The sequence below is a fragment of the Artibeus jamaicensis genome, unplaced genomic scaffold (assembly GCF_021234435.1).
Source record: "Artibeus jamaicensis isolate MK-2021 breed Jamaican fruit bat unplaced genomic scaffold, CSHL_Jam_final contig_797, whole genome shotgun sequence".
Taxonomy (NCBI): domain Eukaryota; kingdom Metazoa; phylum Chordata; class Mammalia; order Chiroptera; family Phyllostomidae; genus Artibeus; species Artibeus jamaicensis.
Window position 1 is genome coordinate 20,133,830 of NW_026521977.1, and position 144,179 is coordinate 20,278,008.

The 144,179-nt window shown below is 41.1% G+C and overlaps 2 protein-coding genes across 2 annotated transcripts; one reads left to right on the forward strand and one right to left on the reverse strand.

The window, feature by feature from the left end:
• Positions 1 to 22,211: 22,211 nt before the first annotated feature.
• Positions 22,212 to 42,605, reverse strand: APIP (APAF1 interacting protein). The gene is made up of 7 exons (XM_037128265.2): positions 42,408 to 42,605; positions 33,309 to 33,409; positions 29,092 to 29,140; positions 27,766 to 27,883; positions 26,240 to 26,375; positions 23,377 to 23,544; positions 22,212 to 22,542 (listed from the first exon to the last, which is right to left on the reverse strand). The coding sequence occupies exons 1-7, from the start codon at positions 42,462 to 42,464 to the stop codon at positions 22,443 to 22,445; spliced, it is 729 nt and encodes a 242-aa protein (XP_036984160.2). The 5' UTR covers positions 42,465 to 42,605; the 3' UTR covers positions 22,212 to 22,442.
• A 185-nt stretch (positions 42,606 to 42,790) lies between these two features.
• Positions 42,791 to 97,815, forward strand: PDHX (pyruvate dehydrogenase complex component X). Its single transcript, XM_037128264.2, has 11 exons — positions 42,791 to 42,991; positions 57,159 to 57,239; positions 62,157 to 62,257; positions 70,087 to 70,286; positions 72,885 to 72,983; positions 76,242 to 76,416; positions 78,306 to 78,453; positions 84,905 to 84,963; positions 87,817 to 87,975; positions 94,070 to 94,134; positions 96,793 to 97,815. The coding sequence occupies exons 1-11, from the start codon at positions 42,832 to 42,834 to the stop codon at positions 97,049 to 97,051; spliced, it is 1,506 nt and encodes a 501-aa protein (XP_036984159.2). The 5' UTR covers positions 42,791 to 42,831; the 3' UTR covers positions 97,052 to 97,815.
• Positions 97,816 to 144,179: the final 46,364 nt, after the last annotated feature.

Consider the following 144,179-nt stretch of genomic DNA (forward strand, 5'->3'; position numbering starts at 1 on the left):
TATGCTTTGATGCCCAGGTAAAGCGATAGTACCAGTTGGCCCTTTCAGCTTAGCAGCTCTGACAGCACCATGAGACACAGCCTTGACCCGGATGCCAGTTTCATCATGGAGACCACAGAGGGAATTTGGGGAACAGACATGGTCTGCATAGAGCTAGAATGGAAAACAAGATTGTATGTAAATGCCTGTGTACCATCACCTGGGGCCTCCCAGAAAACCTGAGAAGATGGACAGAATATTCTAGGATCTAGGGCCTTGTGTTCATGTAAGTATGAACAAATGCTAGCTACTGACATTTGAATTGTTATTGTTATAGAGATTCTGCTAGTTCCTATAGTTGGGCCTGGTTGGTTCGACTCCCTCAGGCCATGCTGGCCTTTTGGGCTTGTACCCTGGCATGAGCCAGAGGGCGAGACAAAAGGACAGCATTAATCTTTTCTTCTCTGGGACTCTCTCTAATTCTCTCCTGGTTTTTAAATAGGAAAAGAAAAGTCCAGACTAGAAACTACAGGGGAGGATTTGGCCCCAGCGGGTGTGGCCCAGTGGATTGAGTGTTGACCTAACAACCCAAGGGTCCCCGGCTTAATTCCCAATCAGGGCACATGCCTGGTTGCAGGTTGTGGGCCAGGTCCCCAGTTGGGGGTGTGTGAGAGGCAACCACACATTGATGTTTATCTCCCCCTTTTTCTCCCTCCCTTCCTCTCTCTAAAAATAAGTAAATAAAATCTTTTTAAAAAAAAAGAAACTACGCTGGAGGATTCGGAATCAGCGCAGGAGTCCCCCCTCCTGGCATCCCATCTCTATGGACACGGGTGAGCTCCCGAGTGAGAAAGGAGCCTTTTGTCTTCCCCTTGGTTGGGGCCCAACTACCTTGCTGTGCCTAAATTCCACAGTGTCACAGGGTTTGAGTGAAGTTGCCCTTGATTTCTGGTAGCTGAGCTTTCTTGAGAGGCCCCTCCAGTCCTGAGCTATTCACTCACCACTCCTTTGTTTTCCTATTAGCTGGGTAAAGTGCACCCACTCCTATTGCGAAACACCATTCATTGTTTTTGGCCGGTGGCTCTATAGGAGTAGTCAAGAAGTCTCATTCTTAGGGGTTCAAAAGTGTTTCGTAGCAATGTCAACTCCATAGTTATAGCTTTAAGTAAAAACCTTGACCTGAGAAATGAGAAAAACTCCCAATAGGTGAGGCAAGTAATTAAGCAAAGGACTGTATTTTATTGTATAAATTATGCTACATTTACTGTAAAGCTAAACTTCCAATAACCCTTGTAAAGTCCTCATAGGTAATGGCTTAACCATGAATAGTGAGTTCCAGAAATGCAGAACAGAACATGTTTGTCCTTTAAATACTATTGGGAAAGAGAAACTGGATTAAAATGAAAAAAGCAGTTTTCCCCAGCTCCAGTCACTGAAGGTTTGGCTTGGGTTCAGGGGTGAAATCCTGTTCCCCCCCACCCCCAACATCCCCAGTGCTGGGTTATGCAAATCTGAGCTGCATTGAGAGCTGAGCATGACATTGATTGCAGTTGGAATGCTTGTAGCAGATATGCAGCTTGGTAGAATATTCTCTCTTCTCCTTGGCCATTTTGCTCCTTGTTTCCCTGGAAATGAGGGGCATGTGACCATTGCTTTCAGCCTAGCACCGTGGCACAACTGCAGGGAGCACCACAACCTTATGTGAATGTTGCCCCGATAGTTGTGCAAAACACACACCCCAATTCCTTTATAATGGAGCCATTCATCCAAGCGCCTGCAAAAATGATCTTCATGTCCAGCTGGATATTCCCTTATTCTTTTCCAGAATATTCCAGTATTCTTTTCCACTCTCCAGTTCGGGTTAAATAATGTCTTCAGTCTCAGTCTGTTTTCACCTTTTCTTGATCATCATTCAGAGACGGGACCTTTCATCCATCACCAAGGGTTGTGATAATGCAACACTAGCACCAGAGAGGTGGTGTGAAAAAGAGAAAAGGTCCCCAGTGGCTCTGGCAAAGCTGGAGGGAAAACGTGTGAGAATTTGTTCTGGAAAAGATGTGGGAGCTGGCTTTATGGTTAAAAAAAAACAGTGTTTTAGACCCCATACCTTGTGTCTGGTGTTGAGTGTTAATAGGCTCTGAGATGAATTGAGGGCATGGTGTTGCTGGTGGATGAGAAGAAAACCAGTGTGTCCCCCTCATCCCCACCTCCTGACCGAAACAGGTTTTTTTGTTCTTTTGGCAACAAGCATCTACTTACAGAAACAGCTGGTTCTCTTAGAAAGTATGCATCCAACTAATCCTCCACATAAATACTTGGCCTCAACAGAGAAAATAAGTTTGCCATATTCAGCATAAAACTTGATTGCACTTGTCTCCTGGCCTTTGAACAAACAGGGCTACTTTTCCCATCAGGCACTTAAGCACAGTGCCTAGGCTAGGGCCCAAGATCATTTCAAGAGCTGATTAAAATACTTTAGTCCTGGGGGCTGAGGGGTGCAGAGAGAAAGAACTGTTCTGCTTCCTAAATGTGGAAATTGTGAAATCAGAATTTAAAACTGTTTAGTGATAAAGCTGCAAATTATAGCATATGTCAACTTCAATGGTTATTAAATCCAATATTTATAAGCATCTCATTAAAATTAAAAGTAGTTTGTAGATTAGATTCTCTTACTATTTCTCATGGGTACCCAAGGATTGCTCAGAGGTCATAACCTAGTAGAAGATAATTTCAAAAGTTGAATTATAAAATGCCTTTCAAGGGTTTTGTTGGCCCCAAGTTATGGTGGATGTGGGTGTATTTGAACACATTGGATAAGATACAGGTGAATCTGTCCAGGACTAAACATCATCTTCAAGGGGCCCCGTCATTGGGTGGGTTATTCCCTCCCCCTGGGTTTAACTGTCTCTACAATCCACGTTCTTCCTTCGATTTAAACCTTTAAAGGAAACTCTAGCGAGAACGTTTCTTTGTTCTGTTCCACTGGTCTTGGCTATTTCTTTAGCAATCACAAGTGGAAGGACTTTGGATTTGCTTGTGTTACAGACTACTTACATTGCTTTATTTTTATTTTGAGGGCTTCCTTACATCTACTCATGTATTTATGCTATATTTAAACTCAAGTGAGAGCCTTGGGAGGGAAAGCATTTATTTATTCATTTATTCACTCAACAAAGCTCCCATGTGTTGGCTGCTTGGGATGCAAAGTTGAGTGAAGCACCTTCCTGCCATATGGCCCCTTCCTCAAAACTTTGTAGTCTAGGAAATCGAGTGTTTAGATAAGAAGCAGATAACTTATAGCATGGCTGCCTCCTGGGGGATTAGTCTCTGTTGCTTACACTGGCATTTGATTCAATATGTTTTTATTTATTTCATAAACATTTTCTGTGTATTGGGCACTGTTCTCAACAAAGCACTATTGAACACTTTTGCAAATATTGGCCCATTTACTTCTCAAGGTGGTGCTATATGGCGTTGTTATCCCCATTTTACAGATGATGATATTGAAGCACGGAGGAGTAAAGTAATTTACTGAAGGTCAGTTGTCTAGTAAATAAATAGCAAAGCCAGGATTTGAACCCCAACAGCCTGGCCCCAGACCCCATACTACTAGCATCTAGGGTATGAATTAAGCCATATGACCAGTACCAGAAGGGTTTGTAAGAAATGCTATTAATATAGAACTAATTAGGCACAGGTAAGATGAAACAGACAGGAAAGTCTTCACACAGTTGATGATACTTGAATTGTTTGTATGAAACAGGATTTTGCCCAAGGAATAAACTTGGAGTACAGGCCTAGAATTGCATTAAAGGAGAAAGAATAGCACTTGCTATAGTTTACATGCATAGTTAAACAGATATGGTGACTTGTTTTGGCAGGTACCAATAATCTACATGGCTAGAACTTAATGTGCTTGGAGAGGATGTAGAGAGATAGGACTTGAAAGAAAAGCAAAGAAAACATAAATTGTTTGTCATTTCGAGGAGTTTGGCTTTGACTTTGGTGGGTTAAGTGTTGATGACCTCCCCCCACTCCTAGTCCTTCAAAACCACAAAAGGAAAGACTACTATATTCAGTTATTCAAAAAATTTTTAACATGCATGAAATAAAAGAAAGTTAAAAGTCAAACAGTAACTTGGGAAAAAATATTCACACTGCACAGCACAATTTTTGGTAACATACTAAGTGTGTTTACCTCTCAATAAAGGGAATGTATGTGATGATGGACTTAATCCTGGTGGTCATTTCACAACACAACAAATATCGAGTCATTATGTTGTATACTTGAAATGAATATAACATTACATGTTGGTGTTGTCAATAAAGAAGAGGAAAAAAGACAATAAAAAAGAAGAGGAATTAAGACAAAGGACATGCACAGTTTAAAGAAAAGACATCTAAACATTTCTAAAGGTGCTCTGCGTACTTGTAATGAGAGTAAATGCAAATGAAAACAACAATAAGATATAGTCATCACTGCTAGTTTGGCAGAGATCAAAGGTTTGATGATACACTGGTCAAGCTGGGGTTTGGAGAAACCAGCCACTCTCACACGCAGCTGGTAGGAGGGTAAATTGATCCAGCTGCTGTGAGGACAATTGGGCAGCATCTATCAAAATCACTTACGTGCACACTGGTCGAACTGACAGTTCCACTCTCAGGAATTTAGTCTGCAATACAGCATGGATCTGATGTTGCACATGCAAGAATGTTATGTTCCAACATCATTTGTAACAGCAAAAGATTGGGAGAAAAAACTTAAATGTCCTTCGTTAAGGAAATGGTTAAGTCCATACCATACCTTACAATAGAATTCTTTCAGTGTCATTAAAAGAATTAAGAAGAGCAAGTCTGTGCTGAGTGTACTGATGGGCCAGAAGCTTCAACATACAGTGAAAAAAGCAAAGCACAGAACAGTGGCTTAGGCTTATTACCCTCCTTATGTGCGTGTGTGTTTAAGGAAATACATACATTTAGGCTTGAATGTGCACGAAACATTTCTGGAAGAGTTAGAAGAAAGTGATAACGCCAACTGCCTGCAGGGAAGGAAACTAGGTAACCGGGGAGAGAGAAATTAGGAAGCCTTACTTTTTACAGTACGATTTTGGAGTCTTTTGAGGTTTTTTTTTAAACCCACCCTTAAACCCACTCTTAAACTATTGCATTGTTGTAAACCAAATGCATGCATTTGGTAGGAGGATCAATTGATATGTAGCATAGATTTAATTTCTTATAAAACTCCAAACTAAGTTATCTTCTTGTGAGAGAGAGAAAAGGGGAAGGTATGGTCAGGTGAGCTGGAGCCTCGGGTTGAAGCTGGCTGCTTCCATCCACCTCCTGGTGTGAGTTCCACCTCGGGCCTCTCTGCAGGACAGGCAGCAGGGAGAGGTTGCGTCCAGGGCAAGGTGGGCAGCAGAGCTCTTTGGAGGACTGTTGTTTAAACAGCTTCCCAAACGCTGGCTTTCCGGTTACTTAAGCCCAGAGATAAAGGTTGTAAAATCCTTTCGGGCCTCAGTTCTGATTACAAGCCTGGCTATGCGTTCACTGACACATTCTGGCAGGCAAATAATCTTCACTGACCCTAATTGGAGCAAAGCTCAGTTTTGCTGAAAGGAATGAATTTATAAATCTATTTTTAGTGAGGTATCTGGTATCAATCTGCTTTGCTCTAATATGCTTATGTAACCTCACTGAAGGACCGATTCCCTCTGTTAATAAAAGTGCAGGAGACCCAAGTGCCCAGTTAAAAGAGCCTGTGTTTAGATCTCTCAAGGTCTAATTAATAAAGAGAATAAAGGATCAAAGATCATTTCAAGGGACAAGGCCAGGCCCTTTTAATTAATGGAAACTGCCCAGTTGCCCTGCAATATTTTCTTTGCCAGGAGACAACTCCTATCCTAAATGTTTAAGCGACTTCTCGTTGAGCTGGTTTCGGAGGATTAAGCTCAGTGTAATTTCATCTTTCCCAGGTGTGAGACACTTGTGTGAGCAGTAATATGATTCTGTGCTGTCAGGGAAAACAGTGTGCCTTTGTCAGCACCGTCTGCCAGTGTCAACCCCTGAAGCATGACCTCACTCTGGGCAGGCCTGAATCCTGTGGGCTCCCCACTTGCCCTTCTTCTGACAAATTCAAGGCCTCAGCTGCTGCCACATGGTCAGCAGAGTGGACATGATGTGACTAAGCTGGGCTCCGGAAAGCATGTCCAGTCCCATTTCTTTGGATTCAGCCTCTAAGTGCTGAGCGATACTATTTCTATTTTCATCAAGGGCAAAAGCACAGTGCTTAGTAATTAATTTCTGTTTGTTTTAGCTGGTCGTTAGGGCACTTATTTCTCAGATTCTTTGAGTCCTGTCCTTGGTAGTGGTTTCCTGCTGAATGTTTACATTTTTTGATACCTAATATGTACTCTAAAATATAAAATACTAGCTACCCTTTGTTAATAATTATAATTAACTTTTATTGAGAGCAAATGTCATGCGCTGCTCTGTGTGCTTACATGGGATTATTGCATCTGAGGCGCACCCTAACAATTAGCATGTGCATTTTACCAACTGAAAAGTGAAATGCAGGTCACGTTAAGTAACCTGACCCTGCACAGGGCCGGCATGTGGGGGATGTGGGAGTCAAACCCAGGAGCCTGAGTCTGGCATTTCTGTACATAGCCGGAGAGTTATCTACCTCCACGTATTGTATGACAGACACACGAACACCCCGAGAGGTGGTGATGGTCATCCCCACTTTGTAGATGGTCAAATAGAGTCTCAGAGAGTTGAAACAAGTTGCTCAGTTGCCACAGATAGTAAAAGGTTAATGCTAGATCCAAATCTGAGGTCTTAACTCACAAACTGTCTGACAGAGAAAGGTGAAACCGTTCTTATCTCGGTCCACATGGAGCCTACCACGTGCAATGGACAGACGGACATGAGCCATATTGCCACTTGCCCTGCACACATGGAGAAGTGTTAGAAATAAGCTGGGGAGTATAGACGCTTGTTAATCTAAGTCTTGCTGTCTTCCATAGCAGGTAGAAAAGAAGAGTCTTGAAGGGATGAACCCTTAAATATCATTGGTCAAATTTCATAATTTCAAAGGTGAGAAACCATGGTTTCGGAGGCAGAAGGTAACCCATGCAAAACCACAGAGGACATGTCAGTGCTTGCTGGGGTTAGAGCCAGAGTCTCCTGACACCCGGCCCAGCGGTCTCTCTTCCACACCTTGTTGTTACCACGGAGTTCCACGGCCTCTTGGGTTACACTGGTGTCATTTGGGTGTCGTTCCTCATCACGTGGTCTCGGGTCAGTCCTGTTCTTCAGTATCACACTTTAAAGTTCTTTATTTGAAGTCTCTATATGGTTAACCCAAAGCCTATGAAGTTGGTGCTTTTATGGTGCAAAAAGGTTCACTATAATCAATTTCTTACGATTCTACCTGTTAGTTTTTAATTTAGGAAGTACCAACTAGTGTAGACTGTCTTGAATTTAGTGGATTAAGAAATCATGTTTTCTTGTCGGACTGCTCCTTTATCCAAATACATCCCCTGAACTATGTGGCTACCCCTAGTCTTCCCTGTCCATCTGGAAGAAAACATGGAACATTTCAAGCAGAGTAGGGAGGGACATCATAGCTAAGGCTTTCCCCAGATTTCTACATGTGATGTACTGGGAATGTGGTCTGTGTTCTTCACATTAACATGATGTTCCCTAACTTCATCATTATGGCCACCCAAACCAGGTCAAACTTCTTTATCACACATTCTCACAGCACCCCATAGCTCTCTTTTGTAGCGTGTATACTTTTCCATTTACTTGTAAAATGATTTGACTAATTTCTTGTAGCTTCGTTAGGGAAGGGACCTTACTGGTTTTGCTCATGCTGCATCTCCAGCATTTAGCACAGCCCCCAACACATAGTAGATGCTCAACAAATACATGTTGAATGAAGAATAAATAAAAGTAAAAACATAATGCTAGGTTTTATTCCTGTCCTTGCCATCCAGCCACCTAATGTCAGAATATTTTGTTTACATTTAAATTGAACAATAGAAATCTGTAGAACAAGCCCAACATTTCACTTTTAGAAGTTTACCTGTCCCATGCCAGCCAATGAACTGTATGTACCTGGTATCACTGTACTCAGAAAACAGCTTGGGCTCCCCTTGAAATTCCTTTCTATGGCCATGAGACCAGTACACAGATTAACTTACATTTTGGATCTTAAGCTTTAGGGGGCTTTAAAACCCATCAGCCAGACATCACCATAAACATGTGGTCATTATGCTTTCTGACCATACATTCTGGTAATTTCCCTCACTACTTTCACTGGTACATATGTACACACAGCAGATCAAAGGCAGGCCCTGTGGTAAATGCAACCGTGCGGACACACACTGGTACAGCCACTTCAGCAGACCAGGGCAGGGATTGGAAATGAGAAGAACATGAATGGAAGGTCTGGTCTCCCCTAGTTCACCAGCATCAGAGTTAGGACCAGTTGCGACGCAGTAGAAGATGCCCTGGAATTAATTTAGAATAGGAGAGAGGTCTTAAGAATTTTGAACCAAACCATAGTTTTTATCCCCTGTAGAATGAGTAGCAGTCTTTCTTTGAGAAAATGACCTGTGATTTGGAAAGCCAAATCCACACAGATGACCTAGCTGTTGCCCTACCTGCACCCAAGAACCTGACATGAAACCTGGCGTGCCTGCTGAGAATAGAACTTTTAGTGATTGCTTTATTTGTTTAAGCTAAATCGTAGAAAGAATGATCTCTCCCCGGATGGAATAAGGACAATGTGACCTGGCACCTTCACTGCTCTTAACTGCCTTGCAATCTTCTAGTCAAGATCATTATCTGCAGGCTGGGCGTACTAGAAAGTAGAGTCTTCTCCACTGACATCTCAGTAGGGATTAGGATCCTTTCTGTTTGAGGAACATGAGAAAGCCAGGCCCTGGGAAAGAGCTGAGACAGATTGCTTGCTTGAGAAATCAGCTCATCTAGCAGGACCTAGTTTAAGTAATTGACCTAAGTTAGGGTTGAAGTTGACTGTGGTGCTGTCAGACTTCCCTGTGTCTCTGTCTTTTCAATGCCAAACTTCTCCAATGAGTGGTCTGTGCATGCTTCTCAAGGTCTTCTTTTTGACTTTCTGATATCTGGCTTCCATTTTTCAGTCTTCCCCAGGCTCAGCCATCTCTGCTTTTGCCTCTGGATTTGCCTGTACTATTTCTTTTAATGGTTCCCTACAACTATCTCTGCCCCCAAGGTACAAGTAAGGGCAAGAGGAAAATAGTTTGTAGCTTTCTAATTTGGGCTGAGCCTGATAATTGATTTATTTGTATGCTGTGGGAGGCAGAGTCCAATTCAGCTCTGAGTTCTGAGTTGTGAGAGTCTGGGTACATACCTTGCTTAAATGTCCAGCTGTGTGACTGACCACAGCCTTTAAGCTAAAAGTCTGAGGCATCTGGGTACCAGCTGGTGGCCTTGGATTATTATTAAAATGTCTCCTTTATTACCTTTCTTTTATATCTTATTGGAAGGGTGCATAGTGGAAGACTAGTCTGAGGCACATAGACACTGGAAGGTTTTAATGAGGAAGGGCATGTTTGTTGGGTTTTAAAGACTTTAGGCAAATTTCCTAGAATTCACCATTTACCCTTTGTGCAGTTTCAAAGATCTCCACCCTAAAAAATATAAAAAGATAAACTAAACCTTTATTTATTAAGAAGTATACTTGACACCTTGCATACATGAGCTCATTTACACAATCCTACAAGAGATATTTGCATACCTGCCAAAGTCATATCACTAATCAATGGTGAAGGGAGGACTCAAAATTGATTTTCTGAAGCTATAGTCCATGTGATTAGTATTATACTCCACTTTTCTCTCCTTAGTCATACTCTTGATATTTTAGCAGTAGATGATATTTAACCATCTTTCTCCCTTTTTTGAAATTCCCACATCTTAAATTAAATGCTGTAATATTTTGGTCTCCCACCTATTTCCTCTTCTTCTATTTCCTTTTTTGGTTTCTTTTCTCTCTCTCTTTTTTTTTTAGACTGAAGAACATGTCCCAAAACTTTGTGTTCTTCACATCTTTGAAAAGATGATCTATACTCCTGGCTTCAATAAACATTTCCACAATCCTACCAAATTCTAAATATCAGGACAGTGGAAACCAGATCTGTCATATTCCCTGGAAATTTTTGAACATTTTGTAGAGTGCCTGATATGTAGTAGGTATTCAATAAATATTATTGACTAAACAAATGTATGAATGGGTGGATGCATCCCTGATCTGATGAGATTTTTCAGATACAGCTTCCCCCAAAGTCTAGGCCCATATTTTCAGCTGCCCACTGGATCTTGCCACATTAGTGTCCTGTCATGGCCACAAAATGGTAGTAAGAGCTTGATGGAACTACTGAAGGTTTTAAGAATTTGCTGGGGCAGCCACACCAGCTGGACTCTCTCATGTTTTCCTTTTGGGGGAAGCTATATTACCAAGGTGGGCTATGAACCTCCTACGGGAGAAAACAGAGCCTGATTCCTTCCAGTGACATGGGTTTGAGCTCCTCTGAGAGTGTCTCAGTACAGCTACTGAGTGGCATCGTTGCTAAGTAGACATAGACGGAGAAGAATTTCTGCATCTTAAGCAACTGGTAGCTCATTTGAGGGTGGCAATATCACCACACTCAGTGAGTAAGGGCATCCAGGTGTTGGGTGTCCAGGGAGACTTAATTCCAGCTCAAATCTAGGCATGGAAGACAAATGAGCTCATAGCTATGAAGAGTCAAGATTCTATCAGGGTCTCCAGGATCTTAGTTGCCTTCCCCTACTGTGAGTCCTCAAATATGCCTATCAAATTTGGCTGTGAATGTCAAACTTGGTGGCTGTTCTTAATTACTAGGGGTGTGGACCACTGAGGGTTTGTTCGGTCTGAAATAATTCACCAAATAATTGGTGGGCAGGACTACCACAGAGGGACTTAGAGGCCGATGACACCTGCTGGCTGAGTCACCCTGTCCATTTGCTTCATACCTATTCTTTCATATGTGCCCTCTGGTGGGCATTAACGTGTGATTCAAAAATCTTCACACTTCATGCCAGCTCTATATGTCTATCCTTATGCTTCCATCCCAGGACCAATTTGATCCCAACTTTCCAATCATTCTCTTTCCAGGTACCTGATCAGCCAGAGAGGCCATTTGCCACTGCCAATAATTCGTATATATTTTAACATCGGGCCACTTCTTTTGTCCATATAAAGTAGGTGATGAGATTTATCACCTGCCTGGAAGAATTGGAAGAATTTTTACATCACCACTATCTTTCAAGGCCACCCCTGGGTGGGGCTGCAGTACAGCTGCTTGCCATTTTTGGCTCGCACCCATGTACTAAGTTGACCCATCCATAAATCAAGCCCAGGTTTTCCCTTCTCTTTTAGTTGTTTGGAAGGAATCTGCCACACGGCCATCAGTGTGAGCTAAGGGAGAAATCCTAGTGCAACAACAATGAATGGCACGGAAGCCTGAGCTATTGCTCTTGCAACTCGTTTGTGACCTCTGGCCCAGCGCGTGCTTTGCCTCCATGTGTACCCCTGCTCTCTTATGGATTGTGGCTGGGCCTGTTTGAACTATGGCTCGGTAGGTCTAACAATACAGCTCATTATGATGATGGGTGTGTTCTGGATGCATGGTAACTTGGTGTATTAGTCAGAATTCTCCAGAGAAATAGAACCAATAGGAAATATATGTCTCTATATATATAATTATATTTATATCTGTATCTATCTATGCACATAAATTATATATATATTCATATCTATATCTAGGTAGATAGCTAGTTAGATAGGACTTACTTTAAGGAATTGGCTCATGTGACTGTGGGGCTGGTAAGTCCACATTCTGCAGAGCAAAGCCTCAGGCTAGAGGTCTTTAGCAGGGTCCAGGAGCATACTAGGGCTTTTCAAAAGGCAAAATTACCTTCCATCGCAGATTCCCAGGACCTGCCTTGTGTGACTTGTTGTGAACTACACATGACACCTTTTCTCACCATAGATTCTCAAATACCACAGGGTCCTTCGAATCATGTGACCCAAGCAGCAGAGCTGTTTGCATCACAGTCTGGGGTTGCTGAAGAATTCTTTTCTGCTCTGGGTCCTGTTCAGAGGCAGCGGACCTTTCAGACACTCAGTGCATAGACTGCTGCAGTATCGCCGTGTGTGGAAGATACTATCTCCAGAAGCCAAGGATCTACAAGGCATTGTGCCTCCTTCTTTCTAGTGGGAAGTATAAGATGTAATTATGTGTCTTTCACTTTGAATGGGATATTCTAGCATGTCCTCAACCACTGAACCTTTACAACTTTTTTCATGTGTTAAACCCCAAAACCTTCATAGGGTTTATCTCCCAACCACTAAGGCAGATACTAGCTACCTCTTGCTTATTCAGCTCATTTAGCATAATGCTGTCAATGTAAGTAACTGAATATCATGTTCTGAGAGAGATACAGAAACTCTTTGTACTGTATGATGAGAGTGAGAGCTGACCCAGCTCTGGGGGGAAACTGTAACTACTGCCTGTTTCACATGTCGGTAAACTGTTTCTTATCTTCTTCTCTGATGTAGAAATCAGTAGCCCCATGTCACGTATCTGAAGTCATGTTACTCTTCTCTAGTAAAGATGCCATATCTGGTGTGGCAGCTGCAGTTGGTTTTGTGACAGTGCATTGTCACCCTCCAGGAGACCTGTCTGATTTCTGCAGGGGCCCGTGCTGGTGAATTACAGGAGATAAAATGGGAATCACTACCCCTGCCTCTTTTAGGTCATTAAGAGTAGCATTCATTTCTGTCATTCTTTCAAGGAAGTATATTTCTTTTTATTTAGAATCTTGGCTGGGGGCAGGATAGGAGTAGGTGGTAGCTGCAAAGACTTTTACTTGACTTTCTCTACTATGAGAGAGCTTTTATTCCACAGGCCAAGGATCCAATTTGGGGGTTGCATCATCTTCCAGCTATGTCTATTCCAGTTATACATTTGGACCAGCAGGTAGGTCCCCGGACCTAGTGGGCCCATTGTGAGCCAGGACTTGGTCCACGGTCCATTTATAACCTGGCCCTACCTGACTCTACATGGGGTCACGGGCCATGATGACACTTTGAGTCTGTCACTGTCAATGTCACTTCAGACCCTGTGCCCAACAATGGCTGACTGCTCTTCCCCAAGGAAAATAAATAAACTCTCCCATAACTAGAGTATGCTCCAGCTTTCTTGATCAAGTCCCCTTGATTTATTCCCACAGAACTCTCCTGGCTCCTGCTGGTACCTATAACTTGGTATTGCAGCTACTTGGGGGTCTCTTTCCTCTCTTACTGAACCTGGCATAACCCTGGCTGGCTATTCTGTGACTTAACCCTGATTATTCACCCAGTGGACAGGAGGGGAAGTGAGAGCAGACCTGGGGGGATGCCAGCTGAAGGGGAAAGGCAGGGGAGGAGTACTAGCTCCTAACAGGGAAGGGAATTCCTTTCTGTTGGCCCAGAAAGTTCAGGAAATCTGGGACAAAGATTTTCAGGGACGTAATGCTGGTTTCCCCATCCAATGTGTCAGGGTCCCATTCTTTCCCAACAAAAGCCTTGAACTTGTTAAGTCTGGCCTTAGTTGGGAATTGAACATTCTTTAAACTTCAAATACTTGATTGTTTAAACCCAGGCTGTTCTTCAGCTTTCTTTGCTTTCCTACTGCAGAATATGAGAATCCCTTTGCTACCAAGGAAGCTCTCTGGCTTTCAGTGTTGGCTTTCAATTACCTATTAATCACTCTCAGCCTTTTGTTATCTTTACCAGAGCAATGATCAGAGTAACCATCAGTTACTGTTGCTATGGTAACTATTTCTGGCTTAACTTTCAAATGCCAGATACAATGTGCACACTAGTATTTCCCCTTTCTTGGCACACTATCCCACTTTACGATCAGTGAAAGTTTTAACAGTTGGACCATTACCGGTAGCAGGGACTATCTACTCCACCTACACTGGATTGGGTCCTCAATGCCAATTTGGGGGTAAGAGAATCTAATCCAAAACTCTGTATTATACCTACTTTCTCAGACCATTCTTGCTACTATCACAGGCTTAAATATCCCAGGTAGTGGCCTTGGAAACTAAATTTAGTGTACAGGATGTTTATTAGGTGGTGTCTTTGATATATTTTTGGGTTTATCATTGAAAAGCCAGCATCCTAGGACAACCCCCTGCCCCCACCAGCCTGGTTCTTGGAAAATCAGGACAGTTGGTAACCCTACCCAAAGAAGGGAGGGACAGAAATAAGATTGGTGAGTGAAGTCACGCTGCAGTGCAGGCCCAGTGGCCTCAGATAAGCCCACAAACTGTTCTGGAATTAAGTTGGCCCATCAGACATGCCCAGCATCCAGCTGAAACGGCCAGGCCTTTATACACCTGCTTCCTCAGTCATTGGATGTGGGATGCCCTGGGAAGGCCCTGGCCTTGGGCGATCAACTCTGCGGCTGAGACGTCTCTGGACGGCGCCCACAGCTAAAGGCTGTCTGCTGGCAGCATCAGGAGTTGGGGCCACAAGTCTGTCCACGTAAAGGGATCTGCCTGCTGCATTCCCGCGTCCAGTGTGGATGTACATGGACACATTGTTACATTCGCATCTGTGGAAGGATGCGTACGACTGGGAACAGCGGCTGCTTCCAAAGAGAGGAAGCAGGTGGTCAGGAGAACTGATACTCCGTTGCGCATTTTGAATTTTTCTGTCATGTTAAGTGAATATGTACATTGCAAATGTGAGTTTAAGTTGAAAAATCTACTTGAAAAACCATGAAAATAAGAAATAATTTAAAACCTAAAGACATAAAGTATTTTAAATATATTCTTTTGCCAAATATTTATTGAGTATCTATTATGTTCCAAGATCCTAACCATTCAAAAATTAAAAAATAGACACAAAACCCCTGTTTTTATTGATCTAAATGTCTACCACATCCCTTTTTAACCAAATGGGTAAAAAATACTTAATTTACACCAAGCTTATGTTCTTATTTTTCAATGTAAACCCTCACAGCCAGCTGGATAGAATGAAATGAACAGTAATATTAATGAACTGGTTTGGTGTGGAATTGATTCCTGATTTTCACCAAAATCTGAATAGTATATCTACCAACACAGGGCTTACAACATTCATATTTTTTTAGCCTTAACTTTAACTTTACCCTCCAGCATTTTAATGACTCTATTTCTATTTCTTTCTTTCCCTTCACTGTTCCCCCAAATCATCTTTTTCATATGGTCCTCAATTGCTCTTAGAATGAGTGTGGGTATACATATAAATAAAACATAAATGCTCTAACACCCTGTATATGTTTCTAAAGAATCCATGTGGTGCTTGAAATAATAATAATGGGATGGACAAGACCAAAAAATATATGAGACTTTGTAACCAGAACAGCAATAAAAACAGTAACATTACTAATAAAAATGCTAGTGCAGTTAGTTCTCTTCCAGTGTTTGCTCCTAGCATTACTGTTATTTACTTCCTTCTAATTCCATCTGAAGCCTTCTTCACTAACCCATTGTTGTGTGTGTGTGTGTGTGTGTGTGTGTGTGTGTGTGTGTGTAGGGGAGGTGTCTTCTTAGTGTCCTCATCCATGATTGCCCCAGATCGCTCCACAGAGTGAAAATGCTGAGGGCTTGCAAAGCTACCAAATTAGCCCTCTTTTGGCAGTAAAGTAAAAGCTTCTGAATATTTTCAGCTTTCCCCTCAAGATTTTCCGATTTTCTAAAGCTTCCTCCATTGTGAGAGCTTGCCCTGATGGCTCTAACGCAATGTGCTGAAAAAAATTATGTATCAACCAAAACAACTTTCAGTGATGCCAGTATACCAGCACCATTTACCTATTTACCAATTCTGTACGAAATAACATGCCTAAAAGACTGTGGTCTCGTCAACATTAATGTGGGGTAGCCTTTTATTTCATGCCATTGCATAGCATCTGTTACTCAGGCATTGTTAAGCCTGTTAGGAAAGAATCCACCTCAAATTAACCAATCAAAGAAAAGCAAAGCCTATGTATTCACCACCTCTGAAGGTGAAAGTGAAGGTGAAGGTGAATCCCATGGCACGGCTGGATCTAGGTAGCGAAACTCACTTTTTCAATAGACAGTTTGGGAACTCTCTACTTCTACAGCTGCTTTTCCCCCCCTTCTCTTTGTGTGTTGGTTTCTTTTTCTTCAGCAGGAGACAGGTTCTCTGTTCCTGGCAGAGAATGGAAGAAGGGCCCTGACAACTCTTTGAGTCTAGAACGTCATGCTTGGAACCATCCTGTGGGCAGGGGATGGTGTGCCATGATTGGCCAGGCCTGGGTTATACGCTTATCTCTGCAGCCAGGGGGCGGGCAGGACATTGTGATTGGCAGCTATGCCAGAATTTCACAGAATAGGGTTTTGGGTGAAAGTGGGTTCATTGAGTGAGGACAATTGGGCAGACTCCAACAATACTTTATTGCTAATAACACCAATACTTGGGTGCTGAGTATAAAAGTAGTTGAAATTAGGAATTAAAAGATCCTCAGTAAATAGCCAAAAAATGGAAGGAAGTTTAAGTGATTCTGCTCAAGGTCAATGTAAAAAATATTCAAAGTGCTAATATGCTTGGAATATAGGTATCAGGAAAGCAAGTATGTCAGGACAAAAGGATAAAAGTAGAACACAAAAGATACATGTTTAAAGAATAAAAAAGAAGAGAAACAAAAAATGGCAAAGGGGAAAATAAAGGAGTAAAGTGATGAATAACATCTCCCTCCTTAAGAATGGATGGGCAGAAGGAATTGAAGATGAGGAAAGCAAATAGGAAAACCTCAATCCCAGAGTGTGAAAGTTTTGAGAAAGATTATGAGTGACAACAGATATTTTAATGTAACGTAGATTTGGTTTATGGTAAAGTTTTTAATTTCATATTGGAACTATAGGTGGTGATTTGTTTCTTAAGTAAATAGAAAAAAATGCCTGAGGAATATGTGAATGACGTTGAATGATTGAAGATTAACAGCTAGAAGTAGTTAAAGCCTGGGTTAAAATCACACTTTTTTATAAGCTGGATGAGTCAGAATCATTGTATATGCTAAATGGTAATTCTCATGAAGTTACCTGGGGCAAAAGTATTATCTTTCACAATGCCAGCTTTCACAACACAAGGTCTTAACAATGTCATTCTAGGCTGGGAAGGGGAATCAGCAGCTTGAAATGAGTGGATAAAAAGAGGCAACAGAGAACATTACAATAGGTTCTGAAACTCAGGGAAATGGAGGAAAGAAGTCTCAAAGGACTTCCATGAAAAGCACACAGGAATGCTGATATGACATTAATGAATGTAGATCAAAATGAATACGTTCTTTCCATTGTGTGATAAGATCACCACTTAGAGACACCATTCGATTAAATGAACTGCAATAATTGCTAAAAAACAAGGGAATTTTAAAGGGCAGATTTATACCTGACATCCTGTAAAAGGAATCGCTTTGAAAGTGCCGTTGGAAAGTGTCACTTAGGTTCAAATCCCTTAGAGGTTTGAATTTAAAACCGAATCAACATATTTCTAAGTTCCATGAGACAGAGGTTCTCAGGACTCTCATATCTGGAAAGAGCTACAGGAACTAAGTGGACAGGCAGGAATATGCAGCCTTTTTAGTGTATATATGTAAGTCCATTATTAAGAATGATAGGAGGAGGTAGGGAAATAATTGCTCCTTTAATAATATCCTAATATTCTAACATTTTGATGTTGATCCTGTCTATAAGTATTGTTCAAATGTTTTATGAAACATATTTTAGTCTTACTAAAATGTCAGAAAGAATATACCTGAAATGTATATGAGGAATGAAAATAGATAAATCAACCTGAAAATGTCCTTATGTACATGATCTTGAACAATTAAAAAATTAACTAACCCAATGCATTTATCTGCATTTGCTGATAGGTATTTGCCCATCCAGGTTGGCAATTGTCACAAAATGTAGCAAAGGCCTAGGACAAATTCCCACCTCTACCACTCACAGGCATTAGATGATTTCATCGTTCTGATCCTATGTTTTCATGGGTACCATGGGGGTTTATTTGAAACACAAACATTTTTGATTATCTACTAATGTGGGCACAAGTTTATGAAAAGTGATAGAACACTGCCCCGGCTCACCGGATGCTTTTATCCTTTTCTTGGTGGTTGGCGGTGATAACACTGAATCACAGGATTGCTGAGTTGACAAGAAGAGGGAAGGTATTTGCTAAACTAGAGATTTCATGTAATTATTATTATTATTATTATAAAATATAGTTAATGAATAAAGGGATTCAGAGTTTGCTAATGGGACGACTCATAAAAATAAAGGCAGTCAATAGATATCAGATAAGCTTTTCTTTCTTCCTCTATTTAATAATCTTATTCTTCCCAATCCCTTCCTTTTTGATGTAATATTGATTTATAACTCCCCCTCCTAATTCTTTCCTACACAGGGATTTAAGAGTTTCTCAATCCTATTCTACTAACCACGATGAGTGATTATGTCCCGAACATAAAAGTGAACGTGACATCCATTTTTCTCAGGCTCTATTCTCTCCCAATGGAGTCAGATGTTCCATTTTACTCAGAATACCCACCTGCTTTAATATTGCTGGGAGGCCAAGAAACATTCATTCAACATCTACTGACATCTCCTTACTATGCTAGGTTGGCAGCTGTCATTTGGGGGGTAAAGACTCCCCACCCAGGAACCATCAGTGCCCTGGGGATGTCTCTGCTCCATTTTCCTGCAGTTGTGTCCTTCTTGTGTTTTAGATCATCTGCAGCAAACTGATAAGCTTACAGCTGGTCACCAGGGATTCAACTAGTGTTACACCTGACGCCCATACAACTGCCTGCTATGTGAGTACCTGTGACAGTTAAGACTTTGTACTTCCTTGGGATGGGGTATTTTGCTTTTCACCCAGTTTTTGTAAAATAATACAAGCCTAAATGAGCGCGCACACACACACACACACACACACACACACACACACACACACAAATTTTTCATGTTCACAGCATGAAAGAGAAGTTTATTAACTGGAAAGTTCAACCATGCATGAGAAAACAGAAGGAATCTTAAGTCGCTAGGGAGTTCCAATCACAGTGGTATTGAATCATGTTGGTGTTAACGAAACAGGGTTCTATCTCAGGACAATATCCCTTTTTCCTTAATTATATTAAGTGTGATAGATGTAATTAAGAAGGAGACCAACAGAAAAATTTGTGAATGATTTTAAAACACACTGTTCAAATAGTAGGTAAATGGGTGATTATGGCTTCATCTATAGCCTCAAGAAGGGAAAAAAGTTTGATTACTTGAGGGCAGTAGACACGTCTGAAAGAATGAAAGAAACCAGGTTAAATTCACAAGTCACATATATAGTTCTGCACTTTATGGATGAATTAAAGGGTTTTTTACAGTAATTTTGACTACTGGAAATTGTCACTTGTTAACTTTCAAACCTCACTTGCAGCTGTACTGTGTATAAAAAAGAAAATACCTCCTGGGTTTCATTTGCAAAGGTGTGGCCTTCGCTGCAATAAAAAATAGTACCAGGTAGAAAAAAAAGGTACTTAGTAGAATAATAAGTAAAATAACAGAATTCTGTATTTATATTTAAAAAGATAAAAATTAATCACATAGTTCTATAATAAATGGAAACCCAATGCATCATTAATAAATAATCTCCAAAGAAATTTGGAGAAATATTAGGTCAGTAAAGCCAAAGATGCTTCTTTGTGAACATATTAAAAATTCTGTTAGGGCCAAGTCCTTAATACCTATCTCAAAAGCCACATGTGCCTTAAGAGAGTTCTCTTTATACCCTTAAAAGCAACTAGTAATATAATAATGAGATGAAGCTGAGTTAATGCAGAAAAGTGCAGAGGGCTTCCTGAGTGACATTGGTACAATTTTTACTCGGGTAATAGAACTTCTGCATTTCATTTTCTTCATCTGTAAAATGGGGATAGTAATACCTCCAAGGGTTATTATAAGACTTGGATGGGACATACTGTATTTACAGGCCTTACGCTGGTCTGAGGGGGTCCCTAAAGATGAAGACTGCTTTGTTCACTACAATGACAGCAGGCCCGTGCTAGGTGCCATTCTAAGGGCACGGACAAATTCATTTTATCCTCTTAACCTTGAACTACTTCTAAGTCAGAAAGTTTCCAGAACAGTCATAGAGGAGGTTAAGATAGCATTGATGAGAAAAATTGGCCTGCTTATTCTCTGGCCTCTAAAAGTCCCATAATGAAAAATTCGTAGAAATGTAAACAAGGAGGAAGAAAATAGAGAAAAACTGTTTTTTCTTAAGTCAGGATTACCTAATTTTCAGAAAATAAACTCTCAAACAATAAAATTACACAATTAGGACTGCAAAAGAGATGAACACCACTTGTAACTTATGGTCACAAAGTATGCCTATTTCAGTGATTATCATCTGAAACATGATGATGAAATATTATTGATACAGATGAGTGACGTGAAAGCCGAAGTGTGCTCCCAGCCACGCTTTAAAGCCTGGTGCTGTGAGAACTTGCTCCTTGAAAGCTGCTGTCCATGCCACTACTCCCACATCCAACCACTTGACTGGAACTGCTGATGAGACAGCACTTCTCCTCATTGAAAGGGGAGTATTTGAGCACACTGAAATATAAGATGAAACTCTCCTTAAGGTTATGACTGCCTTTCTGATTGTTCGGACAGAACGTGCTCTGGGGAACTACATTATTTTGAGGTACCTCTGAGCAAGAGAACTGGGTGGGACCAACCGGCTCTAAAATAATTGGAGAAATGGCAGACTCTTGACTAAAATATGTTAATCCCCTATTCAATCTGAGAGTGGAATGTCCTGCACTTAATGAAATAAAAGTGTTTAATCTAGATCTCTTACCAGTTTAATCCTTCATTCACAGCCAACCCTTCCCGAGGTTTAAAGAGAGGAATAATTGAAAGAATAGTCACAAGGGCATGGGAAGAAGGCCTGCTGCCCCCCCCCCCCAAGTGCATACTTGACACCCACGTGCCAGACCCAGAATAAACCCTCCCAGAGCCATATTTGTCTTAGCCTTTGCACCTTGGCACCTAGCAATCACGCTGTGGGGATCATATTCTTCTGAATAAGAAAACTAAGTAGCAGATAGACTTTCACCAGGTTCTGTACACCTCTTCTGCATTCCCGTGGGGGAGAAGCATACAAACAGGGGCTGTGCGGTGGCACAGTTTGAATGACTGCTCTTTTCGTTTCTCATTCACTAGCTCCACTTTAAAACGAGGTTGAGCAGAGTGACCAAAACTGTTTTTCCCTGGTGGGAAGAATCTCCACCGAGAATTCAGAGAACAGGTATTTACTGAGTGCTTACAGCGTGTCAGGATTTTCCATAGTTATAGTGAAACAAAACACGTCCATCTCAGAGAGGTTTTCAGCGTAAGTATTCCAAAAAGGTTTGGGGGTGACAGGATGGTAATGGCTCACGAGGAAGAAAAATCATAGCATTGTTTTAGGCCTTGGAAGGTTAAAGATGCCAATTAGACACACAAATGGTGAGAAGCAGGAGGCAGAGAAGAAAGTCTGGAATGCAGAGGTCTGGCCTGGAGGAAAAGCACTGGGAGGCATCAGCATCGAGGTAATATTTAAAGCCATGGCGCTGCCCCACATTTCCTAGGAGAGTAGAGATGAAGGCCATGGTTAAGGGCAGAGAGCCATGAGGCCCTTCGACATTTCCAAGACTGACGGAGGAGAAAAATTCAAGGAAATAACCACAGAAGCGACCAATGAGGTGAGCAGAAAACCGCATTGGTCTGGTGTTGTGGAAGCCCAGGAAAAATGTAAGCAGAGAGTGCTCACTAGTAATGCTACTGTAAAGTCGCATAAAATACAGAGAGAGAACTGGCCACTAGTTTTGGCAAAAACAAGAAACTGTTCATTCTATAATTCAGTGCAAATTTCCCAATGAATTCTATTATCACCACAACTTCAAAGAATAACAGAAATTCCCTGGGAGTGTATATAAAAGAATTATTTCGAAGGGAAATATTTTGCGGTTATGGATTTAAAAATAAACAAAAAGCATTCATTTTAAATTTTTAATGAAATTTTTTATTCTGTTTAAGTACAGATGTCTCCATTTCCCCCTAACACTCCCCTCTGCCCCACCCATCCCCACCTTCATTATAAAATTTTTATTCTATTGCATTGTCATTTAAAATTACAATAATTTAAGCAAGTCAATGTCAGAAGAGATCCAGGGTGATCATCTGCAGTATTTAGTGACATATTAATGGCAGTGTGAAAATTTCAATTAATTAAAAAATTAGGTTTCATATAAGTAATAATTCAGCTAAGCTTTGTCTCTGTATAGAAACTTCCATGTGGCTTACACAATTCCATTTTCTCCGACTGGGAGCTGTGTGGGATCCAGTCCCACTTTCTTCATTGACACGGCCATGTCAAACAAATAGTCATAACACTCACACCTGCGAAAGAAAAAGCAAAACAAACTGTCTTCAGAGAAACAGGGTCCCCAATCTTAATAGTCACACTGCTCCTCTCCGCCAACTTTAACCCTGCTCCTAGCCGGCTTAGGAATTTTTCTCAACTGTAAGCTAAATGTTTCTTATTTTGCCTCCAACATGATTAAAGCATGGAAAGAAATAATATTGAATCATGGAACCATAATATACTTCTCAGGATCTAAAAAGGAGTTTAAAATATACCATTTATATAAATTTAAATTTTTCACTCTGCCATTTGGCCTTTGGCATTTCACTTTGCCATTTGAAATAAATGTAGCAAATCATTATATAACATGGATTCGCTTTATTCTCCCTTCCAATCTTAACCTCCGAGAACAAGATCTGCCTCTCCTCCTTCGTACTGCAGTGCACAGCACTGTGCCAAATCACAGCTCGTCCAATAAATATTTCATTAAAAAACCTTTCTTTTTATCCTCACTCAGGACTTTTTTTCAATGGTCAAAAAAGAGAGAGAAACAATGACTGGTTGCCTTCTTGCAGGTGCCCTGACCAGGAATTCGACCTGCAACCTGGGTATGTGCCCTGACCGGGAATCCAACCTGCCACCACTTGGTTTACAGGACAACACTCCAGTCAACTGAGCCACACTGGCCACGGCTAAATGAATACACAGTGCAAGTCAAATATCTAGAAACAATAATAATAAACTATTTCAATTTGACCAATAGCACATTTTTAAAAAATCACACTTCAGTTAACTCCTAAGACATATTTTGCTTTCTTTCACATTTAGAGTATGGTGACTTGTCCCAAATGTTTTTGATTTACACTCACATAGTTTTAGCCTTCTCCCAAGTCTCTCCCCAGACGTAAACCCCATGACGCCTGACCAGTACTGCACAGGAGTCTGGGTATTCATTCATCGCACGGGCCATTCGTTCTTTGAGGTCTTTCTCCTCGGGTGTATTCTCAACAATGGGTACTACCAACATATCATCATATCTACAAGATAAAACAAGCCATTTTTTCCATTACAACAGAAGCCCTCATATGTGAAATTTGTAAATTTTTTCAGGCAACCAGTCAGACAGCCTCTTTGTATCTGGAAAGCCGCTCTGCATAATGAACGAGATGTGGCGTGTTATTCTGTGTATCTGCCCAGACGCCTGTGTACCTGTATCACAGAGACCTTGGGACTTCCGCAGGCATCATTCTGACCCTGAGACTGAGTAGCAGAAATGTGTGCAGGATACCAAAACCCAACAGAAATGATCAAGATCGTACAAGTATTTCCTTGAAGCAGAGACAATCAAAATATTTTTAATAGGAGATGGGAAATGATAGATTTCAGAATCAGAACTGAGGCATTAACAATTAAACTACTTATGAAGTAGAAACTTTTAAATGATGAAGGACATATGTAACTCTGAAGGACCCCAGAGTAGCTCAGATGAGTAAATGCAGATGTGATTTGTGTCACTGGGGTAACGAGGAACTTCTAGAGACGACTATGAAAGACATGATAGTATTTCAGAGCATTCTTAAACGTGGGGCATCAGAACTTCTTTTGCTTCCGCCTTGTTTCAGTGAATACATGTGGTAAAATCAGAATGTGTCTTTTTATTCATGTAATAGCATTTAAGCAAATAACTTAGTTACTATAAAGTTTAAATCTGTCCCTAAGGTCATTTACAACTGCTTAAAACTAAGACAAGTTTTCCTTTTGACACGAATTTCTCTTGCCTTGGTGATATAAATCAGCTTTTTCACACTCTCTGTAATAACTAACCTTAACCTAAAAGTTGCGCTAAATCAGTATCAGAAATTACTACTTTACAGCAGGTACAGACTAAGTAGCTGTCATGTGTAACTGGGCCAACCATTATTATTAACAGCACTGAGTTGCTCATTATTTCACTTAAGTAAAGTAGAGGTAATTATAAAATATTCTTAAATATGGGAGGAAGGAATTGCTACTCCCAAATCTTTCCTAATATTAGCCAGGAGAATGACAAAGTTATATTTTCCTTTAGCATATACTGAATAGTCAGACAAATTTCAGGGGCAAAATAATTCCACAGCAAAAAAAAAAAAAAAAGACCTGAAAAGTAATTCAACCCAAGCCACCCACTTTACACTAATCCTTATATTTAAATGATAGACAGAGCCAATATGGTCCTTGACCATCAAACAGTGTTTTTTTTTCACTCTACCATGTTGCTTCCAAAAAAAGAGCACAGTTACATGTAAATATGGTAACTTCTGCTGATAGGAATTAGGTTATTTCAAACATTGTTCTCCAAAGGGGACCTAAAAAAATAGAATAGAGACTATCAGAACCTTCTTTTCTTACTTCATCCAGCCTTCATTGCTCCTTCTTTTGAAAACTGGGCTCTTAGAATTCCTCACAAACTCTGGTAAAGTATGACTCCCTCCTGAGCTGAAAGAAAGGCTCTGTGACTGGTTTCCCAGCCAGGCTCAAACAGAATCACAAAGGATGTCTCAGAAAAGTCTGTATTCTTTAAATCATGAAACACTCACAAGAATATACTCAATGTATATGTTACAATACATAAGAAATGGCATCTTTTCAAAAATTCATGCCTTCCCCCCCCCCAAAATTCCAAAGCTTTTTATTGTGCCCTGTTCCTCTCCCCACTGTTGGCTATGTTCTTCTATTTTTATTCCTTCGGGAAAGCAATCAAATGCTGATGAAACTGATATCACACATAATGGCTTTCCTTCAAGACCCAGATATGGAAAAGGCAACTAGACTTTCTTTAGTATGTACACTTTCATAATATAAATATTTAACTTTTGTAAATAGGTATTTCACAGTGTTGAGGAATGCTTTAGGCCACACAATAAATATTAACTAAAATCAAATCACATCGGTTTCTCAGCACACTGGTTTGAACATGTACCTTCTATCACAGGCAGCAGCAACGAGGTCCTGCTGTCAGAACGCTTTAGAAAACCTGGCACCCGCTTCCTCTAAACAAGGCCCTTTAGGAAAATTATGAAGGCTGAAGACTCCGGAGCAAGGATGCCAATACATGCAAATGAAATGCTCAGCTTACATCCCAGCACTAAGGGCATGTTTCGTCCCGTCACTATATTCTAGACTGATGAGTAATTACTACACTATTGTGGGCTGGTGGATTTATTTGGTTTTATCGAGACCCCTGTTGTATACTATCTATGCCACTTTCCACAGTGAAAAATTGTAAGACATAAGAAGACGTACTTAAGTGAAATAATAATAAAACTTTTATAAATATGAACATATTCTAGAAACACTAAATCCAATCAGAATGAAGTGAAGACTTCAGTCAGGGCTGAAACCTCCTGCAGACAAAGTAAAGACCTTGCTCTTTGGGTGCATCAACGCAGGGACATAATCTTACCATCTTTATGGGCGTCTCCGCCAAGGTTTTGTCATTTTGCTCTGATAAACATGTCATTACTCGCGTTGCTAATAATTTACCAAGGCAGTGGCAAGAGTAGGGGAGGGGGAGGGGAAGCATCTGATTTGTTTCTCTGGGCACAGATTTGGAGTATAATATTCAGTGAGGTATTATTTAACGTGGATTCTACAACAACTCATTAAATGCATTAAAAAAAAATCAGCAGCCTGTTTATCTAAAGAAGAAAGAATACTTTTCAAATTATTCAAGCAAAAGTAGAAAAAAAATACCTATAATACCCTCCTGAGGTACACTTCTTTATTCCTTTTATCATCTCTTGATGTGTGATTTTAAACTCCCGTCCCGGAAAAAGAAGGGTGGCCATCACAGCAGCTTTCGAGTGCGTGTGGATCACTGCGCCTGCTCCTGGGGAGGCAGAAGGAGTCAGGGGCTCAGAGCTTATTACACCTTTCAAAGAAAAATATACACACACACAAACATGTGTGCGTGCACACACACACACATACATGGTTATGGACTTGTTTTTCTTGGCATGGAATAAGGTGGCAGTAGGTAGAAAGGTAGGAGGGAGGGAGGAAGAGAGAAATACACATCACCCAGTATCGGATCAATTCATAATACTTTACATGTGCTCGTGAAGTATCTCTGAGACGGCCCAAAGTACAGCTCTAATAATCATGGACATCACAGTCATAACAATGCTGCCACGTACTCAGGGACTCCTCTGTGCCAGGCGCTGGGCAAACCTCGTTTTACGTGTTATCTCTTTGCATCCTCACAACCACTGCAGAGGTCACCTTTTCCATAATGGTCAATGGAGGCTCAAAGAGGTTAAAAAAACCTTGCCCATGGTTCACAGACATAGTAACAGAACTTGAATTTGAACCCAGGTCAGTCTGACCCTTAATCATCAAGTTAGGCTTTCAAGTACAGGACATATCTTGGTAGCATAAGGGACAATAGAGATTATAAGGTATCGATGCAATGAATTTACCTAGAATAGGATTTGAATGTTATAAAATTCAGTAATGGCTATTTATGAAATTGGAAGTTTACTGAGTTTTATGCGGGGAAAGGTCGCTCACGCTATTAGAATCTTCTCCTGAAGTTCTATCCTTTCCATGATAGCTGACAACGTTCAGGAACAGAACACAGCATGACCACTTACTCAGTACTGACTTCATCCGGTGACCATGTCGGAGTGAAGTTCTAATGACTCCCCAGCTATGGCTGAGCCAGCACCTCAGTTACAATTTTCTATTTTAACATTGTTTTCTAGGTCTGACCTTTCCAGGCTGGTTTTCTACCGTGATTTTGGGGAATTCAAATAAAATTCCTATTTTTATCACACAGTAAATTTTTCAAACAGACAGGACTACTCCCACCAAGGTGAGGAAAAGGCCGGTTCTCCCTCACTGTAATTTGATTTACTTCTACTACAAGTTCCCGGAGGTGCAACTCGAAACCGAGTGGGAATCTGACTGTACTCATAGTTCTCGACCAGTCTGACAGTCCAGCAAGAGTCCCACTGATCTAGGCTGCAATTCCGGCCCGGTACTTGCTGGCTGTTTATCTTGGAAGAATCTTCCCATCACCTCGGGCCTCCCGGGAGTAAAATGGAGTAACCACGGACCTTCTGCAGAGGCTGCTGTGAGGAGGGAAGGGGTGAACATAGGAAAAGTTCTCGCACATAGTAGGCACCCAAGAAATGTTAACCGTAACCATCATTAATTACCACTGCTCAGGGGAGCCTGCTCTACAAACATCCTTCGTGTCGAACCCATGAGCAGCCTACCTCGCATGGTGTAAGCATTCATGAAAAGAGGTGTACACTGGCTCTTTCTTAGACTCCTGTGTGGCGGAGGTCCGCGTAGGTCCTGTTCATTGATGTCACAAACAAACAGGTCTTCAGGCTACGGACCGAGGGCAAAAAAAGCAAAGCTTTATACTGTGTCATTAGAAATGTCCCCTTTCTTATAGCATAAAGGTTGGCTAACGTAGGTTTACAGTTGTGAGCACACAAAAGAGTTTATCGTATTATTGTTTATTATTGTATTATAGTTGTATCACTACTGTAAACCCACTTTTGCCCACCCCAATATACAGTCTGCACTCACATGCAGAGTGATAATATATGTACCCTTATTCAACTCATATTTTAAATATTCATATAATTATAGTCTATCTCTCCAAGTTTTTTTACCCATTTTGCGAACAAAAAATATTTTATACTAATGAAAATATTCCAGAGAGCTAAAAAAAAATCTTCCTTTAGAATCTGAAGAAAAAGTTGATATGGAATATTGAACATGTGTGCCGTGATGGCTGTCGCTTCATCGTTGTAGGTTCACAGGCACATTTCAGAGAGACTAGATAAAGAAGCCGTTAGTCTAAGATGGGTGTTTTAATGTCATAATATCAGAGGAAAATATAGAGAGTAAAATCTTCTTAATCCCCTGAGATACTTAGCTGCCACTCAGAAATGTTAATCTCAACAAGGTGCATTACTCCTGAAGTTCTAAGTACTTATGGAGAGTCCCAGGTATTTCCTGGTAATGCATGTGTGTTTCTGACTTGGCACCTGTATCTGCTGGGGTTTATCACACATGTTTAATTAATAAAGCATTATGCCATAAATAGAAGTTAAGTACTCTGTGGCCATTTTAATGGGATATTACTGTAGCATCAATACGAATGAGTCTTCTCAAAATTTTGAAGTTTTATAATATTAAGTTGGAATAGCTTTGCTATTACCAAAGAGGAATCGAGTCTGGTTCATCTGAGACCATCAGTCTGATTCCCTACTGGCCTGATCAAGGTGGTGTTCTGATGCTGCAAGTTAGAATCCCTTTTTATTCCATGACTTAAGATTGTACTATTAACTCCTGCCCTCTAGAGGCTGCATGGGAGTTCAAAACACACTGGTTGCATGGAGGACACTCACTAGCTTATAAAAACATTTCAGTTACTCAACTAATGTTTGTTAGTAAGTTAGTTAAACTCTCATAATATGACCATCCTTCGAAACAAACTTTTTTAAAAAATTAATTCCATTTCACAAAACAATCGTCAAGCGGAGAAGAAAAGACGTGTGAATTTAGGAAGAATGCCTTCACCATACCTCAATCCGCTCCTTTTGCACTCCTGAAGGAGCAATGTAGATTTCATCGCTGGTAACACAAAATACAGAAATTGGTATTTATTGAACTCTAATATTCTGCTTTTGCACAAAGAAAAACGCATCCTCGCAGTCCAATCATTAATGTTTCCCATAAGTCAAGTCACACAAAGAACAGCCTGATTTAATTAATGGTATAGGCTGTACAGAAAGGAATACCTGAGTGCCTTTGTAACGCTGGTGACACAGGAAAATGGTGGTAGTTACTCTAGTCTTCTACGTTTTTATATCTATTTCTTTATTTCTTTTTATGGGACAAAATCATTGGTAACCAGGCTTTCATCTGGTTAGGAGAAATAAAATCTGAAAACGCAGGTCTCCAGCATGAATCTTTAAGCATGAATAAGCAGAGTTTGTCACAGTCCATGTGGAACACAGTTAATCTAAAATCCAATGAAGAGAAAACATGCGCACTAGGAGTACATATCTGTCTTGCAAGTAATCAGGTTTAATTTTATTCTTTCAAATGTTCTTATTATAAAAGATGAAGTTCAGAGACCTCTGCTGGACAGTTTATTAAAATTACAGCAGTAACAGCTACTTTGGGGGAACAGTATGCTTTCTCTTTGAAAAACACATCTACCTTATGAAAATATTTGACGAGAAGGCAAAAACAGTTATAAAAGTTAAAATACGAAAGACACGGCTACATCCGGAGGTCTGTCTGTTACAGAATGTTGTGTTATGCCCTACCATTTACCACAAGGTGCTCCCAAATTTGATTTGCAAACTGATTTCAAAATCTTCTCTGAATTCTCCACCCCCCCCAACGAGGATCCTCTGGCTCATTTACCAGTTTCCGTTGCTACCAGAGGGTACAGAGCTGCCACACGCGTGCAAACGGAGGAAATGCCAGCACATGCACGCTGGGGCTTCTGCCACTGAGGCATGGACACAGGGATATGTAGTAAATATTAACTGTTCCACACCGGAAATGAGGACAGCCTGCATGGAGTCAAGATCGTCAAACCTGGGGTCACTAGTAAAGCCACCAACCCGGAACTGATGAAAATGAAAGGAAATGAAGCAAGTTCTTTAACGGTCCACTGGTAAATTTAGGTCTAGAAAACAAATGCTTGACCTGACAATGGCAGTGGGAACCAAAGCACGTAAGTGACACTCAAACATTTTTTTCCACAAAGTAGCTAGTGCTTTAAAGCTTTGTTGCGTAAGAAAGCCGTAGAGTGGCATTCTTCTAGAACCAGTGGTAATGGACAGGGAAGAAACTCTAGAATGATGTGTGCAGGACTCTAATCATCTCCAGTGGTAAGTGGACTTGCAGGTCTTCTCATGTGAGAGAAATTTATGCAGTCCTGGGAACAGGCCCAAATAAAGTACAAAACAGTCTGCTTGTAAATAAAATCCAGCTACAAAGTGGGGAAATCCAGGATAATTATTCTGCATGTTCAAGTGATTTGGTACGTCAGCTCTGTTTTTATTATTGCCTTTGTAAAATGGAAATGAGTTCAGACTTTGATCAACGTTGGATAATTAAAAGGTTAGGTAAACAGGTTTCAGAAAAGATATATTTACACCTTCAAAGGAGGTGTTGTCTGGACAAAAGTAACACAGATGACAGAGCTTTTATTTTAGCAGGAAAACACGCCAAAGACCAAAAGTGAAGTATTTACTTGGTGCTGTAAGCCACAAACAAAAACCACTTTAAATTTCAAGGTATTATGTTTTAGAATTTATTCCTCTATACTCCCTGCTCTTTCACAAGCAGTCAGTGTGCAAACAAAACACAGGAGTTGGTAATACATCTATTTTACTGTCTAGTCATTTAAATCTTACTAAGCCTTAATTATCTTGTCTATTCTATTCCTTGGCACTCTAATGGCATGCAACAGGATTAGCCTCTCTGGCCATGGAAACAGGAAGTGCTAAATGTGAATGGCAGGGACGTGACTGGAACACAACGGCTGCTGCGCACCCCAGGATTGCCTCCATCACTGTCATGTTCTTGGTCCGTCTGCCATTTCCTCCCTCTTACCTAACTCTTACATGTGTCTTAAGCTGCCTTTCATATACATCTTTTGGCATCACGCATCAGCAGCATAAGCTGGAATAGTATCAGCCAAACCTTGGAATCAGTAAATAACTGTATATTCCCAAAGAGCTTATTGTCAGTATTATTCTGGAAACATAATATATTGAGTTTGTATGTCATTCCAAATGTATTTGTCCTTAAGCATTAAAGATAGCCAAGCTTTTGCTAATAATAAGGATAACATTGCTGATATAGTAGTTGATGTGGGCCTATGAAGTCATTTAAATCTTAGGGGAAAAAAACTCGACATGTTAGCACAAATTACCTATCTTACTATGCAAGGCACAAATTTAACAAGATTCCAAACACAGTGCCATAAAATTGTGGCTGTTTCCATTTGTGACCTCCAGGAGGAGCTCCTCGCCCATTAAGAATCTAAGGCAAAAGCCTTTCACACAGGATGCACCTTTCCTATAAAAGCCATTTCATTTTAAAAGGTATGAGTGAGTGTTTCAGGGCGACCGCACGATTTCAGTATATGGGTCAGTAAAATTCTTCTAGAAGAAACATAGTCTTTTATGTCATTTTGTCATTATGTCATTTTCCCTCTTGAGATTTGCAATGACCCCTTACCTGCATTGTTTTTAACTTTGCTTTTTTTTTTTTTTTCAAAAAAAGAGGACAGTTTAAAATGGTTATTTTAATTCAGTGTGTTAGAAAGCTCTGTCTTGTGCATACAAAAACTATTTCTGAATATTGCTGGGACTCAACTCCTGAATGGATAAGATAACGACCAATGTTATTTTATCCATTGTAAGGCTTTGATGGAAACAGGTCATCTTAAAAGTTCTGGCACAATAATCTGAAAGCCTGCGCAGTGCTGACTTGGCACGTCAGCACTGGCTGACGCTAAGAAAAGAGGCATGGACGGACAAACGTACAGTGCACCCGAAACGTGACCTCTTCAGAAGGAGTACCTCCCTTCACACACTGCTGGGACGGCTGCTGACTCAGGCCCCTCCTGTCCTTTCCTACAGTTCCAACACCACTATTTCGGAGGTGCTGGGTCAGCTGAAGCAGATGAAATCACAACAGCGCCATCTTGTGGTACGCCATAAAACCCCTTTTGTTCAGAACGTCCTGATGATCACATTTTACATTCCATTCCTTGTACACAATGCGGCCTCCTTGGGGGTATTACTCTATATACCCAATGTTACAGAAATATTGTAGCAATCCAATTTGTTAAAGAAAATGAATTAGGATAAAGAAATAAATCAAGCTGCTCAGTTTAACATTCAGCCTCCAGACAATAATATTCCTAATCATTCCAGGAGGGAAAATCACTTGAGAGAATGAGATTCTGCCACCTCTCTTTTCATTGTCAGTAAGTTACTGGTTTCTTCATTCTCTTGGAGGAAAGATATCGAGCACATCTAACGAAATGTTACATACTGTTCATTTCTTCTCTTTCTAGTTCAGTACCTCTTGCTTTGTCCTCTGAGCAACAGGGACCAGCAGGAGCTATGTCCATTAACAAATGGTACCTGTGCTTTAGAACTTTTATTGCCTTTCTTTTGATTCAATAAAATGTAATTTAAAAAAATTCAATGGCTAGTAATCTGTAATTAAGTGACCTTAAAATAAGTTTCTGAACCTTTGAAACAAGTCCTGTCTATCTAGAAGGGACCCTTTACAACTCCGGACATAGGAACAAAATGGCAGCCTGTTATTTAACTTTGCTACTCCAAAGACTGAGGGCCAAATTATTCTGATTAGAGACTGTGTTCTCAAATCCTCAGGTATTTATTATATTTGCGACTTAGACATACATACATACATACCTGTTCCACTCAGTTACACAAATATTTATTCCCTCATGTAAAAATGAAATACCTTCAGGATCACACAAAACTGCGCATCAGTTTTCTTTGGACATAATGCATGTTGGGCTCTGCATGGTCTATTCTACAAAGAATTCCCAGAAATGAAATCAGCCAGACCCTGGCTGGTGTGGCTCAATGGATTGAGCGCAGGCCAGATTCCCCATGAGGGCCACGTGATAGGCAACCATACATTGATGTTTCTCTCCCACTCTTTCCCCTTCCCTTCCCCTCTCTCTAAAAGTAAATAAAATTAAAAAAAAAAAAGAAATCAGCCAGAAACTTACCCATGCTTCAAGCTAATGCCTCCTCCAGTCCCAGTGACCCAGCCCAAATGGTAAAACTGTTTGCAAAGCTCTGGGATCAGGTATCTTGGATGTTCCTTGTCCTTAAAAAAGGAGACAATTATTTTAAAACCAGACATTGTTTTGTCAAGTGACTATTCTAGCTGAAATTTCTATGAAGAAGCCAATTTAAGAAAGTTTAAGGAAATCTATCACAGAGAAGATACTGTGAGGGAGAAACCTATCATAAAACATACTTTGTTTTTAATGTTTACAAAGTGGATCCACTGTATTATGTGGCAAGCTGGAATTTTCCAGTATGGGGTCTACAGTCCATTACTATGAAACAGGTTATAAGACCAGTATATGGCACAAATGCCTATGTCTATTGAGATGGCTGAAATAAAGTAAAATCTAGTGTTGAAGGAGCGTGCTTGTCATCTAGTAAAGTTCTAGTACACAAAACATTTAATTGACGCACCATATATATGATACACTATAATAGCTATTTGTTCATATTCTGTTGGCTCAATTTTTTAATTCTAAAAATGCCTTGTCTTTTTACCATAATGATTGTTTTTATTTTCTCTTATTACAAAAGCAGTATGTATTTATTATGAAATATAAAGTCAAGGAAATAACAAAAAGCACTCACTTGGAAACAATCACAATTAATATACTCCTTGGACCTATTTCTGTAAAAACAGGTTGTACAGGAATACATGCATATATGTCGAGATAAACACTGAGTCTGTTGATTTATTTTATTGAGGCGTAATCGACATATAACATTTTAGTTGCAGCTGTATAAACATTTTTATTTGACAATTCTATATTATATATTATGAAATGATCAGCATAATAAGTCTAGTTAAAATACGAGCCTTATTTTTATATGTCTAATAATTATTTCTTTAGGAAAAAAAAGTTTTTCCCTCTTTTTCAAAGTTAAAATGAATGAAAACAAAAATAAAGAAATAAAATGAACTCCATTTTTGGCAGCATGATATACAACCCTAACTTTGAAAACAACTAAAATGCTGAATGAATTGTTTTTAAAAATATTTCAAAATAAATTGCTGAGCTGGCAAGAAAGTAGATCTCATAGGGACCATAAAAGAAATGAGAGTAAATCGACCTGGAAGGAAAGCCAGCTCCAAAGCCATCCTTTCCCTTGAAGATTTTTGCAAAACTCTGGTGACCTTGAGCTTCAACTCTGACAGCTGTGCAAGCTACTAAAAACACAGACAAAACCCAGGGCACGCTCCAAGTGTGGCATCTAACAGAAAATCCCTACATATGCTAGATACCCCAAGGGGATATACGCTCCAGCTAAAACAGACTCACAGTGAAGAACAGAATGGCAAGGGAGCTTGCCTATATAAATCTTGGCACGGGGTAAAAGAGAAAAAAACATCTTTGGGTTCAAACAAATTATTATTAAACAGGCTGAAGTTCCAGCTACTTAACTGGATTTCTGAAATCTCGGTGTTTCCCCAAATTGACTGTTAATATCTGACATATATTCTTTATTTAAGGTATTATGAATGATAATTTGAGGGAGTAGATTCAAAATATAAAATTAAGAACATGGGCACATTGAAAATTTTTAAGTTCTGACTCAACGCGGGGCTTAGGAGTTAATGGACATAAAGTTAAATCCCTATTACGTAATTTTTTGCTTACATGACTTTGACTTTCAGTTTACTGATCCATCAAATGAGAACATTATGAGGATTAAAATGAGAGAAAGTGAATATAAAGCGACCATCGTGATGTGTGACCCAATGTTAGTTTCCTTCCCATTTTAATGAGTTAAAAGTTCTTGAATTAAAATTGATAGTATAGCTATGTTGGGCTTTTAAAAAAATATATCTGTCTTAACAAAATCTAGCCAACTTATCCATTCCCTGTATAATGTGCTATTTCCTTTTTTAGGAATATAATGATTTTTTAATTATATAGCAAAGTACAGCTAATGAGAAGACTCCTGCCATTTTCCAGTCCTTGGAACCAGCAATTTGCCCCATAAGTTGTAAACGTTATAGAAAACGGTCTGTGATTAAGGACCTCCCTCTGCCTTTTTGTCTTTTCCAGTACCGAGGTGCTACAGCAGTTAGCCAGCTTCATTCTGCAGGAATAACCACGGTGAGGCAGCTGTTGTTCATAAAGGTTCATTCACCAGTCCAAACCCACAAAGTTTCTATTTCTTTTTTTTTAAGATTTCATTTATTTATTTTTAGAGAGAGAGGAAGGGAAGGAAGGAAGAGAGGGACAGAAACATCAATGTGTAGATGCCTCTCTGAGGGGAGATGGGGGGATTTGGGGGAATGGGTGAAAATGTGAAGGGATTGAAAGAACAGTCATGGGGATGTAAAGTACAGCACAGGAAAGGGAGCAGCCAAAGAATTTATATGCATGACCATGGACATGAACAATGAATGGTGTGGGGATTGCCCAAGGCAATGGGGGGCTGCTGGGGGGAAGCAAAGGGGGGAAAGGGGGAGGCAAAGGGGGCGGGGAATTGGGACAATTGTAATAGCATCATCCACAAAATGTAATTTAAAAAAAATAAAATAAACATGTGTCAAAGATATTATTTAATTATTCAACTAACAAGGGAACCAGAAGTACATTCTAACGGGTACCAAGGAGAATTCAAAACAAACACTAGCCCATGTAAGTAACCAGGAATTCTAGATTTACAAATAAAGCAAAAACAGGACAATATCCACCATGCAGCAATAAGCTGAACGTCCGGGATACAAACTGCATCTCCATGAACAATAATCGTCTGCATCACTGTCAGTATTCAACAATTCACAGCGTTGTAAAGTAGCTCAAAGAGAGCCCCAAGACAGTGAGTGATCTTTTCCACTCACTTCCGTTTTTCACCATTTGTCCTGACACTGGCCTCAGGGAGGGACTGGACACAGACGCGGCAAAGTTGTCAGCGCTGTTTTTGTCCCTTCCCGCACGTCTGCCCCATTCTTCTCTGTGTGCGTGTTGGTTTTTCTTCGCAACTTCACCTGCACTCAAAGCCCCTCGCCACACTTAAAAATTCTTCTTCACGTTAATCAAGCACTAACTAAAACTCAGAAGACCGTAAGGCAAGCCAGAGCCCTCTGGATATCAGTTTCCTTATAATAATGATCTCAATGATTCTCAGACTTCTCATTGTCAAGATCGGTAGTTTGTGTTGTTTTCAAATTTGAGAGACTGACATAAGATTGCTAAGTTGCAGCATTAACTGTATTTAACAATCACTATCACCTTCTTCAAAAAGAATAAAGTGCATTTTAAACATAAAAAAGTAGGAAGGATAATCTCACAATAAAAAGATAATCCTTTAAATCGAACACAATTAATTTTGTGAAATTCACTTTTTCACTAATTTTTCTTATTTTGCCACAGTGAGTAAAAATTCTTTCCAACTGATATTTAGGGGGAGGATTGAGGTTACCTTCTCCTATTTGGTCCCCTTGCCTACAATTTCTCCTTCTTCTCCAGCTTGCCCTTTCACTCTACTATTAATACTGAAACAATGAACTACTTTGATTATTAAGCCCCATTCCCCACATCACCTAATGCCTAAATACCACCTTCTTAATCTATGTCTTTCTCCTTTCTTTCCCTCATGTAACTTTTCAAATACTTTCTTTCACTTTTTTACGTAAGTCTCCCAGTTCCACTCAACCTCAATGTGAAAGTCGGCCACCATGATGGCTCTTAATGATCTCCTGGCATTCACACCATGCATGGTCCACAGTTCCTCTCCATACTGGCCTGGGGTTGGTCCGTATGACCAACAGACTGCTGCAGAAGTGACAGTACGTCACTTTCGGGATTGGGATTAGGCTGCAGAGCGACAGATTGCAACTGGATGCCCTCTCTCTCAGATCACTCGGTGTGGGGAAGGCCAACTGCTCAAGACACTGAGAGGCCTGTGCAGAAGGCCACGTGGCGGGGAGTGGAAGCCTGCGACAGACCAAAACTCAGCGAGGAGCGGAGGCCTGCCAACAACTCCACGAGAGGGCTTGGCTCACTCCAGCTGCGGTCTAGACTTGAGAGCAACTGCAGCTCCAGCCAACAGCTGGGCTGACAACTCCTGACAGACCCTGAGCCAGAACCTCAAGCTAAAGTCTCCTGGATTCCTCCTTCTCAGAAACTGAGACAACTAATGCTTGTGTTTTAAGGTTAAGTTTTGGGATACTTGTTATGCAGCCACAGATAACTAAGACATTTTCTTGCCAGCCAAGAATACGTTCTTTCTCTTTGCACCGTTATTGCTCATGCTGGACCTCCAATAATCCCAACTCTAGTTGTCAGACTCCTGCTTGTCAGCTTTCACCAGGCCCCTTACCCACTTCATCCACGATCCCTTCTCACACTGCACCAAAAAGTGATCACTCCTCCCTTGGACTCTGTACCACAGCATCTGCTCTACAGACCTTTCTTCTGGCATTAATTACAAAGCCCCCTCATCCATTCATTCATTCATTCAACAACTTTTATTGAAGCCCCCCCCCCTGCAAAATGAATCCTTACCCTTGAGGAACTCGAAATTTAGTAAAGAAGTTAACAGTTACAAGGCAACAAAGCAACATACAATACGTGATAATCCAGGGCATTACAGGAACAGAAGCTATGGGTGGGAGGGAGCAGGAGTTAGGAAAAGCTTCCCAGGAGGGATGGTTGTGCTACGTATTAATGAAGGAAAGTGGGGATATACTGGGTAGATGAACAGGAGAAAGGGTGTTTCTGTCAGAGAGAACACTCCGCAGTAGGAACCGGTTATAAATCAGGTTCTGTGGGATGGAGGGGAAAGGAAGGCAGAGTAGGATCGATCACACCATGCACAGCAGGTGGGACTTTATTTCACAGGTAGTTGAAAACCACTGAGCAGTTTTAGACAGAGGACATGATCAGATCTTGGTTCTGAAACACTGCTACAGTGACAGTGGAGAGAAGAGGATGACAGGTGGTGACCAAGAAAGCAAAAGACTAGACCAGTAAGGAGGCTGTGGAAAGTTCTGAAAGGAAATTGCAAGGGAGTGATGGTGGAGATGGACTTGGCAGGTATTTTAGAAGTTGAAATGAAAGGCAGAACTCTGGATGAGAGAACTGAAGAAATGCAAGGTTTCAAGGACCTGTAAGTTTTGGGTTAGCTGAGTAGCTCAAGTCGACAGTGATGCCATTCACTGGGATGGGAATCAGAAATATTTCTTGAGTACTTACGGGCAAAGTGTGTCTGGGAAATCAGCTAAGAACAAGACAAAGTACCTGCTCTAAAGGAATTTCCAGGGCAGGGGCTAGTTTTTATAAACAGAAGACCAAATTAATAAACAAATTGCAATATATAAAATGCAATAAGGAAACAAACAAGGGACTTAGAGAAAAATAGCAAAGATCAACTCTGATTAAGGAAGGCTTCTCTGAGTAGGAAACATTTAAGGCTTAACAAACATGGAAAAACCAGTGTCCAGTGTATGACGGATGAGTGTGTGTGCACAGGCAAGACTCTGAGCTGGGGACAGGCAAGCACTCCAGGCAAAGGAAACAGCAGATGTAAAGAACCAAGAGTGAAAAAGTGTTTGAGGAGTTTAAAGAACAGAAAGATGATTAGTTGGCTAGAGGGATGAAGTGTTGAAAGTGGTGGACTATGAGTTCGTAGAGCCAGATCACCCAAGAGCTTGAAGGCTATGCTGACGAGAACAGTCCTGCCAGAAAAAGAATTGAATCACGGCGAGAAAGACAAGCAGAGGGAGAGAAAGAACTTCAGGCGAGAGGGGATGGAGATCCGGAGCACACGTGGAAGAAGTGGCCTTCCATTTTGCAAAATGAGAAGGTGATGGGCTCCTGTTTAAGCAGATCTGCAGGTTTTGTGGTAGGAAGTTCGCATCTCATGACTTCTGTTTTCTTAAGTGGAAACAAAGTCACCAGCTGAGTGAGAATGTGGGGACAGGGTATGAGAGCCTTGAAAAGAGACCAACTAGTCATTTCTAGGAGCAGGACAGCAAAGTAGTAGGGAAGTATAGGAGGGGTGTTGGATAGTACAAAGTGCCAATTTGAGGTTAAAATCTTGACTATGAGGTGAGGCCTGTGAGCACAGTTGTGTGATTTTTCTCTGGCAATGTTCAGTCCCATACAGCATGGATAACAGCGTGCACCTTGGGATGGAGTTTCGCTAGGCCAACTGTATTTGTAACTAAGGTCAACCATGACCTTAAGCAACAACTGTTTCAACAAATTGGTTATAAAAAACTGCATTGAAATGGATTAAGAAACTAATAAAATTTAGAGGCAGAGAATTCTAAGGACTCTTTAAGTAGTGTTGCTACAAAGGGCTCAATGCAGAAGTAGAAGGGAAAACTGGTTAATAGAGCTTTTCACATGTGAGGAGGTAAAATTAGGGAGAGAGATTAAGAGTATCAGAGAGCAATAACCTTAATAATAGGTCAGTTTAGTGGATACAGAAGCTAGAATTAGAAAAACAGGGAAAAATGTGCCTCCGAAAAGAGGAAGAGTAAAGATGCAAGTAAATACAGGGTGGGGCTCAAGTAGGTTTACAGTTTTTCTTATGGAAAAATACAATAATAATAAAAGAATAAACTGTTTTGCATATAACTGTAAATCTACTTTTGCCCCACTCTATATGTAATAATACAACTGATATTGAGAGTAGCTACCATTGTTTTGGTTCACGGGCTAGTGCTCAATCCACTGAGCCACACCAGCCAGGGTCAAGAATAGCTAGCTACCATTTTTTGAGTGCTTATTTTGTGCCAGGCACTACCCTACAGGCTCTATATGGACTTTACTTAATCCTTATAATAACCATATTATTCCAAGAAAGATTAATTTGTCCAAGGCCACCCAGGTAGAGAAGATTTGAACCTAGGCAGTCCGATTCTAGATGCCTAGTCCTTAACCTTTCCGTGATAATGTGGGAAGAGGAAGAAACTGAAGTTGACAAGTTCACACCTAATAGCTTCCATAGTAGCAGCTTTGTAGCAATTCTGGAGGCAAGGTCGGCTGCAAAACAGGGTTGGGGTAGATGGTGAGGTTCTGAGATAGATACTTAGGGGACTGTTCAAGGGAGCTGCCCAGACGACTGAGGCGCTCAGAGGCTGGCAGCAGCTCATAATGCGGTAGACACTGAAGGGGGTTTATAACAGGCCTCCCCAAGATGTGCCACTTCGGCATGTGAATTATTTTCAGTGGAAGGCAATCAAGACCCTGTAGACTCAGGAGAAACTGTTACTTCTCCCTTAGAGAACTGAAATTTGGAGCCTTGGCCATTAGAGTTATTACTAGAAATAACTTTATAACTTTTCATGACCTATCTATGCTATCTATAAGGCAGGGCAAACTTCTAATTACTTGACGCCTGCTCTTCTTATCATTCTATGAATGACCTTCCCTCCCCTCTGAAGCACCAAGGCATCATCCTGCAGCTCAGAAAGTCACATACAAGGTCTGCGCAAAAGGTTTCCAGCCATGTAGTACGAAAAATAGGGACATTGATTGAAGATACAAAATATAAGAAACACTGTACATAGGACAATGACACCTTTGTCCCCTTCAAAGTAGGCACCTTGGGACCTCACACGGTTCTCCCCATTGTCATCAGCTGCCCAATCATATTTTCCTGAATCTCATCCATGATTTAAAACCTCTTCCTTTTCCAAGGAGATTTTAGTTTTTGGAAAAGAAGTTGCAGGCTTTAGGGAGCTGAGTCACCTGGGTGATTTGATGTTTCACCAAAAACTGCTGTACCAGACAAGATGCAGGAGCTAGCATGTTGTCATTATGAAGCTGCCAATCACCAGTTAGTTGCCCATACCTACGGCCTTCTGAATCATCTGCACAATAGCCGTGGAGGAATATTCAAGTTTAATGCAAAATTTGATACAGATGCATTGCTCTACTGGCTCAGTCATTTTGTATGTGATGGCCACACAGTATACATGCTCACTCAGGGTATCTAAGGCCCCCCCACTGATTAGTACAGTGAAGTCATCATTCATGCATAAGCATTCCAGTCCACTGTCTTTGGCTGCCAGCCTACATCATGTCACACAAACATTCTCATATTAGCAATGGCTGGACTTTTTCCAGACAGGCCTTGTATGCCTTGTTTTACCTTTCTGTCTCTGAACCTCTCAGGTATATGGAATTTCCTTATTTACTATGTTATTAAATTCAGTTCTTTTCTTATTAATCTGTCTCATGTTGATTTGATTATGGAACCAGTCAAAAGAACCTAGAAGGGAGAGGAAAACTTCATCCTCCTCCACAAGTATTTCACAATAAAACCTCAGGCTGGTTATTATTTTTTAATTGGGATCTTCAGCCTTAATAAAGACAAGTGGGAGATGAATAAGGGGGCTAATTTTATCCCTGCCTCATAAGCAAGGCTTCTCACATTGTAATGAAACTGTCTAGTATTCCTCTAGACCCTAGGCCATACATCATCACTGTATCAATGAGAACGTAGGCGCTCAATAAAATTGTTGGTGTGCGCAAGTAAATGAAAAGCATAGCAGCCCTAGGGTGGATGTTCCTTTGACCTCAGTTTAAGAATCCCTTCTATGATCATACCATAATCAATCTAAACTGAGGGTGGAAAACTGCTGAGGGAAAGTGCTGGCTACTAAGGCCAGCTCTGATCAAGGCAAACCAGACCAGAGTCCATCCCCCACCCCAGCGTGTGCTTTCAGCGTGCTCCGCAAACTTCAGGCTGGTAGCTAGTGCGCAAAGGTAAGCTTGAGAGCTCGGTGTTTGTTCCATTTCCACTCCAGCGCTGCACGTTCTGTCCAGCGCTTGATTGGTCTGTCTTCCTAGTAAGTTCCTTTAAAACACACAATTAAGGCCTCGAATGCTCCCCTCCGTGGTCCCTCCCATTTTCAACGTTTGCTGCCCACCTCCCACCCTAGGACAGCCCAGTCCCGGGAAGTGACTGCTGCAGGTTGTGACCTCAGGTCGCTTTGCGGAGTCAAGTTGCGCGGGAGTCGCGTTAGGGCCTCCCGGAAGCCCCCTCCAAGCCCCACCGGGGCCTAGCCTCCTAGGAATAAAGGGCACCCGCGGCTCCGCCCCTACCTGCAGGCGGCATTGCCGAGAGCAACACTCTCCCTCCGGAGTGGGACAGCCAGACATAGCCCGGACTAGGGACACCTGCTACTCCCGTTAGTCGCAGGGCTTTGCTCCGGGCGATCCACGTGGACTAACGCTGCGAGGCCTTAAATTAGTCAGGCGGTGCTGTGGACATCCCAGGGACTGGGCGTACAAGACGGTGGGCGGGCCTACGGGCCGAGGGGGGCCTCGTTGACTGGCAAGCCCGCGGCTCAGCCCCCTAACTGGGAGGCGGGGCCAACTGGGTTGGAGGCGGGGCTAGGGGTAATAGAACTCCAGCAGAACCGGGAGTTGAGGGGCGTAACTAACCGAGTGAGAGGCGGAGCCTGGGAGGGGCTTGATGACAGAGCGATCAGGCTGTGCTGCGACAGCCGACGTGAAGGCTGGGAAGATGGCGGCCTCCTGGAGGCTAGGCTGTGACCTGCGGATGCTGCGCTACCTCCCAGGCTTCGGCGGCCGGCGAGGCCTGGGGCTGGTTAAGGGAGCTGCTGGGTGGACTGCCGGCCGCGGAGCTAGTTGGAGATGGCTTCACAGCACTCAGTGGCTTCAGGGTGAGTGACCGGACCTCACTCAGCTTCTATGTGTAAATGAGCAGTGGGGCAGGGTCAGGGGCTTTTTGATTGAGGTTCTGCATTTGGATATGGAGGTTTTTCGGGGCTCCCCGTTCCCTTTTCTTGGGGAGGGTCTGCTGATTTGACCGCCTAATACGTGCATGTCCTGAACGGCTTTCCTCGGAGCAGGGAGAACTTGACTCCGTCTTTGGCTTCCTGGTTGGTATGGTTTCTTTTGACCTTGCCCTGGAATTTGGGTTTTGTTTTTGTTTTCTTTTTTTGCGAGGCGCGAAGACAGGTCCTAAGCGCCCTTCTCTGAGGCTCCTTCCTAGTCACGCGTCAGTTTCCTTTAGGGTTGTCAAGCATCTGTGTCAGGGAAAAGGTGCCCAAGGTTGCTGAGATTGAAAAGCCACTTTTGGCTGTTCTTATTCATTCTTTTGGCTTTTCCCTAGTGGGAGACCTTTTCTTCTAGGCCACCAGGGTTGTTCCACGCGACTAGTAAAGGACTTAATACATAAATGTTCACTGCATCATAGACATAGGTCTAGCAAAACGTGAGTGTGAAAGAGTGAAAAGTTAGGAGGGGAAATCGTAACATGAAATTTATTATAAGAAATCGTCATTTGTTGATGATATTGACACAGCAGTTCTTCTGGTATTTAACAATAGGTAATATAGCATGTGGGGCATTATTTATCTTTACATGGGGCTGAGGTGGGGTCACAGGATTAACCTTTTTTAATGTGACCCGTTAGCTGCCAATCATCATTCTGCCACTGCATAGAATGTACTTTAATCTAAAAAATAAGGAGCAGTAGACATTGCCTACATATTTTGGGCTACCCAAGCTTGGAAAAAATGAGTTACACAAAGTCACACGGTAAGATGAGTGCACTGAGATTTCTAAAGATTTGGTGATAGGGATAATTTATTTTAGTTTCTTCAGGTTAATGTTTCATCAAATACTTGTAGCAATGGGTCTTTAACTGTGTATAGACTTCCCTTTTCCTCCCAGTTTAATAAATATTGAACTTTCCTACAGCTCCCAGAGATTTTGCCTGAGGTAGAGCTCAGCAATCTGAATTTTACAAACAGCCTTAGAGAAGCTTTGATATTTTTTATTGTTGTTTGACAAACTACGCTTTGAGACTCACTGCCTTAGAAAAGCATGGCATAGTAAAAGCCAGGTGTTGGAAATAATTTAGGGACAGTATTTTTAACCTTGTTTGTAAAGCAGATCATTTCAAGGATATTCGAATGCTCTAGATCCTCTCTGCAGAGAAATGGGCGTATGTTCATGCAGGTTAGGAGGCTTTCCTTAGACCCAGTTGAAGGACCCCTGCCTTTAGAAACCCACTTAGGCAACCCTTACCTGATGTATCAGGATATTTGCCCCTCCCTTGCCCCCCCACCCCCCCAAACTGTGAATTACCTGTCTAACTCTGCTTGACAATCACCTGTAAGGAAGAGGACACGACATCCTGTGGAAGCTGTATCAGTTTCCTAGTGCCTTCTTTTTTCACATATTAGCACCCTCATGATTGCATCAGGCCTACCCAATAATATAGGATGCTTTCCCCATCTCAAGGTCAGCTGGTTAGCAACTTTAATTCCTTCTTAAACCTTAATTCTCCCTTGCCATGTAACCTAACATCTTCACAGGTTCTGAGTGTTAGGACCAAGATGTCTTTGGCGGGGTGGCGGTGAGGGGAGTGTGGGCATTATTCTGTCTACCACAGAAGCCGATTGTGTTGTAGGGTAGCTCTAAGTTATTTGGAAGGTTTGGAGTTTTTTCCTGATTTTGAACCAAAATTTGTCTCCTGTCCTTTCACCTACGAGTTTTAGTTCTGCCATGCTGAATGCACATGGCAGTTCTTGAGCTCTTGGTGTTACAGAGCCGCATGACTTTACATGGTGTTTGTTCATTTTTCTCTGAGCTTGGTAGAAATTATTTCATAAAACTAAGCAACTATTTGGTAATCTACAGATTATGTTAATTAAGTATGACTGTTGGACTATTTTCTTTTTTTTTACATGTCTACCCATGATTTAAAAATATGTCAGATGTACGTACACTTGGATTTTGATTTCCTTAAAAGGTATTTATTGGCAGCATTTTTATGAGCTATGACATATGCACTATGACGTGTTTAGCACTTCCTAGAAAATCCTTATTCACTTCCCGTAACAACCTAATAAAGTTGGCATTATCTACATTTTATTTGGACAAAAATACAAAGTCAGAGTAAATCTCTAGCACATAGCTCTAAGGAACTTTAAAAGAACAGCAGATGCAAAGGCCCAGAGGCCAGATGTGGTATTTACATAAGTGACACAGCATCTATAAATAGTTTTTCAAACTAGTCTAGGCAGTTAATTTTGTAGAGTTTCTACTGCTGCCCTTTCAGACTAAATGGCATTGTCTTCGATTTAATTAATTAATAACTAAGATGTTAATAATATTGGTTGTAAGTTCTTTCTGAGGAATAACATGTTGAATTTAAAATATCATGTGAGTAGAAAAATGAATGAGGTTCAACCTTTGTAGTGCTTTACCTAATATATAGCTACAGGCCTTGCATATTATACATGTTAAATAAACATCTAGGGAAGCTAAAAATCTGGAAAGTTGTGACAGGACACAGAGGTCCGCAGTGGGATTGCAGATCGGCAGCCAGTAAACTGACGTAGGCAATGCATTTATAGTAGCTAGTGATCTAGATAATTTTCTGCAATCAAGACTTTCTTGTATTACATGAAAAGCATTGGTTTTTAGTGAGGGATGAACGTATTTGAAAACCATTAAAAGCTACACCACTTTTTTCAGAAAAATACACACATAGAAAATTTTTTATGTGATTCCAGGGAACTCGGATCTCCCTGTAACTTAGAAATTCCTGCCTCCCCCACTTCCATAAACATTTTGGGTGTTTCCTACAGAAATTAGTTGTGCTACTTTACAAAGGTACTTACTATGTCTGAGAATAAGGAAGATGTGTTTGACAATAAGGATGCCAGCTATAAATAAATGACTAATAGATGCATTTACATGAGAGTCTACAATGAGACCACTAATTTGGAAGTCTTGATTCAGATCTGAGTTTGTATTAAATTGACTTGTGGCTTTAGGCTCCTCGGACAATTCACCTTTCCTTAAACATGGATAGTTCTCTTTCATTTGCTCATGTTGTTCCTTCAAACCGGAATGACTTTGCGGTGTGAAATTGTTTTCATTATTTAAGTGCCACCCATCTAAGTCTTTCTGTAGGGTCCTGGCGAGGAACATAGTATTGTTCCTCGCCAGGACCCTAAAAGTGGGTAAATAGAGCTGAGTTTAATGAATAACCATTTTTGTAAGTTCTGGATGTAGAGATGGTGCTGTACTAAGGGGCTGTTTCGGGCAAGGTGCTGTCACCACTTCTAGGCTTCAAGGGGAACAGGAGGAGCCAGTTAGCAGAATTGGGAAGGAGGGAGTCTGCGGAAAGGCCCCGTGATGGAGATGAGCCCTTTTGTTAAAGGATCCAACGCACTCCTGGTGACCCCGCCAGGAGGAAGCTGGGGAAATAAATGCCCTGTCCTCACTCTCCTCTCTCTCTTTAGCCTCCTGCTTACGCTGCTCATCGGTAGAACCCAACCGGAGGCCAAAGCCCGTACAGCAGTGTGTGGGAAGGTTGAGAAGTCCACCTGGACAGACAAATGGGGGATACCTCCCACACCTACCAGACTCACAGTCATCAGTCATTGTCATTTACATCTCAGTTTTAGCACTGAAACTAGCAAATACTATCCCTTATATATATTTTGTAGTTCTCATGCTTTAAGAGGTGAAGAGAGCAAGTATAGTTTCTACACGTGAAAGAATCATGTGTCCCTGTATTGTGTCCCCAGGGCAGTGCCTTGCGCAAGAGTAAGCACAGGGTTTTTATAACTGACCTGATTGATTTTCAATGGTTTTTTCAGTCTGTATTTGAGTAGCTGAATAAGGAATCAAGTTTATTAGTTTATAATATTCTTTGGGCACTTTTATAGGAAGAAAGATTTTCTTTTGGTGCTATGGCATCTGATTCTGATTTTTGTTCTTTCACTTGTACTCCTAACTCGTCCTTGACTCCTGACTTTCATATACCACATCAGTCAATCAAAACTCCTTCGTTCTACCTTTGAAGTATAACCTGACCACTACCACTATGTCTACTGCTACCTACTAGACTGGGCCAAGCCACCTCTAATCTAGATTCTTACAGCAGTGTCTCAACAGAGGCCCGTGCCACCACCCTTGGCCCAGTACGGACTGTTTCCCATGCAGCTTTCAGAGTGCTTGTAAATTGTAAGTCAGATCATGTCACTGAAAACCCTCCAAGAGCTTCTTGTTAAACACAGAATAAAACCTCAAGTCCTGGCTGTGGCTTCCAAGGCCCCGTGGGCGATGAATGCCCTCCAGCTCTCGACCTCAGCCTTGCCAGGCCTCTCCCCCACTCACTCCAGCATGCTGGCTTCTGTGTGTTTGGAACATGCCAAGCACACTCTGCTCCGTCTTTGTGCTCGCCGCTTCCTCTGTTTAGGAGGCTCTTCCATCAGATATGTACATGGCTTCCTCCATTTCTGCTCACTCTTTCATTGGAGGCCTTCTGTCTATCTCCTTAACTTTAAAAGCTAATTTCTGTGAGAGTAGGGATTGTTGTCTGTTTTTATTCACCTTTGATATCTCCAACCCCTAGAATCACCTACCTGGTAGGTGTGGAATAAAATATTTGTTGAGTGAATTACAAATGGATAAACAAAGGGCTTTTTTCTTTCCCCTCGTTTACTCCACTCCTGTGCCATGAACTGATCTTTCAGAAATGCCCACACCCCAGCCAAGACCCTTCCATTTCTCCCTGACACTTTGTAGGATGAGGGACCTGGTGTAGAAGTGTAGAAGGACCTGGACCCTAGGTGCCTTTTTAGTCCCTCAGGTCAAAGGGTCTGATTGAGTAAAGGAGACAAGAAACACGTTCGTGGGTGTCTTTAGTTCACACTTATTTTAGCTTTTTGTGATGTTTAAGATGTGACCATCTCAGAATATGTGCATTTTTTTAATTGACTAGGAAGCATTAGCCATATATGTGGAACTGCAGACAAGTTCATTTTCTTATTGTGGTTATTTCTCTTACTTGCTCAAATGTTGTTTTCATGGCTTTCCACTGCTATTAAAATGACCTCAAACCATTAAGTAAGTAGTAAAGAGTACTTATAAGGTACTATGGCACTTTGAGGTGCTATGAGCTAAGGTAGTGGTTCCAACAAGCTATTTTTAACTTACCTGGCCCACCAAAACACCTGTCAGTGATTTTATGAGAATCTAGTTTTTAGATGGGAAATACAGTTAAAATAGACGTCATGAGTTAGTGTACTTTGGCTGCGAAAACCCCTGAAGTAGGTAAAAAAGACAGTAAGAAGGAAAGCCAGTTTAGGCTGGGAAGTCTGAAGGCACCGGTGAATCCATCTCTCATTACTGGAGGAAGGAATTGTAAACAGGGATAACGTGATACGTCCAGCCAACTGTCTGGAGCCCTCCAGAGTCCACTCTCTTAACCATGTCTGTGCTGCCTAGCAAACAAATAGCTAACAGCATGGAGACGGACCGACTCTGCCAGGCTGCATTGTGAAGACTTCGCATGTGTTTACCTTATTTAATCCTTACAACACTCTGTATTTTATTTTACCCGAGGCAACTGAGGCATAGAATGATTAACTTGTAAGTGGTAGAATAAGTTTTTTTTAAATGAAACATTTTATTAAATAGTAAAATACTTATTTTAACACAGTAATGCAGGTACTTGTTTTAAATAGACAACTAAAGGCTGATTACCGGTAAAGTAGGTCACTGCCCTGCCTCTCCCCCCTTCCCCAGTCTTCTTCATTGAAAGCAACAAATTTCATCTCTTAACTTTCTTCTGGTGTTTGCTCCTCTCCCTATTTCTATTTTTGTACTATCTGTGGATGACTGACAGCTGGTCAGCGCCATCCTCCCTCCAAATAGTTCTTTTGCAGTTCATTGTTTACACTAAACAAATATTCTGCACACCTGAGGATTGCCATGTATTGTCCCATAGTATGATTGTTACCTTTCTTTTTGCTTTTCTTGACACGGTTGTCTTTGAAAAGTTTTCTTTGTATTTTATATTGCTAATTCATCCCACCCCATCTGCTAGCTTTCAGCACCATTTTCTGTATTGCTAGTCACATCAGATAATCTCTTGGTTAACTGATATTTGCAGTGCCTGGTGTCCCAGGTGTGACGGCCACACCTCCATTCCCAAGTACCCTCTCTGGGGAAAACCATCTCCAGGCATTCAGTCCTCCGCTGCATGCGGGCGGGTTGTTACCAAGCACCACGTTTTGGCTTTTTGGAGTCTCCATAGTCAGCCATTACTCATCTCTACTTTTCCGCATCCAGAATTGTATGCAGTTGTCCCTTCTTTCCTCCCTGTCCTTGTGGGTTTGTGTCTAAATACAAGAAAAATGAAAGCACATTTTTTTGCTTAGTGTTAGATAAGTTTTGGAGAGGGAGTAAAATTAGATAAATTTATTGTACAAAGTTAACATGTAAATTATAAGAAACAAATGTAATGAAAGGAACTTAATATCAGCAACTAGAGATAACTACTGTTACCTGTATGAAGAAGCCTGGGGAGCTGGGGAGCTGGGGAGGGACAGGGCAGAGACCTACTTTACTGTTAATAAGCCTTTAGTACTATTTCACTGTTTAAACCAAGTACCTGTATTACTGTGTTAAAATAAGTGTTTTACTATTTAATAAAGTGTTTAATTAATTTAAAAACTTATTTCATCACTTGCACTTTGGAATATATCCTTTCAGCCTTTTTGTACAAGCTAAGCAGGTAGAAATTAGATTATGCTGTGTATACTGTTTGGGGCATCTCTTACATGTTTTTGGCATCGCTTACCCTGCCAGAACTTACAAATGCTATTTCACCCAGACTGTTATGCATATTGTTGTCATCCATTGGTATTTTCCATGTATTCTTGTGCCAATACCATACCAAAGTAACTATTTGAGTGAAAAAGACTTACATGACAACCACCCATTTAAAAAAATTGCTTTGACTGCCTTTATTCAAATCTTCAGTGTTAATATTATTCTGTGCCTGCATGTTGGTTTTTCAATTATCCTCATACTTTATATTCTGCTTTATTTTATTCAGCCTGCAGATGGCAGAATTGTTTTCTCGAATGGAAGTTTGAAAGGTTCAGTTACGCTTGATGAGTTCTTGCCTTGAAAAGAGAGGGGATTAAATGAGCAGCATCTCTTCCTGATAAAGAAGCAAGTTCATGTTGGGGACAGGGAGCCACACTAAGAAAATACGGGGTAATTTCCTCCTTCGTCTGGCCTGTCTTCACGTCATGACTTTCGTGTTAACATGGGTTATAGTGATCACATGGGCTGGAGTGACGCTGGAGCTACGTCTGTAAACTGCTGAATCTCCTCAGTTACTTTAGGCCCCACAGTGGAGCCTAGAGCTGCTCCATCTCAGCCACAGAGCAGTTTGATCCTCATTCCTATGTGTCTGCTCGTCTTATCTCTTTAAATCTCGAGAACTTGCAGAACTGATACGTAGGTCAGCAGTTTAAAGCTTTGATAGCATTGATTTGCCTGAAGTATGAGTGTTATGGCTCTTTGGGTAAAAAAGGTTCTTTAGGGAACGAGAAACTACAATTAGATTAGTGTACCACATTTGATGTTGAAGATGGAATTTTGCTGTGGAAAGATTGGAAGAGAAGATTTGAGAAGATTGGGAGAGAAGTGTAAGAATTGCTTAGAGAAACTGCTATAAAATTCAGTGATTTATAGATTTCTCCTGTGCCCAATGTGCTAAGCAAAAAAAAAATTAATTTATTGTGTCATTCTATTGAGGAAAAAAAGATTAACACAGTTCAAATGATTCCTGAGACCCTGATTTTAAAATCAGTATATTTAAATATAAACTGAAAATGTATGTTACCATAATCACCCTAAGTATTTTTTAAACTGCTATAAACCAACAGACTTTAAAAGCCATTAATATAGTTTGTTAGCTTGATAGAAAGGAATAGAACATTAAAATGACTACAAGGGTGTTAAATTTTAACTAAATCTGAGGTATTTTTATCAAGTGAGGCATTTTTTACTGCTTTGAAATAGCCTGTGTGACCAGTGGAGGGGGAAAAAAACACATTTTCTTTTTTCTTACCCATAGGTGTGCCCACTTGCTTTTAGGAAATATAACTGGTGTACATGTCAAGGCCTCCTGAATAACGTACTGCTTGCTGGAATGAAAAAGGAAGCTACATTTAATTTATAGTGAAATTAAACAATATTAGGTATAGGTTAAAATTCTGAGGAGTCTAGAAAAACGCACACCAGCTCAGTAGAATTGACCTGTTAAGGGTGGATATTAATTATGCGCAGCCCTGTCGCTCAAAGCTGATATTGTGCTTGCAGAATTACTTTTCCGCTGGAAAAATACATTTGAAAAAGATGTGTAGAATGTTCCGGTTGAAAGAAGATATATTAGAATGAAATATGTACCATTATTAATAAGTCAGTGCCTGTGTTTGATACTATTTTCCAGCATGACAGTTTGGGAGTAAATCAGAAAACACTGAACGTTTTGCTCTCCATAGTGAGCCAGTACAATCAGTCAGAAGGTAGGGCTGAATAATGGCGATGTCCAAAATGTCTTTCTTTGTTTTCGTCACCTTTGTTTCAGAGTAAGGATAGTGATCTATTACACAATTTTTATATTTTATTGTCATTATTTAGAGAAGCAATTTCAATTCATCCATGAAGGGTGGCTGTATGAGGAATGATTATGTTCTTTTCCTTTTTAAAATATGAATAATTTTGAGGCTTTTGATGTGGTAATTTGGAAAATAATAAATGCGAAAGTTTTATAATGGAGTTTTTAGTGTCAGGATAATGGATATATGAAGGTCTCTTAGGTGAGAGATTATAATGGCAGACAGAATCATAAAATAAATATGAATTGTATCAAGAACCAAGATGTAAAAATATTGAAGACAGACTTCGTTTCCAGAGAGTTGATTTCATTTTTGTCATAAATTGGAATGTGGACATAGAAGCGCCAAAGTCCATTTACTTGGCTTCTTTGAAGTGGAACTGAATTTGATATACATTTAATATGTAAGTGCATATGAAATATTCCATCGCAGCCTTGCCGGTTTTTGTCGGAAGCACCAAACCGGGGTTTGTTTTAAGCTGTGGTTTTCCAGGAGCCTGTGTGTTGGCCTCTTATCATGGCGCTGTTAGATTGTAGGTCTTTTGGTTTTTTGGTTTCTTTCTTTTTTCCACTATGAGCTTTAAAAAATTAAACGCTCAGGCTTAGGCTGGCTCTACATTCTATAAGCAAATTTTTTTTCATGAAGCCATGTAAAAAATGAAAAAGGTGATATGTATACAAATAATGTGGGGGGTGAGAAAGCTCATTTTCTTATTTCCTAATGTATTGACTATAGAAAGCTTTGACTACTGTTTAAGAATTCTTACAGTTAAGCGTAGGCTTGTTCTCGCTTGGATTTGGAGAGTTTGCCTGTGTGTGTGTTTAACCTAAATGCATTTCCTGAATTCTAATTTACTTCACTCAGAATTCAGTGCTCCACTGTTTTACAGACAGCGGTGCCCTGAGGTTGTATATTGTGGTCTGTATATTGTTTTGTACCTATTCACAGTACCCAATCCATGAGGACTTATTTTACTAAGGAAAAAATAAGCGTTTTTAAAGCTATATTGTAGGCATAATTTGCTTTTCAACTAGAGGTCACTTGGAAATTAAATGGAACTGTTACAGTGAAGGTTATTGAGAGACATAGTACACAGACACTTCAGCCTATTCTAGCTGTGTTCTTTACTGATAAATCAGGACTCAGGAAACACATGGTGGCTATTTTTTCCCCCTTAATTTTCAAAGTACGCACTTAATGCACTTAAAAGATTATCTGTTCCCTTCCAAATTCTAAATACTGTCAGTAGTAGAAGTGGTTTCTTAGTACAGGAATTCTGTATGCCCACGGTAGGGAAAGTGTTTATTAGGATATTTGATTGGACATGAGAAGAATGCTCACATGGACCTGGTATGTCTGGTTTATGTTTGAACTTCTGGGTCAGGAGGCTATAAATAACAGGTGATGTGTTGATGATTCTATCTTGTAATTAACGACAAGGGGTTGTGCACAGTAGAGTACATACAGCCCTGAGAGGCAGAATTCAAATCCCTTCATCAGTCTGCATTATAGTTTTCTCATTGGCGGAATGGGTGTGCTGTTGACTTGGAGTTTGGTTGGAGCTTTGTTATTTTTGGAGTATTAGGAATGATCATTCTTTTTGATTCTTAGAGTTTGGTACCAATTGAGGGAGAGGCAAAAAAGCTTATAGAAATCAAAAATAACAGTTTTAATGCCGATGGTTTTATTAGCTTTGAGAATGTGACTTAGAAGGGTGGCCTTCTATAGCTGGACTTCCAGTACAAGCCCATGTTTAGACTTTGGGCTTTTGTTTAAGAGGGAGAGTTTGTGTAGACAAAGCAAACACACACACGTGAATTCCTGCCTTGCCCCCAGCAGGTCCTGATGGTGGGCACCGAGAGGGGCAGGCTTGCTACCTGCCTTTGAAAGTCAGGTCTCTTTACTCCCAGCACATGGAAAGACTGAAAGGAAACTACAGGTTCCCTACGTGCAGGCAGATCGTAAAATAAAAAGAGGAAAAGGCTGAGACAAATATATGCTCAGGTCCTCTTCCCAGTCCTTTAGAGAGGAAAGAATGAAAAAGGGAAAGAGGACGGAAGCTTCCTTCTAAATGCTTCAGAGGTGGAATTCCTTTATCGCGAAGCTGTGGGAACATGTTGTTTGAAATTACAGTGCATTAGTTCAGTTTCCCAAAGAAAATAATTAATCTCATTTTTTTTACTTTTTATTTATTTTTAAATAGATTTTATTGACTATACTATTATAATTGTCCCAATTTTTCCTTCTTTGCCCCCCTCTGCGTGATACCCCCATTCCCTCTAGCATCCCCCCCACTTTAGTTCATGTCCATGGATCATGCAGGTAAGTTCTTTGGCTTCTCCATTTCCTATACTATTCTTAACCTCCCCTGCCTATTCTGTATCATGTCTATTCTACCAATTATGCTTCTTAATCTCTGTACCTTTTACCCAATTCTCCCCCTTCCCCCCCCAGCTGATAACCCTCCAAATGATCTCCATACCTATGATTCTGTTCCTGTTCTGCTTGTTCGCTTAGTTTGTTTTTTAATATTCAGTTGTTGATAGTTGTGCATATGTTGCCATTTTAATGCTTATGGTTTTAATCTTCTTCTTTTTCTTAAATAAATCCCTTTAACATTTCATGTAATAATGACTTGGTGATGATGAATTCCTTTAGCTGTACTTTGTCTGGGAAGCACTTTATCTGCCCTTCCATTCTAAATAATAGCTTTGCTGGATAGAGTGACCTATGTTGTAGGTCCTTGCTTTTTCTCACTTTGAAAACTTCTTGCCTGTCCCTTCTTGCCTGCAAAGTTTCTTTTGAGAAATCAGCTGATGTCTTATGGGAATTCCTTTGTAGGTAACTGCTTTTCTCTTGCTGCTTTTAAGATTCTCTCTTTATCTCCAACCTTTGGCATTTTTATTGTGATGTGTCTTGGTGTGGTCCTGTTTGGTGCAACTTTTTTGGGATTCTCTCTGCTTCCTGGACTTGTATGCCTATTTCCTTCACCAAATTAAGCATGTTTTCTTTCATTATCTATTCAAATAAGTTTCCAATTTCTTGCTCCTCTTCTCCTTCTGGTACCCCTGTGATTCAGACATTGGCACGTTTGGAGATGTCCCAGAGGCACCTTATACTATCCTCATTTTTAAAAAATTCTTTTTCCTTCTTGCTGCTCTGGTTGAATGCTTATTTCTTTCTTATGTTCCAGATTGTTGATTTGAGTCCTGGCTTTATCCCCTCCACAGCTGGATCCCTGTAGGTTTTTCTTTATTTCCTTTAGCGTAACCTTCACTTCTGCCTGGGTGTTTTTGTGCTGTTGAAGCACTCAGTGAGTCCTTTGAGCATCCTGATCGCCAGTGTTGTGAACTCTGCGTCTACTAGGTTGCATTTCTTCATTTTGTTTAGTTCTTTTTCTCTTCTTTCATTTGGGCCACACTTCTTCATCTCCTCAATTTGGCAGCCTCCCTCTGTTTGTTTCTGTGTAGAGCTGCTTTGACTCCCTGTCTTGGTAGCACGGCTCATTGTAGAAAAGGCGCCTGTAAATTGTGTGGGACAGAGCCTTAGGCAATCGCCAGGGTGGAGCAACCCACTTCACCTCTTTGTGGCTCTGTGAGGGGGGGAGGGCTCAGAGAAGGGACAATACCAGGGACAGTGCTGTGGCCTGGCCTTTGGAGGTATGCCCGGCACTCACCCTGTTTCCGGTCACTTCACTTACTCCCTGCATTCCACTGGTGCCCTTCCAGCTGTTGTCCTGGTGCTGAATCCCTGAGGAATGTAGGTCTGCATATGTTCTAAGGCTGTGTGGGCCTTTTAAGTGGAGTCTCCTGAAAATCCGGCAGTTTCTTCCACCACCCCAGCCCTCACTGGTTTTTCAGGCAGGAGTTATGAGGACTTATCTTCCTGGCACTGGAACCCTGGGCTGCATGGTCAAGCCTGAGGCTGGGACCATTCACTCCAAAGGTGTCCCTCCTGATTTTTATCCACTACAGATGAATGTAGGACCACCCATTCTGCCTCTGGCACCTCTCCATGCCACACAGTGTCTCTGCCTTTCTTCCCATTCAGCATCTCCCTCCCTGCTACCCATCTGGATAAATGCAACTTCTTCAAATCCTTGGTGGTCAGACTTCCATACAGCTCGATTTTCTGAAGGTTCTGTGTGTTATTTGTTTTGAGGTCTAGTAATTTTTTCTGTCGTTGCTCCAGGAGGCAAAGTGTGTTCACTAACACCTCCATCTTGACTGAAAGTCCTCACTTCATTTAATATTAGTATTCAGTACCCTTCCTTTTAACCCTAAAATATCACCGGGAAAACAAGAAACCCCATTCTGTTCTCTTCCACATTTGAAATATGTTAGATATACAGTGTGTTTTGCTTTATAGGGTCAGATTGTTGAACAATCTGAGTAGAGAATAGGTTCGTTACCATGGCTACTGCTAGAGCTGGACCATGCTGTTAACAATTTTATTAGTATAAACTTTATGTAAATGGTAATATAGCTGTGTTCTCTGCGTCTGGGGTCCTGTTCAGCGGATGACTGTTGGGAAGCATGTCTGGCCAGATGTGTTAGAGCATCTCCTTTTTTGATACTTCAGGAAAAATCAGCTGTGCGTCATTGAGAGGTCTCCCTGGGGAGAGTCTGCCTTTTTGGATCCCCAGTGGAACTGGAGTGCGGAACACAATCCCAGGCTAATTTAACCACTTGGGGTCACTTGCCTGATCATTCTGAACAAGACAAACCTTTTCTTTCCTATGTACCAGCCAAGAACAGTGTAACATTAGAAGAAAATATAAATACAACCAACTTATTTTTTTTTTGCATTTACCCTGGCATTTACCTTTGCATTTTTTAATTAAATTTATTAACAGTGGTTAATAGGGTCATATAAGGCCTCAAGTGCACATCACAAAAACCTTTGATTCCTGGATAGTATAGTATAGTACAAACACAACCGATTTCTTATGAAGTCTATCTTGATTATTTTGTAGATTATTGGAACCCTTGCTTTTTTTTCTTATTTTTCTTTTTCTTTGATCATTTTACTTGTAAATATTTTTTTGCAGCAACAGAAGGGGAAGGGGAAGATGAAACATAAATCAACTTTTCTCTTTTTTAATCTTATAAACACTTGACTTGAAAATATGTACAGAGCACTGGGGGCCCATGACAAAGGAGTGGAAAGTATTCCAAAAAAGTTTTATTTTTAAGAAGTTGAGAATTTTATGTTTCTATACTATGACCTGGATACTTAGTTTGACCATTTGGGAGTCTTTCCAACTTTAGAATATTTTTCTTTCTCAAATTAAATTTAGTGTTAATTTACTTGAGCTTTTTATGGATGCTTTGTGAGGTGCATTATTTTTTTGTGGCTAATCTTTCCTTTTTTTCCATTTCAGCCGATCCTATAAAGATACTGATGCCATCCCTGTCTCCGACAATGGAAGAAGGGAACATTGTGAAATGGCTGAAAAAGGAAGGTGAGCAAGTTCATCACTCATGCCCTGCGTGAGCTGATCATTTCCCCCAATCAGTTGTGTTAAACGATACATGATAAGTGGAATAAATCGGGGTTCTCTGCTAGTTAACATGTTTTTTCAATACAATTTTTTTCATGGTAATGTCGCAAAGTTTTTCTGGATTCAGACCGTAACTTTTCAAAAGCAGAGAATGATAGTGTTTTATGGGTTTTTTCCCCAAGTTTTAGTCCTAATACTTAACTTTTAGTTTCAACATTATAAATTTGTCAGTCCCCTTAAATTAATTTTAGCTTTATGATGATTCTGTGTGTGTTTGTACGTGTGTGTTTCCTGAGGCTAGACAAGTTGATGATGAATTTCACTGGAAAGAACAAGTAAGTAAGAATAATAAGGAAAACTCTAGAAAGAAGAGCAGTGGAGGAAGACTGTTTCTCTACTATATATTGAAACGTATATTTTTAAACCCCCATAATTAAAACTGTGGTATTGGTGCTTAAAGAGACAAATCATAGAACTGAATAGAAAAATGAGAAAATAAACAATTGAACATGGGTATTTAATGTATAATGAAGGAACACAATATTAGATTTAGTGTTTGTACTATCCCAAGGAAAGATTACAAATGAATCGGATACTTAATATACAAAAAAATAAAACTGTACAAGTACTAGGGGGAAAAATGGTGAATTTTTCTCACCCTAGAAGTGAAATAAACACCCCAACTACAGCTGCAAGTCCAGATGCAGTAAGGGAAATGTTGATAAATTTGATGATAAAAATCATAACTTTCATATGGCTGAAAACACAATAAGTAAAAAACAGTGACAAATTGAAAGGATATTTGTAATCACAAAGGGTTAATATTCCTAAAATTTAGAGAATAAAAAAACTATTACCTCAGTAGGAAAATGGGAAAGATATATAAACAAATGGTTTTCAGAAAAAGAATTGCAAATTACCTTTAAACATAGAAAAGACAATAAGAAACAAGCAAACAAATACTACACTGAGATCACATTTCTTACCAATCATAGTGACAGATATTAGGAAGTTTGACAAGCTGCTCAGCTGACAAGGCAGTGGAGGGAATGGGGGAAGCAGGCACTTTCATGCATTTCTGGAGGAAATACAAAATAGTATAAGCCCTGGAGAAGAGAATTTGTCCATATCCAGGCAATTCTACTCATAGGAATTCTGTAGGAATTCTGTGTCGGTCTTACACTGGCAAAAGTCGTTAGGCGTCATAGCTAGCAACAGAACTAGACTTCCAAGAACTTCAGTTCATTGGAATTGCCAGATACACAAAATGAATGTTTGGAATGGTGAAACATGTAAGAGAAAGAAATGAAAATACAAAGACAAACAAATACTATCCAAAAAGTCTAGACAGATTTGAAAAGGACAAATAGAATTTTTACAAGTGAAAAATATTGTCTCTAAAACAAAAAAAACCCAGAAACCCAAGGTGGGGTGGAAGTGTGGTTAAATATGACTGACCAAAGAATCCATGAACTGAAGACCAGCCTGAAAAAATTGGCTTGTGTACAGCACAGAGAGAGGATGCAGTAGAAAATATGAAAGAGAAGTTGAGCGTGAAGAATAAAATAATAATGATCCAATAGGAGGGATTCCAAAAGGAGAAAAAAACAAGGAATGAGGAGGAAGTAATAGCCAAAGAAGTGGCAGAGACTTTTCTAGAATTCGAGAAAAACATGTCATATAATTGGAATGACCAGTGCGTCATGTGGAAGCACTTCGAGTAATTGGCTGTGCGTGGCTGCTGTCATCTTTTAAAATAATTATCAGTCTCTAAGAAAGTTTCATCTTTATAAATAATGTAATCAGTTGGAATCTATTTTTAAGATTTCTTTTTCCTGATAAATTACAGAGCTTTGGCTATTTCCATATTCAGTATGATAGAGTGTTGGTGTCATTAAATAATAATTCAGACACAGAACAGCCTTTCAGGGTTATTATAAAGGGATTAATACTTTTTATACTTTGAGAACTGATAGACAAGGGGATAAGAGGATTCTTCAGACCACATTCATCTCTCAGACTTCTAGCTCATTGGCAGTCTGATAAGTTATTCACAGCCATTTGCATATAGAGAGTAGGAGGAAGAGCCCAGAGACAAATGGCCTCATCATTCTGTTCTTTTTTCCCTTCGATTACAATGTGCTATTTTTATATGGGAAAAGCCAAGTTGTTCCGTAAGCCCATGCACATGTCTTCCTGAAGGTCGCTCTTAAAATTCTGTGTCCTGTAAACTGAGGAGAAATGTTTATTTGCTAATACACTATAATTAACTCAGAGCAACTTAAATCTTTGTTTCTTAGTTATTTGCTGGCTTCTTTTTAAGTTCACCCTTTGTGGTTTAACTGAGCATAATTTACTTCTTTTTATTAACGTTTATGTACTGTTCACATGGGTATTACTGTACATGCCTATGTATGTTTACTTTTTGATATATTTATGATAATATACATATCCTATATATTGGTTCATACATCCTATATTAAAATCTGCCTAATATTCTGGCAGAAAACTTTTTATATACCTTTTTTATTAGCTGTGTCTTTAAAATTTATCTTGAGATCTTTATTAGTGTACGGTCACCATTTAAAACAATGAGTTTTTATACCCTCAAACATTAAGATATTGAAATTTTTTTGATAAAACAGAACAGTGTTGTAGCTAATCGTGAATCTGATTTGTTTTTAAGCAAAAGTTAATCCGATAACTTTTAATGGGTAGCATTTTGGTCTTTAAATGCAGGAGTGTCTAACACGCAGCGCGCGGGCCACTTACGAGGACTTTTGCATGTCTGTGGTGGCAGATATCATGAGGATTATGCACGGACCTTTTTTTTTTTTTTTTTTGGTTTGTCAACTTTTATTAGTGTTTGTGTATTTAATGTATGGCCCCAAACAGCTCTTCTTCCAGTGTAGCCCAGAGATGCCAAAAGGTTGGACACCCTGCCAAAGTGTCTTAAAAATCTGTTACATTACTATTATTAAAGTCACGTGTGTGTGCGTGTGCACATGTGTTTTAAGCCAAGGCAATAAGCGTACAATGAAAAGAACTTCGGATGGCCTGGGAGCTTGGGCCATGCAAATCAGGTTCTTTCCTCGTGTGTGATGAAATGGAGAGTTGGCAGCCTTGCTGCCTGGGGGCCCCTTCTGTCTTCCCACACTGCTGTAGCTGCTTTGTCTTACCAAATCACTTCACTGTGTTCATCTACAATATACTCTGTTGATTGTTTCTTTTTATTTCACTCCTAAGATTTATTTCATTTCCAGGATAGTTTTTCCTTTCTGTCTGATATTATTGTATTCCTCCTGTACATCATTGTTTTTTTCTATCTCTTGATTTTGTGATGGGTCTTTCTTTTCATCTGTATTTCTGAACATCCTCAAATACTTATTTTCAAGTCTTTGGCAGCTTGCACTAAATGAATTGTATCTAAAATGAACTTCCGTTCCAAGTATTGATTCTGTGGTTTTCTTTCTTAGCATTTGGATTTCTTCATATGTCATGGAACTTTGTTTTGCAATTTACTTTTGAATGGAAGGTGTTTGTTCATGTTTTAGTGTCTTCCCACTTGTCCCCTACTCCTTCCCTCCCCCGCCCTCTAATCAGGAATTTTGCTGTTGGTGTTAGAGATATTAGCAGGTGCAGCGATGGAGCCAGGGGCTGGCTTGGAGCTTTTCCTGGCACTGAGGGGGTGTTTTCTTCCCCTACCTTCCTAGACCCACAGTGCTACTCAGAGTCACAGTCCTGGTCCAGAGGTGTGGATCGCGTATTTTACCAGCTTCCTACTAGGAACGGAGGAACCCTGACCCCGCTTTAGGTTGAGAATCTGATTGGAGTCCCCTGGCTTCATAAGGTTGCTCTTAGTTCCCTTTACTTGGAGAGAAGCTGCTCTACCCCAATCTGATCTAGATCTAGAATCCAGCGAGTCGGGCCTGCTCACCAATTTTGAGTTTCCAATTTCTGTTGCACAGAAACGTTTCTTTCTTCTTTTTTTTGTAAGATTTTATTTATTTATCTTTAGAGGGGAAGGGAAGGAGAGAAGGAGAGAAACATCAATGTATGGTTGCCTTTCGTGCGTCCCCTGCTGGGAACTGGCCTACAGGGGACCAGCGTGCAACCCAGGCATGTGCCCTGACTGGGAATTGAACTGCGATTGTCTGGTTCGCAGGCCTGCGCTCAATCCACTGAGCTACACCGGCCAGGGCTCTGTTGCACAGAAACGTTTCTTATTTGACCGTATTGTATCTCGATCACCTCTCGTTTTGTTTAATATACCTTATTTATTTATGCTCTGTGGTGCCAGCAGGTTTTCTGAACTCGATGTTAAGCCAGAAGTGCTCTTAACTGTAAAATTTTTCTCTTTGTGGAATAATAGTCCAAGTACATCATAAAGGAAGGAGTGGCATCTGGAATTGATTTCTTAACAGGAAGATATACATCCATTGCTATTGTCTCCAAAATGTGATCTCATTTTTAATATTTGCTCAGTAATCTTTGTACTTGCTTTTTATTATAAGAAATATTGGGTGGTGAACACACAAGGCAATATACAGTTGATGTATTACAGAATTATGTCCCCTGAAACCTATATAATTTTATTAACCAATGTTACCCCAATAACTTCAATTTTAAAAAAATTTTAAAAAACAAGTATCACTAGGTCCATTATCGAGTTTCAGGAAAATACAACAGAACATACTTACATGCACAGGCAAACATATTAGGTGCACAGTGAAAATTCCTTATAGTTCCACAGCCCCAGAAATGGCTACTGAATATTTTGGTGTTTATTATTCATGTTTTACACACACATATACACATCAACTCACATGCCAAAATTCATACTGTAAAAGACAAACCAAACCCAGTCTTATTTTGTAGGCGAAGCTGTGAGTGCTGGAGATGCCTTATGTGAAATAGAGACGGACAAAGCTGTGGTGACCTTAGATGCGAGCGAAGATGGCGTCTTGGCCAAAATAGTGGTAAGTCTTTACTTCGATCGTTTTCACCAGGATGAAGATTTCTTAAATGTGAAGTGCCTTGAAATGAAGTTACCTTTTATTTTTACCTCTTTTTTTATAGCATTGTTTTACCTGCTCCATAATACATTTTAAGCTCAGACGTATAAAATATTTTAGTGTTAAGGACTATGAATAGCCAATGATGATCAGACAACGGAAAACTATTTCGGCCTTATCAGCAGTGGTGCTGGGCGTTTGGGATTTGCTAGGGGAGAGTGAGAAGTATTCTGGCCGGAGGGATGAGAAACAGCTATTTGAGGTGGAATTTTGAAGACCAAGAAGGCAATAGGTTAAAGTTTAGAACTAGCAGTTTCGAAGTTTATCAAACCGAAGGAATGTTTTACTCTTATCACAAGGAAATAAAGAATCCTGTCTCGGGACCCCAGGAGCCCCAGAACCGCCAGTCTGGGGCAGTTACGGTCCGCTCGGCGCCTGTCTGGAGACCAGACTGTTTTCAGATGTCCAGTGAAGTCCTGTCTGCAGGTTTCATTGCCACTCTCACTGACTCGGTTAAATTCTTACTCATTCTTACAATGTAGGCATTTTTATAATCATTTAAATATATATTTAATACAAACGTGTGTATACAGTAGTCTGTATACTTAAATGTAGTTGACAGTCTTTTCTGTTGGTAGTGTATTTTCTGTTCCATAAGCATTTTTATGGAAAATGCGCTGTGCCTCTAGGAGACCAGTCATTTTCTTTTAGACCTAAATTTAAGTATATGCAATTGTTAAACAAAGGCATTTACTAGCCAAAAGGTTTTTATAAAAGAAAGGGTTCATTGAGCCAAATGCTAGCCAGAGAAAGGACCAGGTCCTGGGGTAGGGAGTCTGAACCACCAGTAGCAGGGCTGGAAGGAGCTGAAGGCTCTTACGCAAACAGTTTGAGGAAGAAAGATGTAAGTCATTTTGAAATAATTTGCATTGGCTGTAGATTTAGGGGGTGGGAGAAGGTCAAGAAGAGCTAGTTCAGGGCTGAGTGCATAATCCGTAAGGAAGAAGTGTTTGTGCCTTTGGATTGGCTGTGGGCCACAGTCCAGAAAGTCAAGCATAAGGGAGAAGAGAAGCGGAGCACCTGGTGGTAGGCTACTCGGTTATTCTCAGTAGATAATTCCGGAAATAGCCACCAGGAAGTTCAATCACAGTTTCAAGGTTCACTCAGGAACGTAAGCAGTCTTTTGTTGCTTTTGCCCAGTAGTTGTTAATTGATTAACCTCCCCGGTCTCTGGTCTCTCCCACCCTGAGCCTGCCACTTTGAGAGCCCTTCCCTGGGCAGTCTGTACTTTCTAGCTAATTTAGAACGGGGAGCGGCATGTTGGATACTCTAGTGGTTTTACTAGAACCTGAAGTTAGTACGTCCTGTCAAACAAAATGGGTAGCAGTGTAAGAGAGGTACTTAACAGAAGAAAATAATCTCCTTAGCCATTAAAAACAATTCCCATTAAAAATGTGATTTCTTTATATATGTAGCACATTAATAAATACTCAAAATTAGGGGAAATTATATACAGACAGTGATTATAATCTTAGGACTACACGGAAAAATATAAGTATAGAAAAGAATAAAGTGTCATAAAAATGTTAAGTGTTTATCTTTGGTGAGTGGAACCAAGTGCTCTCCTTTCCCCATTTCTCCTGTAGTTTCTGAATTCTATATGAAGCATATTATTTTTAAAATGGAATGTTCGAGTTTATGTGAAAAGTGAGTGAAGTGCTTAAAGCCTGCCTCTTTAGGGTTGCACAGATGGTCCGTTCCCCGACGGTGCCTGTTTGTTTCCTCACTTCCAGAACGTTTAGTAGGTAGTGTGGGGTAGCAGCCAAGACCGTGGGCTGTGCGGCCTGACTGCTGTAGCTGATAAGGTGGCCAGTCCTTCACTGTGTAACGATCGGCAGAATCTTCCGCTTTGTCTACCTTTTTCTTCATAATAATGTGGGGATAATAATAATACCTACGTCATGGGGAAGCGGTGGAGATTAAACGAGGGAACACCCGTGCAGTCCTCACAAGACCTGTCACCCACCAAGTGTCAATGCATGTTGCTCTTCCCGTCATCACTGTATTTATTCCCTCAGCTCTTGGTGACCATTGGATCCCATGCTTTCTGTCTGTTTGTCTGAGGAATTGTGACTAGACGCTAATCCATGCCTCTGCAATGTGGTTTGTACAGATAAGCTGCTTGTCTATCAGTAGTCCCTTGTTGATGTGTCTTTAATTCTGAAACTCCAGCTTGCCTCTGCTCTGAGCATGGACGCAACAGCTTCCTTTCTACGTTGTATCCAAAGACCACACTTGGAAATGCTCGACTCCAATGAGATGTAGGTCCACACACGGTTTTCACTTGTGTTTCTTACTCGAAAATCCTCTTTCCCTTTTTTCTGGGTGCTTCTGTGTTATTTTTTACATTCTAATTTGCCAAATGTCCTTCACTTGTAATCCACAATATTAGTAGCCATGTAAAACACACTGTTGAAAAATGTTTCCTTGGAGGAAATATGAACAGATGGCAAACATTTCTTTCCTTTTATAACTAAATGCAAATATGTCACCCAGCAGCAATGATTGTAGGCTTAAAAAATATAAATACCCCCCCAAAAATAGTTTCTTTGACTAATTTATGCAGCATTTTCAGGGAGAAAAAAAGTTGTTTGAATTGCCATATGTACTGAGCCCAGCTACATTTTATCATGTGTGCTTTGGCAAGCTGTGTTCTTGGCCCCGACTGTCTGGATTGTTTGGCTATGAACGTCTTCCAGAGCTGATCGCATTTTCCAGGTAGCCGCTTAGCAGTGCAGTGCTGCTTGCTAACAGTGTCGCAGGTCAGCAGTGCCTGATCCTCTGGCCCCTGGTGCTCTGGGGAGCCGTGGGGACGTGACCGATAGCAGCTTTAGTGGCACCAATAGCTGTTTTCTTGCCAAAGAAAAGATTGTATGTATATTTTAGGGCTTTATGGCTTTATTATCATTTCACATGCTTTTTGGGTAGTAGAAATGGGAGTATATTAATGTCACAGAGTGTGCAATTTACTGGGGAAAAATGGGAAAAAAAGCAAGATGATATTACTGGTTTATTTCTTTTCAGCCTTTCATATTCACCCCACTCCATTTCCAGCCCTCCAACCCACACAAGCAAGTTGTACCTTTATCTTTCATTGTGGAATAATGTCATATTAGCATAAATAATAAAATGATTTTATAGGAATACATAAAAGAGAATTTACTTTCAGAATCAAGGAGTTGGATAATTGAGCTTATTAAAGCCAAGAGATGATTTTATAAAGCTCTAGTTTTTAAGTTTTTTTACATTTGTGAAAGTATTAGAATTATAACCTATTTTGCTATTCCCAGGGATTTATTTCCACAGTCTTTTAAGGGGGGTTTGCATTCCCCTCCGTCCATTTTGATTTTTTCTTTGTATTCACTCTATAATGTTTGCATCTGAATTCTACTTTAAATATGAAATAATAATATTTGTTGCATTTCACCTAGAACCAGAAAAGCATAGAAGCTCTTAATGTTAATAAAGAATATTTGCTGTCAGTTTAAATAATTTTATGATTTTTTCCAATTTAGTTCAATTAATAGGTTAAATTCTCATTTAACCACTAGTAAATTGTTGAGCAGAAAACCTTAAATTATTACAAACGTATTAGTGAATAACCTTAAATTTATTATTCAGCAATTTGGATGGCAGGTGTTTTAAATAATAAATTAATAAAAGAAGAATATCAGGGTGTCATAGAGGGTTATTAGAGATTGTCTTCAATCAGTTTCTTCACTGTATCTTCAATACTATGTCAGTAGTGTTTTCTAAAGAATTTTTTTCAATATGATTTTATTTTATTGTTAGGTAGCCTGCCCTTATTTTTATTAAATTCCCAAAGTTGCATTTTATAATTTGAAAGTTTATGGTTGAAATCTGACCTTGTGAGAGCTTCAATTAATTCTTCTCTGTGGACTAACATTTCTAATTGAGAAAATACCCTCTGAAAGCTCAGAGCAAATTCTATTAAATGGAGGGTATTCTCGGTTCTGATTTTTTCCTTTTGAAATGGTAAGTGAGCCTATGCTCCCCAAGAATTAAAAGCTAAATCAGTTATAACCCACTTTACAGCTTCTCTTTCAAGCTCCTTTTAAAAATGGTAGCGCTACCCTGAGGTGCTTTGTGGTCACTTGGTGGTGTGAATGCAGTCACAGATTTGCTGCGACCATACTGAACGCCATACTGAACGCTGGCAGGGGGTGTGCCAGACAGTGTGTGGCTCGGTGCCTGATAGACTGTGGTCTTCAGCACTAACATTGTTATGCCTCAGTTTCCTCATCTGTGAATGGCAGTGATAATGGCACTTAACCTCATAAGATTATTAGAATTAAATGAGTTAATACTGTGCTAGAACAGAGCCTGGCACTTTGCTGGTAAGGCCAGACAAACCTTTATTCGAGGACTTGCTGAATGTTTCTTCGGCCCCTCACAGTTTATCTGGTCTTGTCATTGATTAGCTTTCAACTTCAGTGTTTCTTACTTATGTTCCTTTTAAACCCTAGTTCATTGTGCACATGAGTTAATCATTATATTTTAAAGAATAAAAACCATTGAAAACTGTGTAATGATTCAAACCCTGGTGGCAGTCAGCCCTGTGACTCAGCTTATCTCCGCCAACCACAGTGCAGGCTCCTTCAGCACTTACTTAGCAGCTCTCGGGTACTCCACTTTTAAAAAGAAAAACATTTAAACAATTGCTTAACTAACTGATTGTTTTTTAATGTCAGATCCAAAACACCGTGTTTACCAGCACTTAGGTGGAATGAACCCCCTCAGTTTTCGTGTTGGGAAATACTGCTGTAGCTACTCTGTGGTCATCTCCTATCCTTTATTGGTCCACCAGTGGGGTTAGGTGGCAGTTTTGAGCATATTTGCAGGTGATTTATGTCAAGTCTGTGGTGATGTCTCTGGTAAGTAGCCCCTTCATGGAGGGCACGCCTTGGGACAGAATTCAGCCTCTGTGGAGTATCGTGGAAGAGTAGCTTGTCACAGACCTTACTTCCTGTGGTCTCATACGTTGCTGTTTGCTCTGTAGTACTTCCAGCCTTGTGGTTGCCGGGCCTTAAGGTGTGAATTTCCAACCCTTACCAAGGGACACTGCTCTGTAGTCTAATCTCGATCCGTGTTGAGTATATTTTTTGTTTTAACACCGTAACTTGGAGGGAAATACCAACACCATGATGATAATGATCATGATGATGAAGATGATACCTTTTACATTTATATAGTGGTTACCAGATTTCTGGCACTGTTTTGGGTCTTGTATCTATCTCATTTATTTCCTCATAACAACTCTGAGTAGCAACTATTATTATTTCCATTACAGACAAAGAAACAGTCATGGTGAAATAAAGAAACTTTACTAAGGTCACCTAACTAGTAAGTAGCAGAGCCAGCATTAAAACCAGCGAAGTGTGTAGAAGAATAGGCATGACCGCTAACATGTTGAACGACAAATTTTAGATCCAGTATTTCAGCATTAATCAGCAGTTTTAGCCAGGCTCAGAGTAAAAATCCTGTGCAGTTCATATTGAGAGATCAGAGGCACAAGGGTAGCGGAGGCCCGAGAGGAGGAGAGGATTCCGATCAAGTCAGCCCGGCGCCTGGGAGAAGAACTGGGTGCTGCAGTGGGTTGGGCGCATCCCCAGAGCTAACTCAGAGGGAGCAGTAACAGGCTCGTCTCTTGTTTGGTTTCTAAACACAACTTGGAAAGAGCATTATTTAGTCTTCTGTTACTGAGCCTTCCCCCATTTTAAATATTTGCCGACTGCAACCTAAACAAACTAGTCTACAGGAAACTAGCACACCTCTAAAAGATCTCTTATTTCTCAGGTAATAAAGTCAGAGAAAGGATCTTAACTTCATTTGGTGATTTTAATGACTTTAAATTGAACTACAAATAGACTATTTTCATTTAACTTCTGTTATATATTCAAGTTGTATGGTAGCATACACTTGGCCATTATATTTGGGTATCATTCTTCATGCTGTCATTTTTTAATGGGAAAATGTGAGTAGTTAAAAATAAATTGTACTTAATATTTAGATATGAGAAAAGTTGAAATGATACTAAATGCTCATTACCTGCTTGTGAAGGTATCAGTTGGCAGAGTATATATGGGAATCATTTTTACAATTTATTGTAGATAAAACAGTTGAGGTGTCAGTTTTAGATTTAATATAGTATCTGATTCAGATTTCAGAAATCCATTGATATTTTTTCAACACAGCTTTCCTCTTAAAGAATGCTTTGCATTGGAGCGATGTTCTTTGTACTTGGGTATTGATCCTGTTTCTGGTTCACCGTTGATAGGAATTAATATCAAGTAGACTTTATATTGCTTAGTGTTTTTTTAATTGATTTTTTTAAAGAATAGGAGCTATTTTACTTCGTGGTTTTGAGTTAGCAATTCATAAGCAGATAATTAGACATTTTTAGAAGAAGACAAAATGTTAACTGAATGATAATCGTAACTCATCTTTTTGGTATACTGAAGACAATAAGCAGTCTAAGGAACTTTAGTGTGTGACAAAACATTAAACAAACTGGTATTTTCCACAGCCTGCAATTTCTTAAACATCCTCACTTAGTGTTAAATACACATTTCTTATGTATACTTTGCTTTATCAAAGCCACTGTTTCGTTTCTTCTCCATTAGTAATCAGTAACTTAGAAAGACTCCTTGTTCCTGGAACTTATGTCCTATTATTTGAAGAATGGTGCTCATACTAATCAGCATCAAACTTAGTGTTACTCAGAAATACCAGTCTCATTTTAGGAGTTTATTTATGATTACTATATTGGGCAACGTCCTGCAGCCTGCCATTCAATTATTCATTAAATTACATCTGTAATGAACCTTATTTAAGACAATTGAAAGCCAATAATAGCACATTTTAAAGGAATGACATTTTCCTCTGTTACTGAACTTATACTGTCATGTGAAGGTTCTCTAGGGACTTTCTAAAATTAAATAAGAATTGATTCTTTTAAAATAAATTAGTACTACTGAAGCACTTAAAATATATTTATCTTAAGCTTTATCTTCAGTCTTATTTATACTTTTAAGTGGTGTTATCTGTGCAAATGCGTTTGCTTAGCTGAGAAACCACCATGTTTCTGACGTGCCCATGAGAATGCCATGCAGTTTCATTTTGTCCCAGGTTTGTGAATAGATACAGAGAGAGGTGGAAACCGCACTTAACATTAACCAGAGTAGTTAACCAATTCTGTCTATACAGTGAGATGTTATTTATTCTAGATCAAGTCTACTGAAAATATTTTCTTTAAATTAATTTTAGTAAAGTAAATAGAACCTGTTTGGGGGAATTAATCTCTTATGAGTTCTTGGAATTCTGAAGCCATTGTGTGGAAGCCCTGAGAAAGATTACCAATAGCTGAGATGTGTAACCACGGTCTAGTGTGGGATTAAGAAGGCAGACCATCACAGATACGTCTTATATATTGAAAGGCTGTGAGAAAGGGGAGATTCTGGATGTGTGTGTGTCTGTGTGTGTATTTATTTCAGGAGACAGTATCAGTAACTGGGAGGGGGAAGTGCGAAGGGAAGGAGTAACAGTGGGAACGTAGGAAAGGAAGGTGGTGAGTGGGGGTGAGGAGGAAGCAGATTTCAGCGCCAGTTAAGAGATCTTTCTAACCAGTAACGAATTGTCCAACAAAGGAATAAACTGTTCCGTACGGTCATGAGCCTTCCCATCTCTGCAGTTATTTTCTTTCTAAAATACAGGTTGAAGAAGGGTCTAAAAATATACGGCTGGGTTCACTAATTGGTTTGCTAGTTGAAGAAGGAGAAGACTGGAAACATGTTGAAATTCCCAAAGATGTAGGTCCTCCTGCAGCCGCTTCAAAACCGTCAGCGCCTCCCCCCTCGCCAGAACCACCGATTTCTGCCCCTGTCAAAAAGGAACACACACCAGGGAAATTGCAGTGAGTATGTTTATTCGAATGATGTTGTATAAAAAAGAAATATGTTATGGCAACTCTTATAGTACTTTAATCATATAATATTTAAAACATCTTTGTACATTAAGTAGGAAGTTGCTGACCTTCCTTTTTTTTCTCTTAGGAAACCGAGACTTAGGAATGAGTGCTTTACCTTTATTTGTTCATTCAACAAACAAATAGGTATTGAATGAACACCTGCTGTGTTCCAGGTACTGGGCACGCCCTCTGCGTGTCCACACTGAGCTTGAATGAGGTTGTAGGATTCCAGGATGGAATTCGGTATATAAAACTTCCCATTGTGTTCCCATTCATGGATTCCAATTACTGTGCTACGAACACCACTTTTAAATGTATAATTAATAATAAAATTAGCATTTCAACACGTGTCCCTTTTCCAGCTATTTTGCATTTGAGTTTGAGAGAGATTTGAGCTTTGTTTTGTCTAGTTGTTCTTTAACAACACGGATACTTAGTAAACATTGTTTTACTTTAGCTTTCCATAGCTTTAATTGGTGGACTCTGAAAATTCTAACAAGTTTCACTTATTTAATATTTTCTATAGTACAAATAACTTTATACTACTTTATAGGAAAAAGTTATTTGTAGAGAAAATGTCCTAAAAACCACTTTTGCACTTAAGTAAAACCCTTTCATGTTTTAGTTTTTTTTGTTTTTTTTTTTTAGTTTACCATTGTCAGTTCTTGTCAGGCAAAAAAATGTGTTTTTGAAGTAGTGAATTTTAAATTCCTGTTATCACACAGTGTTTGTGACTCTATGGCCATAACTCCCTTTATTTTCTCCTTTTCACACGAAGATCAGAAGGCAGAGGCTCACGGCCGTCTTGTGCTCAGTGCTCCCCCCCGCCCCGCGCAGAGACAGGGGCCTGCTTTCTCTGTCAAGTCATAGTCAGAGACCCTGGGTCTGAGGCCCTAGGGCATGGTTTACAAACCAGCTGGCTGTGAACCTGCACAGTGCTGGCCCATGCAGTGACTTTCTTTCTTTAAAACACTTCAAATTAGCTGGCTACTAGTTAATCTTACATAAAAATCGGAAATTTCGGTGAAGATTGGGTAGCACTGAGTCCATATCAGGTAGAGCATTTCCCGGATGCAGCTCACGCACCTGCAGCACGGAACAAAATGAATGTGTTCCAGTTCACTTCTAGTTTGTAAACTTGTGGACTCAACTCCTTGTGCTGATTTTCTTTGTCCGACTGTGCAGTCCTTTGTGTTTGCTGCTGTGCTTTCAGGCCTCAGAGGAAGAGTAGGCACTTACTAGTCATGTTACCTTTCACTCTGCCTCAGTTTCCTCGTCTGTAGAATCAGCATAATTGTTTTTGCCTCTCACTGTCTGGAGTGTTTGTAAATTACAAAATGATTTCATCTAGATACTAAGGACTGGAGCAATACTAAGGACTTTGTTTGAAAGATACAATTCAAACAAAATGAAATTAACAACCTAATGAAAATAGGCAAAGGACCCAAGTGTACGTTTTCTCCAAAAAAGACGTACAGATGGCCGATAAACACATGAAAACTGTACAGTATCACTGTGTATTAGGGAACTGCAAATCAGAACTACAAGAAGATACTACTTCACACTCGTTAGAATATCTGTTTTTTTTTTTTTTTAATGCTAGAAAATGCCCAGTGTTGACAAGGATGTAGAGAAATTCAAACTCTTATGCACTGTTGGTGAGAATGTCAAATGGTAGGTTACTACCTGGGGAAAACAGTGTGGCTGCTCTAGTTCCCCAGAACATTAAAAATAGAGTTACCCTATGACACAGCTGTTTCCCTGCTGCATAAACACTCAAAGGAATTGAAAGCAGGGACTCGGAGATATTGGACACTCACATTCATAAAAGCATTATTTACTAGAGCCGGAAGGCGGAAACAGCCTATGTGTCCAAAATGCGCTATATCCATGCAATGGAATGGTATTCAGCCGTAAAATGGAGAAAATGCGGACACGCACACCACCTGAATGAACTTCGAAGACCTTACACTAAGTAAGCCACTCGTAAAAGGACAAAGACTGTATGGTTTCCATGGGCTGCCCAGAGGGCCGAAGCGATACAGGCAGAGTAGAATGATGATTGCCGGGCGTGTGGAGAGGGAGGAACAGGGAATTGCTCTTTCCCAGCACGGAGTTTCGGTCCAGGGAGATGAAAGGTTCTGGGGAAGGACGGTGGTGACGGTTGTCCAGCCATGAGGTCATACTTAGTGCCACTCAATTCTACACTGAAAATACTTAAAATGGTAAACTTTAAGTATATTTCATCACAAAAAATGAAGAAACATTGTAGCTCCTGATTTATCTGTCATGAGCCATGTGAAAAGTAGAAACTCTCTCCTTATGAATATTTACTCTTCTTAAAAGAATACTTTGAAATAGTAATTAAATTTCTGTGAAGATGTTTTGATTTATTAAAAAAAGATTAGTGCAGATTAATTTATTTGTGACTATTTTAGCTTTATTCTTCTATTTTCTTAATTATTAGGAAAAATTGTTGACATTTAGATATATTTGAATCAAATATGAGTGTTGATTCCTCTAACCTTCATGTTCTCTTCTCAGGTTCCGTTTAAGTCCAGCTGCCCGTAATATTCTGGCCAAACACGCGCTGGACGCCAGCCAGGGCACAGCCACTGGGCCTCGGGGGGTCTTCACGAAAGAGTACGTGGGTGCTGCTCGTAATAACCAATTTTGTTATTTATCAAGGTCGTTTTTTTCTAGAATTATTTAAAGAAGAGCTTGTTCAGTGTTAAGATTTAAAAGGAAGTACACTGTTTTTTGTATTTTTATTTTTGTCTGTATAGAAGTGTGTTTGATGCAAGGGTAGTGTTCGGAATAATTGCAGCATTACTCAGGAATAGTTCTAATTTGATAACTAAACCAGATCCTTAGAAATGGTTATAAATGCAGAGTAGTGGAACTTTGATTGTTTTATATTTGTATTAAATAAACATGAATTCACATTTAAATTTCTAAAACATGGAAGTAATTTTTATTTTTTAACGTATTTTATTGATTATGCTATTGCAGTTGTATCATTTTTTCCCCCTTTATTCCCCTCACACTGCACCCCCCCACTCCCACCAGCATCCTCTCAAGCCCTTAGTTCATGTCCATACATGTAGGTTCTTTGGCTTCTCCATTTCTTACACTATTTTTAACCTGCCCCTGTCTATTTTGTACCTACCATTTATGCCACTTATTCTTGTACCTTTTCTCCCTCTCTTCCCCTCCCACTTCCCCCAGTGACAACCCTCCATGTGATCTCCATTTCTGTGATTCTGTTCCTGTTCTAGTTGTTTGCTTAGTTTGTTTTTGTTTTGGGATGCTTTTTTTAGGTTCAGTTGTTGATAGTTTTGAGTTTGTTGTCATTTTACTGTTCATATTTCTGATCATATTCTTTTGCTTAGATAAGTCCCTTTAACATTTCATGTAATAACTGCTTGGCGATGATGAATTCCTTTAACTTTTATCTGGGAATCACTTTATCTGCCTTTCCATTCTAAATGATAGCTTTGCTGGCTAGAGTAATCTTGGATGGAGGTCCTTGCCCTTCTTGAGTCTGAATACTTCTTTCCAGCCTCTTCTTGCCTGCAAGGTTTCTTTTGAGAAATCAGCTGGTAGTCTTATGGGTCCAACTTCTTTGGGACTCTGAGCTTCCTGAACTTCCTGGAACTGTGTTTTGTTTGCCAGATTGGGGAAGTTCTTCATTTTTTTTTTCAAAAAAGTTTTTGATTTCTTGCTCTTCCTCTTCTCCTTTGTCACTCCTGTGATTTGGATGTTGGAACCTTTAAAGTTGCCCCAGAGTTTCCTAGGCTTCTTGCATTTTTTTTGAATTCTTGATTCTTCATTCTGTTCTGGTTGAATGTTTAGTTCTTCCTTCTGGTCCAAACCATTGATGTGAGTCCTGGTTTTCTTTCCTTCACTGTTGGCACCCTATATATTTTCTCCTTTATTTCACTTTGCATAGCATTCACTACTTCCTCAACCATTAGCTGTACTCAACCATTTCTGTGAGTATCCTGATTACCAATGTTTTGAACTCTGTATCTGATAGATTGGCTGTTTGTTGCTTAGTTCTCTTTTTGGAGTCCTGATCTGTTCTTTCATTTGGATTATATTTCTTTGTCTTGCAGTTCCTGTTACATTGTAAGGGGTAGAGTAACCCACAGTCTCTGTGTTGCGGCTCTGTATGTGGGGGAGGGGTCAGAAAGGAAACAGTGCTGCTTGCTTGGCTCTCGGCCAGCTTTCAGTCACTTCCCCCTCTACCCACAAGCAAACTGGGCCTTCTGGTGCTGGTTCCTGGGTAGGTGGGTTTGTGTACGTTCTAGGACCCCGTAGGTCTCTCCAGTGAACTCTCCTGTAAGGCAGAGTTTTTGCAGCTAGAAATTTTGAGGCTTTATTTTCCCTGGAATCCTGGGTTGTATGGTCTGTCTTGCTCCCCAGTTGCTGCTGACAGTTTATCTGCACCCAAATGTGGGGCCACCCGGCCCTCCAGCTGACACCTTGCTGTGCGTCCTTTCCGCCCCCGCTGCCCATCTCTACCCGCCCCCGCAAGTCTGAATGAATGTTTCTTCTTAACTCCTTGGTTGTTGGACTTCCATACGATTCAATTTTCTGGCAGTCCTGGATTATTTTTTGTTTTTAAATTTGGTGTTGTCCTTTTTGGTTGTGCAAGGAGGCAAAGACCATGTACCTATGTCTCCATCTTGGCCAGAAGTCCAAATATTCTTTTAAAAACAATTTTATTCTTATGCATTTGGATTTCATTCACTTGTATGATCAAAGTAATTTCCAAGTACAGTTGGGTCTTTTTTTGGATTTTCTTTTTCATTTTGTCTCTCATTTTTAGTCCCACGCGCTTCATTCTTCCGCATGAATTTTAAACAGTTTGTGTAGCCCCACTGGTGGCGTTTGGCAGAGGACATACAGTATTTGTATTGGGTTGTGTCACTTTTTAAATTAACTTAGAAGTGGCATCATTTTGATGTCAAGTCTTCATATTAAGAACACTGGCACATCTTTTCATGTGTTTAAATTTTGTGTCTCTTAAGAGTGTATTAAAACAGATGTGCCTGCTCTATTGAAACTTACTCTAATGGGAAGTTGGAGATTAGTCAGATAGGCGTACAAACGGGTGGAAGGTTGCTGGAGTTGCGGCACTTTTATATTGGCAGTAATAGTGAAGTTTGCACATTGATTTAATGTTTTAAAGCAATTTGCTTAATTCCATTGTATAATTCGTAAGAATTGATGACTTGACATATTTAGGAATATAATTATATCGTTTTATAAAAGATTCCTTTGTTTTACAGAGTAATACAAAGGCAGGTCTATTACTAGTTTAGTTACTTTTCATTCTAAATGATGTTGTGGGTTAGGTATATTATGTTAAGTTATGCTGGTAGCTTATTAAGCAAAATTAATAATGGGGTGATTTTCTCTCCATAAACAAGCTACTTTGAACTTAACAGTTATTTAATAAATATACTAATGAAAGTCATACGTACAATAAACATGATACTTTCTGAGTGCCTTGGGAAAATTATTTCACAAATATAAGGGTGTGTTTTGATTTATGAATTGTTTATTTTCCAGACAACACACCCCCGATAAAAAGACTAATTTCTTTTTTATAAAAATAACTGTTGAATATCTATACCCAATACTTTGATAACATTCTAATATTGTTTGGTTTTTGAAAATGTACAAATACTATAGCCATTGAACAAATAATATGAATCAGCAGACTAAGTAAGAGATAAGATTTACTTATCTAGCTCAGATGTTTATCTTGCATTATAGCCTTGACTTGTATATATTTTTGTATCTTCCCTCCACATGTCACCTCCATTTTCTAAAAGTTCTTTTATAGTTCTTGTGGTTAATCATGGCTCTCCAATTCCCTCTCACCTCTAGGGATGCTCTCAAGCTTGTCCAGTTGAAACAGACGGGCAAGATCCCTGAGTCCAGACCGACCCCAGCCCCTCCAATAACCCCCGCTGCACCTTTGCCCTCACAGGCCACCACTGGGCCATCTTATCCCCGGCCGATGATCCCACCAGTGTCAACTCCTGGACAGCCTAACGCAGCGGTAATGTCATCTGAGTAGATTTTTATTTTTCAGATTTAAGTGGGAGAGAAAATAAGTACTATTACTGTACGTTTTACAAGTAGTTTTAGCAGCCGCTAAAAGTGATCAAGACAGAACTCTCCAAATGCTCTGTATTGCAGATTTCCTAGGACAAATCAAATTCATTTGGACAGTGCTCACTTACAAAAGGAACATTAGAATTATAATTCGGCTTGTATTTACTACGAGTTCCACAACTTCAGTGCCATACATAGGCTCTATAATCATGACACTCTCGGGTCTTTTGCCTTGGGTGCGGCACCAGTAACCGGTAGCCGGCACCAGCTCCCTTTGTAGATGTGTTTTATTTTTCGATGAAGGAAATTGATGGTCTTACCATGAAGAACCACAGAGACCGGAGCTAATCGTGTTTTTCTTCCGAAGTACATACAGTGTAACGGTCCTTTTTTCTTTTCAAACTGCTCCAGTTTCCTTGTCCGTCTTCCTTGCCTAGGTTTCATGTCACTTCCTTCCCATCAGAAGAAGTGCAGGATAACCTGGTTTATTTAAAGTTGAATGGGCACTTAAAAAATAAATAAATAAACAGAGACAAGCCTACGCTGCTGTTTCTAATGGAGAGATGTATTTTAACATAATATTTTTAAAAGAATTGAAAACAGTACAAGTTTCATGGGAAACAGATTTTTTTAATATACATTAATGATTTATGACTACATACGCAAAAAATGTATGTGTAATAAAATCTTACTTCTTTAAATAGTAAGTTACTCAGCCCTAGCTGGTGTGGCTCACTGGATTGAGCACTGGCCTGCAGAACCAAGGGCTGGCTGTTTCAGTTCCCAATCAGGGCACATGCCTGGGTGGTGGGCCTCCAGTAGGGGGCGCGTGAGAGGCAACCACACATTGATGTTTCTCTCCCTCTCTTTCTCCCTTCCTCCCTCCCTCTCCGTCTAAAAGTAAATAAATAAAATCTTTTTTAAAAATTAGGAAGATAAACCTTACTTTCAAATTCTTACTGTATGTAGATATGCTTTGATCAAGTACTTTGTTAACCTAAAACATTTGATTCCAGAAGAGTGCATTTGTTAAAAAAGGAATCAGCTGTATTTTCTGCATCTTTGTATTGTCCTGAGGTGATTGTAAGCCAGTCCCAGAATGGTGCGAAGAACAGAAAAAGAATTAGATGTAATTTAAGGTCCATCATAGTTTTGTTAGAAGTTCAAAGAAGAGAATGGAGATACTACAGTAAAATCACAGGGAGATTTAGTTATCTCATTCATACTTTATATTTTGAATTTTTAGGAAATAAGATACTTGTGTGATTATTTTTAAAGAAAATGACAAACCAAAATAGAAATAATGTGGTAGATTATCAAATATATTAGATTATCTTTTTCTACTGTAAGCTATTTTTATAAATAAGAATCGTTTTTAGTTAGTTTGTTGATATATTGGCTGCTTTGAGTGTTACTAAGAAATGATGTCACAAGCTGGTTTCAGGTGGCATCTCTGCAGTGTGTGTGGGCATGCACCCACATCCATGGGGAATTGTGCATGATTTGTGAGGTTTTTTTAAGTAATCTTAAGTAATCTTCTTATGTCATTTGGTATGACATAAGAAGCCCCATTTACAACTGAAACTTGAATTTTTCCACTTTTTTCTACAGTCATAAGCTATGAAGTTTTTTCTACAGTTTTATACCATAACAGTAAAACTCAGATTTCTTACATTGTTTCTTATACTAAGAATTTTTAATAGTACTTTTTCTATATTAATCTTTAATTATTAATTATTATCATAAGTAACTGAGACCTGATTTCTCTTACAAAGGTTTTTTTTTTACCCCTTCCATTTATGGTTTAATGGACAGATTGTTATTTCTTTACAGGGCACCTTCACTGAAATCCCGGCAAGCAATATTCGAAGAGTTATTGCCAAGAGGTTAACTGAATCTAAAAGTACTATACCTCATGCGTATGCTACTGCCGATTGTGACGTTGGAGCCATTTTAAAAGTTAGACAAGATCTGGTCAAAGGTCAGTAAAGTTGAATTTACTTAATGCAATACACATGCTATCATGAAATCCTTTATTTATAAAATGCACATTGTGTAGCTTTTAATTTCAGTTTTATCATCTGGGCATGTTTTAGGGCTGGAGGAAAGAATTGGTTTTCTTTTCCTATAAGAAATAAATTGGTTTAATAGTATTATAAATACTACTTTTCATCCTTTCTGTATGAATAAATCATACTTTTTGGTATTCTACATATCCGAACAAAGCAGTCCTTAACATTTTAGAAAGTATAAAATCCAAAACTGGTTTAAGAATGTTTTAGATTATAAATATGTCTTAGATACCACTCTTCTTGATACAAGTTTTAATTTTTTAACTTCTTCAGAATGCATTTTAGGTTATTAAGCTTGAAGTGTTTTTAAGGTTGCTGACAAACATAAGAATTTTTAGCATAAAGTGATACATCATTACTTTCCAATATATACGGCTTTTATTTTATTTTCTTGCGTTACTGTGCTGTACAGGGTGTCCGTTACAGCGATGAATGTGAGTGGTCATAGCAGACAGGCTTGCCTTATTCTTGATCTTGGAAGAAAGCATTTAGTGTTTAATGTTAGCTGTAGGATTTTGTAATTTCCTTTCTCAGGCTGAAGAAATTCACACTTGGATGGGTGTTGGATTTTGTCAAATGCTTTCTGTGTATCTTTTGAGATAATCTTTCCTTTTTCTGTTAATATGGTAAATTTTATTGGTTGATTCCTAAATAGTGAATTTGTTTATATGAGTGATTGCTTGTAATGAGTGAATAAAACTCATTTGATCATTAATTTTCTCATAATTGCCTGATTCCATTTTCTAAAACTTTCTGAGAACCTTTACACTTGTGTAGATGAGAAATTCCAATCGTAGTTTTCTTCTGTTGACATACTTTTGGGTGGGGGGGGGGTTGGGGGGTTGTTATCAGGTCTAACAGAATGAGTTGGGAAATTTTTTCCCCTCCATTATTTTCTGGAAGAGTTTAGGTAGAATTGGTTTTATCTCTAATTGTTTGGTAGAATTTCGCAGTGAGACTACTTAGGCCTCTGATTTTCTTAATGAGAGGATTTTTAACTCGAATTTACTTTTTAAAATAGATGTGAGTTATCTATTTCTTCCTCTTTTTTTAAATTAAATTTCTCCCTGAATCATCTTTGGTAGTTTGTCATCCAAAAAATCTGTTATGTCATCTAAGTTACTGATTTATTGGTATAAAGTCATTTGGTACCTTATTATACTCAGAACGTCTGTGTAATCTGCAGCGATGTCTCCATTTTCGTCATGACTAGTTTGTGCCTTCTGCTTTCTGGAGCACTCTGGCTAGAGGGTCATCATTTTAGTGATCTCTTCAAAGAGCCAGCATTTGATTTCATCTTACTGTTTTTCTGTAATTTTGTTTTAATGATCTCTGCTCTGATTTTTATTTTCTTGTATTTGCTTTAGTATAATTTGTTTCCCTTTTTATAGTTTCATAAGGTGACAATTGAGATCAATATAAGAAACTTTATTCCTAACAAAAGCATATAATGCTTTTTTAGGTTCTCTGTGAGCAATGCTTAACTGTATCACACAAGTTCTGGTGTTTTTATTTTCTCTTTTCACTGAATTCAAGATATTTTCTAATTTCACTTGTGATTTCTTATTTGATCCATGAATTATTTAGACATGTCTGTTTGATTTCCAAATATTTGGGGACTTTCTGTTATTTTTTTTTTATGAATTCTCTAGTTTAACTCCATTGTGTTTGGAGAATACACTTTATGTGATTTACATCTTAAATGTGTTGAGATTTATTTTACAGTCATAATAGGGTCAAGTTCATTGAATATTTCATGAGTATTTGGGAAGAATGTGTGTTCTACTTTTGTTTTGAGAAGTGTTCTGTAAATGGCAGTTGAAGAGTTTACAATATGTGGGCAAAAGTAAGTTTACAATTGTGAGTATACAAAGCTCGAAATTTATTTTTGTATTATTATAATCATAACCTGTATGCCTTTTTCCATATGAACAGCGGTGAGCCTACTTTTGCCCACCCTTGTATAATCTTTTAACCTGTCACAGGCTGCCTTCACATTTTAACTACAGCACTTCACATATAATGTAAGAAACTTGTAGTTTCACTATGTTTCCTTTCTCTTGTCCTGTATACTATGATTTTTGTGTTTTACTTTTACAAATGATGTAAGCCCCAGAATATGTGCATGATGTGTTTTACTTTAACAAACCAATCTAATTTCATTTTCTGACACTGTCCTCTGCTGTGTTAAGCCTGCGAAGCTTAAAAAAGCAGTCATTTATCTTTGAGATTGCGTGGTTCCCCCTGCATTTCCATTTGAATGTCTGTATAGTCTGCATCTCCCTGCTGACGTTCCCTACCTGCTCGTGCTCCTCGCACTCTGGCCTGCACTTTCTGTGCCCTGCAAGTAGTTAATCAAGACTTTGCTCGCCTTTCCTCAGAGGGGATATCACGCTTTGCCCTTCAGTTCACCCGTCTGCTCCGTCACCTCAGCTCCCTAGTGAGCTCAACAAAGTTATGGTTTTGTAGTTCATCCCAAGTGTGCTCCTACCCTGTTAGGCTGGGGCAACTTTCTCTTGCTGCATCCACTGTCCCAAGTGAAAGCAGGAGTGATAATATCACTTTAGGTACAGATTTTCAACATTGCATATGAAGATAACCTAATAGCTCTTAAAAGTTCAAGGAACCAAATGGGAAGTTACTTCAGAGAAAGTGATTAATATTCAGAAAGTTAACGCTGGAAGGTCCCCTTGTAGGTCTGAAATCATACTTGTTTAGTTATGATGTGGAGGTTACTATGAGAATAATTTTCTTGGCTCCTTTAATGCAACAGGAAGCAGTAGTCTGTCAGGAGCACTGTAGATCAGTGTGTAGGATCTTTCCATGAGACTTTGTATGTCCTTGCAGTGAGGAGTTCTGTGGTCAGTCTCCAAAGAGTCCATGTTGTCTGTTTGTCCTGTGTATCTTCACTCCTCTTTCCTTAGATAGGGTTATAGCATATAACATTCTGTAAACATGTTGCACACTTTGTTTTGTAACTGTGCAAATGAGAATGTCCACTATTCCCCCACAAACTGTTTTCTACTCTCTTCTTTTCAACAAATGCCTCTGACAGGCTCCTCTCTGTATGTTTGAAAATTGCTGTAGTAACGAGTTACAATAAAGGAACTTGAAAAACGTAGCCTTTGCACATGATCAATTTGAGATGCGTATTAGACATGTAGGTGGAAATATCATGGGAAAAATCAGATGTATAAGTCTGAGGCTCCAAATAGGTCAGGATTCGAGGTAGAATTTGGAGGAATCACCATGTGAGTGGTATCAAAAGCACGGAACTGAAAGTGCTCACCTGGAGACATGCCAGCCTTCAGAGGAAGAACCCGACAGTGAGTGAGCCACAGGGAGTGGAAAGAAAACGGATTAGAGTGACGAAGAACCAGTGAGAGAAAGTAGATGGAAAAGGTGTCCAGCCAAAGAACACGACATGTTGCAGAGTGTTTGGGGTGGAGAAGTTTAGGTGGGGACTGTGGGCTTCGGTGGTGGGTTTAGAAATCATGGGCGGGTAGCTGGTGTAGAAAGTCTTCTCTGGATACCTGTGGATAGTAGACGAAGCAAGAAGGAAGCTGAGTGAGCCATGAAAGATAAATATAGTGAATTTGTAGAAGACTATGTCTGTGTGTCTGAATTTGTACAGACCAAGTCTTTTGTATGATTTGTCATTAGAAGTCTGAGCACTGGAAATCCGTTTATATTTCTGTTCCTAAAAGGTTTCTAAAGAAACAGAATGTGTGTATGTTCTTGGAAATCTGGACCGAAAGAGCTGTGAATTAAACAAGCAGATGACAGTTGCCATGGCAGTTTGACAGTATTTATGGTAACTCATCTAATCTGTCTCTGAAGTCTTCCGAGCGCCTTTGGGGTGCGCTGTGGTTCACACAGAGTTCCAGGGTACCGTAATCAAGGATTTGGGGTTCCTGCTGTGTGCCATTGACTGCATCTTGATCTTACAGCTTCTTCTGGAAGCTTTTGCAATAAAGAATCAAGTACAGTTTACAATTGCCACCACTTTCATATCCACTGGGAAAAGCCAAAGTATAAATCAAATGCTTTAGTTATATGATCTCTGTGGGAAGGGAGAGGTCCTCAGCTTTATCTTAAAATCATTATGTGCACTGCACTGAAATTAATTCAAATGGATTCACCAGAAAACCTCATATTTAGTTATTACACTAGGACCTACACCCACATTGCCTCATCTTTGGCATTTGCTCTATATTCTTTTGTTAAGTTAACAAGCAGATCTTATTTAATGCAGTGGTCTAAAATTGTTGTCGTATACCCAATTAGTAAAAAGACATTTTTTAATTTGTCCCAGATACATTTTTTAAGTGACTATGTGTACCACAGCTCTAATAGAATCAGTATATTATAAAGCATACGCAGAATAAGGACATTTGAAAAGGATAAGAAAACAGTGAATTATCTTGTAAACATCCTGTTTATACATCACAGAGAAATCATTTGTCTCTTCAGAAGCATAGGAATTGGTTCTTTGCTTTCTGTGTGAGGATATAATATATCCGTCAAGTTCTTATGTGTGATATCTGAGATATTTAAAGAATTATAATCAAGCCCCCAAAGTAAATTTTTTTCATTATATTTGAATATGCTGTTAGAGTTACCCCAATTGTTTCCTCCTTGTCCCTCTCCACCCAGCACCACCCACTCCCTCAGGCAATTCCCCCACCATTGTTCATGTCCAGGGGTCATACATATAAGTTCTTTGCTCCATTTACTGTACCGTACTTTACATACCAATGGCTATTCTGTAACTACCTATTAATACTTCTTAATCTCATCACCTCTTCACCCATTCTCCCCCCTCCCTCCCATCTGGCAACGATCAAAACACTGTCTGTATCCATGATTCCGTCTCCGTTCTTCATGATTGCTTAGTTTGTTTTTGGATTCAGATGTTGATAGATATGTATTTTCACCATTTTATTGTTTGTAGTTTCGATCTTTTTTTCTTAAATAAGTCCCTTTAACATTTCATATGATGGTTTGGTGATGATGTACTCCTTAGTTTTTTCTTGTCTGGGAAACTCTATCTGCCCTCCCATTCTAAATGACAGCTTTGCTGGGTAGAGCAATCTTTGCTATGGGCCCCTGCTTCATGATTTTAAATATTTCTTGTCAATCCCTTCTAGCCTACAAAGTATCTTTTGAGAAATCAGTTGACAGTCTTATGGGGAACTCCCTTGTAGGTAACTAACTTCTTTTTTCTTGCTGCTTTTAAGGTTCTCTTTTTATGTTTAACCTTTGGCATTTTAATTTGATGTCTGGGAGTGGGCCTCTGTGCATCCATCTCATTTGGGACTCTCTGTGCTTTCTGGACTTGCATGTCTGTTTCCTTCACCAAATTAGGGAAGTTTTCTTTCACTATTTTTTCAAATACATTTCCAATTTCTTTCTCTTTTCCTTCTGGCACCCCTGAGATATGAGTGTTGGACCTTTTAAAGTTGTTCCAGATGCTGCTTATATTATCCTCATTTTTTATTCTTTTTTTCTTTTTCTTGTTCTGATGGATTGCTTTTTGCTTTTTTTAAATAAATATATATATTTTTTTAAGATTTTATTTATTTATTTTTAGAGAGAGGAAGGGAAGGAGAAAAACATCAATGTGTGGTTGCCTCTTACACACCCCGCACTGAGGACTGGGCCTGCAACACAGGCATGTGCCCTGACTGGGATTCGAACTGGTGACCCTTTGGTTCGTAGGCCGGCACTCAGTCTGCTGAGCCACACCAGCCAGGGCTGTTTTTTGCTTTCTTACATTCCATATCATTGATTTGATTCTTGGCTTCATCCACCCTACTGTTGTTTCCCTATATATTGTTCTTTATTTCATTAGTGTATCCTTCATTTCTAACTGGACCTTTTTTATGCTGTTGAGGTCCTCACTCTGTTCCTTGAGCATCCTTAAGGAACCAGTGTTTTGAACTCTGTCCGACAGAGTGCTTATCTCCATTTCATTTAGCTCTTTCTCTGGAGTTTTGATCTGTTCTTTCATTTGGGCCATGTTTCTAAAATAAAGAAATGATGGCTCTTCTTTATTTGAGTTGTAATTTTGATGTGGTTGTGCAGAGAGGCAAGCCATGTCTGCCTCTGCCATTATCTTGACCAGAAGTTGAAAAGTAAACTTTTATATACATAGTTAATACTGTTTATCAAGGGCCTCCTATAGCGCAAGTTTTTCTAATCAGCAGAACCTTATTGAATAAGCAAACCAATAAAAACCTGTAATGTTTTTTATCAGTGTTTGTCAGTATAGTCCATAATTTACAAGTTTGAAATCCTAATGGTCGACGGTAAAGTCTATTATGAGCAATAATTTTAATATGCCCGTTTTTCTTCCAGATGACATTAAAGTCTCAGTAAATGATTTTATCATCAAGGCAGCAGCTGTTACCCTGAAAGTAAGTAGCAAACCCCAGTAATTTCGGCTCCTCAAGTAGTCTCACATCTTTCATTTTTTTTAACTCCTCATCTGAGGACATGTTTATTGATATCAGAGAGAAAGAGAGAGGAGGGGAGGAGAGAGAGAGGAAAACATCGATGTGAGAGAGAAACATCAGTTGGCTGCCTTTCGTATGCACCCTGGCCAGGAATCAAACCCACACAGCCCTTTGGTGTATGGGACAGTACTCCAGCCAACTGAGCCAGCCAGCCATGACACATCTTTAAATTTTTATATAATAAATGGAACTCGTTTTTAAGGCACAAACATTTTGTAATTTTATTGCTAGAATCATTCTATCATTTAATCTCCCTTAGTTTTACAGATGAAGAAACTGAGAGTCAGAAGGGCTTACCACTAATGAGTCATAGCAGAATAAAGACCACTTATTCAACAGATACTAATTGATCCCCTAGCTTGTGCTAAAAATGTGCCAGGCATTAGAAATGTTGTAGTGAACAAAAGCCTACATATTTCCATGCTCTCATTTTTGTGCACCATTTTCTGTCATGCCTTTGTGTAAATGAGGCTGCTTTTCTGTATAACTGCTTAGTAATTGCTATATTTTAAAGTACATTTATAAAGAATTTATTGAACAGTTAAATAAGAGAGAATTTAAAGGCATGTGTCTTCACCTGCTCATATCTAAATGCTCATTTTGTCTATGACCAAACATTTTGAATTACAGTAATGATTTTCTAATTATGAGTTATTCTTGCCTCCCTTAAGTAGACATTAGCTGTTTGTCAGTATTTCATCTCATAATTTTGTGTCAGGAGCCATAGTTAATTTTAATTTAAATTTTCTGCTAGGTCTTTTAGGATTTTCCTTTTTGTTTTTTAATCAGTGGCTTTGTTAAAATGAATTTGGTTACTTTTTTCATCCCTTTCTTTGGGATTGTTTCAATATTGTAAAGATTTTTAGTTCTCGAGGTTTTGTAGGATGCACCAGTAAAACTATCTTAGTTCTATATTGAGGAGGGAGCATTGGCACCTTTCTCATTTTTTACCCAAATTATTGAGCTGTTTAATTTTCAGCTTTTTAAAAATCAGTCTGGAAACTGATATATTCCAAGAAAATCATTTATTTCATCTAGATTCCCAAACTTATTAGCCTAGAGTCATTTAAATTTGCCTCTTATAATTAAGTCAGTGTCCTCAGTGCCTGGGGGTTTTCTGAACTCTGTCTTGCTTTTATTTCATGTTTATGTTCTCACTCTTTTTATATTTCATTATATATTCCCTCATTTACTTAGGTTTATTTTGGTTAGAGTTTTGGGTCTTTTTTTTTTTTTTTTAAGAAAACTTGAATGTTTAATTAATTACAGTTATATTTTACTAATAAGATTATTTAGATTATAAATTTTCCTTTGAGTAAAACTTAGGTTATGTCCCATAGATTTTTGTTACATAGCTTTCTAATTAAATTTATTTTTCAGATACTCTTCATTTGTTAGGGTTTTTTTCTCTTTCACTTTACCATTATCTCTAAACAATTTAAAATCTTCTAAGAGATTGGGCCGTCATTGTTTATTATTTTGACATAATGGGATTGTTGAATGAATGAGCAGAACCCTGAAAGATGGGGAAGTGAAATGAGCAATTGAAAACAGATGAAATGGAAATGAGCAGAGCCTGGCAGTGAGAGGCCTGAGTGGAGCGGGGATTCACTGTCGGGGCTGGTCAGAGCTCGGATTAGGTAAGGAGGTGAAATCCTGTTGACGGATGGCTCTGTTACAGTACATGTGGAGAGGCATGGATCTTACTCAGCAGGAAGCAAACAGACTTGAGAAGAGAAATTTGGTTTCGATACCTATTTTTTGAGCATCATTTTCTGCTATGATATTTGACAGTATTATTATTGCACGTTATTTCCAGGCATTTAATCATTTCATCTGGTTTTTATCTTCCATGTAGTTTGTATGTATATTAAATATCTACACATACATGTATAGGGTATATAGGATGTTGATAAAGCTGGAAAATCTTCCTTAAATACAGAAGTCATTTATTAATGGCCTGCTGATATTCCCCAGGGCCACGCTAGGAAGTCAGGCTCCCTTCACGCCCCTGGAGTAATGTGGATGAACGGCGCTGCCCTCTTCCCTCGCCTCTTTCTTCTCAAGGTCATGTTGGTCAAACACTGAGGCAGGAAGTAGAGCAAATGTCAGTTATCATGTTTTGCCGTATGTAAGGTGCTCCTGTGTATAATGCACACCGATGTTTTGTCCCAAACTTTCAGGAAAAACATCTTTTGTTTTAACTTTTTAATTCAATTATTTATTTATTTATATTTAGATACTTGATTTTTATAGTACAAAGGAATTTTAGCATTTATTTTTGAACATATTATGGTACAAGAAATTTTATGTAACAAATGCACAAAAACAGATACAAAGTATTTAAGGTACTACTTACGTATAGTGATCATCCTTATTTTTCCCTCAAAAATTTAGGCAAAAAAGTGCATATCCACAGCAAAATACGGTACTTTTTAGCAATCGGGTTTAACAGTGGAATCCTTTTTTTTACCATGATACAAAGAGACCAAAATATGGACATCATCAGAATTTCTTACATCATCAGAATTTCTTCAGACTTGCTTCAAAAAGATAGTATGCTGAATTATTTGTCCCCAATGTAAAAGATACTAACACAGAGATCCAGTCCATTTTTTACACAGAATTTTCATTTCCCTCTGTCTAGCTATATTCACTTTCAGATATGCATAATAGGATTAGTTATTTTTCTGTAATCACTTCGGTCTAAAGCTGCTTCTTTAGTAGCATTTTTTTTCTATTTCTGTTTTCTAGCAAATGCCAAGTGTTAATGTCAGCTGGGATGGAGAGGGCCCAAAGCAACTGCCTTTCATTGACATTTCAGTGGCTGTGGCAACAGATAAAGGTTTAATTACACCAATCATAAAAGATGCTGCTGCTAAGGGCATACAGGAAATTGCCGACTCTGTGAAGGTATGTCTTAAGAAATTCTGTAAAACTGTTGGAATTTGTTTTCTGAGTAAGTCTTGACACGACCTGGTCACTTATGATTGATACAGTATGCATATATGTGTATATAATTGTATATTTATATATACAGTTACATGTGTGTGTATGTACGTGTGTGTGTATGCACTTCAAATGATTGTCATTTGTGGATGTGGAGTTTTAAATTTTTATTCAGGCATGACCCAGCTTACAAATACTTCAAAACTTCAGAAATAACATACAGATAAATTATGTTCACGTTGTAAGTGAATGCTTTACTTACCGAAGTCTAGAATTCAATTTAAAGGATGGTAGTTTAGACAGTTAAAGCTGAAACTATATTTCTTTAAAAGGGTAGTAGATAGACCTCACTATTAACATCATTTTATTGTTAAAAGTTTATTCGTTTCCTTTCTGGAATTCAGACCAGTAAACGTACTTTGTATTCCAAAAACAAAAATATTTTCTTTTTCCTAGGTTTCTTTAAAAGCAGTTTCGTAGCTTTAATATAGAAAAGTCTGGTTTGGCCAGAAATACCACATGGAATAAGCAGAATACAGGCAATAGGGCAGCTTTGGCAGCCTAAGTGTGTTTTTTGGTCAGAAATATCATAGTGTTAGTGTTGAAACTTTCAGATGCATTTAGATAAGCGATTCTTTTTTCACTTACCGAGGACCAGCTGTATGCGTAGTGGTAGAACAAGATACAAGGGGGTTTAAAGAGGAGAAGGGAAGATTTCTTTGGGAGCTGGCGGTATGCAACTGTGTGGACCTACCCACCCAAAAATAAATGAACAAGTGCAAGCCTATCTAGTTTAAAAAGCATACTTGTGGAATATTAGAGATAGATATGATTAAAATATAAGATAGATATAAATAAATCACTAAGGTGACCTTAGTAGAATTGTCATTTTAAAACCTTTCCTCACTCGTTCTTGAAAAGATTTGCAAAGTGTGTATTTAGAGGTGACAATTCAAGTGTATTTTGTACTTGAGAGGTGGTATTAATTTGGCCGATTGAAAAGTCAGAGTGATAGAGGCTGGTTTACTAGGCTAGTACATGCTTTGCATTCATCAAGGGTTTTCAGCAGCAGTGAGATTATATGCATTTTAGTGTTTTTGTGAAAGTCAAATGGAATTGAATTTAACTGTGGAGTTAGAATTTTCTTACCTTTATATAAATTTAATTTAAAAAATTTAACAATTATAGGAAGGTTCTTTGATTCTAATTTACCAGCTTTACTACTGTGATAAATAATTCTTTAAGTAGCTATATTAGCATTCTCTCTCCCTTCTATCCTGAAAGAACCGAAGTTGGGGGGGGGGGGTAAGGAAGCAGCTTCCCTGCCATGGGAGGGACAGTCCTAACCCTTTACGGTGTCCCGGGGCCTCTGGCAGTCCTTGGTGCCCCTGCAATTCCCAGCGACTCGAAGGTTTGCTGTGCTCTGGCTACTCACCTGTACTTCTCATTCTACTGCTTCTCTCTCCCACCCTGCTGTCTGTGATCAGCACTCCACTCTTGTTCTTATGATACACCAGACACTAGACTTAGCATTTCATACGATGCTGTTGGCCCAATATTATAGCTGGAACCTAAACGTCCCCATTTTAAAATTGAGGAAACTGAGTTTAACACCTTTAAGAAATTTTTCCCAAAGTGATGCACTTAGAAAGTGGTGAAGTGGGGATTTGTTTAAATCCAGGCATTCCTCATTTCAAATGCCATTTTCTTAGGCCTTCTGTGGCTTCCATAGCTAGAATACCTTCCTACATTAGCTTGTTTTATTGTCTTCATTGGCTTCTCAGTCTTTTCTCTTAAAGATTTTATTTTTAGATAGAGGGGAAGGGAGGGAAAAAACGGTAGAGAAACATCAGCGTGTGGTTGCCTCTCATGCACCCCCTCCCTGGGGACCTGGCCTGCAACCCAGGCATGTGCCCTGACTGGGAATGGAACTGGTGACCTTTTGTTTTGCAGACCAGTGCTCAATCCATGGAGCCACAACAGCTAGGGCTGGCTTATCAGTCTTTGAAATTACCTCATTTGTTGACCCTTCTATGTACCTTTCTATCTCATGTCGACTGTCTTGTTCACTGCCATATATCCAATTCTAGAAGGGAGCTTGGAAGATACTAACTACTCAGTGAATCTTTAAAAATATTTAATAAACACTTACTGAAGTTAATTTTCCAAGAAGTTTGTAGGTCCCTGTAAATGCATCCATGAACCCCAGGTTAAGAACACCTGCGTTAAGTATTTACTTCCTTGTCTCAAGGATGTCAATGCGTGGTGTTAAAGATATGTATGTCTCAACCAAGTTCAAGTTTATATTCCCTAAGTAGAGTAATACAGTAACAAGCCATAGATCCCACACTGTTCTTAATTCCTCATTAATTACAGCAGAGGTAGTGCTATGCTGTGGCATGGTGCATGCAAGGGGCTGCTGCCCGGACCACCGGCTGGCCTTGGGCAGAGGAAGAGGATGGGAGAGAGAGAGAAACATTAATCAGCCGCCTCCCACATGTTCCCTGAATGGGGACCAAACCCACAACCCAGGAAAATGCTAAACTTCTGTTAGAAATTAGGGGAAATCTTCAGTTAGAAGATAGCTTCAGAGTCCCTGGACCTCAGGAAAAGAACACCTCGCCTAGGCTCCATAAGGCGTCCTTTAGAGGCAGCCACTGGATTTCTAAGAAACATCTGGTTGGATTGGCCATTATTGTGCTCTTCCTACTTTTGGGGATAGCCATCTGTGTTTCTTTGAATCCAGTGATGTCAGATTAAGAGACTTCTGGCCAAGATGGAGGCATAACTAAACACGCTTTGCCTCCACACACAACTACAGCAAAAATTACAACTGGACTACAAAAACATCACCCAAATTTGTCAGAAAATCGAGCTGTATGGAAGCCCAACAACCAAGGATTTTAAAAAGCTACATTCATCCAGATGGGTGCCTTTTCTACAATAAGCCACTTACTCTCCTCTACTAAGACAGGGAGTCAAAGCAGCTCTACCTAATACACAGAAACAAACACAGGGAGGCTGCCAAATTGAGGAGACAAAGAAATAAGGCCCAAATGATAGAACAGAACGAAACTCCAGCCAAAGAAGTAAATGAAATGGAGATAAGCAACCTATCAGATGCATAGTTCAAAACACTGGTGATCAGGATGCTCAAAGAAATCATTGGGTCCTGCAACAGCATAAAAAAGACCCAGGCAGAAATGAAGGTTGCATTAAGTGAAATAAAGAAAAATCCACAGGGAACCCATAGTGGATGGGATGAAGCTGAGATTCAAATCAACAGTTTGGAACTGTTGATTTGAAGAATCAGGAAGAAAAAAACGTTCAATCAGAATAGCAAGAAGAAAAAAGAACTCAAAACGAGAATAGAATAAGGAGCTTCTGGGACATCTCTAAACATACCAACATCCAAATCATAGGGATGCCAGAAGGAGAAGAGGAAGAGCAAGAAATTTAAAACCAACTTGAAAAAATAATGAAAGAAAACGTCCCTAATTTGGTGAAGTAAATAGACATACAAGTCCAGGAAGCACAGAGAATACCAAAGAAGATGGACCCAAAGAGGACCACACCAAGACACATCATAACTAAAATGTCAAAGGTTAGAGATAAAGAGAGAATCTTAAAAGCCGCAAGAGAAAAGGAGACAGTTACCTACAGAGGAGTTCCCATAAGACTGTCAGCTGATTTCTCAAAAGATACTTTACAGACTAAAAGGATCTGGCAAGAAGTATTCAAAGTGATGAAAAGCAAGGACCTACAGCCTACATTATTCTATCCAGCAAAACTATCATGTAGAATTAAAGGGTAGATAAAGTGCTTTCCAAACAAGGTAAAACTAAAGGAGTTCATCATCACCAAGCCATTATATGAAATGTTAAAGAGAACTATATTAGAAAAAGATCAAGACTATAAACATTAAAATGGCAACAAATGCACAACTATCAACAACTGAATCTTAAAAAACAAACTAAGCAAACAAGCAGAACAGGAACAGAATCATAGATATGAAGATCATTTGGAGGGTTATCAGCTGGAAGGGGGAGAATGGAGGAAAAGGTGCAGGGGTTAACAAGTACAAATTGGTAGGTCCAGAATAGGCAGGGGGAGGTTAAGAATAATATAAGAAATGGAGAAGCCAAAGAACTTATGCATGCCCATGGACATGAACTAAGAGGCTGGGGGGAATTGCTGGAGGGAATGCGGATACCATGCCTAGGAGGGCAAAGAAGGAAGAATTGGAACAACTGTAATAGCAAAATCAATAAAATACACCTTTCAAAAAGGCAGAGGTAAAGTTACCTCATTAGTACTCAGTACAGTTTTTGAATGAATTACTAAGGCATGTGATGTATTTTAGAAATATTTGCTCGTCATCTTGTATCACGTGCTTTCAGCTAGATGCTTCAGGTAACAGCTGCTTTATTTTAAGTTCCTATTTTCACATGACCAGGAAAATTCGGCAAGAATTCCTTAGGAATTTTTTAGAACCAATGATCCTCCTCAGGTTCTATTTTTATTTTAGGCTCTTAGGGCTCATTGACAGGAACATTCTGCTGATGTAGTTTGGGTTTACAGAATTTATTTTTAAAGTGTAGTAAAATAAATACACTTTTTGTTTGTTTTTGTGTGGTATGGGTATGTGGAGGTCATCCGCCATGGAAAAAATGCCTTTCAGAGTCCATGTGACGTGTGGCTGTTCAAATCATGTGAACAGTTGTGTTGCTTAAGGCAGGAAAAATGCATCTGTAGATTGTTCTCTCTACCTCTGTTATCTCACAGACTATATGAGTCTGTATGCTCATTCTTCATTTTGGTGTCAAGTAGCTTTCGTAAGTAACTATGTCCAAGTAGTATGAATCTGTAGGTATGTCAGTTGCACTAGTCATGTGATGATACATTGAGATGTTTTTAGATTTGTAAAGAATGTTTTAGTTTTCAAAGTTGAAGTCACCTGTGGTTTAAAATTAGCTATTAATGGTGGTTACAGCTACTTCTGTTAGCTGTATAATGCAGGACATCAAATAAGCCCTGGTTTAGTTTATCTATTCAAATGACAACAGCTTTATTCTCTTAATAAAATAACTCATTACTAATTTTTCAGTGTAATGACTCAGCCTGTGTTTCCTTATTTTGGAAGCATTGAAAAATAAAAATGAGCATAAGTGGGTTAATTGCATGCAAGTAGAGAAAAATTGAATGACTTTCCTTAAATTCACTCTTAGGGTATCTTCTGCCTTTCTCTCTGTCAGTTTTTAGAAGTCGGTATTGTCAAGAGTGATAAAAAAATTACTACACTCTGTATTACACTCTGAGTTGGACTAGCTCATCCAGGAAATGCGTTAGCTGTAGGATCAAGAACCAAAATAATGTCCATTTTCTGGGGCTTAGGAATTCCACTTCTGAGAACTTCTGTGAAATCACTGAAAAGAAACCAGTGAACCAAATTATGACACTGGCGAAATGACTAAGTAAATCCCGGCAGGTACAGTCTGTAGAATGTTAAGCAAACATGAAAAATTGTTTATAAAGGCTTAGCAGCATAGAAGATGCTTATATTGAAAAGTGAGGTAGAAAGGTCTGGGGTTTTAACAACTTTCTGAACTTGTGTTTGTGTTATGGATGAAAAAGAGGCAAAAGTTGAAAGACAAAATCTGATATGTTGGTTGTGGATTTGTTGCTGTTGCATAGTTTATATAAAGTATTAGATGAACAAGAATGGCTTCTTCTAATATTTTATCTCCTAAGAAAAATAGAAATATTGGAACATTCTGCATACTAGTGGGGCATAAGGTAATTCCAATATTTGAAGAATTTTTAGAGGAAAGTGATTTTTCTAGAGTTTTGATTCACATCTTTAGCTTCTTTAGGTTATCTGTATTTTATCTTGCCTTTTTAAAAAAAATTAGTTTAGAGAAAACCAAATATACATCTGATAAAGTCAAATCAAAGCATTTAAGAGCTAAGACTGTACCCTGTACAAATATTTCAAATGACAACCTGTACACTGTATAACACAGTCTTACGTGACACACTTCGTTTGTATTTTTCTCAGGCTCTATCAAAGAAAGCAAGAGATGGAAAATTGTTACCTGAAGAATACCAAGGAGGATCTTTCAGGTAAAATTTAAACTCTTAATTATCAGTAGCATCAAAAGGATAGAAGACTTACAAAGCCCATGTTAACCTCTTTTATTTATTTTCTGGAACTCTTTAAAAATTTAAGATAAATATCACATGCTGTATTTTGATAACAGAATATGTGAAGATAGTCTTCAGATGAATCAGATTTTCATATCAAAGCTAGTAGGAACCCCTTAGGGTTAGCTAGTTAACTCATTCAAATGTTCGTAGAATAACATTCAGAGGTTGCTGTTGATATTTAAAAATATATCAGTACAGTAGATTTATAAACCTCAAGTGTATGTTTTTTCTGCTGTGCTTTCTCATGTTAAGGTACCTTGGGGAAACATATTAACACTTAGGCCCATAAATTAGTACCAGCTCTATTTTTAAGTGTAACTTACACACAATAAATTGCACTTAGTGTAGCTCGAATGTTTTATAAAATAAAAAAATTTGTGCAGCCAACCAAAGCAGGATATACTTCCTCTGCCCTTCCATCCTCTTAAAGGTGACCACTTTTCTCAAAATAGACTTGCTTTGCTAGCTTTGATCTTTGCATAAGTACACATTTTTTTGAAATCCTCACCCAAGGGTATGTTCTCCTGTTTAGAGAGAAAGGAAGGGAGACGGTGAGAGAGAGAGAGAAACATTGATGTGAGGGAGAAGCCATCAATCAGTTGCCCCCTGCACATGCCCCCATAGGGGATTGAACCCACAGTCCCCTACGGTATACAGGTACTGAGACACCCATCCAAGGCTACGCGCACATTCTTAGTGTCTGGCTTCTTTCACTCAACATTAATGTCTGTGAGATCAGCCATGTTGCTGTGTGATGTGGTTATTTATCTGTTTTCATTGTGGTGTCTTATATTCTGTAGTGTGTTGTAAAAACATGCCAGTATCCATTTACTGTTGGGCATTTATGGTATTTATAGAGTTTAGTGCTATAACAAATAATGGTGCCATGAACATCATTTTATTAGTGTCTTATGATGACTGTACATATTTTCATTGTATACACTGAAAGTGGAATTGCTAGGTGAAGAGCTTTAATGGATCCTGCCAAACAGTTTTTCAAAATCCTTACATAGATTTACACTTAACAGTCTATGAGAATTCCTCTTAGGAATGCTAGGTTTTACATTTTAATAGTTCTTAGAGTATGCAGTGGCACTCTTTGTGGTCGGGGGAATACAGTCTGATGATGATGAACACAGTTTTCATTTTTCTCTTAGCCATGCGAGTATCTGGTAACTCATCAGATAAGGTACCTGGTGAAGTCTTGTGTCTATTTTTAAAAATGATTTGTAGGAGTTCTCAATTCCAGATACACAGACCTTTGTAGGACTATTTCAAATAACTTTTCCCACTCTGTGCCTTGCCTTTGGAACTTTTTAAAATTTAATCTTTGTTGTATGTTTTTTTTATCACCATTTAGTTTCTTCATACCCCCTCCTGCCAGTAATCACTGCACTGTTGTCCATGTCCATGAATCCTTTTTGCTCAGTCCCTCCACCCCCTACCCTCCCCCACCGCAATCGTCATCCTGCCCTCCATCTGCGAGTCTGTCCCCTTTTTCCTTGTTAGTTCAGTTTGTTCATTAGATTCCACATATGAGTGAAATCATACGGTGTTTGTCTTTCTCTGACTGGCTTATTTCAGTGAGCCAGATGTTCTCCATGGGACTTTCTTGATGGTGTTTTTTAATAAACAGGTTTTCTGAATTTTAATGAAGTCCTCTTTATCTGTATTTTTCTTTATAGTTGGTCCTTGTTTTCTGCTAGGAATTACTGCCTAAAGAGCCATGAACTTACTCCTCTATGTTGTCTTCTAGAGGCATTAGAGCTTTTCACATTAGGCAGATTATAATCCACCTGAAACCGGATTCTGTGTATTGTGTGTAGGTTTTTTAGGGCCACCTGGTCACTTGTCGTATACACACCAAGCCTTGCTGGGATTTTGACTGGGGCTGCACGGACTCTTGTGGGTAGTTTGAGAGTCGACATGCTCAGAGCAGAGTCTTCCAGCCAGTGACCGTGGCGTAAACCGCTGCGTAGTCAGTGCTGGGACTCCTTTCGGTTGTGTTGTGTGATTTTCTGTGTAGAAGTCTCATAAATGTTTTATTAGACTTATTCCTTGATATGTGTGATATTATTATAAATGGTATTGTTCTTAAATTTTACTTTCTAATTATAGCAGCTTGTATATAGATATAAAAAAATGAATTCTTATTGACCTTTTACCTAGTGACTTAGCTAAATTCACTTACTAATCTGACTAGGTTATCTGTGGAGCCTTACAATTTTCTGTGGATGCAGTCAGTTTATCTGTGAATAATGGCAGTTTTATTATTTTTAGTCCTTGCATCTTACATTTCTTTTTCTTGCCATATGACTGCCTACAACTTCCAGTAGGATGCTGAATAGGTGTTTATATGCGATATAATATCTGTATGTGTGTCAATATTTAATTCGCACTTTTTGAATTCAACAGTATTCACATACTATTGTATGTAACAGTCTTTTGTTATTGGTCTTTGAATGACTTGGTATAAGGTCTGTAGCAGTTTTTCAGTAACGTGAAAATACGTGCTCGGGGAAAGTCTAATCTGAATGACGACATGCCGCCTTCAGAGCTTTTTGTTTTCTCCAGCATTTCCAACTTGGGGATGTTTGGCATCGATGAATTCACTGCCGTGATCAACCCCCCTCAGGCCTGCATCTTGGCCGTTGGGAGATTCCGACCGGTGCTGAAGCTCACGCAGGATGAAGAGGGGAACGACCAGCTGCAGCAGCACCAGCTCATCACGGTCACTATGTCCAGTGACGGTCGACTAGTGGATGACGAACTAGCTACCCGGTTTCTGGAAACTTTTAAAGCAAACCTGGAGAATCCTATTCGGCTGGCCTAGTTCTCAAAGACAGAACTGCTACCCAGAAACATACACTATATTAAAAAAAATTAGGTATTTAAATGTGAAGTGGATGGAATGTTTATTTATTTAAGGTGAAAGTTTGATCTGAGTTGTCTTCATTTTTAAAGTGGGTTTAATGTTGTAGAAATAAATGACAACAAACTCTAACTACAATAATTAAAAAAGAACATTTAGTTAGATCCACTTTTAATCTTGGTGCTGTCAAAGGGAGCATTAAACGAGATGCAAGTTGAATCATATGTTTGGCTCCGTGGAGCATTTGAGAATATTTGAGAATATATGATAAATTGTAAACTCAAAAAATTGTTACAATTCTACTTAATTGTGTTGACATTGGATGTGGTCTCCAAAGAAACACCCACGATTTAGCAGTGGGTCCTCACTTTTACAAGCACTGCTGTAGATATACTTGAACAACTTGATATGTACAGAAGTTTATTCTGGATAACAGTACATAAGGATCACATCGTATTAGGGGTTGCAGCAACATTGTTGAATTTTTTATGTATGTAAAGCCATACACTTTAGAGTGCTTTCTATCAGTCTTGTTTTTTACTCCTGTGACACTGTGAACTTCTACAGAGGAAACCTTTTTAAATCAAAAATGAAGAGAAAGAGACCAAAAAATTGTTTGTTTCAATGGTAAACTGTAGTTTAAATAGTTAAGCCCTCAGAAGTAACTGCTCACCTTCATACTAAATTGGAATGTATTAAAATAAATTATGCTGTTTACTACCAAACATTTTAAGTTAGTGTTGATTTGAACACAAAATGTTTCTTAATGCATCGTAATCAAGTTTGTATTGTGCAATAAGATACGAGCCAATGTAAAAATTTCTGTTGTATTTTAAATGTTAGGGCGCGGAAGTTTAGTCAAACCTTTTTTTAAAAGATTATTTTACTTATTTATTTTTAGAGAGAGAGAAACAGAGGGAGAAAGAGAGGCAGAGAAACATCAGTGCAAGAGAGAAACACCGATCAGTTGCCTCTCGTATGTGCCTGGACGTGGGACCAAACCTGCGGCCCAGGCATGTGCCTTGAGCAGGGATCAAACCAGAGACCCTTTGCTTTGCAGGACGATGCCCAGCCAACTGACCCACGCTGGTCACTTCAGGGCAGTTTAGTGAAACCTCGAAGTATGTTAGTAGTTTCCCTGGAACAGCTCACCGGGGACTCTACAAGAAGAAAGGAGGAATTTGAGATTAATGACCTTAGGAAAATAGTAGATATGGAATGTAAAGAGAGTAGAAAAGAAGGTCTATGAAGCGGGCAAGAACCATCCTTGTTATTCCATTGATGACATGAAATTTATTGTAAAGGTTAGAAGAGTTTCCTTCTTTTAACAACTCTGCTGTTACTGGCAAGACGGTTGTACTGAAGTTGGCTCGTGGTGTCTGCTGACGTGATCCACCTGGGGAAAGACCGTCGGGTCCAAGTTGTGTGGCGGGACGCGATGAACTTCACGCTCGAGGAAGAGAGCAGCACCTCCCAAAGTAATTAGAATGCCAACCTATGAATTGTTAGGAAAATGCTTAATCCAGTTACTGCGTTTTAACAAGCTGTTTTTTAAAAAATAGTCTTCAAAACTTTTCTCATAGGAACAGTTTTCCTAAAAGTTGTAACCAACTACTACTTTTAAAATCACTTATGTGTTAATTACTTTCAGTCAGTTTTAAGTGAAATTATTTTGTTTTGTTGTTTTCCAGTTTTTATACCTAAGGGAAGAGTGCATGAGACAGCCATTAATAACCCTTGGCCAGGGGTTCTGTTTGGTTTCCCATGGGCCGAGGTGCGTGCTCCCTAGTGCCTCTGTGCCCTGTGGTGGGAATGGACATTGACCCTGGATGGAGTTGCCGTGAACTGCACGGGGGCGGGGGCGGGGGGGGGGGGCAACTCAGGATAAGTTTAAGGCCTTTTCATTCTTCGTGGTCATCACAAACAGGCTTTTCATATAATCAGTTTGCTTCTCACAGTTTCACTCCTCAGCTCTTGGTACAAATGCTCGTTCATGCTGACTAGAAAGTATTTTCTCTAATATTTCTATACTGCTTAGTTTTCTGTAAGCAGATTGTAATTTCTGTCAAAAAAAAAAAAAGAATTATCTCTAAGTGCAAAGTCGAAGAGTAACACTAACTGAAGAAAGAACTGTGGCACGCGTGGTTTGGATCGTGTGGAGAAAGGACCGTGGTGCCCGAGCAGCTCCGGGCCGCATTTGTAAATATTTCCAGTGCCATGGGGATCACGCCGAGAGGGTGTACAAATGCAGGTTTACACCTGGTCATCTGTTTTTTCTCGCTCAAACAGGGAACATGGCTAAAATACTGAGAAGGCTTCTAAGGAATAGACAGTGCACATCCCCGGTAACACGTGGGCAGGACAGTGTCAGTGGACACTAGATCAACAAGTCAAAGAGCCCCACTTCTGCTCACAACTGCCAGTTAACATCCGCAGGTGCCGCTTGCTCACTGACCGTCGTGGCAGATGAAACGAGAGCACACTGCTGGCCAGACTCCCTTGTTTGCAGTATTCCTAAGAAATTTGTAGGTGCGGGTACAGGCGTTTTGTATAGAGTGCCAAGTGGGACTTGTACTTTTAGGGTTTTTTTCTTTGTTGCATTTTGGATCCTGATTTCATTCTGTGTTGTGTAGGCCAGGCTTTTGGACCTGATGCTGAAAGTAAACCTAGTTTCCTAACCTTCTATTGAAAGGTAGGTGGTGCTGTGAGTTAATGTAATGTAGTTAGAATGTGGGAGAAAAGTAGAAGTAGCATTTAAACCTTAGTTTTCAAGGAAAATTTGTCCTTGTTACATATGGCATTGCAATGGACTTCGTCTCAGGTGACGTGAAGAATAAAAGAACCAGGTGTGTGGCAGGTAAGATAGAGCCATTAATTTAAATGTGACGTTATTCGTGGGAAACATTTATCAGTCTTTGAAGAAAGAAAAAACAGTGCAGAGTTACTTTAAAATTAGTCTGGCCACAATATGCAAGGTCAGTCAAAACAGAAGACAGCAATCAGCAGGGACCAGTTGGAAGAAGCTCTTGCTACAGTAGAAGCATGAGTTGTTACGATTCTGCACCAGGTCAAGAGGCTTTAAAGAAGGGAGAAAAGGAAGGACGGTGGACATGCTAGTTTGGGGTGCTGAGTTGCAAGTGTCCAGGTGGATGCATGCTGTCTGATAATGCAGTGATAATGTTGTCACCCAGGCCAGAGCAGTGCCCTGGGGCCAATCACCAGCTCACAGAAGGTCTATGAAGTTACATCCAGTCACGGGTATATTTCAGAAGATGTTTAAACTTTTTATAAGTGCAAAAACCAGGAGGCTTCCACTGAAATTATTTTAAATCGTTTTTGTGGATTTTAAAAATTTATTTTCTAGTGTCCCCATTGGTTTTAAGACATGGGAACAGGCAGAGTTGGAGGGAAGGGGTGGTTTGTCTAGACTCGTAATGTGGAAGGCACCATTTAGTTGAAATTCTAAGTTACAAAGAAGTTTTTTGAAAAATTATCGACGTTTTTCTTCATCATATAAAGTTAACTTTCACATTTTATCACTTCTTTATATTTTATACACCAAATCCGAGCAGCCATTTTCTTTCTAGCAAAGTGCCTATTTTTTTAAACCTCTAATTTCACTTCAGCTTCATTGCACCTATTGTGATAGGTGCAATTAAGGGAAAGTTGGGCTTTTACTAAAGGTTGAGAAATTACTAGCAAAATCATTCATTAGTTATGTATGATTTTCCTTTATCCATACCTAAGATAATTTTATTTTTTTCTGAAATGTCTTCGTTTATGAATTTTTTGTTACTTCTATCACTAAAAAACAGGCCTTTTAAAGATATGGCTGGTGTGATGAACTGATATTAGACGTAGCAGTTTACCAAGTATAAAGTGTCATATAACTCTCTGGGATCACTTTTCAGTCCCGTAAGTTGCACTTACTCCACACTTCCCATCAGTGCCCGTCAGCAGTCCGATGGAGAATGGCTGTCATCAGGAAGCTTCAGGGTCGCACTTAACAAATCGTCATCCTTCTCGGTAGAAACTACTGGCATTTAGTACATGCTTTGTTTCCCGAGTTTGCATACTTAAACCAAGCGTATTTTTAGCCTGGTTTCAACCTTTTTAATAAATTACTGCCCTCTCAGTAATTTACTTCTGTGCCTCAGTATTGGCTTACCTATAAAATGAGGAAACGAGAAATTAATCAGAGTGGTGTTTGCTGATCTTGTTTGGAATTGAGACCGATTCTGCAAGGTAGGTATGTCCTACTTCACAGTCACCACTGCAAGGCAGGCCAAGGAGGCAAACTCAGAGGTTATGTCATCTGGCTGAAGGCACACAGGTCAGAGGTGCCACACCTGGGGTTTCTGTGCAGTGCCGAAATTCAGACACTGCACCGCAGTGTATAGCTCTCCCGGCTGTATTACTCCTGCTGAGATAGTCCCGTGTTAGCAGAGAGCGTTTTCCACCGGAGAGAACTGATGGTCCGGTTCTTCCGTAGCAGCACCGATGAGTGTTCCACATGGCCGCTGAAGTCGATGCATGTGTTCTCCCGAGTGGCTCCCTTTGTGCCTCTATGGAAATTGTATGCAGAGTGCGCTGAGGGGTTTTTGTTTCCATTACGGACAACTATTTATTAACCTGGAATCCTGAAGTTCAGTATCACAACTTCTATTTTTGAATGGCAGGCTTAGAAAAGCATACGCTTTAAAAAATTAGGGGCTTAGTTCCTGTAAGGAAAAAACCATGACATAGAACATGTTGCTTTTAATAAATATCTTTGAATCTGGTCACAATTCAGAACCGAAAGTATTTGCCTAAGCTTTTATTTTGAAGGCTACAGGCTCCTATATTGGCATTCTTATCAGGCAGGGTCCAATGGTGGCAGCCCACTGGGGAGCAGAGAACGAGGCGGTCCTCTCGTTGCCCAGGCCCAAGTCTGCAGCCTCCTCCCAGGGCACCGGGCAGCCTCGGCTGCTGGGCCTGTGCTCTGTGGGGTCAGGGCGCCGCTCCCGCGCGTGGCGTCTGTCGGGAAGGCCATGGGAAGGTGGTCACCAGGCCCAGCTGGGGCCGCTGCTCTGGGCGCGTGGCCAGGCAGAGAGCATCACTGCATGTTCTGTATCTGCTGACCAGCCGAGCAGCAGCTGGAACTAGCAGTGTCCCTCGGATGCCTCTACTGAGAAAACATCGTGCTGAAACGATCCACTGAATTACTGTGAACGGACATGGAAGGGTGCACTTGAATCTGACAGACAATAAATTAGTAACTGACACACCAGTCCAGGGCACTGGGATGTAAAATGATCTCATGATTTGGAATAACGCCAAATGATAAGACATCTTGTAAAGGTAAACCGCCTGTGTTATACTTACTTTGTGGGTAGAATTCTCCTGAGGCTAGAGGTAGCGTTGCCACTTTATTTCATATAAATACCCTATCTGCTAAGTGATACACGGTTTAGTGTTAAAATACGTTACTCATTCAATAATGATGTACATCTGTGTGTGCGCCCCCCGAGTATTCAGGGCTAAATGAAGACCCTACTCAATCAGCTTGAACTGGTAAGATAATTTTTCTCAAAGTATCATTTGGGGAATTCACTACAGAAATTTTATTTTCTAGGTAGATATTTTAATATTTTTCTAGTTATCTAATTATTTAGTTCCCATAAAATATATGTAGACCTTTTCTAGTCCAACTATACATATGCTCATCATGAGACTAGAATAATGCCATAGCAACAGCTAACACAGTGTTCCAGACATTGTCCTGAGTGCTTTACATGTGTTATTAACTCATTAAGACTTCAACTCCATAAGGTAGATACTAGATTTATCAACATTTCACAGAAGACACATCACGTAACTTGTGTAGGGTTATACGGCCAGCAAGTGACATAGACAGGGTTCAAGGCAGGTAGTCTGGCCCAGAGCCTCACAAGAAATTCCTCTTTTAGAAACATCAGTTTGTTAGGAAATTCTGGAGTTTAGCACATTAAAAAGATGTGAGTTGCTGAAATAAGCATTAATGAACGATGTATTCCTCTAACCTTCTGAGTCATGAGTGGGTGGCAGCTGGTGTGGATTAAGAATTAAAAGTCAAATAGAAAACACCTCAGCGTTATTGAGAGGGCAGGTTACTGGGTGATGACCCGAGAGTTCTTTTCCTTCACTCTGGGGTAACAAGCTATAGAAAAAGAAATGTCTAATAAAAAATGTTTAAGTCAGTAAATGTCTTTGTGGTTGAGAGCATAATACCTCCTTGACTTTTCCCATATCATTTTCTAAGTTTCTTGGATACATTTTTGTTTGAAATATATTGCTCCTCCAACCCCTTGTTCTTACTATCACGAACACAATTATTAATTCATAAACTATGATGACACATGGCTCACACCCTTGTAGGATGCCACCCTCCCCTACCCCCAGCCCCTAAATGTGTCAGTCTGCCCCTTACCAAACACATTCCTTTCTGAGGGGCCCGGGGCTCTCGTTAGAGCAGTTCTGTTCCTGGGTTTCAAGAACACACCGATTCAGTAAAAGCATTACCTTCTGTCAAGACTGGTTTTACCCTCTCTGTAAGGTGTTCTGAAGCTAGTTTTGCTTTTGTGGTGGGTGGATATGAACATTTTATGAGGGTAGCATTGACTCATGTCTTGTTTGGAGGTCAGAGACTTTTTTTGTGCATTGATGTTTATAACATTATACATGAGACCTCAAAAGCTACTTACCTGAAGGCTCACTGGTTTTCTTCTCTAAATCACTTGTATTTTTTCATTTATGAAAAACTGCATTTCCTTTACTGGGGCATGCCAGTTTAGCAAATGTTTCTACCACGTGGTATTCAGATACTAATACCAGGTATAGGGTGAGCTTTTGCTTCTTTTGTTTTTTTTTAAGAGAAAAATCACTGAGGAGAAGCTGGGGGTGGGGGGATAAGACTGCCCCAAATGGAAAAACACTTCCGGTATTGAATAGATACCTGGACGGACACAAGAGTAACACAAACAGTTAGAAACCTGATAGGATTAGAGGTAGGTCCGACCTTGTTTGTTTTTAAGAAACTTTGAGGTTTGGTTTGGTTTGGTTTGGTTCGGTTTAGCACTGAAGGACATTCCTTACTGATTAGTGTTGGCATTGGCCTAAAATTGCCAAACAGCAAGACTCCCAAGCAACAATATTTTGAATTTCTATACATCTTGGTTTGGTAACTGTGTTACTTCACCTTTAGAAAGACAGTTTGAAATGCAGCAATGACATTTTAAAAGTAAATCCGCAGGAAAACCTGCTGTTCACATACCCTCTGCTTGGTGAGAGGTGGAAATGCTGGCTGGGCCTCTCTCATGTGTCCCAAACATGTTCCAAATTTGACAGGAAGATTCAGGCTCCTTTTGTCCTACTTGGAAGCCACCGCTCGCCTCTCCTCTGCTCCCAAGGGGCCATCTCTGTGGATTCAAGGCGGGAGGACACTTATTAAGTTGTGGTGCCCAGACTGTTAGGATTCGCTCTGACTTTTGCCACCTGGCAGATGTGGTCGGATCAGCCTCAGGCTTTCCCTTCTTGGATGGCAGGTTTCTCAGAAAAGGCCCGATTGGGGAGATTAAATTCTGTGCTTTGAGCCTTCAGGAAAATCTTTTTCTTTAGATTTGTGTTCTTGCACAATTCTTTGCAGTTTTCTTGACAGGGGAATGGTAAACTACAGAGCCGTGATAAGGGCACGGACCTGCGGGACAGAGGCAGCCAAGGAGGCTGCTGGTGGTTGGTTTTGGCAGTGGTGTGCGGTACACGTTCAACCGCCAGCTCTCCGAGAAGGAAATGAGTATCGCACGTGTAGTCCAATGTCAGCCTGTTAGAAGTCTCACTGGTACACAAATAGTAAAATATGTAATTCACATATTTAATAGAATATGCACTACTATTAGATACAATAAATGCATGATACAGTAATACACTTTGATAAAATATACAATTCACAAATAGAATATACAATACACTTCACTGTAAATTTTACTTAGAGCTCACTAATTCTTACAGAATGCTTTCATTGATTTTTTTTAAGATTTTATTTATTTATCTTTAGAGGGGAAGGGAAGGAGAGAAATATCAATGTATGGTTGCCTCTCATGAGTCCCCTGTGGGGACTGGCCTGCAACCCAGGCATGTGCCCTGGCTGGGAATCGAACCACGATCGTGTGGTTCACAGGCCCAGGCTCAATCCACTGAGCTACACCAGCCAGGTTTCATTGATTTTTATGGCACAAGTATCTGTAGCCAAACTATGGTTGCAGTTGATGAGTAAGTGTGGTTCATGACACAAATGTTGGTTAATATTTCTCTTCACGTGAAAGAGTAAGATGAAAGTGAAAACAACAGACATGTTGGAATCTCACTTGTTCGTTAGTGAAGAGAGTAACATCTTTCATAGAATCAGACAATTTTTGCTTACTAGAAGTGTTTCCTTAAATAGTGTGCTATTCACAATGTACTGGCTGCAGACATGACACATTTTAAAGTTAAATCTGCATGATTTCCATGGTCTCATCACTGAAGAATTTTTTTCACGGTGGACATGCGATATTTTATTAGTTTCAGGTGTACAGTGGTGGGCGTTTATATAACTAACAAAGCGACCCCCCGATAACTCGTGTACTTACCTGCCACTCTGTGTAATCGTTACAATAATGTTGTGCTTCCTAGGCTGTGCCTTACATTCCCGTGACTGTGTTGTAATCGCCGACGTGTGCTTCTTCATCCCTGCACGTTCCTACCCAGTCCCCAACCCCTCTCCCCTCCGGCAGCCATCAGTCTGGTCTCTGTATCTATGAGTCTGTTTCTATTTCGTTTTTTGTTGGTTTTTTTAGCTACCACATAGAGTGGAGTCATGTGGTATTTGTCTTTCTCTGACTTACTCACTGAGCACAATACCCTCTAGGTTTATCCCTGTTGTCTCCGATGCTAAAATTTCACTCTTTTTTATGGCTGAGTAATACTTCATTATATAAATGTACCACATCTTTATCGACTTGTCTTTTGATCAGAGCACTGAATCCATTTACATCTAAAGTAATCATTGATAAGTATATAATTATTGCCATTTTATTGTTTTCTGGTTGGGTTTTTTAGTTCTTCCTTTTCTCTTTTTCTTTTTTATTCTCGCATATTGATGACTTTCTGTAGCGTTGTAATTGGATTTTTTTCCGTTTATTTCTTGTATATCTCTTAGATTTTGGGTTTGTCATTTCCATGTGCTTCATATATAGCAAGCTATATTTATAGCAGTCCATTTTAATTGGGTGGTTGCTTAGGTTCAAACACATTCTACAGTCACTATCATTTTTTACTCAGACTCTTTAGGTTTATGTCCATTGTTTTTAATTATTTTGTGTGCATGTTTGTGTATATCCCTTAATTTATTGTTAGAATTACATATGATCTTCCTACTTTTGCTTTTCAAACTTTGTACTAAATGTAGTTTTGGTCGATCTATTGCTTTTATATGTTTGCCTTTGTCAGTGAGAATGTTTTCTTTGTAGTATTTTCTTATTCATATTTTTTATTTTGTTTACTTGCCTCTCAAAGAAGTCCCTTTGATATTTCTTGTAATACTGATTTGGTTGTGGTGAACTTGTTCAGCTTTTCCTCTCTCTTCAATTTAAACGAGAGCCTTGCTGGGTAGAGTAGTCTTTGTTGTAGTTCTTTTCTTTTCATCACTTTGAATATTTTGTGCCCATCCCTCTGGCTGCAGAGTTTCTGTTGAGAAGTCAGCAGACAGTCTTATGGGAGCTCCTTTGTAGTTAACTACATTTTTTCATCACTTCTTAAGTCTAGAGACAATCAACAATAAATCCGCACCTGATTTTTAGCATTTGCTGATTCCCATGGTACAAATGCTCCTATCTCTAGTTAACTAATGTGATGTCCCTGAATGCAGAGTTGGGAAGAGATGGGCAGCCAGGCCCCATTATGTAGCATTTCCCACAACTATACAGACAATAGATGTACAAAACCTGAAGAACATAGGTAATAGTAAAGTGTTGTAAGTGATTAGAAAGTGATGAGCTTCGGGTATTATCTTTGTTGATGATATAATTTATTTAATAGTAAGCTTATATGATTTAATGTTTCATAGGGCTTGCAAAATCCCTGAAATTTTAATAACCAGCTCTCACAAGCTGGCACAAGCCATCTCAGCACACCACTGGCATTGCGCCTTTTCTCTCAGATTGGTGCTTCTGTAATGGTGCTGGGCACAGCGAGGGACATGCGCCAATATCCAGTGCTCTCCAAAATACAGAATCCAGAGATCAGTCTGAGGAGAGACTTGGAATTACAGTTCAAAACAAAACCAGACCTCCTCAGGTGATTGTGATGTGTGACCGGATTTGGGAACTATTTCTCTGGCAAGAGTGTTTCTAATCCAAGCCAGCTCACCAGGATCCAGTACCATAAGCTCTGAGGCAGGAGTCCCATTAACAACACATTGTTCTTTGCCTGCCCTTGTTCTCTGCTTACTTACTGTTCCCCTTTGGAACCTCAAGCAGGGAGAGGGTGGAATGGGGGCTGAAGAGAAAGCGTTCCATCTGAGACCCTGGGGCTCAGCTACTTTTTTGACCACTCTTAATGCAAGGTATTTGAGCACCACTACTGGCTTGCGGAAGTAGAAACCAACCCACTTTCTCAGTTCCTAACCGGAAATCAGGCTCCTAGTGACCAATAAAAAAGCAGAACTGGATATGAAAGTCTGTGAGCTAGTTACTTGGAACCATGAGATCTTTTGCAGGGCCTGGTTACTGACTCATGGACAAGGTTTCTGTTTAGTAGCCCGCATTTTCAAATGCTAGTTGTTATTTAGTAAAGTTGAACAGCAGAGCAAGGTTGGCTCTTGGGTTGATGTGGAGCTTACTGAATAAATGAAAAAGAAGGGTGGCTTCCATCAGTTTTTTAAATTCATAAAACCCTGAAATTAAAACACATGAAGTAGGTAGTGATGTTATTTTTTCAAAAGGGCTTCTGCTTTATAAAAAGATTGTCAGGAAGTTCCTAGAAAATTCCTTTTAGATAGTTTTTAATGGTGCTTACAAAATCCTCATTTATGTATATGTTTGCAGAAATACACCTATTGCATTAAACGTGCTGACCCTCATTCATCATACAGTATCCAGAACCTGTCTCCTTACATCTGTGAAATAGGAAATATGACCCAAGTGGGGAGGGGGGCATCTCAGGGGCTTACACACTAGCCGTAGGGTATGTTTGGGGACAGTAATGATACAAAAAACCTTCTTCTTGCTAGACTGAGAGTCACTTGCAGGCACCGAGCCAGCAATTTTGAAACCGCTTTTGTCTCTGTAACACATCCTGGGCCAATGAAATTACTAATGGAAACTGACTTAGCCCCAGTGAAACTTTTAAACTTTTACATTCCTGGAAAAGTCCTTCATGAAACATACATATGAGGGGAAAATTGGGGGTTTTGGAGCAGAGAGGCCGGTGTGCATGAAATGAGGTAAACCTAACAGTTTCATGCACTCCTAAAATTCTGTTACTTGTTAATTCACTTTACCCAAAATTTCTCATGGAAAATTGAAGCAGCCTGTGTCCAGAGGGGGGAAAGTATTGTTCAGGGGTCATTAGGAGTTAAATTGTTTCCCTGGGCTGTTTCCAAATCATCTGATGAGCCTCAAGTGAACGTGAGTTGTGCTACTGAAGTGACAATAGGAGATGAGTGGGACTTTACTTGAGCCTTTTTCTATAGAAGTAATTACATATCCACCTGAAAACTCCCTTCAGCTCTGTGAATGCTGGATTTCCAAGGCAGGTGCCTAACTGGATAGGACAGGCAGGCTGTTTGTGGGCATGGAGAACAGAGATCAGAAGCAGAAGCAAGCAAACCCATGAGGTTCATTTTATTAGTTTGCTATTGCCTCATCTCTGTGCTGAGACAATTTACTCTTTCTACCTCCGCTTCTCCAACTTGGACATGTGTGCTCTTTTGTGCAGCCGTGTTCTCTGGGAAAAGGGAACACACAGATCTTCTGTTCCCTTTCACAGCATTTCCCACCTCTTCCCTGCACGCGGGGCTGGCTGGCTGGCGTCTCTGCCTCTGGGTCCCTCATTTCATGACCTGATGGGAAGGGATCCTTCCTGTTCTGGGAAGGCTTCCGGGGTTGATCACCTTCCGGACCCTGCTGCAGACCAAAGAACCGAAGGTGGGGGTCATGGCAACGAGTCTCAGGAGAGGTAGGCGGGTGTCACAAAGTGGCACCAAGCTCCCACCAGTGTCCCCATGCTCTGCACGCTGTCTCTGGGGCCAAGTAAGCAGTGCCAGTTGTGGTGAATGGGACAGTCTTACAGGTGTGTGCGAACTTTGTCCTCGCATCCATGGTGCCATTATATGTTACAGTTCTGCTGTCTCTTCCCTTTGGTGGCTCCTGTCTAAAATAAAGTTCAGATTTCTTGGCCAGGACTCTCCAGCCTCTCCCTTTATTATGTCCCTCTGCAGCACCCACATCTGTCCTTCTGTTTTTCGGTTTGCAGGCTGTCACTCAAGTCCACTGAGCCACACCAGCCAGGGCTTATTTTTTGGACTCCCCTGAAATGACTGCTACTTGTCCTTTAAAGGTCGGGTCACTCCCACACACCTGTAAGGATCATTCTTTCCTTAGGGCACCCCGCGCTCTGTCTAGTCATGACCTCCCATTTGTCATGTTGGGAGCTTCCTCTGGAGCAGACGGTGTTTCTTCAGCTCAGTCCCCAGTACCCAGCAAGGTGCCCGACACACAGTAACTCCTCAGCTAACGTCCGAATGAATAAGTGATGTGTAGTCGTGTCTGGAAATCAAAACAATGACTATGAAGAGAGGAAAGAAAAAAGAAAGATGTCTCGGAGCCCAGCCCCTAAAGAAATCAGAATTTTAACACTGTTCAGGGACCCGTGTGAGAAAAGAAAGACAAAAATGCATGTGCCCCCACCTGTGACTGATGGAAGCTGGAAACCTGTGCGTCAGGCATCCCTAGGAACACAGAGCCTTCGGCAAGCGGACTGCTCAGGAAGAGCTTGAAACAAGGTATCACTGAACAAACACTGAGGGAGAGCTGTATTTAGTAAGAAATAATGCCCTAAGAGTGTATCAAGATTAAAACAAATCCAGATAAAGAACAGATTGTATCAGAAGGAACCTGTTTTGTGAGCTGGGACATTAAGAGGAGTGATTCATAGCTCTCCTGGGTTACAAAATACAGCAGGTAAATCAATGACATGGAAGCGAAAGCATTACAGCTTCTCATTACAGTGTGCTTTCAGCTCAAGGGAAAGAAAGGCATTATTTCATTCTGTGTGATAGCTGGTATGCCACACGGCTGTTTGGTGGATGGAGTCAAAGAAAGTATCCAGGTAGAGAGAACTCTTTCCAAGTTGGCTATGGAATCAGTGACGGGAGCCTGGCACTGTATCCAGCTGCCCTGCTGTGTTGGTTTCCCCCCCAACGGCGGGTCTGACCTGTGCTGTGCCGTGTTGCCTGAGGATCCCTGCAACCAGCCCAGCCTGCCCCACCCTGCTCCCAGGGGATCAATTGTGGAAAACCCCCGAAGGGCACAGACCTCAGCAACACTCAACAATGTTTTGATGAAAAAAACTTTTCTAAAATAAATAAGTATTGAGAGAAGCCCACTCAGAACCTTAGGCTGGTGGTGCAGGGAGCTTAGAATCAGGATAGCACGAATTCTCATCACTGCCTTTCTGCAGTGTGTTTGGGGGGCTTTAATAGACCCATCTTCAAAATGAACAAGCACGTTGTCCCTTCCTTTGCAAAAGTCTTGCCAGATGAGGGTTGGACTGACTTTCGGGGAGGCCAGCGCTGGGAGAGCAGAACAGGGCAGAGGGGACTGCAGAGTTCTGAAGAGCCTGGGTTCACGGTTCATTTCTCCTGCAGCTTCCTACATCAGGCGATATCGGCGCTTTTAGGGTGCTATGAATGCAGACTTATTTCTCGTCTAACCCAGTCAGGAGAGTGGCTCCCTTTGCCTGGCCTCTTGGGTTCCCTCATCCAGGTTGTCTGAGCACTTCCTGCCCCAAACCACACACAGGTCAGTAGGTGGCAAAGAGATGCCCAGCCTATAGTGTGTCTTTAAGTGATTTCAGGCTTTGCTGCCAAGATCGTCCTAATTTACCCCATCGCCCAAGAACTTGTGTTTGTTTATGGTAACGAATGAGAGCCCAGTGGGTAGTAAGGAAGTCCTTGCCTGGCTCTAGTTGGTGCTTTGTAAATGCTGTGAACTAGCAGCTAAATTGTGATTCTCACACTTCTTCCTTCCACTGCTAAGCGTGCAAACATCTAGGGGGCTCAACCCTCAGCTCTGTTTTCCTCTATCTCTGGGGGTTACTGAGTATTGCCTTACAGCCAGACTCCTGGAGTTCACACCATTTCTGTGTGACACAGGCCAGGCTGTTCACCCCGTCTGCCTTTTTCCTACCTAAAAAATAGAGGTGTTGTTATTAAAAATAATTATACTTTTTACTTTAGTATAAAAGTATGCTTTTACTGTAATTAAAAATCACTTTTAATTGTAACACCTCGTAGAGTTCCAGGGAGTATTAAATGAGTTCATGCAGGTAAAGTACCTAAGCGCTGCCAGGTCCCGTTGTTTTTAAGCCCCTTGGCATGCACACCTTCTCAGATCTCCAACCTTGCGGTTGCAAAGCCCGGGACCTAGAGCTGCAAGGTGACTGTCTAGCCAGCTTCTCACTCTTGAAAAGGAGAGAGCTAAAGTTCGGAGAAAAGACAGGTCTTTTTCCCAAGTCAGACGGCTATTAGAGATAGAGTGAGAAGTAGCTTTTGAGCCCCCTGCCACCTGAAGCAACTTTCCATGGCCCGTGGTTACTGGGCAATGGGAGGATTAGATTTCCATGGGTGTACTTGGCCATTTCCTAGGTTAGCCAGTCTTGCTTGCTTGGGCTTTCTGAATGGACATAATGTGGAGAGCTTTGTGCTTTAAGGATATGACGTCAGATTCTGAGCATGTAAACTCAGAAGGAGATGTACGGATTTCAGAAGGCAAAATGGCAAGCAGCCGGGGGCCAGAGCTCCCTGTGCTTTGAGGGCCAGGGGACGTTGCCTTGCCCAAGCCGCACCGTGGCCAAGGGAGGGCTGTGCAGAGGAGACAGACATGGGTTCTCCATCCGGGACTAAAACATTTTTAAAAGTTTATAAAACCTGTGATTCATATACAGATTCAGAATGTCAACACCGTAATGAAATTGGCCTCCCCAGTCAGACCGTAAAAGGGGTGCCTCTATTTTATAGGCATTCAATATAATCTCCAACCCACCCCCATACCTCCCCCACGGTCGGTCGTGGCTGCCCTTGTCAATCAAACAGTGTAGGCATCATGGCCCCCCTTTACTGTCTCTTCCTCCTCCCCCCATTTGTCTTTCCTTCCTGGAGACCTTCAGTGTGCATCTCAGTGTGATCAAACCTCGACATAAAGATCGGGGTGAGGCACAGTGCGGACCACCTTGGCAGGAAGAAAAGAATTAAAAATCACCCTTAGGATGTAACCCATCCATTGGCCCACCTTGTAACTGGCTCAAAAGTTATGCTTTTTTGCGGGCAACTGTCAACCTTGCTGCTTGGGTGGTCTCCTAGAGCCAGGGACACAGGGGAGCCCCCAGGACAGAAGGAGAGCTTCTCTCCAAACCTGCGGAGCTCGTTATGCCTTTATTGCAACAGAATAGCCCTCACCCCTCAAGGTTGAGGGTACCCCTCACTGTTCACCTCCTGGGTTCTCAGGAACTGAGAGTCACCAGATGTCACTTAATTTACTTAATTTATTCCTTCTGCCTCACTGAGCCCTGGCAGGCTAGGGGATCAGGGGTATCTGTTCTAGGACTGAGCCCACTAAGGTTCTGAAAGAGCAGCCTGGTGTTGGCGACCAGGAAGAAGCACCTGAGGAGTTCCCTCCCCCTGAGCTCGGGCAGCATCGGGTAGACCGGTCTCTCCCTGTCCTGAAAGTAGGATGCTTCAGCTGAAGGTGAGCTGTGGTGTGAAAGTAAGTAGCCTGGGAAAGTGCAGCAGGATGTGAGTAAATGAAAGAATTGGGGGGTTTTCCCTTGGGTTTTTGGGCAACGAAGAACCACCTTCTACAAAAACTTCAATTAAAAAAGTACCCCCATGAGTGAACGCAGGGGCAAGTCCAAAGTGGAGATACCATTTTGGGTCTAAGTGACTCCACTGCGGGAATTTCCTCCCCTTAGAAAAAAAATAAGAAGAAGAGTTATTAGAAACCATGGCTTTCACCATGCTGTCTGTCTGATTTTCCACTCTCTTCTGAGGGGAGCTCTTGGGGGTTAATCGAGAACAATCCTGTGAATGGGTTGGATGGTCACGGAGAGACTAATGATTTAATACTACTCGGAGCCTTTCTTGGAAAGGAAAGCAAACGAGCGTGATTGACATGGGCCGGGGCGCTCGACTGGGAGGCAAAGGGGATGAAATGAGGATGAGGTTGCAGAGGGGGTATCGTACCATGTTGTGGTTAGCGTGGCCCTGGTTTCTCGGAGGAGGATCCAGGCACTACTACAAACCCAACCACGCAGGCCACTTCCCACAGGACTCTCTCCTGAGGAATAGAACTTGCTGAACATCTCACTACCCCCAATTCCAGGTTCCTGTTTGTTGCAAAAAGTCAGCCAGCATTCTAATCCTACTCAGGTTCCGGATTCCTTTGAATTAGGTGGCCCAGAAAGCCCTAGAGATTTCACTGTCTGATTTCTGGGAGTTCATTGACAGTGAAACTTAGCAACAGATCCCCAGTGAAAACAGAAAAGTTAGCACATTCTAGGAGGAGCTTCTTGGCGGCTGGAGTCTGTGTCTGGAGATAGCCCGTCCCACGAAGAACGGCCACGCCCCTTGGCATGGGGACGGGTGTAGGGCAGCACCTAGCAGAGAGTGATAGGGTTTTCACTGCCCCTCCAAGGGTGGCCCGCCTGGGAGAGACGTTGCTTCTTCTTGTTGTTGCTTTGAAACACTTACTGTTGTCTTTTATTTTGCTCTTGCCATGGAAACTGCAATAAATAGAGAAGCGTGATTTCTTAATGGCCCCCATCTTCAGAGGCACTTCTCTGCCAGGTTACCTGAGAGCATTCAGCTGCTGGGGATAAAGAGGAATGGGGAGAGGGAGGGCGTCCGGGAAGCACTGGTCCCTACAGGTCTGGGCTTCATAAACGGAAAACAATATACTCTCATGCCAGTTCTTGATGTTTGGTGTGGTTTTGTTTGCAAACGTGTACAGTGGGTGCATTTTACTATGGGGCTTTTTGATCATTGAGTTAAATCCAATGTTTGTTTGCTTGTCGGCTGTCTTCCCTGTAGCTTTCTTTAGGGGGGGTCATTTACAGTTACTGTGGTGTGGAATCACACAGACTCATTTCAATGGAATCCAGTTACACGGTCTTCATGCTTTCACTCCAGCTGTGGACATCTGTTTCGGTTTACATGGTACTCGGATGGACCATGTGTCTGCTTCATCCCTATGGAAGACGTAATTTGCAACAGAAGACTTGGAATAGCAGTATCCTTCCTGCAAAATAATTGGAACAAAAAGAAAAGACTCCCTGATTAATTTCAAAATCTCAGATGGCTCTTTAGATACTTACAAGTAGTGAACCATTTCAAGTAATGAACCAAGTGTGATTCTCAACCCTGGGTCCATAGTAGCCTCACCTGAATGGAACATCAACCCCTGCCCTCATCCTACCCACCCCCACCACTCCCAGGCCCAGAGATTCCTGGGATAGCTTGGGTTGGGGCCTCAGGATCAATGATGGATGGATGGATGGATGGATGGATGGATGGATGGATAGATAGATAGATAGATAGATAGATAGATAGATAGATAGATAGACAGATAGATACTTTACAAACACAGATGAGTTTCAAGCTCAGCCATATTTGAGAACCACTTAGTCAGACAATGTGATCTTTTAAAGACATTTTGCTAAAATGACAAGTCATAGCTAACCCTGAGGAGAGGAAGAGAAGGAGACACGCACAGAACTAGAGATAGCCAAAGAATGCCCACGATCACAAGGGGCCTCGCTTCATGGTTATGACCAACTGTTCCCTTTTCTCATGGCTAATTTGACTCTCCATAAAGGGAAGGGCTACAAAACTCTATAAATTCCATGTTTTTAAAATCAGAAGCACCGGAAGATTTCCATTTCACTGGGCTAAATCTGGCCTTGCATGCAGAAGGGGTGTGTATCAATGAGCCCACAGATAAAGACTTACAGTCTGCACAGTGGTTGGCTGGTTCCTGGTAAACACAGCTTCAGTCGGATGGGCATCCAACCTTTTGAGGCATGTTTGTCACATACAGACACACGAGCTGGTAATAACCACCTGCTGTGGCTCAGGCACTCATCTAACGCTTTACTTTTCATCACTCAACATCTCTGCACGGTAGGCATTATTCTTCCCATTTTATAAACCAGACGGTGCAGGTTCTCACCTCCATTCCCTCAGCTAGTTGGCAGGGTTTGGAGCTCAGATCCATGTGGCCCCAAAGCCAGGCTGCACCTACTACCCATCTCAGACGTGTCCCCTCGCCTGTGGAGTGGGCCACACCGGAAAAATAAAGACCATGGAGACTAAAGCTATGCAACCGCTTCGAGAAATGTGTGAGAGACTTGCACACAAGGATATGTTCATAAAAGAGGCAGCAAAGTGCCAAATCTCCTCGGGAATGTGGCAGTGATGCCTGAAAAGCTTCACTAAAACTCTATTAAGCATGTACCGTGGAGTGTTAACGTCTATTCTACTTGGTTGGTTTTATTTACCTCTCTATGTTTCCTTACGTTTGAAATGTTTCCTTGCTAATCATTGTGGGGCAAAGGCACATGGAAGAAAGTGGATGAGCTCTTCTGCATTATGAGTTATCCAGGTAGATCCGCACAAACCAGAGGGCAGATCATTGCTGAAATGACCTCAACAAGGATGAGATGGAGAAAGTCATGTTCACTAATTAACTACAAAGGAAAAAGAAGGTGACAGACGATTAAATCACCTGCTTCTGTGCTGTGTGCTCCTCCGAAGGATTCCCCAGCACTGTAAGTCTCCCAGGGTGACGACCGAAAGAAACTGGCCCACAATACTCTCTGGGAGAAAAGATTCCCTTTTAGTTCTGCGTGTGATGCCAGTGGTAGGCATATCGTTTTTCATAAAATGGTATTAGTGCCCATGAGCTGGAATTGCTGTACATTAAACACTCAGGAAGTGTGAGACCAGCTCTCCCCAGTGGACACTTGGTTTTTGGAATGAACCTCAAAGGCAGCCCTTGGCTAGGAAATGATCCTTCCAGGTTCCAGCAGCTTTGGTTCAAAAAGGTTACTTACAGTTTTTTTCCAAGTTCAATGTGACACAGAAGGTTGTGCCTTGATTTTGACTTTGGGTTCATGGAGATTATAAGTAAAGTTTAGTTTTCCGGTCTTGTACTCCGGAGCAGCAGACACATCTTGGCCAACACCGGTTGTGTGTTCGGTGTACAAGGAAGGAGTGGCCGTTTATCTCCATGTCTTCAGCTGTGAGACATTAATGGTGATGTCTCAGTGGGGGCCAGCGCTCTGCAGAGAGCTGCCAAAATCAATAAGCTGTAACAGAGAGACTTCATCCCGTTTTAATGAGACGTCTCATCTCTCCCTCTGCTGAGTTAAAGAGTTTACTTTGATACTTTAATCTCCAGGAAGAGTAAAAATTGAAAGGGCAGTTCAAGACACACTTCCTGCACATGTCCACTGATTAAAAAACAAAAATCAAAGCCACATAGAAATATAATTTTATGTTTGTTTTAAATGGAATAAAGCACAATTAGATAAAAGAAGAAGAATGTGCAAACCATCATGTTCACGGACATTAACTTTCTCTTGAAAGTGGTATTTTAGATGATTTTTAATTTTTTTGTTTTTCTGTGTTTTCAAATTTCTCTCCACCAAGTCGATATAACTAGTTTAACGTGAGAAAAAGACAGTGAATGTCTAAGGGTCAAAAAAAAAGGAAAAGAAGTGAACCCTCACCAACGTGCTCCGAGGAGACCACTTGTCGTGATGGGCGAGCTTCCGTGCCCACTTTGTAAATGCAGAGCTCAGTCCAACCTACGTGAACTGCCACCCAGATGGGCAGGAGTGGCTTCTGTGTGACCTGCGGCTTCCGCCGTGGAAAGAGTCTGAGCACATCTTCTTCCCCCGCAAGGCTGCGGTGAGTGGGAGAAGGCTTCAGTCAAGCCTAGGAAAACCGTCTTCCGCCATCACACGGGGCAGCAGGAGGGCAGGACCGGGCAGTTAGTAAGATGTCTCATTCAGAGCAGATGCTCAGCGGTGTTGTCGAAGCACAGGGATGTCCTGAGTCTTCCGAGAAACGGCGCAGAGCTGACATTTATGGCTTTACAGAAAGTCACTCAAAGAAGAGGCGTGGGAGTCAGCCAGGTCAGCGGGCTCGCCTGGGAGTCTTTTCAAATGCAGATTTCTGGGTGCCGCTGTCAGAGACTGGGGCTCCGTGTTTGTTTAGAGTGCTCCTCCCCGTAGACTGGCGTGTGGAGTCTAATTCAGGACAGACTTTTTCCTTTTATGAACAAGGGAATTCAGTCAATGGAACTGTTTCTTTATTCCACATTATGCTGGGAGTTCCACATGAGTGTTCTTTCCAAGTGTTTTCCGTGGGAAATGCCCTGATTAGTCATCGCCTTTGCCCCAAGCACTGCTGTGACCCGTGTTTTAAAACTGTGGTCAAAACGCACAGGATTCTTCTAACTGCCCTCCAAGTGACAGCAGCAGGTCTTTGGGAGGGGAAAAGTGCTAAAATAATGGGTCCTGTATTTTGAAATATTTCTTTTTTTTAATTTTTATTTATTTATTTTTAGAGAGAGAGGAAGGGAAAGACAAAGAGTGGGAGAGAAACATCAGTGTCTGGTTGCCTCTCATGTGTCCCCTGCTGGGGACCTGGCCTGCAACCCAGGCATGTGCCCCGACTGGGAATCAAACCTGCAACCCTTTGCTCCACAGGCCCACGCTCAATCCACTGAGCTACACCAGCCAGGGCATGTATTTTGAAATATTTCTTGACAAAGAAATGTTATATTAATAGAATGACAAAAACTCTTGATCCAAAATTTTTTTGAAAATATACATGAAACATTAATGCAAACAATTTTAAATGTCTATATACAGATTAAATGACCACTAAAGTGACAATCAGGATACATACCCGTGTATGTTAATTAGTTTCTTAGTCATTATTTTTACTGTAAAGTACTTTATTACTTATAAAACGTAATGTGGGTATTGTGATATATAAGTAATAAACCTAGAAAAATATTGGTTAGGATACCAAAATTTTATACAATACAAAAATAATCATTATTAATGTACTACCTTAATTGATCATAAAATATTTCTGGCTTGACCACATTTTTTATTTACTTAGGTTATTATATCTTTAGCAGCTTTTTAATGCTTTAATATTTTCTACATAGATCGTTTAGTGCAGTTTAGGTTCACAGCAAATTCAGCAGAAGATACCAAGATTTCCGTATCCTCCCCTCCCCTCCACATCCCAGCCCCCCCCCCACCGTGGACCTCCCCCACCAGAGGGGCGCACTCGTTGCCGCTGATGGACCCACACGCACACACAGCGTTGTTACGCGGAGTGCGTGGTTTACGTTAGGCTTCACTCTTGATGTTGTGCATTCTGTGAGTTTGGGCAAATACATAAGGACATGTTTCCACCGTCATAGTGTCATACGGCATATTTTTATTGCCCTAAACGTCCTCTGTGCTCTGCCCCCTTTTAACTCTAAAATTGTCACTGGTATTTTTCTGAGGATTTTTTTTTCAGTATATTTTTATTATCTTTTGGGGTTTTTTTCTGTAAAATTTCTGAGACCTTCAAGATTGTAATTTATGGCTAATACATTTGAAATTCTTGGCATATTCAAATAACTTTTGTTTCTGGTGAAAATGTACACATTTGAAGATTTTATTTATTTATTTTTAGAGAGAGGGGAAGGCAAGGAGAAAGAGAGGAAGAGAAACATTGATGTGTGGTTGCCTCTCATGTGCCCCGCCCCCACACTGGGGACCCAGCCACAACCCCAGCTTGGGCCCTGACTGGGAATCAAAGCAGCAACCATTTGGTTTGTGCCCCCCCCACCCTGTGTTCAATCCATTGAGCTATACCAGCAGGCTGAAAATATATTTTTAATTGAGAAAGTATTTTATTAATGCTGTTGTATCTGGTGAGATCAGGATAATTTATACTGGATGGAGGATATTCTCGATTCTATTTTTTATATTGAAATAACTGAATATTTCACCCTAAATATTTTACATGCTGTCTTTCAGCATCTATTCAGAGTAACTTTTTTGACAAATATTTTCAAAGACAGAATTTACCATAAAGATTGCCTGTATTATTATTTTTAATGTTCTACCAAATTGAAGTGCTGAAAAAAATTATGATTTTTTACTTTTACTTCATTCTAGCCCAGAATAACACTTTATCCAATTAGAAATAGAAGCAGCATCTAAATATTCTTTCTACATGTTGAGCTATTCCCAATTCCATTACCTAATTTCCTAATCAAATCTCTTATACTGTATGAGTTATTATTTTGCTTAGTTCCTTCTTTGCCTTAGTATTTCACTATCTTCTTGTTTACAAACCTATTTTTCTTTATGGCAGTTTCTCCACAAGCTTCGGACGCTGCACCGAGGAGCTTTCCACTCATCATGTACTTCAATGGAAGATTTCCAATGCGTAAGAAATGAGATTCAGTCAAATTGCAGCACTCACTGCTAATGAAATAAATAAAAATTCGGTACATTGTAGAAAACATAGATTGATTTACAGAATAATTCAAAGGTTTAAAAGTGTCTAAGCTATGATTGCTTTTAGGAAACAAGGAGATAGAGCTGGTATTACTATGCCAAGGTATTTTGTTTGTTTAGTTTCAGCATTAGTCTCATCACAAAAATTTGGTGGTTTTAATCACTGTGTATGCATGTGTGTGTGTGTGTGTGTGTGTGTGTGTGTGTATAAATTTTGACAACCCTAGCTTTTATTTTTACTGGTGGAATATTGTTGTGTTTTGTACAGAACAGTGGATGCTGTGTGCGCCCAGCAGGTTCTCAGTCCAGTTCTTCTCCGTGGGCTGATTCATCCGATAAGAGCTGTGTCTTCCCCATGTGGCTGTGCGGTGCCAAAACATGCACTGAGACGATCAGTGGAAGAGCCCGTAAGTTCATCATCACTGTTCAACATTTTCACTGAATTTACAGGGACACTGGAAACCAGGCCAGGTGCTTCACTTTGGACAGGATGAATTTCCAAAGCTTGCCTTGGATTCTGTAAGTTGGACCCAAAAAAATCTAATTTTAGAAAATAATTTGATTTTTTTTCTATTTGAAGTATCAAATGACAGTGGGACTTAAAACTGGCCTTTTTAAAAAGCTTTGCAAAGTTCCCAGTTGGTTCCTAAGGACCACTTCACTTTGTGAGCTGAAAACAAGCACAATTAACTGAGAATATTCAGTTACTGTGTGTGAAAAACCATTGTTTACAAAGGGATTTGTAGATGCGTATTCTGCAGCTATAGTCATGGAGACACTTCTTTCAACATCCCCCAACTGTTCAGTAGATGCTGAGGCCTCTTCAGGAGCTGACTTGTACCCCTGGCTTTTGAGTCGTTGGTGATGCAGCTGGGACACCCTTTACTGGATAAGGGACGTTCCCCTTAGCAGCAAGCGGTTGGGATAGTACACGCCAAACACATTTCGTGCACATTACACTTTCATCAACCGTCTGGAGACACAGAAGGGTAGTATCTAATTTCTCACTAAACATACATTTTAGTTTAGTTTTAAATTTTTTGGCCCATTGTTGCCTAAAGGATTCGCAAAATAAAAGTGTTGTCAAACCTTAAAACAAACAATTAGTTGTAGATTTATACCATACAATGACCAACAAAAACACTGCCTGCGACTCTTCTACTTCCCACCCTGTCTCCGCACAATTGGGCCGCGTCTGCCTACTGCATGTATTTCATGAACACCTCACCTGTGACTTCCACGTCCCCCTGTCCCCAGTGATGCTGGCCTGGCGTGTGTGTCCATCTCGTAGGCTGCGGCAAGGCCGACACACCTCTAGCTGCGACGTTGAAGTGGCTGGCAGGGGTGGCAGCGTTATCAGATGGGTGACCTCCATCACTGGAGAACAGAGAGAAATTCAGTGGTCCATTTGAGCTTGTCCATCTGAGCTCGTGGATTAGAGGTGTTAGTTATGCCAAGTGGAAAGGTGGCAAAACGAACCGGTGTTGGGAAGGAAATCAGAGTATCTGCTGCCTCTGGGCAGTCGGAGCAGGGATGAAGGAGAAGGGGTGTCCTTTTTTCATGCAAGAATGTGTTAGGATGCTCTCTCCAAGGTGAACTTCCACAGTGTGAATGAAACATGCTTTACCGTTGAATGAAGGTATATCGGTTTAGAATTTTTAAGTGACAGCATTATTGCCTCAGCACTTTGAATACATTATTTTATTGTTCTGTGTCATGCATTGTTGCTGATAGTAAAGTCTCCAGTTATTTTGGTTGCTCATTATTTTTCAGACAATTCTCCTTTTTTTGCTTGGTTGTTTTTCATAGCTTTGCCTTTGCAGGTTTTTATATTTTTCTCACAAATTGTTTGGGCGTACATTTATTTTTATTCATCCTGACCGGAACTCTCATGTACTTTTCTGTCTGAAAACTTGTGTCTTTCTTCAGTTTGGGAAATTTTTTATATAGTAGCTTTATGAAAAATTATCACTGTAAAGAGCTGGTTGAAAAAGGTGAAAGGATTAAGCAAAAAAAAAAAAGAACCCTCATGGACACAAGCAACAGTACAGTGATTGTCACAGGGGAAGGAGGGGTGGGGGCAGAAGAGAGTAAAGGGGGGGGATACACGGCGATAGGAGGAGACTTGAATTGGTGATGTCTTACAGGGTGGTACACCTGAAACCTATACAATTTTATTAACCAATGCCACCTCAGTAAATTCAATTTTAAACACTATCACTTTATCCTCGTCTTCTGTTTCCACATTCTAGAATTCTTATTAAATAAACATTGTATACATCCTAGAGACTCTATTCGGTCGTAACCCTTGTGAATGGCAGCCTGTAGAATTTGCACGACATGGCAGCTGGGTTTTCTCAGTGTAGCGTCCATATTTTCCGTCTCGTCACTTGTGTCTGCCCTCCGTTCTCTGTGATGTATTCTAGGTGGTTCCCTCCACTTTATCTTCCAGTCCACTAACTGCCTCAGCAGTTGTGTCTAACATCCTACTACTTCTTCATTGTATTGGCTGTGTTTCCTTTTGGTTCCTTTTCACATCTGTCTTTTCTTTTGCTGTGCTTACCTCTTCTTTGCTATGGGTCTTATTTATCCTCCCTTTTTCCTTACCACCACTTACTTATTTGAAACGTGTTTATTTTGTTGTCTCTTAGATTGTTCTACTAGATCCAGCCCCTAGGGTGGGTGCTCACTCCCCTGCGTATGGTGCTGAGGGCTCTCTCTTACAGCAGCTTATTTACTGTCAGGGTTCACCGTCGTCCTGCTTTTGATGATACGAAGGCCCGTGTACACTGGATTTTGGAAGTCGATACAGAATTTTTTTTGCTTAATTTCTGCGTTTAGGGCTTTCAGTGGTTCTATACCAATTTTATGTTAATTCCTTGGATGAGATTTCCATACAATAAATTAATTCAATCACCACACCTGTGGTTTCTACAGACTTAAAAGTATTTATATCTAAAGTGTAACTCATCATTTATGACCTTGGCCAATATCAGTTTTTCTTTTCTTTTTAAAATTTTTTAAAAGGTTTTATTTATCTGTTTTTAGAGACGGGGTTGGGGGGAGAGAGGGAAACATCAATGTGTGGTTGCCCCTCGTGTGCCCCACACTGGGGACCCAGCAGGCAACCCAGGCATGCGCCCTGACCCAGAATCCAGCCTGCGATCCCCTGGCTCGCCGGCTGGCCCTCATCCACAGAGCCACACCAGCCAGGGCACAAATCGCAGGTGTTCTTTATCCTCTTTTGCACTCCTATAAAAAATAAATTCTTGAAAACTTTTATGAATATCAAAGTTATACTTTTAAAATGCTATGGTGGGTGCTTTTAATAAGTAAGCTATCACCTCAACATTGCCCAAGAAGTAGGGTGTTATTTTAAATTTAATTTTGTATTTCACCCACTAACCTCAGAGGGAAAGTGGCTGGACCGCCTTGCTATACCCTCCTCCCCTGGACCCCTGCAGCTCCCAGACACAAAGCAGCAAGTTCAGCACAGGTTTGAATGTTGTCCAGGGATTCTCAGCTGGCATTGAATACTGCAAATAGAAGCTCACTGTAAAAAATAAACTAAGCTCTCGGGTTTGCGTATGCATTCAGAGGTAGCGTGGAAGCATGGGCTTCTTTAACTGTGGGTCCCCGACGCCCTTCTTTTGGTGATACCGACAGCTGCTTGTAAAAAGTCAAGATGCCTCTGTTTTAGGTGTGGTTCCCAAATTTGCTTTTGTAAGTAGCATGACTCATTTTTTGAGTTCACTTAATATAAAGTTGTGGGAAGTTGTGGGAAGTGAGCTACTTAGCAGGAGAAAAATATAGTACTTTGGGGGTTTCTAATGGCTTTCCTGAGACGAGGTGTCTGCTGAGCTGAACCAGCATTAGCACTGTGAAGGGTGTGTTCTGCATCTGAGCGAAAACCTGGAGCTGGCCTGATCTGATGACTTCTAGTTGGAAGGGCAGAAGCTGACACCGATTCACTACCCATCGAGTGTGGGATCTTGAGCCTGGTGCTTTGCATACATTGTTGTTATTTTTATCCTCGTAGATTTTCCATTTTATAAATAAAGTGGACTAAAGTTTAGAAATTTTGACAGTTTCACTCACAGTCATATTGACGGTAAGCAGGTAAGGGACCTGGGGTTTTAAAGCTCATGTTCTATCTGACTCCACCAGGCCTGGAAGGATGTACAGTAAAGTTAGATGTTCAATTCACAGCTGAGAAAGTATGCAAAGGGCTTAAATTAGCAACTACGACACCTTTAAAAATTAAAGAGAAATTGTGTTTGGTGAAGGGAAATTTCTTCTAGTAAAAATTGTTAATCACTGTGTCTGTACTTCCTGTATCTATTATTCTGTCTTCATGGTGAGGCTGGGCCCCGTGTGAATGCCCTCGTACTCTGTGCATCTTTCTGGTCTCTAATATATCCCTTCGGTCCCTGTACGAGCCGAGTGCTCATGCCCAGAGTGAGCCTCAGTAGACGTCCAACGGGTGTGCCATCTTACAAGTGAGAGCGTGGGGCTAACTCCCATAGGCCGTTGCTCACTGAGGCTCTACTTATAATTTGTCCTGGCTTCTCAGATAGTGGGTTTGTCTAAATGGTTTCCAGGGACAGATGAAATCAGTCCTCTATTTGGTTCTTAGGTGTCCAGCCAACCCAAGCTGTTCTTGGTGGAAATGGAGAAGAGATGGACATACCATTAAACATTTGAGTGGTGCGTCTAAAGTTTTCACAGTACTCTGACAATACCTCATAGTCAACGCTCTCAGGGTTCAGCTAGCAGAGGTGGGCAGTCCTGCTTCGGGTTTCAACATCAGAGTGCGCAAACCCTGAAGAAGCTTTCACACCAGGAGGACGTTTCTACCCCCTGCCTGACCTGGTGATGATGGGTGATAGACTTTAGACCCCACAGAACCAGCAACCCAGGGAAGCTCACAGGCAGTTGCAGTAGATGAAACAGAGGGCAGAGCCAGCACAGGAATGAGAGGTAAGATGTCATCTGGCCTGTGGAAATGGACAGAACCCCTGTGAGTGTGTGCGGGGCACCTTCTGGTGACTCGGGAGTGATCAGGAAGACGCCGCTGGCAGTGGGCAGCCCTGCAGAGCAGGCAGCAGGAAGAGCCTCTAAAACACAGGCCACGCTGACTCAGTGTGCCGGCCTGCAGGGGACTGAGAGGGCTGATGTTTAATCAGCGCATTTTTCAGACTAGCTACCGCCCAGAGAGGCCGAGTGATTTTCCAGTAGCATTACACAGCCAGTTTGAACCCACTTCTTTCCAATCCCTGGATTATTGATAGTATCTTCAATGCACAACAAATATCTAAGTTATTCTCCAAAATTGAAAGGGTTGTCAATTCAGCTAGAATTGACCAGCTTTCAGGGGTATTTTAGAAGACATGGACGGTATGATTTCAGTGGTATGTCTCCAACCGTAGGATCTTCAGAACCTGGAACCACCTGTAAAGCGCTGTCAACACTATTCACACAGAGGTTTTTACAGAGGACCAGGAGCCCAGGGTCAGAAGATAAATCTGCCTGAGACCTTTCACTCGTGTCCTATCGCCCCTACTTTACCCCTGCACCTAACACTCCTTATCAGCACTGACCGAATCACTCATCCCGACAGTGTAGAGTGGGTCGGGGATGAGAAGGAGCCAGAAAAGGGGCAGGAGGACCTGGGGGCAAATCTCAGCCTGAGTCAAACTTGAGAGAAACCAAAACCGTAAGCCCAAGTGTAGAGGGTAGGAGTCCAAGCAGATCCAAACTGGGGAGCAGGAGAGTGACAAGTTTCAAGGACAAATGGAGCAAGGGAGGAAGGTGGAGGGAAGGAAAAGCAAAAAGATATCCATTCCAGTGCTAGAACTTATCCTTGTGATAGGAGCCCCCAGAGCAATGGCTTTGGAATCAAGCTTCGTGAGATCGTTTGGTGATTGACCAGTGGTGTTCACTCTGGACAACAAAGGGAGAGTCAGGGCCCTGCGTGTCTGCAGTGCCCGGCAGCCCTGCTGAGTGGTTCAGACTGCAGGCTCTGCATGTCGCCTCATCTTCACCCCTTGTGGCTGGAGGCCCCGGACCAGTCCCTTATTTCTTTAGCTTCTCATTTCCCCAGTGTGTAAAATGGGATTGAAACCCGTAAAGATTTTGTGAACATTAAATGCAATTACAGAGGAACATCTCTAGAACAATGCCTGGGACACAGTCCGCTTTCAATAAATGTAAGCTATTATTACAATGCTGTCCCTGATCTTGGACAATTTCTGTGAACGGCTTGGGGCTATCCATGCTTTGTAAGCATGAGAATCAGATTTAAACGACCATAGCAAACATGGGGCTCACTGGATGGCTTCTCTTTTTCTGACAATACCTATATATAAGGTTTTTTTAGTCTAGAGGATTTAAAAGAAAATGTAAAGGTCTGATTTGAACCTAAATGCTGGTGGGGAGGGGTGCCCTCAAAAACAATGAGGATTTCATGGCAACAGCCTCCCCCTAATCCACACTGGCGGTAACTGGGCTTTTGTTTAAACCACTCATGTCGCTTAAGGAGCTTGCTCTATGGTTATTTTTAGTCTGCAAATTTTTGAAAAGCCTCCTTCTGTACCACAAGTGGAGAATGGGGTGGGGGAGGGGAATAAGGAGAAAGGCCCTGCCCAAGCAGGTTTGGTCCTCATATTGTGTAACAGACTGCTTGCTGTGTTACGCATACGGGGGGTGAGGTGGCAGATGGGGGTTGAAGGTGGCAGGTGACCTCTTCTTTCAACTCCACCTTGTTGCCCTTCCAGGACCTGGCAGCCTGTGAGTCCACCACTCACCTCAAGTCTCTCAACCAGAGGCTCTTTATTTGTTCATACCCTTAGTACTTCAGGTCCGGGAATGGAGCAAGTGTCCTCTGGTTCTCTCCTGTCACTTTAAGACGCAGGCTCCCTTGCTGACTACCCTCCCTTTCCCTCTCCCACTCCATCCTCCTCCACCTCCCTCCCTCCCCCTCCGTCTCTCTCCCTCCTCGATGCCCAGCCTGCTGGTCATACCTCGTTCTCTGAGGACCCAAGCCCCTGCTTTTCTCTCTAAGTCAGTGCTTCTACTTTCAGCCCCTGACGTCCTTGGTTCTTTGATCCCCTCATGTCCAGGGACAACCCCTCCACCTACTCGTCCATCCATTCCCTGGACGCTGCCATCCCCAGAAGTACGCCACCTCTGACGTGCAGCTGCCAACACGCCCTCCCTGACCGTCACCTCCTGTCTCCACCTCTCCTCCTCTGTCATCTCACTTTAACTCAGAGACAAAACCTGTGGCTCCCCACCCCTCTCCCCATACCTCACCTCTTTTTTAAATTTTATTTAATATATTTCATCAATCAGCTATTACAGTTGTCCCAATTTCTCCCCTTTGCACCCCTCCACCCGGTATCCCATTCCCTCCAACAATCCCCCTGCTTATCCCCGCTTAGATTTCACACCCCACCGTCATAATCACTCTCTTGAAAACACCCTCAACTCCCTCCTCTCATCCTGTGTCCTATTCATACGGCAAAAATCCAACTCCTTAACACATCCAATATTCTACCTCCTACCTTCTCTACCCTTATATCTGAACCATTGGACATTGTAGGAGAAAAATCAAAGAGTGAAGTTCACTGGTTTCAGTTAAAATTCATAATCATCGGTCTCAAAATACACTCAGCAATCCCCCCACTTCTCTAGCCTTCCCAGTGTCCACGGTGTCCTCAAGGTGCAGTCTCTCCCACTTCCCTCTGGCGGTGCATCCCCCATTCTTCACTAAGGAAATAAAAGTGATCAAACATGCACAAACTTCATTTCCTCACTTATATTTCCCTGAAATAAAACCTGCCGACCTGTCTACATGACGTCCATCTTCTACTAGCCTCTTGTTTCAAGGCACCGAGTGTCTCTCATGTAACCCGGGGCCACTCTGTCCTGTCTCCTCTCCTCAGTCACTTTGACACTTTACCTGTCTCCTTTCCCTCCTACAGCTCTAATGTCTCCCTTTCTAGCATGTTATTCCCATCCGTATAGAAATAAAAGGTAATAGGACTGACCTTGAAAAACAAAATAAAGGGGAAAATATTCCCATCCTTCGTTAATCCTCCACCAGCTCTGCTCTTCTTACCCAACACTCTGTCTCGTATCTTCATTCTTCAGCTCATTTCAGACTAGACTTCATCTCGGCTTTCATTCCACTTCTTAACTAAAGTTGTTTTCATCTAACTCACACGTGACCTTCAGATCTATTCAAGAGACATGGCTAATCAACCCAGTGGAGCGCCCACTTCTCGAAATGCTTCCCTTTCTTGACTTCCTGTGACATCACTGTCTGATCCTTCTTGTCTCCTTGGCTGGTGTCTTCTCACCCCTCAATATTCTACCAATAAAGTGCCTAAGGTGCTTTCTATTTCTACACACTCATCTTAAAGCTTTAAATGCCATCTATGCTGGCACAGCCATCTCTGTGCCGATGGCTCCCGAAGTCACACGTCCCTCCTTGGTACCTCTTATGAGGCCTAGACTTTAATAATAATAATATCAACAACAATAATAATAACAACAGAAGTAACTAATACTCAGCTGTTCACTACATGCCAGACCTTTTTGAGGCAGTTTGCGTGATGGAATCATTGACTCACCATGTACCTTCCCAGCAGGTTCACCGTCACCCCATTTTATAGATGGAGAAATTGAGACAAGATGCTTGTGTAGCTTTCAACTCACAGTTGATAAATAGGTGTGAAAATTTAAGCCAAACAACTGAGTCTATCTGCTCTACAGAAATTTTGTACCTATTCATCCAACATGTTATTCAAGATAAACATCTGAAAGCCATTTTTAATCATTTTTTTCTCTTTCCACATTTAATTTCTTTGGAATTCCTGATCATTTTGGCTTTAAAAAATTCATCTTGAATCCAATTACTTTCCATTTCTCCCACCACTACCTAGTCCAGGGTTTTTCTACTTCGGCATTATTGACATATGGGGCTGGATTATTCTTAGTTTTGTGGGACTGGGGTGTGCATTTTTAGGATGTTTAGCAAAATAACCGGCCTCTACCCACTAGATGCCAGTAGCAACTCCCAGTCACGACCAGCAGAAAGATCTTCAAACATTGTCAAGTGCCCCCTGGAGGAGAGAGGGCCGCTACCAGTCCGGGTTTTCCCCATCTCTTCACTGAACAACCATAGTCTCCTACCTTGCCTTCTTGCTCCAAATTTTATTCTTATTTTTCTTTTGTTGTCCACAAAATAAACAGAAAATAGAAATAAGACTCTTATTCCTCTGTCTAAAATGCCTTAATGCGTTCCTGTTGAATTTAGAAAAACAGTTTAAGAAAAAAATACCGGGTTTTGAAAAGGCTCTGTATGACCTGGCCTCTGCCACGTTCATCAGTCCCATCTCTCATGGTCTCCCCCTTTGCTTCACCCACACGGGACTTCTTCCAGCGCCTTGTCAGTTGAACTTTCTACCAGCCTGCTCTTTCCTCTGCCGATAAAGCTGCTGCTCTTCCTCTCCTTGATGTGTATGTGCATGTATGCACACATCACACACATACACACCACATATTCAAACACTCCTCATACCTGCAACATACCATACACACCTCACACCCCACAGACACCACACGCACACCCTGCACACACACCACATACCTCTCACACATCCCACACGTACGCCACTCATACCGCATATGCACATACCTCATACACCCCCACAGCCCACATATATGCCATGTGCACCCCCACACAAAACACACTACTTATACACACCACATATTGCACATGCACACTCACCACATGTATGTATACGCACCATACATGTTACTTCAGCTGGATCCTGCATTTCCTACAACTGGCTCCTTTTCATCCTTTGGGCCTCTGCTTTAACGCCACCTTCACTGAGACCTTCTCTATCACTGTCTGCAAATGTGTTCCCCTTTGCTCCCCCCCACTGTTCTCCATCACTGCACTGCACTCTGCTTCTTCCGTTACATCACTCGTTTGTGCATTTTCCATCCCCACATTAGACTCTAAGTCCCATGAGTGCATGGGTTATGGTGGTCTTACGTCCTGTGGTATCCCTGACCCCTGGCTCAGGGCTCGGTGCACAAAGACACGTGGTGAAGAAGCTGATAAACACAGGTCAGTTAGAATGGAGGAATAATTTTAAAGACTCCCCAAAACTCCCTCTTGATGGAGTGCAGTGTAATCTTGGGAATAATGATATGAGTAACAAAGGAGGGTGAAGCCCTAACCAAGAGCGTAATCAGAGCCCACATGGTTTGTCTTGGAAAAAAGGAAACCCTAGCTGGGCTACCACCGTGCATTCTTGAGCTGTGAACCGGCCTGTCTCAGGTTAGGCTTGTTATTTCTGGCGCTGGTTGCCCACTCCTGGCTACGCCTTTGGATAGCGTGGTTTTCCCCCTTTCAGTTTGTGGTTAGTAACTTGGGGGAAGTACCCCATTATCAGTTGTGCTGGGCCCCACATTCAGGATGTTAGGAAACAGAAATTAATTATAACTCTCTTGGGACCGTTTCAACAGCTGTGGTTTTTAGGAAGTTGGCTGTCCCAGAGCCAGCCTCAGAGGAGGGCAGACAGACATCAAGGCTGGCGTTGGCTGCCTTCCTTCTTTGAGGACAGCATCGCCCTGATGGGTGGCGCTTGTGCGAGTGTGCCTGTGTGTGCACTTGAGCCCTGGAAGCACACTGGTCGTATGTGAAGCTGGAAGAGTCTTTAGGCTGCATTTAGCCCAATCTTCTCATTGGACAGAGGGAAGCTGAGGCCCTGAGGAATTTGACTTAACCTAATGTCACTCAGCTAGTGAATGGAACAGCTGGATTCAAACAAAAGCCTGGCCTTTCTTCTACGGTATCTGTTTGGGAGGTTCATTTTGAAACAAAACCTTTTATTTTTTTCTGATTCCAGAATAATATCTAGAGGAAGACTTAGAACTGCCATACTGGGGGCTCTGGGTTCGATTTACCTGCAGAAGGGACCCCTTTCAGTTTTCCTTCTAAGAGCAGCACTTGGTAGAGGCCAATGTCAGTGGGAGTGGTCCTCTGACGTCAACCGCATCCTCTCATCCTTGCCCTGTTGGTTTTGGTGTTTCAGCTGTGACTTGTCAACCACCAGCTTGCTTGTCGGGGGTTCTTCCTCCAGCTCCTTACCATGGTCCTGCCTTAGCCACCTGGCTGAGCCCCACCCTGATTCCAGCCCCCTTTACCGGCCTAGTTTTTGCCTGACCTTAAACACATATTAGTCACTCTGAATACCTGTGGGCCCAGCCAACCGATCAGCCCTTTTCCTAAGAACTCACCCATCAGCCCAGAGCACTTCCTTGTCCACCAAGAAAACACAAGAGCCCTTGCTGACCCTACCTTCTTTGTTAGCCTCCCCTTCCTGAGAAGTACTGAGAGGAGTGGCCACCACAGAGAGTATAAGCCCATTTCCCACAGACACAAACCAGCCTCCCTTTTCCACTGACTGCTTTATTGTACAGTGTGTTAAAAGGAGGCAATAGCTACAGCACCAAGAGCACCCACTGCACGTCTTAAGCCCTTTCCAAGGTGTGACCTCGACCCTGCTCTCTGCCCCCTGCGTCCCTGGAATTGTGCTGGTCTTTGCATTTTTCCAAGCCTCACTCTGCTGCCTTCCCATCTCTTCTGTGAATGTCCCTAAACTGAACTTCTCTAAACCCTTCCAATAAACTTATTTTCTTCTTCAGTTAATCCAGGGTTGATTTATGTTGCTTGTGCTTAAGGACTTTGGATTGTGCAATGTAAACAAGGTGAATTAACCTTCTCTACAAGTCTGCTATATGGGATATAGAGTCTCAATGGCACATTTAAGTCACTGGTTTTGGAAAAAAACAAAAGGCTATACTCTCTGAGGAGGTAAGAGGAGTCATGGGCACTGATGACTATCCTCAGATCTTCATGACTCTAGAAATAATATTAATGGCTTGAATAAATGATTGAATGAATGAGTGAATGAATGAATGGAATCTTTCTCTTTTTTAAAATATTTTATTTATTTATTTTTAGAGAGAGGGGAAGGGAAGGAGAAAGAGTGGGAGAGAAACATCAATGTGTGGTTGCCTCTCGTGAGTCCCCTGCTGGGAACTGGCCTGCAACCCAGGCATGTGCCCTGACTGGGAATCGAACCATGATACTCTGGTTCGCAGGCCCACGCTCAATCCACTGAGCTATGCCAGCCAGGGCTGAATGGAATCTTTCTTCAGCAAAAATTTGGCTCATCTTTGAGTTTTCTCCCCAGGTGGAGAACATAAGTTGGAAATGACTGTACATACTTCTCTATATCATTATGCTACTAACAACTTATGGTGTTAACTATGAGCCTCAGAGTCTTAGTTGCAGCAAAAGTACTTTTCATCCAACAGTTGGCTTGAGATGCAGAAGAAAACTGGATCCTGGAAGTCCTGATTCCTTAAACTCTGCTTCCTTGATGGGATCTGAGAGGAAGACTCAGAAGGGAGATGGATTTGCCTATGGGAATGTGAATCGTTTTAATTGTCGAGCACCAGGCTGACATCACATTCATGGGTGGGCCCCTGACACAGGCTTCTGTTCTCCTGGGAAACTCTCTGGAGCTGAAAACCAATTCCCAAATATTGCAAGACACTAAACATTTTGCAAGACAGTGGGTGATCTGCAGTGCACCGTCTGGAAGCCACATGAAATGCAAATGCTTCTTTTGAGACCTGGTGACTAGGTGAGCAGACTAGCCCCAGGTGCCCTGTCCCAACCATAGTCCCGCCCGCATCCTTGCAGGTGAAACACCTCCCTTTTTTCACAGGGACTCTCTCACACACCCTTCCCTTATTTGTTTGCTTGCTTTGTTTTATTTCAAGTGATCTTATAATAGGCAAGCATGGGAATCCCTAGTAAACACTACAGATAGCATTTGCTTGAAAAATAAATGAAGACGAAGATGTTCTGACATTTTGTCTTCTGGAAAATGGACTGTAGAGTTTCTCAGTGAATTCCTCCACGGAGGCCGGCACTGAATGGCTCATTAGTTCTGCGGAGGTTTGTACAGACTGCTACGCATGCCTCCCTGCGCTTCCCCAATCCCAAAGCCATGGGCATCTTGGCAGAGGGTGAACCTGAGGGCATGCTGGGGTCAATGCTAGAAATCAACAGGGAGCAGGCTTGTTCTTGATCAGAGAGGGCGGGGTGTGGACGGTATTCTAAACTAATTCTGAGTCATCAGGAAACTGATTTTTCCAGCGGGGAAGGATCTAAAGAATAGACACACAGAAAAGAGTGTCAGAAGGTAGAACACCCAGTTCAGGCTGGCTCAGGAGAGGAACTTGGGAATAGTTAAGAGAGCAACCTGACTGGTTTTGCTGAACAGCATCTTTCTTATTTGTAACATACCACTTTCACATCAGTGTCTTAAAGGTGCGTCCTTTCATGGATCTGGTAAAGGGATAAAAACACATATTTAACATAGAAATTTGAGAACTTTCATCTTCAACTACTCACGTTTAAACCTCTTACTACTTCTTTCTGGGGCTGGGAGAAAGTGAGTAAAACTAAGTGGATTGAGTGCCAGCCTGTGAAGCAAGGGGTCGGTGTATTCCCAGTCACGGCACATGCCTGGGTTGCAGGCCAGGTCCCCAGTAGGGGGCGCATGAGAGACAACCACACATTGCTGTTTCTCTCCCTCTTTCTCCCTTCCTAGCTCTCTAAAAAGAAAGAAAGAAAGAGAGAGAGAGAGAGAGAGAGAGAGAGAGAGAGAGAGAGAGAAAGAAAGAAAGAAAGAAAGAAAGAAAGAAAGAAAGAAAGAAAGAAAGAAAGAAAGAAAGAAAGAAAGAAAGAAAGAAAGAAGGAAAGAAAGAAAGAAGGAAAGAAAGAAAGTTCTAAAAAACAAAACAAAAACCTCAGCTACTGAATACAGCGAGAATTGTGGCTTATCTTTAGCTTATCTGTTCCTGTCCAAGGAGTGAAGCTGAAATGAAACTGACTGCAGGGCATCTGTTTTTACCTTACAGAGCCCTTTCTCTGAGGATCTTGAGTCTTACTGTAACAGCAGATATGTGCTTTCCTTTGTTGGCTAAACGTCTGAGATGCAGGAAAGAGTGGATCCTGGAGGGCCCTGGTTCCCCAGGCACTGCTGTCGTCTGACTTTTTGAAGATCAGGCATCAGAAGAGAGACAGAGATGTTAGGAGGATGGAGAGGGAATCCCCCATTACAAGTCTGTTTACTCGTGAGATGGCCCAGACCAACAGAGATCTGGGTAGAGACAAAAGTGAAGAAGATGTGTTTTGGAAACTGTGGTGAGAAGAACGTAATGAGTCAGTGCTAACTATCTCCAGAAAAATACGTTGCTCACCAGGCGGCTGTGGGGCAAAGCCTCTGCTTGTATCTGGAGGTGGGGCTGGAAAGGCAGATGGGCACATGGGAATTTGGAGGGAAAGGAGCGAGGGCAGAGAGAATGGGAATGAACCGAACGTGGGAAAACACACTGGGGAAATAGTAGTGAAAGTGGGTCTCCAGGGTGGAAGAAGCTGTCACAACAGAGGCAGAACTCCCTCACTGAGTTAATAGTGAAGGGAGATTTGTGTGTGAGAAACTCACGGATGCTTATTTTATGTTGTGCATGCTTCTAATTTTAACTTCTTTTTAGTTCAATATGTGTGAACTAATTGTGGTTTAGAGCAGTGCAGTCTCAGGAACTTAAGGCTATACTTAATGGCCAAGTTTAGGGTTGAACAAACATAGCATACCTGGAAAAGGTCCTTTATTTATCAGTCGCTGAAATAGGAGCTGAGTCACAGGAGTGACACAAACACATCTGGTGCCTGGCTCATACCTTCTGATTCCCCAGGGTGTTGCTTGCTCAGACCTGGAGATCCTTCCCATCATTATCTACCCACTTCGCTCAGGAATGATTCCCCCAGACTGGTCCTCCTCCAGTTAGCCTCCCAGATATCAGTGGCTCTGTATGCGTGACTGACTCACAGAGTTGAGCTACAGGGCATTGCCTCAACTAAAATGTCAGCAATTGCACTCACGGTTCTAAACATTGGTGATTGAATATAGCTCGATTTTGGACCTCCAGATTTGCATAAATTGCATTTCATCTGTGCTTCAAGGAAAGAAGGAGGAAGAATCCATCTGTTTGGCAAAAGGACACGTAACCTTGGCCCACTTTGTAGTAAGCAACTAGCACCACTATCCACTCTACTCCCAGGCCCTAGCCCTGCTAAGAGGAAGGACTAGGTTAGGGTGGGGAGTGCCACTCTCAGTGACTCAGAGACCATTAAAAACTGGGATGGATTTAGATCTGTAAGTAATGGCAGGTCATCCCACAATTCCCTATAGTCTCTATCACTGTGAGGATGCCCCGGCTCAGGGCGTGCCTACCTCTGGGGAGATCAAGATGATTCATTGGGTGCAAGAAGAAAATGCTAGAATCTCTATGATATTTATCCGTTATCCTTTTAAATGTTCTATTCTGTGTGTATAATACACAATATTGGTAAATATATTTCGTCTGTCTACCTGTCATCTGTCATCTCTCTGACATCATCTACCTGTCCATCCTTCTGACAGGAGGTACATTGAGCAACATTTTTAGAACTATAAATTCCTGAGAGATTTTCTTTCAGTAGTTTTCAGGGGAGCCCCAAGAAACTGTCATTAACTGACTCATTTATTTTCATTAAGGAACCTTTTCTCAAATGTAACCTTACACAAGATCCTAACATGTAAAACAGTTATAGATGGGACTGCTCTCCGGAAGGAGGACTAGAGACAAGGACAGGGATGGTCCAGCCACAGGCTTTTCCTTTCACTTGTGCTCCCCTCTGCTCTCCTTGATCTGCATAAACTTCCAGTTGGAAACCACCGTGGTAGCTTGTGAAACTCGCATCTTTGAAGATGAACTGGTTCGTATGTGAAACCGGACTGACAGGACGCGGCCCCCATTCTCAGGTTCGATCTCGTAGTTACTTCCCACCAGCTGGGTTGACCCCAGCCTGTCCTTCATGCTAAACACCCAGTTACAGCCCAGGCTACGAGAAGGGACTGGCGCTCCTGCCTTCTCCTAAGAAAAGCCACCTTTCCCAGGCCTCTTTCTACCTTCCCATCCCTGCTTCAGTTCCTCAGTAGTGACTTCCTGACAGTGACCGGTCATACCGTGTATCGCTGAGCAGTCATGTTCACTGCAGAGGGTGACCAGGTCTCTGCAGCGAGCACTCCTCTGATCTTATTTTAGATTTGCAATGAGAGGGTTTTCTTAAATGAAATGCAATCCCATATTCTAGGCACAACTCACCCTCTAGCTAATGCAGTGACGGCCATATAATTTTCTTTCTGATTTTGCTGGCTTCGAGATGGCCTACAGGGCACTTCACACTGTGATTTATAGAGTTATGTCATCCTTCATGAATTACCGTGAGAGGCAAATGGCCTCCTAGAATCACGGGGGGGAGGTGCAGCGTGGCGGAGAGACGCGCCACTTCAATCACCCTTCGAGAAAGGATGGTCTGCCCCACAACTTGGAGGGCAGCTGGCCGACAGCTTCTCCAGTGAGCAGGTGTTGAGCCAAGGTCACAACAGAGGAAGAGCAAGATAGAATGCCTCTCTCTGCGAGGTAAAGACACCTTGGTCTGTTTGTGACGCGCCACAGGCCATAGTCACATGACCTCGTCTAACAAGAGAGAACAGGATGAAAGCAAGCAACAAGCCTGTCTATCACAGCAGCCTCCCAGAGCACCGGAAAACCCCATTAGTGACCGTCAGGGTAAATTTCAAAAGTTCTCTTACAGTGTTAATTTATTAATACCCATTATCACCCAGGAGCATAAAAGTCGTGAATCAGTTTTTTAGTTTTGGTTTTGTTACTAATGCTTTGAAGGAATGGACAACTATGGGGAAAACACACTTGAAGATCCCTCCTGAATAAACAGCAACCCAGGGACTTGGCCAGGCAGGACAGAGCTATGTGGCAGATACTTGGGGGGGCCCTGCTCTGGGGATGGATGGTGGCTGAGGGCAGCGAGTGTCTGATGGAAAAGACTTTCTTAGGGAAAAAGTCACAGAAAGATGTAAGCAGCCACACAGGACCAACTTCCTTGAAATGGCCGCTTTGCCCCCAGCTGCCCAGGTGAGCAAAGCAGCCCTCCCATGTCTGTGGGTGTCTGTATTTGAATGATACCAAGTCTTATCGAATCTTTGATCTGATGTTTCTCCCATGTGCCCTCCCTCCCCAGCACACTGCTTTAAAAGAGGTAAATTGCTCACGTAGACAATTGGGTTTCCTGCCACACTTTGGTGTCTGCTGTGCTGTGGGGCCAACAGGGCAGAGAAACACACTGTAGAAGGAAGTCAGGCTTGGCTTCAGCTCAAGTCACTTATTAGACCCTTGACAGTCTCTAGGCTACTCCTTCCCTTGGCCTGGCCACGTGGGCGGAGGTAACAGGCCCAGGCTGGGAGCTTTGTTAGCAATCGGAGCTGAGTGCTTACCCAAGTCCTGCAAACCATGTGGGTCTATGGAATGGACTTTGACCCCTCCTCCTCTGAGGCCTTTGACCTTTCACTCTGAGCTGAAGATATTAGTGAAGACCCACGGCTGCTCGTAGTGGACATGGGACGTTTACTCTCGAATTGAGAAGTATTACAGGTGGCATCAGATTAGAACAGAACGGAGTCTAAGGGTCTGGTCAACTTAGTCTGATACGATTCTTCTTCAAAAGTGGGCTAACAGACACGGGGCTTTCTGGTCCACTGCATGACTTTGGAGTCAGACTGCTCGGGTTCATATGCTGACTCAACCACTTACTAATTATGTCATCATCGGCAGATTATTTAATCTTTCTGAACTCCAGTTTCTGTAACTTTAAAACAAGGACAATTCCACCTACTTCCATATTGAAGCCCATAGGGAGAACTCAATAAATATAAACTACTACTCTTTTTGCTGTACTGTAAACAGATTCTGGGAGAGAAGCCCGATAATTTGACCTCATGGCTAGCGTTGTTATCATCAGTATTACACCATCTAATGCGATGCACCATAATGTACATCAGTTTCCATATCCATCAAATGGGACCAGTACTCCTGGCCCTTCTTTCTGTACTGGATTTTGAGATGCATCAAATGAAGTAAGAGATGCCTTGAAAAATTAGTGCATGAGTATACTACATAGATAGGAGACAGCGTCCATGCCGGGCAAAGTAATAACAGCAACAGCTGTGGACACAGAAGAGTGTCATTGTTCATCCTAATGCAGCTTCTGTGGACCCTGCCTCTGCATACGACTGTGACCGAGGAGCCAGTTCTTGCTGGGGCGGGTCGGGCTAGTTCTTACCGCACTGCCTTTGATGGAACATTGCTTTTTGATGGCCAACACTTCCCTCACGGATTCAGAGGCGCTCTGTTAGGGGCTGTCAGTCTCCGAGAGGTCGATGCAGAGCCTGCTTTCTAGCTCAAGAACCTTAGGATGAGCACAGCCAGGGCCCACAGCGGCCACACACAAGACTGGGCAGTGGGTGGGCCCTCACTCCCACTCGTGTCTGAAGTGTCTTTTTGAGGCTGGGGTTGCTTGGCTGCCCCTGGGTAGGAAATAGTAAGAAGCTTGTGTTTGTGGAAAAAGGAAAGGAAACAAAAATATCACCAGGGCTTTCATAAAACCCAGCATCTCACAGTTCCTGTGGAAGAGGGAGAACTCGTTTTTCCCCAAGTTGAAAGCATTTGGGTCTGGGGGAGTGTGGAAGGGGAAGAGGTGGGGGAGGGATTGCCCTTCATCCAGAGCCAGGCAGACATTAGCATATAAACATACATGTCTGTGCTCTCATTTGGGGGGAGTTCTTGGGTTCCAAGCAAGTAAATAAATAAATACAAGTTTAGCTAATTTAAGTAATAAATAAATAAATAAGACACTACACATAGAGATCACACCATACACACATACATGTTAGAAAGTCACAGTAGCTCACAGAATCAAATAAAAAGCTAAAGAGTCTGGCTTTGCACAGGACAGGGACCTGGTAGGAGAGAGGAACGGACTCTTCATTCGGTGGGAGTCCCTCCTGTCACTTCACTCAGGACTCCTCTTCCTTGAACAGAGTCCACTGGCCTTGCTTGGTGATGCTCCAATTTCTCAACCAGCAGAAGGTGAGGCAGCCTCCCCCAGGCTCTGCCAGAAGGGCACGCGGGACGCTGGGCCGAGCGCAGAACAGGCGTCTACCAGTCTCTGCTTCCCGTCATGCACCTGGTGGTTACAGTTAGTTCCCCAAGACTGCCTGGATTTCCCTTCCTGCAAATGGAATCAATATATTTCTCTTTTACAGCATCCCTGGTGGAATTAAACCAGGTAAAAACTGGATTACAGCCCTCTCACCCAAGGCGAGCCCTCTACCTTGTCTTTTGGCTTCTAGAGAAAAGATGCTGGGGTCTTTTTGAGGAGGTGTCTTTAATAACCCCATGCTCTGGATTCTGGAATCTGGGGCCCCAAGGCCCCCAGTTCCCCAGCCTCGTTCTTGCTTAGACAGCAAACTAAAAATAAGTGTCCCCAGGACTGTCCGTGTTGGTGATGACGGTTGGACTGCCACCTCACCACAGAGACGCTTGCCATTTGGGGGTTTGGAAAAGGGAAACTCTTAAGTGCTAGTTTATCAGCCGAAAAAGCTACGGCGGACAAAACACAACACTGGATCCACCCACAGGCTCTGGTCAGAGTATCGACTTACAGGAGAAAGTTTAGCCGGTTATAAATTAGAGACAGAGGTGTTTCCTTATTTACACGTTGGCGGGGGAAGGGGAGTAAGGTGAACCCGCAGCAGCTGCCTTGTAGAAGTCTCTGGGAAAACACTGAAAGAGAACAAAAGTGGTTTTTAAAAAGTGTTAGAACATTTGAAAAATACAGAGGGCCAAAGAAGAAAAGCCTGCCACGATGTACGGCATTCATATTTTGGGGTGTTTTCCATCCTGGGTTCTAGACCAGGAAGGAGAACCGAGGGGTCAGCTGCTGTCCTCGACTCACTTCCCAGCCTCCTCCCTCTGTTTCGCTTGGGAGTGATGTGTGAAATAGAGTGAGAAGCTGTATCACTCAGCGCAGCTAATACAATGACCGGTTTTAATGCCTCCCATTCATACCACTCACTGTAACACGAGGCCTTCCCCCATGTTTTAAAATTGCTTTGCCAGTATTATATAAATGGCTTTGCAATATCCATCAGATAGTTGTTCCACAAACCCCTGGGAGTGAAGCAGGGATGGATGTCTTTGTGCTCAAACCAGCACACGTTCGTAGAGGCAGAGTCCAGCCCTGCCCCTTGGTGGGGGTGAGGGCTCCGCCCCATCGCCTTTAATCTCTGTTAAAAAGCAGCTCTTAACTGGACAAGGGCAAAGTGTCCAGTTCATAGGTTAGTCTAACCCGCTTTTTCTTCACTCTTTCCTCTTTTCATGTTTCTGGAAGTCATTTCCCAGATTGTTGGCAACGATACTGGGATAAGGAAAAAAAAAAGGACCCGCTTTGCTGTAGGTACTTGTCGGGAGACTGTTGAGAGCCAAGGTAGAATGTATGGAAAATCAATCAGACGGGTCTAGGCACTGCTTTAAAAATGTATATTAAGTGCTTATAGTTTTTCTGATGATGTACATTGCTACGGTAAAACACGCTTCCATGAGGCACATAGTAATTGTGTGTGACAATAACAACAATAACCTTTTTTAAGGCGGAGAAAGGATTTATAAGCCCTCATTATTTTTCCCCTGAAAATATCTAACCTTCCTGTCACTGAAGCTCCTGGGAGCCCAGATGTTATTATTCTTCTTTCCTACTCTAATCGCCTAGACATGCATTTTTGTAGCATCTACTAGAACAACAGTCATCAAAAAAAAAAAAGCAAGAACTAACATTAATTGAGTGCTCACTGTATCCCAGGAGTTGGTCTAAGACTTTGAGTGGATTGATTGATTGACCTTAACATTTCATCTTAACAGAGGGAGGATGTCTACTTCAGGTTCAGTTGACCTTTTTGAGGAGGTGACAGCCACAGGAAGAGTGGGGAGCGATGTCTCTGGCAGGGGGGCGGGTCCTGAGCATGGAAGAGCATGACCTATTTATTCCACCACGACTGGGGATCGGGCAGAGAGCAGGGAAGGGCCATCAAACCCAGCTGGAAGAACTAGTTATGAGAGGAGCAGGGTCAAATTCATGCTTTGAAAGTCATACACATCTTCTTTTTGGAGATGGATTACAGGGTGATGTGGGGTGTAACAGGAAGGCACTGTTGACGTACGTAGTCAGGCAATGCGGGGGGTGGCCTGGACTTGAAGGGTTGCTGGTGGCAACGGACAGAGGTAGATGGACTCAGGATGCATTTTAGAGATAGAATGGACAGGACTTTCTGATAAATTATATAAAGAAGGCAGGATGCGGGGTATATAAAGGCCAAGTTCTAGGTTCTTTTAAACTTTGAGTTCTTAGGCCAATGGGAGTGCCATATTCCACGATGTCAGACTCTGGGGTAGTAACTTGATCCTGGGTAGGGAAATGGAAGGTTCTATTCTTACCTTGTCATTTGCCAAAATTGACACTGTGACCAAAAATAAAGAACACAAAACTAGAAGCTTTCACTCTTTGGTCATTTTTGTGCAGTGGAAGGAGACCAGGCAGACCTGGGACCAGGCTCAGACAGACGGAGGGCGGCCACTTTCAAGCTGTGGGACTCATTGCCATTGGCTGTCTCAGCTTCCTCATCCCCGCAAGGGGGTTAACATCGCCTGCCCCGCTCTTGTTGACGTCCTGCGAGTGCAGCTCCCGGCCCATTCTCTGGCACATGCTAATTCCATTGCTTAAATGTTCTTTGCAATAACCTGCACAAGATAAAGCAGTTATATGTGATAAATTCTCCCTTGTGTGGCTCCTGTGTGTCCACCCCTTAGTCTGGGTGACAGAACGTGACATGGATAAAGGACGTGTGGAGGCAATGGGGTCTCTGATATCCTCGTTTTTGCTGTAGAAAGGCTTTTTTTTTTTAAATAACAGAAACCAGTGGCCTTGAAAAAAGACAAAATAGTTTAAAGCACATTTGAAAGTCAGCATAATGTTCGGATTCAGAGCATGGAGCCTGGTTGCATGAATTTGAACTGCTCTGTCATGAGCTGTGTGGCCTTGGGCAAGTTACCCAACTTCTCTGTAACTCAGGTGCCTCATCTGTGAAATTAGGATGTGAGCGATCTCTACCTCATGGGGACCTTAGGAGTTTTAGTGAAGCTAATATATATATAACCATAAAATGATACCTGGGGGATAGTAACCACTATATAAGTATGTGTTACATCAAATGCCAATAGTTAAGGTGTCAGAAAACAGATGATCTGAGAAGATGAGAGAAAGGCAAAGCCAGGGAGGCAAGGGAAGGCTGCGGGTGCTGGGCTCTGGTGGAGGGCAAGACACCATGGATAATCCCAACAGGAGCTGAAAACAGACTTTTATGCTTCTGGGTTTTGTCTTGTCAAGCCCCCGAACACAGAAAACCTCAGGATGACCCCAGTACCAAACATTAGAGCTAAATTTTCCCTTTAGAAGCAGCCTTTAATCCTGGTTGGGCTCAGGCAAGGCAATGTGAATTAAAACATACATTTCTGCTGTTGCCGTTTCTACCCGCAGAATCTCTTTACCTGGAGTTTATAAAAAACGTGTTACAACGTCCCCTACCCCTACCTGCCTGACTGGGTTTGAGTGTGTGACTTCCTGTGGCTTATCAAAACTCAACTGAAATCAGGCCGCAGACCACTCCTCCGAAGCCTCCAAGATGATCTTCATTTTTGACATTTAAAGAGGGCCGGGAGGCCAGGAGACATGTAAGCTCCCTTTCTTGTCATCCTTTCTTAAAGGAAACTGCTTGATAGGATGTTGTATCTGGATGGTAGTTGGCTTTTATTATTAATCCCCACCTGAGCCAAACTAGGGACAGAGCAACAGTCTTTTTTTAAAATGAGACAGGAGAAAGGTTGTTAGGGAATCTCCAGACTCCCCTGGAACTCTAGGAGAGCCTAAATAATGCCTTTCCACTTCCCCACATTCCCTTGCTGTAGAAGGATTTGTGCTGTAGAAAGCCCCAACTAGATGAAAAGTCAGGCAAATTGGCACATTCCTTGCCACTGAGTTAGGCTCTCAGTTCACCTGCTGTCATTCATTCAACAAACATTTTGGGTGCCCTACTGATACACTCAGGACTGCACTAGGTGCTCTGGCTACAGGGAGACAGACAACAGACTCTGTTTGTCCTTGAATGGAACTTACAGTATAATGAGGGAGGTGAACAACATGCAACACATACATGTAATAATTTCAGAGAGTGGTTGAACCAACTCAGGATACAGCGAAACAGGATAATGCAGATAGTGTAGGGAGAGGGGAGCCTCTTTCGATGGGAAATCAAGAAAAGACTTTTTCCATGGGGATTTGGTCTGAGAGCTAAACGATGCAACAGAGCCCCAGAACTGGTGAGAAGAACATTGCTGCATTGCCTTTAAAAAGTTTCCACTCGAGGTGTGAAGAATCGAAAGGAAGTAAGAATGGAAGTGAGGGGACCAGTTAGCAGGCCATTTCCATGGTCCGTGCCAGAGCTGATGGTTTCCTTGACTAAAGTCTGGTAATGAAGACAATGGTGCCATTTTCTGAAATGAGAAAGACTGTGGGAGAGGAGGGACGCAATTTGTTTGGGAGAAAGAAATCAGGAGTCCTGTCTAGTCACGTTCATTCTGGTGTGTGTAACAGCTGCATCGGGCCACAAACACTGTACAGCCTCTTTCATCATCTCCTTCCCTCAACACCACTCCATCAGCTCTGAGTCAGTCTTCCACGTTCAGACATGCCTGGAATAGCACACAGCAGGGTGGCTTCCTGCAGGCCAACAAGGCTCAGACTAGGCCCACCAGAAGTATAGAGCCAGCAACCCTGGGGTGAACCTTGAAGGAGGGGAAATGGGAGTTCACTGAAAGACAGATAATAAAGTCTTCATTCTTTCTTCTCCTCGGGATGACTAAGGTACAATATCTTCAAATAATACTTCGGGAGAAGTTTCATATGCTGAGTGGACATAACTTCTGAGGGACCTTCTGGTGGCTCTCGGTGAGGTGGAAGCTGGGACAGTCATGCAGCAACTTACATTACAGCACACCTTCCTTTGTCTCCTTCACCTTTTTCCACTACACCCAATTCCTTGTCCCAGGATCT

What these genes read in the sequence shown, in the direction of transcription:
- APIP (XM_037128265.2), bottom strand. Translation starts at nt 42,464, where the DNA reads ATGTCTGGCTGTCCCACTCCGGAGGGAGAGTGTTGCTCTCGGCAATGC. An exon ending in CTCGGCAATGCCGCCTGCAG is followed by an intron (nt 33,410 to 42,407) that starts GTAGGGGCGGAG and finishes TCCTTTTTTAAG; the next exon opens with GACAAGGAACATCCAAGATA. An exon ending in GGCATTAGCTTGAAGCATGG is followed by an intron (nt 29,141 to 33,308) that starts GTAAGTTTCTGG and finishes TTGTGTTACCAG; the next exon opens with CGATGAAATCTACATTGCTC.
- PDHX (XM_037128264.2), top strand. Translation starts at nt 42,832, where the DNA reads ATGGCGGCCTCCTGGAGGCTAGGCTGTGACCTGCGGATGCTGCGCTAC. An exon ending in GAAATGGCTGAAAAAGGAAG is followed by an intron (nt 57,240 to 62,156) that starts GTGAGCAAGTTC and finishes CTTATTTTGTAG; the next exon opens with GCGAAGCTGTGAGTGCTGGA. An exon ending in CTGGACAGCCTAACGCAGCG is followed by an intron (nt 76,417 to 78,305) that starts GTAATGTCATCT and finishes ATTTCTTTACAG; the next exon opens with GGCACCTTCACTGAAATCCC.